The sequence below is a fragment of the Melanostigma gelatinosum genome, assembly GCF_949748355.1.
Source record: "Melanostigma gelatinosum genome assembly, chromosome: 17".
Taxonomy (NCBI): domain Eukaryota; kingdom Metazoa; phylum Chordata; class Actinopteri; order Perciformes; family Zoarcidae; genus Melanostigma; species Melanostigma gelatinosum.
Window position 1 is genome coordinate 21,563,342 of NC_136650.1, and position 144,179 is coordinate 21,707,520.

Below are 144,179 nucleotides of genomic sequence, written 5' to 3' on the forward strand. Positions count from 1 at the left end.
TGACAGCAAGGAGAAAACCGTCTTGCTGATAGCCATCTAGGCTCCGCCTGTGCCAGGGGTTCAAAAGGACAAGCATAAGCTGTCCAGTACCAAGGGTAGGTCCCATGCAGGGGAGACCGGCCCTTATCCAGGAGAGACTGTAGAAACTCAGTACAGCAGGCACGGGGCGCTGTACTGGGACCTTGTTCTGAGCCGCCCACTAGTCGGAGAACAGCTTCCACCTGTTTCTTGTACTGCAGGCAGGTAGACCGCGCACTGGCATTCAGAATAGTCCGTCAGACTGGTTCTATGCAGCCACTCAGCATCCGGTCGGGCCCTCCCGTGACCCCTAATTGAAGGCGGCAGGGATTGGAATGCCAAATCCGACCCTCTAGTTGCGACAGGAGATCCCTCCTGTCGGGGAAGAACTCTGACAAGCTTACAGCAAAAGCAGAGGGACTGGTGGAAAGGCATAAGAAGATCCTCTGGCCACGTGTGAGCCAGGGCATCTTGACCCAGAGGGCTGGTCCTCCGTCAGGGAGACCCAGTGGGGGCAGTGGGTCGACACGTCTGGCTGCAGCCGCCACTCTCCCGGTGGAGGCTTGTAACGGAACAGGAAAACCACAACCTTGTTCCATTCTCCTGGTGGGTACATTGCCCACAGGCTGGTCAGGCGAGGGGCCTCCCAAGTCAGAAGGCCACGGTGATCCCCGTAGCAACTTCTGCAGATCTGGTGCCCCATCGATAGTTCATGGGAAATCACAGCAGAGGTGCTGTCCACCGGACAAGCACATGCTTTCCCTTCAACATGGAAGGAAGTGCTCGAGCGCTAGCTCTAGAACCTGGACCTGCGGTCTTTCAGCAGACAACTGCCCCCAGGCTGTCCCGTTCTGTCACCCTGCACCCGCCTTGAGAGGCAGGTAACTGTTGTGACAATCTCCTGGTGGAATGGAACCGAGCCCCTGGGGCTCGGTTCCTGGGACACTGTTCGCCAGATATGCACTCCCTCCATGGGGATAGTGAATAGATGAATAGACACTGTTTCGATAATATTATTGCCCTGTATCTGTGCCACTTGGCATCCAAGTGAAGGCTGTTCAGCCATCCGCACTGGGGCGACAGACAGGCCCTCATAGGGCCACCCTAATGAAGGTTATGCTCTGAGAAGGGCTCAGGTAGCTCCTCTCCATGTTCACCTTGAGGCCTACCGGGCCACGTGAGAGAAGGCGAGCAGTGTCCTGTGGCGCCTGAAGCCGGGACGGCGCCTAGGTCAGCCAGTCGTCTAAGTACGGCAGTATGTTCACGCCCTGCGATTGCAGGGGGAAAGGACAGCAGTAACACACTGTGGACACCCATGGGGAGATGGGAGAGTCCGAATGGAAGCACCCAGGACTGAAAGTTGTGGTGACGCACCATGGGAACAGGCGTCGATAGACGTGCACCACTCTCCCTTGGAAATCCGCTGATGGGAGAAAGAACCCTGACAGCCGGCCTGGAGACATCTCCTGGCACCCCTGCCGGGGGGGACGGGGACGTAAGTAGGGTTGTATAGGTAGCGGTCCGGCCTCTCAGCAGGACGCCGAGGCCTGTTGCGCTACTAGGGTAAGCTGGAGGCTGAGAAACGGCCTTGTGGGCCAAAAATGGGACCCCTAGGTCTGGGGGTGCAGGCATGTCCCTGCAAAGACCAGAGAACTGCTGCCAGGTCTGGCTAGCTCTAACAGTCCGCTGAAGCGCCTGTACAGCAGCTGACTCGAACAGCTCACCAGGCTCCACTGGGACAGTATGGAGGGTCCTCCTACATGTCTCAGATAGGGGTGACTGCGCCAGCCAAACCTGGCGGCGAGTCTGAACCAGGGTGGACATCATCCATCCACGTTCCCTCGATATGAGCGCAAACGCCTGCAATGAAGCATCACTGAGCAGAAGCGTCGAAGTAGCCCGCTGCAGAGAATCTGCGAGGGAAAGCATGAGGTGGGAGAGGGAGTTGTCGATACGGTGCACAGCGCTGCTGTGTCCTAAGCCCTGGATAGCAGGTCATCTTTGACCCGACATTGGGTCGAGGGCACCTGGCATCGGGCCTCAGAGTCTCCTCAGGGGAAACTGATGGACGCCATAGTCGTCGAACTGGCTGGCATACGTGCAAGGCCAGATTTGCCACCTCCTGCATGGTCTGATGTAAGGCGGGAGAGAGCCCTGGTGTCTCCACCATGCACGCAACTCCCTCAGATATTCCTCGGAGGGAGGAACAGAAAAGGTGGTGAGGGCGGGAAGGTGCCTGAAGAAGGCACTCACAGGTGGATGCTCCAGCTGCTGTGTATGCCCGGCGTGCAAGCGCCATACCAATGACCAGGGTAGGTTGGTCTGGATTCAGCTGCCCTGACAGGGGGAGGTAGACCTCCCGCATCAGGTGTTCCACTTCGGCCAGCCTAGCAGACCTTACTGCTCAAGGCGTGATGCCGCAGGTCCTGCCTGGGTTCTCCCTGCTAGGGCAAGAGGTCAGGGCCGTCCTCCGGCTGAAGAGGAGCTATACAGGTCCTACAGCCGGGAGAGTTGAACATGGCCGCGATTCTGGTGGAACCCTTGTCCCACTAGTTTATGCGGAATTCCCAATCAGTCCGAGCGAGAGCGCTCTGCTGAAGGTTGAGAGAACAGGCAGGGGGCAGTCAGTGGCGAGTGATCCTTCGGACACTCTTCCCTTGGCCAGCCGCTGCGGATATTGGTGACCCACCAGTTAGCCTGAGCGAGAGCACTCTGCAACTGCGGAAACAGGTCAGGCAAAGTCCTTATAGTGAGAGGGGCGAGGACACTCTCTAAGCCCACTCTCTTCACTAAGATAGTTGCTGCAGATATTAGTGTCCCCCCAGTTAGCTTGAGCGAGAGCACTCTGTTACCGTAAAAACGGACAAAACAGACCACAGTCCGTACAGTGAGAGGGGAGCGAGGACACTCTTCACTAAGATAGTTGCTGCCGATATTGGTGTCCCACCAGTTAGCTTGAGCGAGAGCACTCTGCCACTGTGGAAACAGGTCAGGCAAAGTCTTTATAGTGAGAGGGGCGAGGACACTCTTCACTAAACTAGTTGCTGCCGATATTGGTGTCCCACCAGTTAGCTTGAGCGAGAGCACTCTGCTACTGTGAAAAACGGACAAAAAGAACACAGTCCTTACAGTGAGAGGGGAGCGAGGACACTCTTCACTAAGACAGCTGCTGCAGATATTGGTGTCCCACCAGTTAGCTTGAGCGAGAGCACTCTGCTACTGTGAAAACGGACAAAAAAACCCACAGTCCTTACAGTGCGAGGACACTCTCCACTTGGACAGGCGCTGTAACTCTTGGTGTGCTACCAGTTAGCCTGAGCGAGGGCACTCTGCTAACTGATATCCGCTACCGATATGTCCATAATGTTTACAACAATCAATGGACACACCGAGTATTAGCTTCTAGTTAGCCGGAGCGAACTCGACAGCCGTAATGCATCAAAACCATCCATGGGCACAACCTCAATGCTGATTTAGTACAACTAGCATTCACCGAGTTAGCCTGAGCGAGCACATTCCGCTAACTGTGATCGTTGTAATGCTACAAAGTTGATGGCCACAGCCCCAGTACCAGCTTTGTTTATCTAGTTTCCCACTGAGTTAACCTGAGCGAGGACGCTCTGTTAACTGTGACAGCCGTAAGGATACAAAGTTGCTGGACGCAGTCCCAGTCTCAGCTTCTGTTTAGCTAGTTTCCCACTGAGTTAACCTGAGCGAGGACGCTCTGTTAACTGTGATAGCTGTAAGGATACAAAGTTGATGGCTACAGCCCCAGTATCAGCTTTGTTTAGCTAGTTTTCCACTGAGTCAACCTGAGCGAGGACGCTCTGTTAACTGTGACAGCCGTAAGGACACAAAGTTGATGGACGCAGTCCCAGTATCAGCTCTGTTTAGCTAGTTTCCCACTGAGTTAACCTGAGCGAGGACGCTCTGTTAACTGTGACAGCTCTGTTAACTGTGACAGCCGTAAGGATACAAAGTTGATGGACGCAGTCCCAGTATCAGCTTTTGTTTTAGCTAGTTTCCCACTGAGTTAACCTGAGCGAGGACGCTCTGTTAACTGTGACAGCTGTAAGGATACAAAGTTGATGGCTACAGCCCCAGTATCAGCTTTGTTTAGCTAGCCAGCTAGCATCCAAGTTAGCCTGAGTGAAGACACTGCTAACTGCGAATTACGTCAGATGTAAAGATTAAATCTCCATGTACACAACGCCAATGCGGACTAGTGTCTCACAAAGTTTGCCTGAGCAGGAACACTCTGCTAACTGTGATAGCCGTAACACTGTGAAGGGCGGGCCGACAGCGTAATTCTACGCTCTCGTTAGCGCGCCACTCGATTACTAGAGCGGAAGCGCTCTGCCAACCGTGGAACAAACAACTGTTATAGAAAACAATGTTAATCGATCTTACCGATTGCTGTCATCACGACTTAGCTGACCCTTATCAGACTGGTGACGACCGATGATAGGGGCGGCCACCAGTCCGGGGTTCGATGTCCGAACGGCGAACACACCGTTCCCTCCGAAGAGGGACAGCTCGTCGCAGCCTTTGGAGGGCGAGAGAACCGCAACTCCGACCGGTAGTCACAAGGCTACAGCGACGAGCTCTAATATGTCTTGATCGTAGACACATCCTTGTTTAAGCTACCATGGTAGCTAACCTGCGACGCGAGAAGAAAAAAAGGACTGAGCTCAGGATGACACCGGAACTTATAGATGACGGTGGTCATCCGAGGTCACACGTGACTTTGTTGATATAAATATTCGACCTGCGCATGCGCGAGACGGGATACATCCAGTGTTAAGCACTGCCTCTGGCGGTCAGTAAGGATGAAATAAGTCTCCCAAAACACCGTGTTTCATGCAAAGAGTCATTTTTCCAATTGGAAGCATGAAACGGTCAAAGAATAGATACGACTCGATAACTGTAATTTCAAAAAGACTTCATCAACAGAACACATTTCAAACAGCCAATTTCGTCTTTAACCGCCTGTGAGTGCGCACTCAATAAAAGGGTGTTTTTATACGGACATGTCATGTTTAATTCAGCGTTTTGTGTGATATCTCAGGTTCCCTGTGGAGAAGTAAAGCCTCCTCGCTCAGCTTTGAACGCCAGAGGGCGACTTGATGTCATCTGTCAGGACTCACTGAAGCCATCTGGGGGGCTCGTGTTCGCCCAGTGTCCAATGAAAACCCTTTATGTTGGGATTTTCAGCATTTTGGCAGGTACATCTGTCACGCTTTCATTGGCCGAAGGGATGCTGCCGTATTGATTATCTGACCTATTTCCTGTCTCCCCAGGATACCCCAGAGCATTTCAAACAGCCACTGACATGCTGGAGATGCACATCAGCCGAGGGCAGGGCAAAGATTTATGATCTGCCACATAAAGCACACTAACTAAACTTGGATGAGAGATATTTTTCTGTTGTTATGACCAAATGTTATGAGTACTTACAGCCTGTGAACCCTTTTGGGGATCATTTTCTGAAGCCACACACAAACCTGCACAGGTTGTTTTATAACAACATCATTATTACTTCCTGACAGTATTGCTTTCGTGTTGTGACTTTGTATTTAGCTTTTCCACAAATGGTCAAATAACGAGGGCTGTGCAGATTTATATTTGATTAAAAAGCAGGTGATCGACAGCTATTCTCTCCTCAAGAGAGTCCGTTATTATCTTGAAAACCTCAAAAAGGACGTTATTGTGACCGTTATCAAATGTTTAAACCGTAGACTGTACATAAGAAGTTAACGTTGTCATCACAATGTCAGCCATTTGTTTGCGGACTACCGTTTTGAAGACTTGAGTCGGCATTTTTCCTTTTTTGGAGCCAGAAGTGGCCGCATCTGGATGATTTGGTCGAGCTGGGGAACAGCGAGGCCACGTGGGGCGAGGTACCGTTAGCATAGCAAACACTAAGATATCAGCTAGCACTAGCTGGTGAGCTCGGTTAGCAGGGTGCATCGGTACATGATGTGGACTGTGATATATATATATATATATAATATATTTAATAATATACAATCAGACTTCTTTTTACAAGCAGAGGAGTCGCCCCCTGATGGCCATTAGTAATACTGCAACTTCAAAGCACACACAGGTTGCCATTTGTTTAGATATTTAAGGTCAGTTTCTCCAGCTGATTTGGAGCAGTATTGTTGCTGTGGTTGCCTTCAGTTTCATGGCTTTTTAAATGTCTGAGGTGAGCCAAGTGTTGTGGACATCTGGCAGCGAAACGTATTCTCTTTGGCCCCGGTGTAAACAAAGATGACAAAGATGCTCCGTGTTCTTCCATTATTTACAGCGTCTCCCCAGCAGACGAGGTCAACGGAATACTGCGCAGTAAAAATGGCCAAAGAGTGGAATAGATGCCAGATGCCTGCCGGTCCTGTGTGACTGCAGCGTGATGGAGGAAATAGCAGGGATGATGGGGACTCCTCGTGGAATGTATTTCTACAGAGATGTAAAATAGCTGAGCACAATAAAAGGTCAGGTTCAGCAGTTGTTGGAGCCTGCGTTGGTAATCCAGTCATCATTGTGGTTGTGCCTCATTAACTAGCTTTTGTAACGCCGCTTGACCGCACACTGCTGGCAGAACGGATCGGTATCTTGGCAGCACAAGATGCTGTATAAGCATTCTTTTTCCATCATCCACTGTAGCTTATGAGCTGAAACGTGAAGGGAGAGGTGCTCTACTGTACAACAAAGATTGGGACGCAAACGGTGTACAAGGAAAAAGAAAAGAAAGCAGCGTAGACTCTTCTATAAGCGAGTGTCTCCAAATCTGTCTCTGCACAGATTCAACGAGACTCTGCAGAATAATCACGAGCAAACATGCTGACAACAAGTGATGCTTCATCATTGTGGAGGAGGTGGTAAAAATTGTTTTTAAATTGCTTCTTTGTAGCGAAATGGTCAATATTGTCTTTGTTTTTTCCCTCCCCATGCAGTCAAACGCACACACACACTCTCTCCTGTGCCGTCTCCCATCATGGCCGACGGCTGTGAGCCCTTTAATATCGGCCTGAATAATGCAGCAGCGAATCACAAGGCAGGAGTCAGTCGTCGGCTCGTTCCTGGCCTGCTGCAGCCTGAGTGAGAGACATCAGGACTACCCCCCCCCCCCCCCCCCCGTCACCTTAATATCGCTCTTTTCTGCCCTTCTTCCCTTCCTACCCTCCATTTCCCATCTCTCACACTTCTCCCCTGCTGCTCTGCTCATTATAGGCTGCACTTTCTCCAGTTCACTACTTTCTACAGAAAGGCGTGAATAAAGATGTCATGTGAACATGCTGGCCATCACTCTCGTTTCCTCTCTCCCAGGCTCGGGATATATTCGCCTTTTTTAATTTTTCTATTTCCACCAAAGCTACAGAATAGTTTTCCTCATCTGTTGAATCCGTCATTGATTTTACGTAGATCCATCCGAGCTCTGCATGAACTTCATTCACGAAAAGAAACCTCAGAAATCCTTAAAAGTGGATCATTTGTGTTTTAGTTCATCTGATATTGTGTGATGTTTATCGACCTGATGAGCATTAGAATGCAGCTGTACCACAGAGATGTTCATCTTGAGTCCCTCACCTCATCCTATGCATTGCGGACAGGAGTCAGCAGTGCAGTGTCTGCTGCAGCAGGCAGTTAACCCTCCGTAGTGGAGGCCGTGTGTTTCGCCCCTGCACCACGAAAACATTGAGTTCCTCCTAAAGTAAGGCTCACTCAACTTGTCTCAAGAATTTTGTCGAAATAATTGTCATTTTTCTTAACATGAGTGCAGTGATCCGTTTACCGTCCATTACAGTGAGTTGGAGAATAAATGTATCCATCTTTTTGCAGTGGACGCTGTACGTGTAACCAATTCAACAGAACAATTTGCGACATTGTTACCAGAATAGCATCGCAGACGTGCAAGACCCAGTCATAAAACTTTACAGGTGTGTCGTTGAGATTTTAAAAAATGAAGGCGTAGTTTGAAGACGGGCGTGTTCAGAGCAATGGCAGCGGATGTAGGGGCGGAGCAATGGAGGGAGGAGCCATCAGCGTCATTTGTGGCTCTTATCTTGCTGAACAAATCATTTAAGTAACATAAACCATGAATCACTGTGTTTGCAACACAGCTTTCATTGCTCCAATAATCCAAAATCCAACGGAAAAATCTTCTTTTTGTCGAGGGAGCGATCGCGATGGGGTTGGCATCCGCAGCAAGTTACTCCGCATGGATGAGAAGTGAGCAGCAAAGGTAAAGGGGGGCTTTTATTGTGAAGAATGCACAGGAAGTCCACTGTTTTCAGCCGCTCTTTTGACCATGAAATATATATACAGTATAAATACAGCTGAGTTGCCATCTCGCACATCCGATCACTGAAGTAGCATCGACAAGACAAGTGTACCCACGGCCTGAGAGACATCAGGACCTATTGGCTTGAAACAAGCTGCACGATGTGATGGAAGAAGTGCTTGACAGATTTGAATCTTGGAATTGCCCTTTTTGCAGTGTGACGATTTTGCAATGTAATGTGTGTGTGTGTGTGTGTATTTAGTAAGGGAAATGTGTGTGTTTCGGTGCCTTGGCCTGCATTTTGTGCAAGCCTGAGGGGAGAAGTGGCGAGGAGGAGGAGGAGGAGGAGGAGGAGGAGGAGGAGGAGGGGGGGGGTTAATTAAAGAGAGTGAATGGAGGAGGGAGTGTGTAACGGAGGGTAGTGACAGCGAGAGGAAGGAAATATGGAGTGTGTGTGTGTGTAGGTAGTGTTTAACACGTGTGTGTCTGTGCGTGTCTTTGTGTGTGGCTGACATTTGGCAAGCTCGCTGACTTGAGGATGATACACTGACTCGCGCTGTTTACATCTCCGTGCGTTCATGGACGCCCAGTCAAGGCCTCGGTTGGCTCACTTCATTCCATTCACACCCCGAGATTATTGTACAAAACACACACACACACACACACACAGACCATCCCAAAACAGAAGCACACAGTACCTAAATGCACAGCATCCTTGTAGCTTACCTGTTAAGAACTAAAAAATGTATTCGCTTCCAAAGCTGATACTCGGCATGTCTTTGAGTAACACTGTCCGTCATCCAGTGGTCGATGTCGGGCCTCTGCTGGTCAAACAATGGTCTGCTCCCATGGCAGACACTTGGCAGGCAGGAAAAGCACGGGTGGAACTAATGAAATGAGCGACGGTTCAGTTCCATTGAAGCGTTCCAGTAAGTTGTGACGGTGAGCAGGAAAGGCCTGCTGTAGAACTGGGACACGTTAATCCATGCAGCCTTGATTCATCCCATCATTCACACCTGCGCCCGTCCTGCTCGTGCCAATTTAACATTATACGCGGTGAGAGTTCTCACTTAAGTAACCAGATAGCCCTCCGGTTCGCTTCATGTTAATTAAATATGTTCCTGGTCCAGAATAAACACCATTAGAGCTGATTATCAATCCATACGAATCCATATGATTGTGGTTGTATATGTGTTATTGCAGTTGAAATATGCAGTTCAGATTTGCGAGCCTCAAAGAATCTGAGCAGCTGCAAATATTCTCTGAGAAATAATCCCTCATGAAGAAACATGAGTGTTAGAGTTATTGAAGTGAAACAAGTCGAAGTCTTCAACACAGAAGGAGTCTAATACTATGACACAGACTCAGAGTTCACTGAGCCCCACCAGCATCAGTCCAGATGTGGTCAACACGATTGGGTGTTTGGGTTGAATGAGCGACCGTGTTAACTGGTGCTTCTTAGCCGAGTGCATCCTAGGTTGCTTGATGGCAGCTGTTGAAAACACCAACAGAACCTGCAGGTGTTCTCTAAAAAGCACGAATATCCAAAATCAATTGTCCATTGTCATTGTTCTTCATGTCAACATTCTTCGATGTATATTTATATTGTACATAGTAGTTCAATGTTTATTAGTTTCTCTGTTCTGCTTTGTTGTCTTAAATGTCCTTGTTGTTATATTTTTCTTGTGTATTTGTATATTCCATGTATGTGTATTCTGATCTGATTCAACCTCGGACGCATTTGGCTGAAAGTCACCGGTTAACACGGTCACTCTGTAAACTCGAACACCTGTTGCTCTGAAAAAGTTGCGATCCTGTCGAAACTTGAGTTCGCTGTCGGAACACCGATCCTGACACCTGAACATGCAACATGTTGATGCTGGTAACAGTTGTAACTCGATGTTTAAAGCTTGCTGACTCGGCGGGTCTTCCGTTGCCAACATTCATGATGTCGCCGGCTGTCAGAAGGTCTATCAGTACGAGAACAGTTATAGACGCTGCCTTGTACTTGCATCAACATGATTGGCCGTCACTCATCAGCAGCTGATGAATGAGACCCTGACGGTGAAGGAATGAAGCAACTGGATTTCTACATGTGTCCTGTGATGTGTGGGTGTAATTGCATGGTGTGTGTGTGTGTGTGTCCACAGTCACGCTCTGCTTTATGCCCGATCTTCAGTTACCAATGCCTTTGATATAGCGATAAGTATGCCTGCAGTGTATTTTTTGCTGTGTGTGTGTGTGTGTGTGTGTGTGTGTGTTCGTGTTTGTATGTATATGTGTGTGAGTGTGTAGCCTCAGATCTATAGCCATGCCTCCATGGTCTCCGAATGATGTGGGACTGAGCCATGAATCAGCTCAGCCGGTAATGAATTCTGATGGCCAACAGGAGAGGAAGAGGCAGAGAGGGAGGAAGATGGAGGAGGGGAGGCATGGCAAGAGAAGATGAGAGAGCAGAGTGGAAGATGAGAGGAGGGAAGCACGTTGTGGAGCTGTGGGTTCTTTGATTTATCACGAAAAAACACAATTCAGTCCTCACACTCGGGGTTCCATAAAGGAAGAAAATACCACAGCTCACTCTCTGCCTTCTACAAATTGCACTGTTGCTCGAGAAACCGCCATCCTGTAACTTACTTCCCCACATCTAAACGCCAGCGATGGCAAAGTAAGCGTCGCATCTGAAATGGATCTGGACTTGAGACTTGAGGCAGCATTCAAAAACGTGAATGAGAAGCGTCGCTGCACCAGCGCACAGATTTGAATGAATGGTTTTCATTTCATTTCTATCTTGAATGAAAATGCATCGACGATCTGGTCAAAGCGAACGTGAATAATTGTCATGACTTGTCTCTTTATACTGTATCATGACTTTTGTTATCAGCTATATCAGCTAACCGATCTTGTATCTTATCATTCATGATTTAATGTTCGTCCAAATCTGGTCGAACGTTTCCTGTTCTATGAAAACTGAAGTGACAGAGCACTGAAGGCTGCAGCGCTTCTTTTTCACACTGAGTGGCAGTTGAATCTAAATCCCTTTACCTGTAGAGGCAACACTTCCTCCTCCAGCAGGAGCGTTAAGGGAAAGCCCCCCGATTTTGAGGACCTCTTGTTGTTGCTGTGATTCACAGTTTTAAATAAACTCATTTTATTGGCTGTTTTGAGTGACTAGAGACTCATAACTCCTCTTTACCGGCCGCCAGGGGCCTCAAGTGATCAATTCAGTTTGGGATCTTGTGTCAGCTATGGATGAAGATGTGTTCCTGTCCAGATGTGCACCTTTAGTTCGGCCTAGTAATCATTGAGAGAGCCAATGTCTGCCTTTAATGCAGTTGTCTAGTGGCAATGCATGTACGCTGCCGGTTGCAGTTTACCACAGTAGTGCACTGCAGGCAAAGTCTGGGATCTCTGCTCCGGCTATGTTTCAGATGTATTCATTCTGTGCCTTTTTATCATCGACCTCGCATTCACACGCTTATTATTAAAAACGCTGATGCAGACAGTTCCATAGATTCATATGTGTGAGTTCATCTGTTGTGTGAGTGAAACAAATGTTGCGTTGGTGGTGCTTTTGCCGTTTCAAAAGTGCATTCTCAATTCCGTTTATGTTTAGGCAAAAGAACTCGGTTAGGTTTAGTAAAATATTTATGAATATTCTAACATTATGTTTAGTACCGCGGCATGCACAGCGGTCTCCTGAGTGAAAGTCCTGTGTTCGACCGCCTTCACCTCCTCCCAATGTGGACTGAGGCGGACTTCAAATAAATGTACAAGTGATATGACAATGCAATTTAGTTGCATGGGAACATCATTTTCTGGAGACCAAGCTGTGAGTTCAGTTCCACCAGAAAGAGAAACTCTACACGGGAAACAATCCGGGCAGCCCTCGGAACACAACTGGAAAACAAATTGCTACAGTTGTGCATTTACAGCCCTTTTTATTTATGCATGTGATGAAGAAAATAGCACCATAATATTCCATCTGTGAAATCCCCCACTACCACAGGCTTCCAGAGACCAACCAAGAAATGCAAACCATAGAAAGGTGTAATTTCACAATGAATAAGAGAGCTTCACTTTCCCTCGCACTTTAAAAGCCGTTACGACGAAAGGAGGGAGCCGGGCTGTAGTGCCAGCAGGGGAGCAGCAAGTTGCATGAAAAATATATATATTTCAAAAAAATAAAAACCCACAGTAATGTGGAACTCCTGGGCACCATAAGTAGAGGTAATTCATACGCAGGGAGCAGGAGGCTCAGAGCTCTGGAGGATGTACTGTCCTCTCCTTTGTGGGAAAGCTGACCTGACTTGATGTTGATTGATCGTAGTGTCGACTCCCTGCTGCTCCCTCCTCCCCTCCGCATCATCCACCGCCCGTCTGGAGAAGTATCCCTGACACTGCATTTCTACGTGTCTTCATCACATTGTGCTCTCTGCTTTCCTTCCATCCGGTTCCTCTTTCCTCCCTGTGTCTCTCTCTTTCTTTTGCCTTTGCATCCGTAAACCTCGTCCTTTCTGCCGAGGGGACTGTTGATGGTCTCGTCCTTTCTGCCGAGGGGACTGTTGATGGTGGCCATCACTTCTTTTTACCCCCACAAATCACAGTACCCACAATGCACATGAGCTCGCACACACCCCAACACATGACAGGAAACAGCAGGAGAGTGTGGACCATGTGTTCCATGCTCCACGCCGTGTTGGTGTTTCTTCAGTGGTTTGAAAGCATTTAAATGTGTGTTGGCAGTCTCCACCAAGGGTTCTGTGTTGACTTTCCCACTCGCAGATCTTTCAACCGCTCCAGGTCGAGTGCTTCCCCCTGCGTCTCAGAATACTGATCGATGATCAATCATGCATTAGCAGCCTTCACACAAGCACAGAAAAAAAGAAGAAGAAAAAATCCATCTCAGCAGCACTGCAACGTGCTAAATCCACAATATGCTCCAACATCATCAACAACGAGGCTCGGTCACACCAGCTCTGGAAACAGCACTTTGCAGAGCCAAATTAATACCTTAGCATGGAAATTGCAGAGCTCAATCTGCTTGCCGTGGTAAATATGTAAATGTTCGGCTTTCGTGAGCTTTGGCAGGCTGATTTGCGGCGTTGAACATTAGCAAACCATGTTGAGTGTCAGACTGCTCTCAACAAAATAAGCTATCATCGACTATTAGCGGTGTTGCAACATCCACCGAACTCTGCTCTGCTGGAAACATAGTTTGCAGACAGTTATGAGTTATAAATACTTCCTTTGAATACATGTTGTGATTGAACATCACGAGCATGTTCCTGGCACAACACAATGATGTTCTCTTACAGTAAAACTGCACTTAAATACCTTTTGAGGGAAACAGATGTTCTCCTGGACAACAGTTGCAGTTTTAATGTAATTTAAAATCAAACAAAAATATGTTAAGGCAGCACAACTCGGCTACGTGGTTCGGGTTAGTAAGCGTTAGGAGGCGTTTACCGCCACCTCCCCGTGAAGACGGATTCGGGCCGGTGGGATCAGCATCTCTGCCGCACAGGCTGCTGGGAGGAGGAACCTCTGTTCAACAGTTCTGCTCTTCTCACCGCGGACACAAACGCACACATGTCGACTTTAATCGATACAGAGAAGACAATCTTGTCCTCTGAATAGATACGACGACATTAAACAAGATGAGATTTTAATGATGCTGGAGGGAAAGTGGGTCACAGCAGCAGCACCATTTTGAAGAAAGTATGACTTGGAACATTAATTAAGATCAGAGGAAAAGATAACAATCTTTATCATCATTCATCAAACTGACAATAAGCCAAAAATAGTTTTTATTTCGAGAGAAAACATTTATTTTCACTCGTAGACCTTTTATATACGAAACAAATCCGTTTATTAATGATGAGGACAAGTTTACATTGTAAACATACAAACATAACTCCAGTTGGGTTTGCTGCATCCGTGACCGTCTCTACAGGAAGCCATCTAAAGGCATTTCAAAACCAGGCTGACACACTTTTAATAAATGTTATCCGGACAATCTTCGTTGCAGCATTTAGCATTTCCTCCGGCTGAGGCTGTGCCAGCACCTTCTCAGCTGCTGGTTGTTTGGCAGCCTTACAGCCTCAGAGCTTCACTCTCTGTATCTGAGGCTGACGAGTGTCAACAGCTTGAGGCTGTACTGACCGTACAGCGTGACGAATGGCTGTTATTAAGGCATAACATGTATGATTCACGAGCAGGCTTTCTGTGCACCATTCCTCCTTCACTGCTTTTTCATCCACAGTGACTCAGACGCTGGAGATCATCGGTGGAAACTTCATTTTACTTTCATTCATGTTTTCTACATTCGGCTTTCTGGGGTTTAATATTAAATATGAAAAACTGGTGTTGTTTATATTCATCATAGTAACCTGAAATGTGGAGATGTGGGCTGTTGGGCACTATAATAAACCCTCTATAGCTGTCATGTAGTCGCTTTCAGCCATCAGGGCCACCGAGTGTTCCTCTACATTCAAGCTTTACACATTTTCAATTGTGCAGTCGCAGCAATACACATATTCAAGTCATTTCTGTAATATTTGCAATATATTTATGCATATATTCAAAAAAAGCTTTTCAAACTGGACTCCTGGATGACAGCCCTGTGTTTTTGACCCTGACCTCTACCCTACGCCCACTTCCACACACTCATTTAAAACCAGTTCACGATCATTCAAAATCAAACGTAATCTACGACAAAATTAGTTTCCCTCAAAACCTATTGACAGTCCAGTTCCGCTGGATGGGAAAGCATATTTTCGACAGGACTGGGGGGCTACAGCTTACCGTTCACTGTGAAACGCTGTGTTGTAAAATGAAAAACCAATAAATCTTGAAGAGCTTCCACTCGTCTTGTCAGGTTTTCCACAACATGTTGATCCCTGGCAGAAAGGACTTTCTCCATCTCAGCTACGACAGCGTCAGTGAGGTGGGCCACTGATGCTGGGCGGTAGAGGCCGGCCCACTGGCATCCTTCAGGTGTTGGATGGGGTGTGTTGGTTGGGGCCAGTGAAGACAATAATTGATCTATTGAGCTCACTTGTACACAGGAGCGGAATCGGGTTGAAACTGGAAAGCCGTCTCCACGCTGTTACCAAATCACACGTACAAATAACAGGTTGGAGTTCACGTCATTGGAGCTGTTTCCTGGTCCAAACCAGGCAACAGCTCCACACGTTGTGTGTTTTATTAATGGAACTTGGTGTTGCATTGCTTTCTGAATTGAGCCTGTAGGGTAACAGATATATTTTCAACCCGTTGGGGTGTTAATCTTTCACCAAAGAGCACCAGGGCTTCAGCCAGTAATGCAGTGATGTTTCTGACCACCAGGCTGTTCCTTCAGTGATACTCAGGCATGTTGTGCTGAATGAGAGAAGAATCCATAAAGTGCATATTGTGCTGCACTTGATGCAATGCCAACCTCCTGACAACCCAAAACCAAACTCTTTAAACAGTCTGCCTCCATCTAAGAATGAATTCAGCAACCTCAAGGCGTGTGCTGAAGAAATCCATTCATGCAACGACTGAGCTGCTGTGGAAACTTGGACCAGTCTGAGTGCTTATGCACACGTTTGATATACACAGATCTCTGCCTACACAGCAAACTTATTCACTCTAACAGTGTTGTATTGAGAATGCTTCTGATCATTTTTGTTATTATTATGTATGAATACAACTATTGTTATTATTGAAAACAATAATTATTATAACTATTACATATATGTATTTTGTTTTGTTTTGAATTCACTAGTATGTGAGCGGTACTCTGGATCGGCTGATTTGCAACTTCAGGATTTAGAAACTGTATCAGGAAGGAAATGATGTACGTCCGGTTCCTACCGGACCGAAAGCTAACGCAGATTCCGGTGCCTCCGTCCGGTGCCTGAGCCGATTGAAATACTTGTTGACACGACTCTGATGACTCGGTCCTCCGCTCCTCACTCATTATTACAACGGGAACTTAGCGCTGTCGCTCACAAGCACAACACAGGCACGCGGAAGCTTCTTCTTCTTCTTCTTCTTCTTCTTCTTCTTCGAGACCAACTGCCGGTTGGCAAACGACGAATTGGCGCATTACCGCCACCAACTGGTAAAATAAAATCAGTCATGAGACGTGTCGTATTTTGCCAGAGAAGGAAAATACGCTCATATTTCTGCAAAATAATTGCTGAGGTTTGAAGCTGCAGTGTGTGTACAGAGTGTGTGTGTGTTTTGTATTTATTTATATTTATAGTATACTTCAAACAGTTAATATATTGTTCAATTTGAAGAGAAAGGTATCGGTTCAGGCACCGTTCAGGCACCGGTATCGTTTTAAAAGTATCGTTTTAGCACCGGTATCGGAAAAAACCCAAACGACCCTCAATGTGCCGTGTCCTTCTGTCACTATATGAGCCTTGTGCTGTCATAGTCTGAGGATGAAGTAGCTTTTTACCAACCATGTAATATGCACAGAAGTAACATTGTTGAACCATCTGCTGCACACTTTCAATTCCTTGACTCAGATCGTCAGTCCTACATTGGCACTTTCAGCTTCAACATATATAATATATACTGATTATGATACACTGTCTGCTCCTTCAATATCAATGCATGTTCTCTATTGTTAGGTGAGATTAGATCACTAAAGTCCTGATCAAACCTCCAGTCTTTTGTAAATCGGCCAGTTAATCCCCCCAGTAACACCCGTCAAACAGTGAGTGGGAAGGAAAGCGCTTTGATGCCTTGCTCAAAGGCACTTCAAAAAGACATTATCAGCGTCCCTGCTGCAGGACGGTGTCTGTATCCTCTTCAGTTACTTACACACACACAGGAATCCTCAGTGGAGCTCAACATAATGTACACAATGTTATCCAACTGCTGTGATATTCAATCTGACTGTGAACTAAAAAGCACAACAGCTCTCCCTTCTCTCCACAACTTCGGTCGAGGTGCCCCCAAGCGAGACGTTCTCAGAGCTTGTTATGGTGAATCAGTGCTTGTGCCTCCTGTGGGCTGCTGTAGCTGCTGATATGATATGTTCTGGCCACTTAAAGTAACCCAACAACAGCCTGAGTTCTTGTTTGTGCCGACCTCCGTTGATTGAAGTTCCTCCCTTGCTGAAGGGCCAAAATCAGATTTCCACATCATTATGTCCGCTGTACAATCCAAACATGACTTAAAAGAAAAACATTCTTATTTTTCCTCATCCGTACAAGCAGCAAGGCACACATGTCAACAGATTCCAACTTTAAACCAATGTGTTATCCAATAACAGCTTCATGCTGCATTGCAGCAACTGATGATGCAGCTGCTAACATTGATTTATATTTGAAAAGTGACAGATTGCACTTAAATGTGAAGAATGCTCATACTGCAATGATCAAAATGTAATTAATACTGCTGACGGACAAAAGGTAACGGCTGTACAATCAGCACAGTTAATGTTCACTCGCTCTTTGTTGTAGAATTTGAATTAAAATATTCAAAAAGAGGCAAAGCTTTCAACATTTACATTCCAGTGTGATGGCCTGAAAGCATGTGCAGTTGTGTCTTCATTATAAGCAGCCAGCAGAGGAAAGTATGACGATGAGAATCATAATTTCCCGACAAGAGCAGAACAGCGGCTAATGTGTCGCTACAATGTCTTCACTGTGATGTTCTTATACGTGCATCTGGAACTCAGTCAGAATATTTGGATTTGGCCATTATGTCAAATTATGCACAGATTGCTTTCCATTGCCGGGAACCGTTATATAGTGTCGCCCGCAGAGTCTCCGTGTTCAGATGTAGAACTCCTGCTTGTCCTTTTTGGTCTCTGTTGCACACAAACACACTTCCTCACTCTCTCTCCTCTCACTCTCATACATATGCAGGTCTCATTTTGTACTGTTACCTGCTGCTCTCCCTTACAAACACTGCAGCTGTCCTCCCACTGCAGCAGGATCCACAATCCTCTGATCCTCTGCTTCTCTCTCGTTCCCTTGCTTCATCTCTCCCTTCTGTCACCTGCAGGTCTTTCTCTGCTTCTTCATTCAGCGTTTATCCTCGGTGGTCCTGGTCCTGCCTGTTCCTCAGGGTCCATCCACACGCTGGCATGCTGTGACTTAGACCTCAGTCTGTGCTGGACTCTGGAAAAAAGCTAAATTTGTTTGAGTTGAAAACTACTCTCCTGGACTTGCTGTCTCGAAGGAAATGAGCTGACCTGCATACTGTGCCCCCCCCCCTACTTTTTTAGCCTGACATCGCATGACATCATACGTTGGAACACAGCGGCAGACGCACACCAAATACGTCATCGGAATGTTTGTTAACTTGCAATTTGTTACAACTGCAAGTCAGGAATACGCCGCGGAGAAACACCCTCAAGACATTGAGAGGAACGAACTGAATCAAAGACTGTTCGTGTTGTAACTCACACAACACAGAGCTAACCAGCTGACATTATGACGTATTCACGCTCTGCTCAGTAAAAACTTAAAATAGAAAAATAAACGTTCATAATTTCCTCCCTAATGCTAACACTAGCGTTAGCTCTAAGCAGCTTGTAATATATAATTACCTACTAACGCCACTATTTTTTTTTTTTTAATCAAAGCAAGTATTTGAATAGAAATGCAACAATTTATGAATTTGAATTGTGTATTTATTTGAAAATAACAACGTAAAAAGATAACATTTAGAAGTTGACGCTGACTTTGCGATGGTTGAAACTATTTTCCGGGTAGACTCCACGACGTCGGTGGTGAAACAGGAAGTCTAGATCCTTGCTGTCAATTATAGCTTCTAGAAAGAAAATTGGCTGTCGTTATTTTTCAAACATGTTATTAATATTTAAATACTGAGCACAAACGAACCGTGTCAAATAAAAGCAGCTATGCTCCTCTTCAGGCTTCAAACCCATCTGGTATTTACAACATCATCGATGTATTTCATGTATTAATCCGCAAGATCCTCATTTAGATTCAGACGACATCTTCATTGATGAACAGTCATCGCTCTGGAGCTGTTGCTCTGCACTGACTAATCCTGATCTGTTAACTCTCCTTGTCGTCCTTTTTAAGCCGAAATGTCAGCAGGATTTAATCATTAGGGATCTAAATGCGACTAAGTTTGAAAACTAACAGGAAGTGAGAGTCAGGAACAACACACAGGGATGAGTAGGTGCATTGTTTGTCATCTATTTACATTGTTTACTGGAGAACTTGTGCTTCATAGCTTGAGAGAAATGTTGTGGCTGTTTGAAACTTGTTTTTTGGTTACAGAAGAAGTTTGACAGTAGAATGATGACACAATGTTTCATAATAATCTCTCTCTCTCCTCTCCAGGGTCTCCTGTCCTTATCAGGTGAAGCACTGTGAGCCACCGACCTCCCCTTCTCTCCTCCCTCCCTTCTGCCCCAAAGACGTCACCCGCTACCCCAAAACCCCTAAATCCCACCTGCCGAACCCCATCGGACAGCTGCCACTGGCCCTCCCCTTACCCCATGGTGGCCCCAAGGCCCGCCCTCTCACTGCTGTTGGCTGTCCTGGCCTGCACGGGGCCCGTGCGCCCCTCGCCCCCCCTACTGCTGCGGCCCCGGGAGAGAGAGAGGGACTCGGGTGGGGTCAACATCGCTGTGGTCCACTCGGGCTCCTCCCTGCTCCCGGAGACGGCGGTGGTGGGAGGCACGGGGGTCGGCGAGCCGGGGACGGGGCAGGGGCCCGGTCCGGGAAACGGTCCAGGAGGAGGAGGAGGAGGAGGAGGAGGAAGGGGAGTAACGGATACAGCCTCGTTCGAAGGAGCAGCTGCGATGGCCTCCTTTTCCTCCTCCTTCTCATCATCCCTGTCCCTGGCGGCACTCGTAGGGGAGACGGTGATGACGCCGTCGGGTCAGGCCAACGTCATCTACCTGGCTGTGAATGAGAGCAGCCCGGGCACCCTGCTGCTGCAGCTGTGTGAGCTGCTGGCCACCACACCACTTCAGGTAAACACCAAGTCACCTGGCACACAAGTCACCTGGCACACAAGTCACCTGGCACACAAGTCACCTGGCACACTAGTTACCTGGCACACTAGTCACCTGGCACACTAGTCACCTGGCACACAAGTCACCTGGCACACTAGTTACCTGGCACACTAGTCACCTGGCACACTAGTCACCTGGCACACTAGTCACCTGGCACACTAGTCACCTGGCACACTAGTCACCTGGCACACTAGTCACCTGGCACACAAGTCTTCCACGACTTTCTATCTGACAGATTTAGGCTCTTAGATTATTGCTGCCATGGTTTACTTGTTTGTTCATTCAGGTGTGGAGGAAATGCAAACGCTCCCTTCATTCAGTCATGTTCATTGTGCATGTTCATCTTTTCACTGATTCATTCATTCATAGTATAACTCTTGTGGACGGGAGTCTGCACCTCAACTCTCGAGAGCTGCTTGTGATCATACTGATGGAGGTAATAAAACGCACCACATGCGATACTCTTCAGTCGCTCATTCATATATTCATTCATTCTTCATGGAAATGTATGCATGTCTCTCTGTATCTAACCTGTCTGTCAGTTTGTGTTCATGTCAGAACAGCGGAAAGGTGTTGTTCTGAACATCCTCGATCAAGTATTTGCTGATCAGATGCTACTCTGTTAGAATTGAGCTGTCAGCTACACTTACATTCAATTTGCTCTCCTGAATCGCGACTAGAAAACAAGCGTTAAGTCATCAAGCCAGCCTCCAATCACTGTTGCTGCTCATATCATTACGGAAAGTAATGAGTAACCCTCATGCGTTCATCTTGAATTCATTACCGCTTTCTTGAACGGTAATCACAACAAAACCCCGGTTAGCAGAAGATTCATCCGAACACGGCTTGTTTGCGTGCGTGCCGCTGTGATCGGCCCTGTGGGGGTGTTCTGTGAGCCAGCAGCTTATCTGTGTTTTTTGTGGTGTGAAGCAGCTGAAGTTGTGCAGGTGCAACACACGCTGCCCTCCTGACAGGACGCCGGTCCGCTGCGAGGACATATACGTCCGATCTTATCTCTCTGAACATTGCTTGCCAATCGGAGCAGCACAGACGCCCCATTATTTAAAAGCCTCCAACAGTTCCATTACTTCAATAAAGCTGTGAAAGGAATAATCTGTTTCTTCAGCAGTCTAGATCCGTGGTAACGTCTTAGTATGGACGAGTATCAGATGTTGAATCCTGTGCAGAGCTGGTGAAGGTATACATTTTTCTGACATATTTTTCTCAATTTTTCACCCTCCAATTTCTTCTCAGAGCTTGCTGCATAAGAATAAAAGAAATGGCAGCTGTGTGACGAGCCGCTCAGGACATTCTTCTCATCGAGGCTGATGTAATGCCTTTCCTTTGATGTGCTTTGTTTCACTGTGAAAAATTTTTCTTCCTTTCAGGGTTTGGTGTTTGAGGAAGAGAGACCACCGCCTCCGAATCGCGCCCCTCTGGCCCCCATGCTGGAGTTTGTCTCCGCCCAGACTGGGGTTCCTGTGGTTGCCGTCGGGGGAGGGGCCAGCCTGGGCCGAGAGCCACAGGTATAAATGGATCACTTAACGTTGCATCGTCAACCTTGTTAATTGGGACTAAAGCTGGGTCTGTGGCTTAAAAGATGAAACAAGAAAGAGGAAATAATGAGCAAAGTGACTGAAGAACCACCTCTGAACCTCCACTGATCTTTCTGACGGGGAAATCTTCATTTCAAAGATATAATTGTGATTATTGCTTCAGCGGAGTCGAAGGATGAGTTTACACGTCTCCCTTGAAGTTGGGGTCAAAAATAATTGTGAAATACATCCATGGATACCCAATATATTTTGTCAGAAAATTGAATTTATTGATTGCTGTCGAGAATTTCAACAAAAAATAACAGCAAACAAAGCTTTACTGATGACATATCGGTAAATGATGGTCAACACAATCTGTTGCAGTGGGTGGAAGCCGTGAGTTCTGCCGTTCTTCGGTGGATGAAGCGTTTCTTAATGGACTATGTCCTCATGGGGATTACATTATGACATAGCAAGTCATCTTTCAATTTCTGATTCATATTTCATTTTAATTATAAATAATTGAGCAAAACTTTTCCTTCAACACATCAGATATTTTTGGCAACTTGGTAGCGGCAGAACACGATGTAAACAAAACTTTAATGTATTATGACCTCATCTAGTGATAGATATTGCAAACTTGTTTGCCACCAGTTACCGAAACATTAAACATTTATTTCTAGCCTCCTATTGACTCCTTTTAACTCTCTTTTGGTCTCAACTAACTCCTGGATGCTCCACTGTGTTCGCCGACGAGTCGCCTCCTTTGACTCTGCTGTTTGGTGCAGGTCAGGAAGCAAACATTAGGATTGTTAGAGCTTAATCTCAGAACACATCTGCCTGCTGCAGCTGTAAACGGTGTTAATGAAAGTGTCGACACTCAACCAGGAAGGTGCAGCTGTAAAACCAAGACTGAGGTTTAAGACGACGCCGACTGGAGCTCCAGGGTTGGCTGATAATTCTCTGTGGGTTCGTCACTATGAGCAACTCCTTTCACACTACAGATAGTCATTTGTTTAATTTTCAACATACAGTGACGTAGATCAAGCCAACAAAGAGGTTCAACAGGACAGATGTGCTACCTAATATAATATATAATAAATAGGCCAATTTGTTTCAAGTGGATCTTTTTGACAGCATGATGTGGTTATTGTGATTCCTACATAACTTCAGCGACTGTGACATCTGATGTCAGACGCTGAGCTCGGTGCTGAACTGTCAGCATCTGAGAATAATCATGATCAAAAGCAGCTGGCATTAAGGCGCGAGGTGAGTGCGCTTTGAAGCCGCAGACCTACTTTTGCTCCCGTTCGACTCGAACGAGTCCCTTTGATGAGCTTCGTACACCTCTGCGTGCTCCTGCTGCTGCATGTTAACACGAATGACTTACTGAGCCTAATATTACCTTCAATATCTTGCTTCAAGAGTTTACCAGCAAACTTTTGGTTCCATAAGGAGCAGGGATAACACTCATATGACATAAGATGAGATATTATTGATCCACAAAGCATTTCTACTGCATTAGTTAACGTTCTGAACGCCAAGCTGTGTCAAGCTATTTTGCACCCGTCACATTTTACCATCTATGGCCTCTTTTTTCCATCAAGTGCAAACACTCTGTGAAAGGGTGAAAGTTATAAGACAAAAACACAGACAGGGTAGCAACCTGTCAATCAGCGTGTAGCCCCGCCCTAAAGCATCCCCTGCTTTATGGTCTGTGTGACTCTAAATGGACCATAATGTACTAAATGAACATCATGCTGGATTGAAGAAGACTTGAAACTAGAGATTGAGACATAAACTCATGTTTACAATGTTTACTGAGGTAATAAATCAAGAGAGAAGTAGAGTCATTTTCTAGCCACTGGTGGGTTTTGGGGTTTAGATGTATTACAAACGGTATGTGCTAGTTAGCTCCTTGCCAAAAATAAAATCAGAAAGAATACGGACGACATTTTTCATTCATTCAGCCATGATGGTAGTTATGTTCCTTGAAATCGACCCAACCGGCTCGTGTACAAAGCTTCAGGCTGGTTTGAACCAGGAAGTACAGCTAGGCTAACTTAGCTTGCCAGCTCCTCTCCTTCCTCATGCACTGCGTTCAATCCAAATGCTGCTCCGCTGGAAAAGCCACAGTTCGGTGACCCTGCCTAATGGGCTTCAAAACAACAAACGCGCATCTTTGCCCCCAGAGTAGCCCTGCGTTTGAGAAATCTTTGTACAACTGAACTCTAATCAGTTCTTAATTGCCTTAGGGACGCTGAGTCATGCATTCTTTCCCCCTCGATACACGCCAAGAATCAATCAACCTCGTGTCAACAGTGCTTTGGAAAACTGTGACTTGGGACACAACGTCCGTCATTCATTGTTTCCGGTGAGTGCTCACGTGACAAGTGTGCAAGTGGAGTATTTAAGCTCCAGCGTCTACGGGGGCACCAACATGTTGTTTTATATTTCACTCCCCTCTGAGCTGGGTCCAGACAAGCTTACGACATGAATCAGGCCGACACTGTTCAGAGCAGCGTGACCCCGAGCTGAGCCTCAAGTTTCCCCTTTGATCATCCACATGTACACAAAGAGCCTGGCCGATTCATTTCAACACATGCTCGACTGCCTCTTCGTTCATGCTCAGGAAGAACAAAAATAAAGTTCTTACCAACACGGCTGGAAACTCTGGACCATCCGACTCCTAACCTATACGGATTCTGCCTTTGTTCTAGTTTCAAGGAGAATACAAAAGAGAAAAGAAAGAGGAAATGAATCCGTCTCTGGACCAGTGCGTGGCTCATCGGTCCACATCAAATGTGAGTGGAGCAAGAGGAAGGATATCACTGCCTCTTTCGTTGGCACTGAAAGCCTGATTCACAAGTCAAGGACTTTTTGCTTTGACAGACAGGCAGAGTCCTCCTGGTGCTTAGTCAGTCAGCAGCCGCGAGGCAAAGAACGGAGCGGAGCTGCATGAGAACGGCTAGACTGCCACTGTCTGGATACACTCTTACATAACGGGGAGTGTGAGAGCATTATGGTCATGACAGTTTACCACCGTGCATTTTGCAGTGAAGGCCGATGCCAGTGGGCTGCATTGTGGTAGAATCGATAGCGTGTCTGCTTGTACTTGAGGTAAAACACTGAAGTATCAACCTGTCGCCCTTTATTTCAACGTTGTCACAGAACTTTTACTGAGACTTCACCCAGCGAAACACTTCCAGCAGCTCTACTCAAAATATTAGGCCTGAAAGGCCGATGTCAGCGTAGTGAAAATATGTGCAGCATTTTAGATCATCCCTCAGTCGTGAAATGTGACCATTGTCATATTACATATACATTCATAAAAACGTTGACCCACTATCAGTGTGAGCTACGAGGTCACGTTGCAATATTAGCTCACACAGTCTGGCTCGAGATTATATTCCTGCATTGCCTAATCCTCGCCTCAAATGTTTTCAGAAACACGTTTTAGTTCCGGTCACCGGATCACAAACGCTCTCATTTTAAAGCCAAATGTTCTCATGGATTCATCAGCTCTCTCTCTCTCGCTCTCTGCCTTCAGGAAAGTGGCTCCATCTACCTCCAGTTCACCTGCTCCACCTCCCTCCAGCTCGAGGTGATCTTCGAGGTGCTCGAGGAGTACGACTGGACCTCCTTCTCTGTGGTGACCACCCGTCACCACGGCTACGAGGACTTCCTGGCCATGGTGGAGGGTATGACGGACGGTTCATTCATCGGCTGGGAAAAGAAGAGTGTGGTGATTCTCAACGTGACGGACGACCCCGGCGGGGCCCGAGCCAAACGGATGCTCAAAGACTACGAAGCCCAGGTGAGTCCGACCTTAATGTTCCCAGAATATATATATATATATATATATATATATATATATATATATACACAATATTAAGCTGAGGAATTTACAACACCTGTCTCTCATCATGTTGAGCTGTCTACCTTCTTCTTGTGCACCCCGGGGCTCAGCTAACCAACGTCAGTAAAGACTCCACGAGCGTTAAAGACCCAGGAAATGTCGAGTTTAAAAAAAGACCTTCCTCCATTGTTACCGTGACATCCTGTTATCAGCTGCTGAATCTGAAATTCACTACTTGTTCACTATTGGCCGTGCCCATAAACGCGGAGGGTGATAGAGAACCTCAAAGTGCAAGGCCTTAATATTTGGGGGTTTGTTATGGAGGATTACAGACGGGCTCTGGTGTATTTGCAATAAAACAAATGTTGAAAACATACTTTTATTAGAGTTTGAGATGTTTGTAATGGAATTACTCCATTCTGGAGAACGTCTCCTTCAGGGAAAACAGAATGGACAAATAAATACAAATATAAAACATCATAATATGTTATGAGTTTTCAAACAAAGTGGCAAGATCAAAACGCAAGTCCATTATTAAATACAATGTGTATATATATATATACACATGTACATATGTGGGCATAGAACAGGAAGAAGTAAAGTAGGAGAACATGAGAAGAATTAGTAAAGAAATACTTCAAGTTCAAATGAAATGTCTTCACATTTCTTTTTGTGTGTCAAACATCACTAGTCGTCCGAGACGGTGTCGCCATCGGCTAATGACTGAACATTTACAGTCAGTGAGATATAAATAAACAGCAGCTTTCTGATGCACAGATCGGGGGAACCAGCAATTCAAATGTCTCTCTTCTGACTTTTCCTGTTTGCTGCAGCAAACAAACTAAACCGCTGATTCAATTTCAGCAGGACTCCAAAGAGTCAACACCAGGTTAATCGACTTTGTCAGATCAATATATTTGCAGTGCTCTCTCTGCACCTGCAGTTTTGACAATAAAAGCTCCATCTTCAGGCTTTTTTTAACGAGAGGAAAGATTCTGAGGAAAGCTATAACGTCTCACCATTAAATAAATTGGCTTCCGGTAAAAGCCTTATTTAGGAGAGGTTGACTGAGGACACACCAGTCATTTACGCTGACATCCTGGGGGACCACTTACACACGCAATCCATCACACACACGCAATCCATCACACACACACACAATCTATCACACACACACACCTGGGAGCTTTGTAGCGCGACTGCAGCGTTTAACTGTTGCAGCTCTGCAGCTGCTCTGCTGAACCGCTGAGCATTCCGGCTTCTTCAGCAGCTTCATCCTGTATCGTGCATCCTCCTTTGTGAGCGGTTCTCAGTGCAGTTGCAAACAAATCGCACGTCTTACAAACGCGTTGTTTTTTTTGGATGACTTGATCATCCTCTTTCTATTTTTTTTAAGTGCGTCAGACTTTTTGTCTTTCACACATTGAAGCATTTTCTGAGAGGTTGAGACTCGCCAACGTGTCATCGTCTACAGTGAAAGAAAGGAAATCAACACAAGAGACACTTGTTTCGTGTGTTTCCCCCGGGTCCCTGTGTTAGCTGCTTCTATACAACCACTTCAGGACGCATGCCCCTTATGGATCAACGCATCCTCAAACAATGATTCGTATGATATCCCACAAAAAGCTACTCCTCATTTTTCGTGCTTTTTCCCACGTTGACCTGCAACACGTGTCACTTTACGCTCGTTACATCCGTACGGTCTTTTCAAAATGAACTTCCGTCTTCCCAGGAAACTCAGTTTTTTGGGTTTAGGCAACACAATCATTTCGTTAGGCTTAGGAATAGATCATCCTTTGGGTAAATGAACAAAAACATGGAAGTGCACAAGTTATGTGACACAAACATTGACTTCTCGTTTCACATTGGGAAGGAACAGCGGGCTCATGGCAGAAAGGTCGCTGCTTGTTGGACCCATCTGCATGAGCAGTATCTCCCCCTTCTCTCTCATTCCTCTGTGTCCTTCTTATTCGTGTTCTTTCCTTGCGGTCATCATTTCACCGTTGTGAGCATAAGATGACCTTTGTCAAAATGAAGTGAATGAAAGGGAGAAAGAGAAGACCAGCGAGAGCATGATGTAATGTCATGAAAGTGATGTGACATGTTGAATCGGGACGGAGGAAATGAACTCTGGGCTTGAGATGTGGTTCTTTTCTAAGAAGAGTCCGTGCAGGTGCAGGTTATTTTAGGAGATGGCTGATGCGTTTAAAGCAGGATGGCTTGGTTGCATTTAGCCGAATCAGTTCCAGGGTTGTGGTATTGTTCCTGCTCACTTACTTGTAAGCATTAGGATGCAGTAAACTAAGATGGCAATCACTGTACAGATTTGGGTCATGCACATGATTCTTATAACTTGATATCGCTGCCTTTGGATTTAAAGGTTGTTTTATATCTTAAGCCCGCTGCTTATTTCACATTTTATCTTTCAAACACATTGGTTTTTTTAAAGGTCCAGCATGAAGTGCAAATGTCAGGGGTTACTTCAAACTATCTTGAAGGAGAGTAATTATACTCACATCACATACGTTAGAGGTTACCAGTGAACAGCGTCAATGGAGAAAAGGTAACGGCCGAACATCTAGTCAATGTCGAAAAGGTTTCATTCACTTCTACACCAATCTACCTCGACATGCTGGCGCTGCAAGTCATTTGTCGACTGAAAAGTGCTGCGGCTGCTGAAATGTCCCGCAACATAATGTCCACCTGCACACAAACAAAAGCAGCCAATGGGCAGCCAATGGGCAGCCAATGGACAGACAATGGACAGCCAATGGGCAGCCAATGGACAGCCAATGGGCAGCCAATGGGCAGCCAATGGGCAGCCAATGGGCAGACAAGCACAGCGCAAGCTTTTGGACGTTCTCCAAGGATGTGGTTCTTTTGTTTTGTTTTCTTAGTTCTCTCACTGACATGTTGACATCGGGGTATTGTGTTCCTCAGTTCCAGGGTCAGTATCTTCCGTCAACATTTGCTATTTTTAACAATATAGGCGTACAAGTCCTTGAAAAAATGCTTATTGCATCTGTGTTGGCGTTCCTGCCGAGAGGAACAATGTGCTGTGGAAGCACAGCCTTTGTCAGTATGTGGATATGTCTCCTTTGCTTTATTTCACGTCTCCTCAATCGACTCTTGGGTGATCTGGAAATCGATCTGCTCTGCTACTCTGTCACGAGGTACATTTAAAGATCAGTGAACGCGGAGGCTTGAGTGATGAAATACCAGAGCATCGTAAGCAAAAGTGTGTTGATGAACACACGCCTCTACTGGGACTCTGGGAGAGATCGGTCACACCGGCTGATCGGCTGCTTTCAAACTGAATCACCACAGCAGAGCAGCGTCAAACCTTCAATCATTTTGGCGACTCAATTATTTCCACATATTAAAAGGCATTCTAATTATAATGTGGTAAATAAATAATGAACATAAATAACTAAAAAGTAGACTTACTTGTGCAAAGTCTTCATAAAAGTGTTGTGCATGTGCAGGTACTCAACCTGTTTCATCATCAGGAGCAACATTCTTCTTGATTATTATCGTTACATTGTCTGTACAAACACACCAGTGTGACACCTGCATTCGCTCTGATCGAATCGCTGGAACGGTGACTACGTGGAGCTGGGGGTTAAAGTATTTTCTATTTATTCAACATTGACTTCACTTTTCAGACTGCATCTCATGTGATGGGTTCCAAATTGAAACATTAATGTTGTACCCAAAATCTGAACACGTGTAAGTAAGAGGGAATGACTGAAATGTGGTGAAACATGTCAACGAGTTGAAGATGGAGATAATGAAGACGGATACGATGTAGCCTGTGTCGTGTTAGCACGCTGTTTTTGTTGCCAAGATAAGTCGGACCTCTTTGGGGTGAGTTGGTCCCTCGGGTCACAGGAGTGCAAATTCTCCATTATTCTACGATACTGCTGCTTTTCTTGCTGTTGTCATTATTACACCTCGTCACTGCTCCATTTTGAAATGCCGCTCGCGAGGTTGCGTGCCAACATCTGCATACTCCCGCACATGATGCTGAGGCCTTTGATGAAGTGCTCTCTCCATCTCTCTCATCCTCTCTTTCTTGTGCTCTCGTTCCCCCTCTCCCTCTCTCGTCTGACATTAAAATGACTCACAAGAGATATCTGCGACGTGAAGGGTCTGTATTTCATTTATACCTGGAATTAAAATAAGCCTCCAGTGCACCAACATCATTTATCTTCAAAACATAAATACTGCATGCCTCGCCGGCCTGACAACTTTAATGTTAATAAAAGTATTAATCTTATGTGTCTGTTATGCATAATGTTGGAGGCTCCAGTGCTGCATGGGCCATGTATTGTACCTCAAAGCTTTCCTCCGCCAACCAGCATAACGCAAGCATCAGCTGATGATTCGGATCTCGCTGTTGGACTGGTCAGCGGGGTAAGAGGCGTGCTGTCTGTCCTCTTCATGTCTCTATTCCTACAGGAGAGCATGACACACTAAAAGCAGTGCAGCAACACTGACTGCTGGTGTAAGGCTAGATTTCTTTCACTTTTTCAGACTTTGATATCACGTGTCAGAGTGCAGCTCTGAACATCCTCTGAGGTGGTTTCAGCGATTAAACACCAGCTTCACAGTCAGTTGGTTCAGGACTATTGGTGCAGTATTTAAAACAACACTGGCGGCTCCAAGCGGTCAGCATAGATGCTGGAATAGCAACAGTTATATCAGAACTGGGGAGCATTTGTTCATTGAAAGAAGAGCAAGGAACGGCACTGAAGTACGGAAGAACGTCCGGGCATAACATGAGTAGCCTTTTTATCCAGTCAATGACTTTCTCATCTCAACAAATAAAGCTTTGTTGTGTCAAAAACGAGGAGATCAGGAGTGGCTGCCAGCATGCCAGCATGCTTAGATGGCATCTTGACAATCGTACCAGCTGATGTCAGATACAGATCAATGCATCAGACTGTGCTTCATTCAGAAACGGCATTGTGTCTTTCCGTTAGAGAGAACATTCAGATCAGTCCACGTCATTTCAAGAGAAGAATATTGATATTATTTAATTTCAGAGTTACAGTATTTAACTGTTCGCCTGAGGCGGAACTGTCCGGGCCGCTGTGGTGCTGAACAGGCTACTGCTCACACACAGCAGCGTGTTTTCCTTTCTCTCCGTCAACTATGATGACTTCCTCATCTATTTATCGAGAGAAATTGGCCTTTTTGTTTTCTTGAGAATTGAGATATATAAATCATTCATCATGAGAAAATATGCTGTTATCTTGAAATGACAAAATAATTGTTATTTCAGCAATAAGATAGAATGTCGTAAGCAAAGCCGTTGTTGGCTTCCGCACTGAAGGGTTTTCATTTTCTTCAGACCGGCTTTGGCAAGAGTTTGATTGACAGAAGGTTCATCCAATCACCTGCCGAGTGTTTGTTTTTTTAAAGTGCCTGCCCTTTTAAAAACTGTTTCCAACAACAGCTTCTCAGATGGTTCTGTGTAACAACCCATCTGGCACCTCAGGTTAATATTGCTAGGTGGTAAAAATGGAAGTGTTCCATAGTGATAATAAAATATCTGCCTTTTGAAAAACGTGCAATACAGTGCATGAAAAACAGTGGCACGAAGTTAAATTGGTTCTCTATCAAAAGGTGTTTTGTGCGAATATTCACTCTTTTTTAAAAGAGACTTTTCATTTCAGCCTGGATGTTCGTGCGATAAAACTGTCGTGTTAAAATATGAACGAGCCACGGGGATCTCAATGACATGTCCAACGTTTGAAAAATGAGACACCTGCACTAACAAAGTGATTGATGGCAGAGAATCATAAGAAATGACGCCTCATTGGATGGCAGGAGACGGAGAACTCTGCTCCGTTTTTGTGGAGAGGAGCACTTTGACAGACTTGATGCTCTCTATTTCACACGAACACACGACCAACTTACAGCTCAAGGAAACGCCTGCGCCATATGTGAAGACATCTGAACATACTGACTGAGGATGTGATTGACGGGGACCTCGTGCCGAAACAGATTCCGTTTTATTGCGGAAGGGATCGGCGTCGTCTCGGTGAATGTGCAGCGTGCGACGGGATCCATGCGCCGCACGCCTGCTGGAGTGTGTCAGTGAAGCATTTCCATCTCGACTAATTTCCGTTTTATAACCGCTCCAATGGTCTAACAAAACTGTGGAGCAAATTTTTACTCTGGTGCTTCCTCTGAGTAATCATCTGAAGTACCCTCAGCATCAACCACACACACACACACACACACACACACACACACACACACACACACACACACACACACACACACACACACACACACACACACACACACACACTCTTTCCCTCACCCTCTTATAGTTTCAAGTTTTATACTCTTGTTTTGTCTTTTTAATCTCGCTACCCCCCCATCCAATTTCCGCCTTGAATAATGTATGAGAGGGAAATGCGTGACCGACCAGGAGGCACCGTTTATCAAGTGCAGCTCCCTGTGTTGAAAAAAACCAAAATAATAATAAACAGGAGAGGCAATAATGTACAAGTGCACCTAGTGTACTGATGTGTAAATGAGAATAATCCATAATTCTTAAGGTAACATGAAAGGGCATTATGGGACCAGGCATGAAGGAACCAGCGAAGATGAGAAATGCGACGGAATCTCACTTTTGTACTCACACTTGTCGATTGCTCCTCTCACTCTCTCTCTCACTATTCTTGCTTTTCTTTCTTATTCCTCTGTTTCCTCATCTTCCTCCTTAGTCTTGGTCTTATGCGTGTTATTTTAATTGTATTTCCTTCATAACATAATCTTATCTTCCCCTCTGCCCTCCCTTTATAATTTCGCTTCATTCCCTGTTCACTACACCCCGTCTCTCCTTTTCAAATTACATCTTTCTCTATTACCTCTTAATCATTTGTTGATTTACTTCCTTCCTGTCCCTTTCATTGTATTGATTTCCTCGCTACCTTCCTCTTTCCTTCCTTCCTTTTCATGATTCATCTTTTCCTCTCCCACTTTTTAAACCTACTTCTCATATATTGTATCCCTGTATTCTCCCTCCTACTTGCCTCCATCCTTCTTCCACTAATTACTTCCCACCCTCTCGCTCCCACCTTACCCACTCCCTCCTTCTCCTCCTGCTCCAGGTCCGTCTGCTGTACTGCTCCCTGGAGGAGGCTGAGCTGGTTTTCCGGGCGGCCTTGGCGGCGGGTCAGGCCGGGCCCAGTCACATGTGGTTCGCCGTGGGACCGGCGCTGTCCGGTTTGGGCCTGGAGGGGCTGCCCAAGGCCTTGTTCGCTATTCGGCCGCAGGGCTGGAGGGACGAGCCTCGAAGGTATGAGCAGAGCAGGAGGGCTTCAGGGGTTCACTGGCGGTGGTGATTCCTCAGGTAGAGAGGAAGTCATTTCAAAACCTCTTCAGGTATTATATACAGGGACTTTGTTTTACTTTGCAATGATGGACGTTTGGGGCTAGATATATGCAAAACAGATGTGGACCAACAAATAATCATATCTGCTTTTCTTAAACAAAATATGTATTTATCTTCTGTATTTGAGATGAAAACTGCAAACTCAAGTTTACTTCCTGAAGCTTCAAGGCGTACTGCACAGCCTTCAGGTAAACCTAAGCTAGCGAGCGCTGACTCTACAATTTCTATAACAGATGTGTCCCCAAGGTCAAGAATAAAGCATGTGCTCAATATTTATTTTGTTGTAGTTTGTAGGACAATAAAAATCCTAAATGCAGTGAATTGAACAAGGGTGTGTGGACAAAAAATGATACTTTTCATCTGTAAAAAGGAAGATTCTAGATGCTGTTCGTGCAAAAGCAAGGCAAGGCAAGTTTATTTGTACAGCACATTTCAACAACAAGGTCATTAAAAGTGCTTCAAAAGTAACATCACTTTGCTTTTTGAAGTGCAATGTTTGAGATCCGAACAAATCAGCAGCATCTCACTTTTACTACTGGCTCCATACAATCTACTGTCATCGGGTAAAGAAAAGTCAAACAACTTAACCGACAGCAGGGCAAGAATACGCAGAATTCAACCAAACTCTGAGAGCAAAATAACACCATTTAGTAATCTTCACGCGGCGTCGGCCCATCGTTTACATCCGCCGTGGAGGCCGTACAGGTCGTGTAGGATTAGGTTTGTTTATTGGATTAAATCCACAGTGACAAGCGAGAACATGAAGTTTCGTTTTGTCCTCCCCACTGCACGGAGACTACTTTGCTAAAGAACTGGTGGCAATACAAATCCAATCACAAAACTATCAAAACGTACCGGAACCAACCTTCCACATGACTGGCAAGCGCTGAACAGCTCCTCTTCTTCAGTCTACCGAGGACAGACCGGACACTACAGCATCTCCCTATCGCCCTCCAAGGAACCCGACGGGCCGGGGCTAACTAGTTAGCATGCTACTCTCAGGAGACATCTCTGCAGCACAACACATAGACTGTAACCTCTTCACGTGCTGCTCAGAATGTGAGTTCATTTTCTAAATGTTTTAAACTAAAATCATGGCCAGATCTTAAATCAACTTCCAACTATGTTTATCTCTCTAAAACCTGTCCGACCCCTCAGGGAACCCTTAAATACAACGTGAAATGTCAAAATAATAACTGGAACACCAGAACACATGTTTTACAGCACGAGAAGCCTTTTACAGTATTCACTGTTGATCTGATCTCAATAGACTGACCAGGTGAAAGGTGGAAGCCCTGTTTGATTTCAAGCATTAAATCCACCTGAGTCATGACGGGAAGCACAGGGAGAGGAAGGTTAGAGAGGATTTCAGCCAACTCAACGATGGAGGGCAAAGATGACCGTTTGTGTTTTACTGCATCAGAAATCCAAACCGGGTAATTAAGGATTCCACACTGTTCAATACGTTTTATATCTTTCCATAAAACAAGTCAAAACAACAACGCTCTCTTTGTCTCTCATTGTCTCTCTCTGTGCTGAAGTAAACACCCTCTGACTGTCGGCCATCTTGAAGGAATGGGTCTCTCTGAAGACCATGAATTCACCCGCAACTCAACCATAAACTCAGACTCGAATTTATGATGCATTCAGGCACTCCTCTCCGTTCACAATTTCATCACCAGCAAATAAGTTCAGCTCTTGCACACCAGAAAGTCTTAGAACACAGACAGGTGATCTCATGAGTGCGAAAGAATCAAAACTCCTGCGTGTACTCACATTTACTTTAACGTATTTACAAAGAGTTGGTCCTCTGACAAACAATGTACCAGGTTACAAGTAGTAATGCTTCCCACACCTGCCCTTAATACTGTCACATGGCAGGAATGTAGATACTTTACTTCAGTATTTCATACACATCTTAACATTTCACTACACTTTTCATCGCTCTGTTTGAATTGAGATATTCACCAGTGACTGAAGGCAAATACGTGGTAATAATTACTTGGTCATGTGATATTTCCCGACTTAATGAGTAGATTAGAATCGCCTGAATGCACCATTGCATAATTGACCAGTGGACGATGGTTTATTGGATACTAAGGGGTGCAAATGATACACCAGCTGTGTGCTCCAAATCCCAACAATTAAACATTTCAGATGAATGTGACAGACGGAGTGCTCCCCGCCTCCCTTCAGTGGTATATCACAGTAAGTCGGTTATCTGCTGCAGTGTTTATGACTGCCGCTGCTGATGGATCCCCTAGAGAGCATTTCTATCGACACTAAAGAAATGATGCTCATGATGTGGTCCAGTAGTTTCTGTGAAGACATTAAAGAAACGGCACCCTTGCTGCGATGGGAGCAGAGTCTCCCCCACCGCACCACGAACAGCTCCGTCCAGTGTGAAATAAAATGCAACCTTGTTGACAGATTCAGCATATCGTAACATAACATGTGGGGAAGAGTTGCCATAACTATGTGATATATTTTCAGGCACGCGACCCACTGTCTGCTGTCACAAACCACTTGAAGTTTTTTTTCAATACGTCAAATATTAAAGCGTGGGCACTTGGCACCTTGACACTGCTGCCCAAACAGCAAGATAGGACGAGTACGGATGAGACCGTGTTGGAAAGTGGATGCTGTGGAGCCTCAATTAACACCGTGAGTTACGCTAGTAACACGGCTAAACAATCATTTCATCGAAAATCAACAATATTTCAATCAAGCAAATGTTTTTACGTTGATTTCGTATCAAGTTCGTAATAATGTGTAACACATAATGAGATCAATATTAGACTCACCAGATGTACCAGCTGGCACGTTTGTGTGTCCAAATTTAGCCAATTCCATTGATGGAAGTTGTAAAACAATCATAATCTCATTAGGAACATAAGTGAGTGACATCTGACTCGACGTACTGGCCAACATGGCTGATGCTTTTTGGAGAGGCCCGTTCCTACAGGTAGACCCTCTCTGATGACTTCTTCCTCTGGCTTCCTCTAAACTATGTTAACTAACGAAGGACAGCTACATGCAGACACATACAAACAACCAAATATATACTCACCGTCACTTTGAACGTTTCAGGGACGGCGGCGTGTTACAGTCATTGCGTCTTCTCAAAATACACTTCTGTGTTTACAGAAAACGTACAGTTTTCACCGGCTGTATGCATTAAGTGTCTTTTTCAAAATAAACTAATTTCAAAATAAACTTCCAATGTACTTAGGTTTAGGGCAACATTGTGGTATGAGTTCAAAATACATGTACATAATAAATTTGTTAAATAAAATAAGTCGGATTCTTACGTAACTGGCACACGTTTGGTGCGTAAGTTACATAACAAAACTATAAAACAAGTCAACCACTGTGTTCAACGTATCAGCATACGACGGTTCGCATATCTTACGGCTTTTTGTGCGTTTTCCTACAAAAGCCAGCAACATGTTTCAAGTTGTGTTCCTTACATGCATACAGTCCTTTCTGAATACACTTCAGTCTTCACAGGAAACCACTCACGGCGCATTGTTGTTGGTAGGCATAGCTGAGGATGCTGGATGAGACCAGCCAGGTTTTGTTTGACCAGTCTTTTGCTCTCTATACTGTGTTGGGTGCTCTGAGCTTCTAATAATGTCCTGGATGGGTTATTGGAGCTAAAGGGTTCTTCGCTGCATCTGCACCAGATGCTGAGGATGAGGAGGAGATCTTTAAACAGCATCTCCTGAAAGTCACCAACGACCTCCTCCTCTCCTCAGACGCTGGTCATCTCAACATTGTCATCCTCCTCGACCTCACCGCAGCTTTTGACACCATCAACCACAACATCCTTCTCTCGCGCCTCGAATCCTCCCTCAACATCACCGGAACTGCTCTCTCCTGGATTAAATCATATCTCACAAACAGACAACAGTTCATCAGTGTCAACAACTGCACCTCCTCCACTGCTCCTCTGTCTCAAGGCGTCCCCCAGGGTTCGGTGCTCGGTCCTCTTCTGTTCATCCTCTACTTGCTCCCTCTTGGTAACATCATACGTCAACATGGACTTCACTTTCACTGTTACGCCGATGATGTCCAGCTCTACATCTCCACAAAAGCCATCACTCACTCCACTCTCACCAACTGCCTCACTGACATTAAATCATGGACGCAAACCAATTTCCTCAAACTGAACTGTGATAAATCTGACATGATCATCATCGGTCCCAAATCCCTCACCAAAACCTGTCACAACTTCTGCCTCACCATCGACAACTCCACTCTGTCTCCCTCCCCACACATCCGCAACCTTGGAGTCATGTTTGACAGCAACCTCTCCTTTGAACACCACGTCAAACAAATGACCAGAACTGCCTTTTTCCACTTAAAAAACATCGCCCGTCTCCGCCCATCACTCCCCTCATCTGCTGCTGAAACTCTGATCCACGCCTTCATCACCTCCAGAATCGACTACTGCAACAGCATTCTTCACGGAACATCATCCAAAATCCTAAATAAACTCCAGTACATCCAGAACTCTGCTGCTCGCCTGCTCACCCGCTCCCGCTCCCGTGACCACATCACCCCTGTTCTCCAGAACCTCCACTGGCTCCCCGTCCCACAACGGATCCAATACAAAATCCTTCTCCTCACTCACAAAGCCCTCCACAATCAGGCCCCCTCCTACCTCACCGACCTGCTTCACCACCACACTCCATCCCGCCGGCTCCTAGAGGACAGGATTTTGTGACATCCCAAATGTATGCAGAGCACTTTTGAACTCTCTTCAGCGGTCCTTCCCCACTTCATGTCCACCCGCCAGCGTGTTTGAAGTGGCAATGCTCTGAATTAGGGAAGCATTGAAATGCTTTATGAATGTGGGGTCATTAGATTTGGGGTTTCCTGCCCGGCTGGAGCAGGACTCTCGCCAGAACTTATTGTTGGTCTGAACTGTTTATTTTACATAACGAATGATTTTCATGTCTAATAAGATGTAAGCAGTGCCCGTTATGTCGTCGCTCGCTCTGTGAAATCTTCCTGCAGATCAACGTCTGATCTATCATTGAATGGCCCTGAGACAGACAGCAGGAGAGCCTGCTGATATTCATTCATAGGAATGAGGGCATCTTGAAAAATACTTGTTGGAACTGGATGTTTCAGTGTCACTGAAGTCGTGCTTGCATTGGTTTACCGGCTCCAGCTGCTTCATTCATGCTTCACCTTCACTCAGAAAGCAGCTGACTAGCAACATCCATTCATATTCATGCAGCTGAACAAGACCGCTTTCACATCCATCCATCTTTCCTCTTCAAATTAAATTAATATTCTTCTTTTCCTTTAACAGCACGACAGCAAACAAATGTATTTGATGAACTGCTGCCCTGTCCCTTTAAACCTCAGAGATCCTGACAGCGCGCTGCTGTTCCTCAGTTCGGTCTTGTGGAAGCGTAAATGAGGATGGAGACAGGACGAATCAGAGTTTGCAATCCAGCGGGAATCGTTTAATGCACATTCGAACATGCGACATGGCATATGGAAACAAATTCAACATCTAACAGTCCGAGGGACCCTTTTATAGACCAAATACACGCCCTCTTTCAGCTGTGGTTCATCAGTCAAACCTGTCTGTTCAATCCAAACAGGACACATCTGGGCTTCTCATCGGGGAGGGTTCCATTTCGTTTTTACAGAGAACAACTCTATGTATGGTGTTGTTTTCGTCCTTTTGAGAGATTAATCACACTATCTGTCTGAGGGAGGCATTTCCCGAAAGCTAACAGAGACAGAACAATTTCCCGATATCTCCTTCGAATTCACAATAACACGTTACGTAACTTGTTTTTAGTTCAAGTCCAGTTCAGTTCAGTTATAATGCAGATTTTCTCCTACACATCCCTCCTCTGAGGGTTTCTTAACCCTCATCCTAACTTTTTATAACTTTTGTCAATTTGCGAAACTGGAACCTAAAATTTTGATCCCTGCCTTCATTGCAACAGCACAAGTGATTTTTGTAAATTATATGTGATTGATTATATACCAATACAGTAACAATACAATACAGAACATTTGAGTTCGTAAGATAATTCAAATAACATCATTCAATGCTCAGATTCACCTTCATATAAGGGCGAAAAAACCAGCAGATTGCAATGCAGGAAAAACTCCCTTATGGTCCTTTCCCGCCAAGCGACCACCTTTTTGGTATGAAGTGAATCTGTTCTTGCTTACAAACATGTATTAACAGATACATCACACATTTAATTTCTGCAAACTATTGAACAATATTTCAGTATTCATTAGATGCAACGTCTGTGATAAACCTATATGCTATAATACTTGTGCACTGATTATATGAATCATAACTATGAATATACGTGAATATAGAAATATCTGATTACAATACATTCAAATTTATAGTGAAACAGTTTGAACAGATGATAAAACATGTGACGTGGTGTTTTGTGGACGTGTGTACTTTCAACAAAGTTCGGGCTCTCGTTCTTATGGTGAGTTGCCCCCAAGTCCTGTTCCCCCCATGTCCTCTGAGTCCTCCAGATAATCCGGAATGGGAAACAGGTCCGGAAACAGGTCCGGTCGTCCAACCACCATTTGAGCGAACTGGGCCTTTGTCCCTTGCTCCATCGTCATCATGTTCATCATCTGAGCCAGTTGGAGATTTGCCATGACACCCATCTGTTTGTCCATGCTCCTCTGGCACTGTCTCCTCAGGATGGGTACGATGCAACATGCCAATAGAAAAGCCACAATTAAAACTATTAATGCGCTAATGCCTGCTTTTAGCAATACAGACCCCTTATTTTCCCAAAATTTAGTCTAACCAATCCCCCGACCACCCCCCTGCCAGCACTCTCCTCAAGCTCTTGCCTCAAACCCCGAATTCTTCTCCATTTCAACAGTATATTCAGTAAAGCATTTCACACCACATTCCATACATGTCGGCTATGTCTGATGTTTGTTTGCTTAACAAATGAAGAGTGGGAATGGTCATAGTTGTGTTTTCACAACTTTGGTCTCATGGTATTGGGTTTTCATATCATACCGGTCTCCTAATGAACGAAGGAGTAATGTTAGCCTGTGGAACCAGGACACTCGGGTTACTTTACAGTACACAGTAGTATTGCCTACGTCAACCCTTCTTTTGTCTGACGCAAATCCACCACTGGCAAAACATTCATACTTTTCCAATTTATCTGCTTTATGATTAGTGGGAGGCTTATTTTGCGATGTGCAAATCATAATTTCTGCACATGCGTTCCACACTTGATATTCAGGATACTGATCTCAATAGTCGTGTTTCTTTTGAAATCCATACAAGAGTCCACTTGAACTTCTCATGTAGGAAGTGCCAATGTTTTTATTTCACATGTGCATCATAAAGATGATTTGGATTCCACATTCGGCTCATTCTGTCATCAGCCTCAGCTGTGTGCTAGTTTCCCCTTTCCACATGGTGTGAAGTCGTCTCTTTCTACGTGTATTAACGTGCAACTGTCTGAACACTGGATAGGCTGTTTGAACTTAAATGGCAATGCTGGCATAGGTCCTGGTCTAACATGGGATGGAATATGTGTGGTTGCATCGCACTCATCTTGATTCATGGCTTCTGGCTCTCCTCCAGGACGGCTGAACCACCGTCTGGGCTCTCACGGCTCTCAAGGTTGAAGTCCTGGTAGTTGTTACATTGGATGGGTTCGGATGGCCTCGTCTGCGATAGAAGTTATATCTAACAGAACATGATAAATTGCCAATTGCCAACAACTCCCCCCTCTGGCCATTCCCATGGCCACTAAAGTGTTTACAATTTATCGAAATGGCAAAAATGGTTTACATACGCACAACATATGATCACATAATTGATGAGGTCAAAACATGAGCTGTTTTTTGTGAGTTTGAAGCAACTCCATGTTGTAGCTAGCTTGGGAATGTTAACATCAACATGACAAAATAAATCTCCTGAGATGAGGCGAAACACAGACGTCGGACCTCCATCTCTGTTGAACTGTTATAGAGAGATAACATATCAGTGGGGCTCATAACGCACAACAATTTTAACAATTTGTAAAAATTCTATCATCCAAGTATTTATATTCCTATTATATTCATTCAGAATCAACTGTCAGTTCAATTGATTCCTAATCAAGTAAAATAATAAAAGAAAGCACAGGCTTTTTTATGAGATCATGTTTCTCAGCCAGCAAGCTGTAATAATAAACACAAGTTTTACACAGAAATGTCACTTTCGTAGTTCTACGGGAGGAAAACAGTCAGACAAACAAGTCTGATGTGCAGGATCGGCTTTTTAGAAGAACAACATGCGTTGTGCCGTGAGGTTCTTTGGAACGTCAAGGTCTGTCAGAGGGATGACGTCTGGTGTACTTATAGATATATATCTATATATATATTTATGGTACAAGACATGTTTACAGGAAATGTAATCTTTGAACACTTTAGTGTCGGACAAGTTGGTGTACCACATTAAACAGTGGCATAGTGTGATGTCGAAGATGTTTTGGATCTTTGGCACTCTGCTGATGTGTGTCATTGGTACAAGCATGGACTGTGGTCGTGCTGTCTAAAATTATAACCAAACAAAATATAAATAATATTTGTTGTTGCAGTTCCTACATTCCCTAATGTCAGTTAAAAACTAATTCAAATACTGTAATTAAATGATCTAATATCGAGGGCCAGTTCATTACATCATCATTTTGTCACAAGAATAAAATTTTGTGTAAAAGAGATAAAAATGTTCCAAATATCGATACTAATTGTATTTACGTGGTGTTATTATTTGCTTTGATGATACGTCAAGATTGATATGACCAGCTAAAGAAAGTATAAGATTTAATATCTTATTAAATTTCCTTTTTAACTTTAAAAACTCTACAAAATGTGGATCTACCTTTCAAAATATATCACATATTCTCCCTTTTGCCAAATTATCACTGCTGTGGGCTAATTTAGCTGAACAATAGAATAATTCATGTGGAAGTTGTCTGGGCTCATAATACTTTTTAATAATAATCCATCATCCATTAATAATGTTTAAATTGCACCAGATTAGGCCCAACACTTTCTCTGCAGGGGTCGCTAATGTCTGCAATACTTGAACATCATAAGTGAGGGATATTTCTGTTGATAAATAAATCTTGCTCAGTCGCAGCATCAGCTGCAGCATTTCCTGTTGAGATGGAATCAGAAGCGTTAGTGTAAGCATCTCATTTCATAACACAAACAATCTTTAAGGAGCAATATGGCTTCTAGCAAGTCGGCCACGAGACGGTGGTGAGAAATGGTTTTGCCGGATGATTTCCAAAAGCTCCTGTGTTTCCACAAGGTGCCACAGTGGTGCACTACACCAAAGGCATAGCAACAGTCTGTGTAGTAGTTAACTATTTTGTTGGCAGCAAGCTTACCGGCTCCTGTGAGAGCCACATGATCTGCAGCTTGAGCAGAAAAGTGTGTCATGTGATGTGATGAGACTACAGCAAACCAACCAGCCCTTCTTTCGTGTCCGGCGAGCGGGATGCCAAACCGTCCACTAACAGTTGTAAATCAGCTTCGGTGGGCGTGTCTGTGAGGTCAGGTCTCGGTATGCAGACCTGTTCAGGAGAAACAACAGTTATGTGGCTCTCCATCTGCTGCAGCAGGAAAAAGAGTAGCAGGATTCAAATCTTTGTCATTAAAGGCATCAGTCGAGCGGTCGGTCCAGGTCAGTTTGTCATGCGCATAAAGATCTTTACCATGAATCATGGATAGAGGAAAGCCTCTGTTTCTAAGTGGTTTGTCATTCTGTGACGTCATTCCTAAAACGCTCTTCATTTGTTTCTCAGTTTATAGTTTAGGCACAGTTTAATTGCCTGTGTTCTCTTGGGAGGGAGGGTTCTGCCCTCTGCTGTGATCACATGTCCCAGATATGAAACTTTATCGAGAGCAAATTGCAATTTGGACAATTAGCCTTGTGACCTTCTGCAGCCAAAGTTTGAGGTGCTCGTGGATGCACCGATACATTAACTGCTTATAATCTTAGACAACCATCACTCAGGTGGTTCCCTCAAGTCTCGAATTTTCCTTACAGGAAAAATTTTAGTGCGTGCACCGGTGTATCATAAGATTAGATTATTATACCAACCTTCATTAAAGACTCAAGAACGGGTGTAATATCATTAATATCTCGATTGAGTAGATATTGCTTCTTGCATGGGTGGAAATCAAATTTTGAACTTTGGCAGATCACGATTTTAGGTGAACACTAGCACCCCTCACCTGTCTTACATCACACATTTGGACCCCTGGTGTGTGTTTTCTCATCAAACATAAGTTAAGTTGTTTCTTTGATATTGATGTACTTCTTGTTTTGTATACGTCACCCTTATCACTGTAGAGTTTACCAGGATCCTCTGTTTCTGAAGTCAGTGAGTGTGGGTCTGACTGTGCAGCCAGACAGACATCCTCTCCATTCCTGGGCTTCATGCCAAGGACACACATGTGATTTCCCCCTTACACACTCGTACTGCTTGGGAGACAGAGAAACAGATACAGCAGCAGTATTTTCTGTCCATTATACGTAACTTCTCCACTTCTCTCCCTTCTCTAAATAATACTTCCTCAAACATTTTATCTAATCCATTTAATCAGCCTGCATGTGACATTCTGAACATTTTTCCTTTAATAGTGTTTGTCTTGTGGTAACTTTCTAAAACCTTAATTTGCGTACATCTGGTATGTATTTGTCTAGTTTGTCATAGTCTAAACTACACTAAACAGTCAGAATCTAAAGTTAACTCTCCCTCTGTGTTAATGTTTGTGCGTCAGTGGTTCCCTCTCTGGGGTCCACTTGACCGTGTCCCTTGGACAGAAATAGAACAAACAGAACAGAGCTCGGCAGTATATTTTCCTTTTTATTTACTCAATTTTATCTGTTATTGGTCCCTGTTTTTTCTAATTTGTCTTTCTGACCTTTATTTCTTAATCTCTCTCTTTCTCCCTTAGACATTATTCCATATATTTCTGCTTCCTCTTTCTCCTTTTGCTTTAAACAAGTTTTGAGTTAATAACATTTTTGTAGGCTGAAACTGCCTTTTTCAGGGAACCCATTTGATCCATTCTTGCCATTGTTTGGCAGTCAGATTATCTTTGTCTCGCATATATTTTATTATTGAAGGTAAGACCTTGGCATCAAGCTGCTCAGACTCACTTTGACTTTTACCCATTTTACCTAATTGGTCGTTGACAGTATCTTCAAAACACTCGTGTTAAGACTTAGTTCAACTTGAATGGAAACACCAAAACCTTCTTTAAATACTACACGTTAACCAGGACACGTCTGTCCAACACTCTTACGAAACTTAAGTGCAAGATTACAAGTTTATCACTTCAAAGTGTCTGTTATATCACAAAATAATTTTTCACAAGTGGAATTCTTTTTTCCAGTTCCAGGATCAGAGCGGCAATCTGGAACTGCGTCTGAGGACAGCCTCTCACCTTCTGGGAGGAATCAGCTATTAATTGCGCGCTTCTGTCGTCCCACAGAGTTCAGATTACTCGTCTAATCCCACATTTTACAAGTTACAATTGTGCTTTTACTTCTGATACATTATTGGATAGTTCTTATTATACTTGAAATAGTATTATCTGATAAATATTTTAACCATGTCTTGTAACTTTAACCAACTTGTCTCTTTAACCTTTTAACCCTTTCCCCCCTCGCACAGTGTTTTTCACTGTGCGATTCTGAGATGGTCAGCAATGCACCAAGTGCAACCAACAATCCTTCCTGTGATATCCACAACACCTTTCCATCAACACTCTTCCTCTGATTATTTAGGACTATGTATGATCAATGTCTGTATGTATGATAACTCTACTCCTCTCTGGACGGAGTGAGTGAGCCTGTCAGGCCCCAAAATCTGGGCGTACAGCCAATCATGCACTAGGGAGGGAGCGCAAGGGTTTATCTTGGCTCATAAATCGAATTTCACACACACACATCTGGGCGTTCCGCCATCTCCAAGTACTCGGAGCATGAACGTTCTATTTTTTCACTATTTTCTCCTCCTGCAGACAGAATAGGATCTGGACACACTATAGCCTGGATATATGCAGATGGATTGAAACAAACTATATTTTTTGCAAAAGCGTTACCACTGGGTAAACAACCAAAAACATGCCAATAGCTCATACACATGCAAAGCCATCCGGATGTATATCACATCAAAAGTCAGCGGTCCCAGTCTGTCAGTCAGTTTCTTGTCCAGGTATTTTTTATTTCTTTTTCTAATGTCAGACTTTAACTATGTGGGAGTTTCTTAACAGTATTTCTTGTACTCAAGGCTTTGTTAAGGAGAGATTCTTATTGTTGGGCTGTTTCACAGTTTACAAATGTCCTCTTTTTTTTTTTTTTCACCAGAGGCTCATATTGTTTTATTCTTCTTGGGGGTTTAACAGGGAGTATTGTCTCTTCCCTTTATTCGTCTATGGATCCCTCCTTTATAATATTACTTTATCAGTAATGTCAATAAGTTACAGTCGTGTGCACACCTTTTCAAACCGTACTATTAATCTTATTGTCTAGTTAGATATTACTTTTCCTGCTCATTTAGATTTCTGCACAAAATTTCTGAGTCTCGTCAGCGCAGTGTCCTGCCTTAAACAGCGCTCACTCGTGACAGATTCATATTATAGGATTATTATTTAAATCTAAGCCAGTCTTTTCATTTCTTCCCTCTCGAGAAAGGATTTTTTTTCAAGACCTACGTATCTCACACTGGAACTCAAGCTGGAGCTCCTTACACTTATTTGCAGAAATTGCTTTATCAATAGCACACAGTCGCTTTGTCATTAGCGAACAAAAGTCTCTTGAGCTTGAGAGATGCACGGAGTACTCCGCATTTGAGCTTATCTTGGCCACAACCAGGCGTCACGCCAACAGAATGCTGCGTTCGCCTGCACACGAGAGAGCTCTCTTTTTACAGCTGGAGATCAAATTGAATCATATCAACATCTTTTTTTGCATTTTTCCAGCACACACCAATCCGCCTCTCTCCTCCTCCGCTTAAACAGCGTGGATCCTGTCGAGGGGACCCCAAACACTCCCTCTCTATCACGCAAGCGAGAATCACGCTGTACAGAAATATACTATGGTGAGATATGAAGATCTCATACCTGTCTCGGCGCCTGAAGCGTGATTGTCGGTTGGCTGGTGTAGAGGAGATGTCGAAGGTCTCGACCCGAACCACGTTGAGGCGCCAATTATGTGGAAGCGTAAATGAGGATGGAGACAGGACGAATCAGAGTTTGCAATCCAGCGGGAATCGTTTAATGCACATTCGAACATGCGACATGGCATATGGAAACAAATTCAACATCTAACAGTCCGAGGGACCCTTTTATAGACCAAATACACGCCCTCTTTCAGCTGTGGTTCATCAGTCAAACCTGTCTGTTCAATCCAAACAGGACACATCTGGGCTTCTCATCGGGGAGGGTTCCATTTCGTTTTTACAGAGAACAACTCTATGTATGGTGTTGTTTTCGTCCTTTTGAGAGATTAATCACACTATCTGTCTGAGGGAGGCATTTCCCGAAAGCTAACAGAGACAGAACAATTTCCCGATATCTCCTTCGAATTCACAATAACACGTTACGTAACTTGTTTTTAGTTCAAGTCCAGTTCAGTTCAGTTATAATGCAGATTTTCTCCTACAGTCTCTGATGATCTGGATGAAAGTCAAGAAGAGAGGAAAGAGACCCGATGCTGATCGGTCCGGTTTTGAGCTGGATGGGAGAACATTTAGATTTTGCTCTTTAGTCTTGATTCACCACTTTCTGTGTGCATAGAAGTGCATACACCCAACACAGGAAACTCATTTGTAGAAATTGGGCAATTCTCTCAGTCAGTGAAGATGTAATTGCTTTTCATTTTGCTGAAGTCCCACACCATTTAAACTGCTAAGATGGGTGTTTTTTAACGTTTTGCATCGTTTCAGCTCTGAGGTATTGAGGAGAGAAGTCCATTTCCCGCCATGAGTTCAGCGCTATTAAGTCTTTGAATTTTCATTGTCACTGTGTGCACTTATTCAAGCGGTACAACTGTCTTTCTGCATTTCCCTGGACCTCGGCACTGTCAAAAAAGACTTTTGAAAATGTCCCACTGTCTCCGTCTCACATTGTCCTCTCCCTTAATCCTGCAGGCGCATTGCCAAAGGCGTCTCCGTGCTCACCCACGGGGCGATGGCTCTGCGGAGGGACCAGGGGCCCAGCAGCCGGTCGCAGTACGCCGGCAACTGCCAGAGTGACGGCAACCAGACCCACCGAGTGCCAGACAGAATCAGGTGAGAGAGGGGACTATGGATTTATAAGATTGATTATACATCATGATGATGAGGTCAAACAAATGTCTTTTCTTTCTTTGGCTTTACGTATTAACGTATTTCAGAACAATGAGAGACCTTGCTAGTGGGAGCGTATTGATTGTGCAACTCAGCAACACTGTCCAGGGTCACATTCAGCACAGGCAGAAAAACAATCGACGCACATTGTGGTGCATTCATGTCCTGCAGGAAAACGATTCGTCCTATTGGCGGCATCAGGGCATCTGATAGAGGAAGATTAATCAGGGTATTTTTGTAGTAAAATGCATCAATCTGGGGCACTTTGAGAGCCAAAAGAACTTTGTGCTCTTGTAAATGGTTCCGTGCTCGAGTAAAACATGTCATCATAAAGATATTGATTGTATAAATATGAATAGTGATGACATGGCAAAAAAGTCACACTCACAAAGCATGGCAAAAGGAGAGACTGCCCCGGGGGTCACGATCAGAGCCACATGACACCTTCAACCCGGGCCTTCCCAATCTGACCTGAACCCGGTCGCGGTGCACTGTGGAGGAAATGCGTGGGAAGAGTGGCAGCCAGCGGCAGGGAGAGTCCCTGGAGGAGATCCTCCCACACCGAGTGTCCGCTCCTCACCCGCCAAGATCAACCACGTGGGCGGTTTGCATGGAGCCCGCTCATTAAAAACCAGAGAAATATGTTCAGTCCATTATAGTTATGATACAAGTTTGTTATTTTCTCATCATTTTTCAAGCGATTAATATGGCCGCTTATGGGAACTCAGAAGCTTTTGTTGCAAAATATGTTGCAATACCAGCTGTGTACAAGACTCAGGGGCTTTTGAAGGATGTGGTCAGTGACGTTTGTTTCCTTTAGAGTATTAAAGGCTCCTCACCCTCTATTACACTGTTCGGCCTCATGGAAAATAAAACTAATTGTGCTTTCGGTTAGCCATGTCAACTTGACAACAAGTGGCAAGTCCATAGTGTTTACGGTACGGTAGCAGAACCATCTACAGTATCTTTTCTGATATATAGAACATCCGTGCTTGTCCCTCTTGCACAGAGGAACTTCTGATATGTGCAGAGGAAATGTGCAGATGGGCAAAATAGCAGAAGTCCAACTTTTAACTGTGTGCTTGATTGACTGCTGCTGCTCTTTGGCACAATCCCCTCTGGGAAGCGTTTGGAGAAGTCAGGTATCGCTCTCTCTTCAGCTGTCGGGGTTACAGGAGCAGTCTGGGCACCGGCTGCTGGACTGGCTCTGGAGACTTGTGCCGAAAAACATTCACAAATGACTTGTCTGCAGGAGAGATGCAGAATATTTGCATGAAGGGTGGTTTGTACATTGGGTTCTACTTACTAAACTTTCAGGAATAAATCTCTGTATCAGAGACCATCGTGCACGTAAATGAGAAACTAGAGATAATGTCAAAAGGCCCTTTAGCAAGGCACCTCATATCAAAATAAGACAAAATTACGATCTTGAGGATTTGACAAGTCGACAAACCAACGGGTGACGTCACAGTGACTACGACCACGTGTATACAGTCTATGGTCAAACCAGAGCTCTTTTAATCAAGCAAGTCTGCATTCAACTCTTTAGTTCCCAGCGAAAGAATGCATCTCCTGTAATGTCAACGGAGAAAACTGGAAGTGTACACCTGTTCCCTGTAATTATTCAGTCAGGCACTCTGGGAAATGTTCCTCGTGAAATAGATGCAGATGAGGGAGACTCAGCTGAACACAACAGATTGCTGCAGATATGAGAGATTGATGACGGCTTCAGAGGAATCTTCCCGGCACAGACAACAAGTTCCACTGCAGATGGATGTTTACCGCAGGTCGCCTGTAATGAAGTGAAGAGGTTCATTTTAAACTCAGTGAAACACTTCACGCCCTTCAGAATCTGGCTTTTGAATGCTCTCAATCAGCGGCAGGGCTGTCTGTCACGCTGACAGACGCCGGGGCTCCTGGGAGTCTGATCCCGTGGCAGTGGTAGTCCTCGCCACAGCAGCATGAATGAGCCCCGTAGCACGTGAAGGGTTTTCACTCTCCAGGGAGGTGAACACATTACCAAAAAGGGCTCCGCAAAAACTCAACCTGTGTGGCCTTGTTCACATCTCTATTTTAGGAACACTGGGAGTGTCTGAATTCATTACACTTCATGAGTTCTGCATTATAAATATACCTTTAATAATGGCCACTCATGTCATTTTAATAGTCAAACATCAAATACAGCAGGCTGATCTCATCCAGCATGTATAACTAAACTTTAGAGCGAAATGTGCCATTATTGATAGATATCCCACAACATCTGTTGTATGTGGACCATGTAGTCATGAATGAGGAAGTACAAATACTTTAAAATCCCACAGAGCACTGACTCCCTGGATGCTTTCACTTGTCAGGGATCAGACACACGCTCCTTCTATTTGACAAGTCTTGAAATAGCTGGGGCTGCTTTCTTCCTGTTGGTTTAATGTGATGGAGTAAGATGCTGGGTTCAGCGCCATTTCAGTTCCCATTATCAGCGGAGGAAGACCCTGTAAGTGGATACTTCCGGAGACTGTGTTGTCACACTTGAGAGGTGTGCAGCTGAGGAAGATGGCTGCGTTCACGTGCTCTTAAGATTAGGGTTTAGTGGCACATCAGGCGCTGGTTTGAGAGAACTCTTCTGTGCTTCTTGGTGCATTTCCACTTATCAGAGCTGATTTACCCAACCGGCAAGAATAGAGGGGGAAATATGCCAATGTTAGGAGTGCTTTTGGTTTGCATGTTCCACATTTGTATTGGTGTGTCAAGTAGTGTGGGACCTGAAGTGGTTTGGTCTCGAACACTCTTGGTTCATGATGGTCTTGACTATGTTAGATCCTGGGGTTCTCTGGCCCGATACGGGGCTACTTACTGACTCAGCTCTCTATTAAAAGATTGTCGAGCTGGTGTTCTTGCGAGGGAACTCGCCTGGCTCTGCTCACTGCCGTTACTCCCGACGTCTACCCTGCTTCCTCCGGTCTGAGTGCACTCGGTCGAGGGGCCACCCTGACCCCGGGCGCTCCCACCAGTCGCGTCGGTTATGGCAGCTTCCCTCTTCTGGATCCGTGCTCTTGGTAAATACCAGGTTAGGTTTTAACGGCTAGGATTACTTCTAAAACCGTAAGGGATTGTTAAGTGGATTCGGTCTCTAGGATAACCTTACAGAACTCAGTTGTTAGACATACAATATATTTAACCTTTTACTGCCACGAGGAACTTTTACTACTTGAGCAAATGAATGCACTTGAGAATTTTACTTTAAATGCAGATTCGGTATTTATTGCAGGTTATATTTAGTTAGTTAGCAAGGGTTAAGCTACAGCTCACATAAAATGTTACTACACTTGATTCGTACTTTCAATTCCTTGATTACACTCATTGATTTCAGATGCCGAAACGGCTCGGTTGGAGCTGGATTTTTCAAAGGTTCGATGAAAAAGTTCTTTTGGAGTTGTTAGGAGCGAAGGTCCGGCCAGACCCTCGGTCCTCCTGCTCTCACAGCGGGGTTCGTTCAACAGTCCTCGAGGCTCAGGACAAAGTCTTTCTGGGGCTGCCGCGTTCCTCCGTTGTTCAGTTGTTAAAGTCGAGCAGTGGGGAGAGGGAAACTCTCCGTCTTTCGATCTTTGTCCACGAATGGCAATCTTTCTTCTCGTGAGCAGAGACGGAGTCCTCAAATACTTCAGTTGCGATCGTCCGTATCTTCTTTCTCAGAGCGCTTGGAACGGCTCTCGTGTAGAAATCCCCTGATCTTATATCCTTGATCTGGGATGTCTGTTCCCCCCCTCCTATTCTGAACACATGATCTTTATCCCACCCTTTTGTGTGAGTGCGTATGTCTGGAAAGTACCTTATTTCCCTCCGCGCCTTGTTCTTGCAACAGAGTCCGAAGCCGCGTGTCCGCTTACCCGACCCACGCCCAAAACATCTGTTTCTGATCTCACTGTCTCAGCCTTTTGCCTATTCTCACTTCTCCAAAACTTTCCACTGACACACACACTCTTCACATTTCAACTCCGGTACACAGATCATGATTATAATCAGCTTTTACATTTGTTAAATCACTCTATGTATTAAACATTTGTTATATAATGATCATAAACTTTATCTTTAATCAACTTTAACTATCGATTTCTGAGTATATACTTCGTGTCTTTTTATCCTGACTTTTCCCCTGATCGTGTATGCATGTTTTCGAGGCAGCTTTCTCTGTGATCTCAACTCTTCTTGACAACTAGAAACAGCCCCTCATCAACATTTGTATCTCCAGCGGATCTGTAATTCTATTCCATCCATATAGGCAACATGCACAGCAACTTGAAAACATCCACTTCTGAATTCTACCAATCTTCCGACAATCGTGTTCACCAGCTTTAAAATCCGGTTCAACGAAATCCTTTGAAGAAGGCAACGAGCACGAGCCAATCAGAAGCAGAGTAGGACGGGTCCTCGTGGAACGCACTTTTGTTTCACGTTCACATTGAAGCCTTCGTCCGATTGTGAGCTCACAGAAAAAGCTCGTTGTTGTGGGAATAACACTCCCCACATGATTAATGTTATCACTTATTGTGAAGCCTCCCATGCAGCGCTCTTTGTTTTTGAAAAACTGAGGTTTGAATACAAGTTAGTGCTTTAATCATTACGCTTTCGAATCCATGACATCCTCTTTCACACTGACGTGAACCTCTAAATGGTGTTGATTAATGGAGCCGCACACATGCCGGCAGCGCTCCTCTGTTCCAGTGAATAGTACCGAACGACATGGGAAGCAGAGCGAACGCATGCTCAGCAGATCTCCGCTGAATCATTAATCATTACGAGACAGTACAACGAAGTTGACTTTATTAATTATTGTATGGACTTTCTGAATTATTGAGAATGCTGTATTAGATGGCACTTGTACATTACATCACCGAAGTCGATGGGACAGCCTCACACACACATCATGTGTGATCCTTTTTCAGAAGACATTTAAAAAACCAAATCCACGCACAGGAAAGTCAGATGAGACAATACGCATGTTTTGCTCCAGCAGTCAAGTCTTTCTGCGCTTTGTGTGGCGGCTGAGACAGATGTGTATTTAACAAAAGACACGTGGCTGCGCTCACCAAAAAGCCTGTGAACAACCAGCTGCTCACGTATACAGACACAAATATCAGGATGTACGGACAGAAGAGAAGGAGGGATGGCGTGTGAGGACTGAGGAGACAGGAAATGTGTGAAATAGAAGTTTGGCAGGCGGAGCTGGAGGAGAGCTGAGAGGGTGGAGAGATAGATGGAGACGATGATGATGGTGATGGTGGTGGTGATCTGGCTGTCTGCTTCCAGATGGTTTTAATGCTCCCGGCCATCATATTACAAATAACAGCGGCGGAGCACAATGTGAGCTGGTGCAATGAAACAAATGGGGAAAAAAACGCATCGCAGCAGCACAGAGTGGAACTCAAAATAATGACATTCAAATAAAGATCACGACGTGCTGCTCACTGCAACACGCTGGAACACAAACCACATCCAACACACGAGGCAGCGAACCGCCGTGTCTGTGCGTCCTCATGTCTGGAGACACGTGCAGCCGATCGACTGCACACTTGGCGGGTGGTGTGCTGCGGACCCGAGGACGTGCAGTGACCAAGCTGGTGCTATTTGCACCACAACCACCTGACGGACACACAGTTCTGACTTATTACCATCTTAAATGTTGGTTATAATGACAATAATAATACATTTATTGATGTAGAACTTTTCAAAACAGCTGTTAAAAAGTGCTTCACAGAACAATAATGGAAAAACAATGAAACGAGGTGAACAAAGGTGTAGAAATACATACACGCACACACACACACACACCGATGTGTAAATACATATATCCATACACACACGCTCCGTAAACATGCTCCACCACTCAGACGAACATTAATGCATGTTTACAGATGCATAACCTTCAGACCTTATAAAAACACCTTCCTAAAAAAACATGTTTTAAACATGTTGTATACGCGTACAGTGATGATGATGATCATCATATTTCTACAGGAAGTGCATTCCAGAGTTTTGGAGCCCTGGCAGTGAAATGGTTATTGCGTTAGCAACAACTGTGTCATAAAAAAGAAATGAGTTAATGGAGGCTGAAGGATTATTGTTCGTATTGTAAACTGCTGAACATTGTTGTTCGGATGAGCCTTCAGAATCATGGATCCGTTACTCAAACTGGGCCACGTCTCACTGGTGTCCAATGACACTGGTACCTTTTCACACGGAACACAACCTTCCTTTGACCACTTCAGGATGATGTGACATAATCCGTGTGGTGAAGGAAATTGTGCGGAACAAAACGGTGTGTTTGCTGCTCTTTCTCTTAAACACACTAATCAGGTGAGTCCAGGTGAAAGCCCCGGATTGGAACGAGTAGACTCATCAGACATGCAGAGGGAAGGACGGGACACGGATTTAAGGAGGATTAAATGCCTTCAGACAACGGAGGCACAGAGTGCATTGCAACTGAATATAAAGACACACGAGGGTGGACTGACAGAGGATGTCAGGAGACGGGACTGGACAGACGGGAGACTCGAGGACCAGAACAGAACAGCCACGACTCAGTCTTTACTGTTCGACTCTGGGTTGAAGCGTTAGCTCAAATACAGAATACAGGATGTCGGACCTATTCAGCCTTCCGTCTCCCAGAGATCACTCTGTTCTGTGACTTTTGATGATGGCGTCACACAGCAGGGGAGCTTTCTCCCACGTGAGCTGCAGCCATCGAGTGCAGTGACAGCCTCCACAGCGTAATCCTTCCTTCAGTCGGGATCGCTTCAAATATTCATGCGACACTCAAACCCTGCAGCGCTAACAGCTAACGGCTAACGGTAACATGGATCAAGTGCAATGCGTGTGAAGATAGAGGTGGAGAAACACGCTGACTCAGCTTACAGAACAGATTCCATCCGATGATCATTAAGGGAGCTGGAGACATGCGTTCAAAGAAAGTGGGAATTCATTTGTGCGACTGCCATAAAGAAGTTATTATTAACAGTTGTTGTGTTGGAGTAAGGTTCAAATCCAGATCCCATTGAAGGAATGCTTGTTTTAGCTTCTTTCATAGCGTCTTGATTACAGTGAAAGATGAGACAAGTGATCAGAGGGTGTCAGGACTCAGTGTCCGCTCACCATGCTCCTCATCGTCTGTCTCGTTCTCTCTCGCTCTCTCTCTTCTTCTCACACCTTCCCTCCTCGCTCATCAGCTTGCCTGCTTGTCAGCCTCCCATCTGTCCTGTTTCCTGGCCTTCTGTATTGTGTGTTCCGTCTCTCTCTGGTTCTCTTCAGGCTCACACATACCTCTGGTTCTTTCTTGTCTTTATTGGTGAGACACCTTTTCCTCCCTCTTCCTCATTTCTTGGTTGTGTTTTCAAAGCAGTCTTTCTTTTGTCCTTTGGCGTCAGCTTATGATGTCTGTCTTTCCTTCTCAGCTTCAGTTGTAGCGTGTTTCTCTACGGTAACATGACGATCCATCAGTTGTCCTTTTATTCTACTTATCGGTTGAGTACATTTTCCAGAATTGCTTTTCGTAGCACAGTACCAGGTACTGAGCTTTCCTCATTCAGTGCATGGAGTCTGAGAAAGCTTAACCGGTGCTGCTGTGAAGCGAGATGCTACGTGCTGCGTTCACACCGGTCGCGTTGATTTTTTGACGCACTGCAAAATCGCGTCCAACGCACCGCCGGTCGTGTTCACACCAAACGCCGCAAAATCGCTCCGTGCCGGAGAGGGGGCGTGGTTTATCGACTGGAAGCCTGGAAGCCGTTCACCTGGCCGTCATTTCTTTCCGCTTTCAACCGTGAAAGGAATAAGGACAATTGCTGCTTTGTACGTGTTGTGGAAGTCCCTCAAACGTCGGAATGCCAAACGCCGTCATGTCTGGTTCATAATATTGTTCAGAGGAGCTCCGTGGATTGTATCGAGCTGTATTCACTGTGTCTAGCAAGCCACCGGTCGCTGTTTACTACAGCTGTAGGAACACAACATAAACTGATTTGGCTGTGATTCAACGGCAATAAACCGACAAAAAGGGACTCCGAAATAACTACATAATGATGCCGATTTGTACTTGTCTTCTCCGACAAAAAGGGACTCCGAAATAACGACGTAATGATGCCGATTTGTAGGTTACTGGTCTTCTCAATGGAGCTCTGATGGATCGGTGCTAGGCTATGCTAACATCGTAGCAGCTCCACCAGCACTCAATAGCGTCACGTAGATGTAAATATGGCAGCGTCTATTCATTGTTTGTCACAGACGGCTACAGGATTTATTTCCTGATTCAACAACGGCAGGAAGCCAGTGATGACAGGGGGAGCAACTCAACGCTGATAGGCTATCGCGCCACAGCGTCACGCGATTATGTCGCTGAAGTTGAAAAATTTCAACTCGCTCGTTGGCGATTTTGCGGCGTCCAACGCGCCGCAATAACGCGTCCAACGCGCAGCGCCATCGCAAAATCGCGGCGCGCCAGTCTCATCGCGTCTGTGCATAGACTTTGTATGTAATCTCGACGCGCGTCAAAAAATAAACGCGACCGGTGTGAACGCAGCAGGGTCTCCAGTGCTGCAGCCCTTCGCTCCCTGTTCTCTCGAGGCGACCGCTGCTTCTCTCCGTCCGCTCTTTGTTGCCTTCTCTCGTTTCTCGCCGCGGTAATGAGTGTTGAGTGCAGCGGTCTGACTCTGAAGACCTGACATCCAAACCTGCCGCATGCAGTTGGATCAGGAGTCTCCGCTGCATGGCCATGATGCACATCCGTCTGTGACTCCGCTCCTCGCTGGCTGTTGGCGCTGAACCGTCATGTTGCGCCTGACGTTTTAAACGCACACGAGGTTCGTCCCCGTGAGTCGAGTCATGTCCTCGACAATCAGAATGATTTATTGAGATGGCAGATCGGGCTGAATGGAGGGCAGGCCGGGGATTAGGTTTGGTAATGTGTGCTCGGGGAAGGATTTGAAAAGGGGGTCGGCTTTCCTGTCTAATTATATACCACGGCTCTGTTAATGGATCTGCCGGGGGTAATGGCCGCCCTAATGTTTTTATTCCCCCTCATACGCTCTGACCAATTATTTGCCTGGCCTCTAAAATGCACGCGGCTCAGTCTTCCTGTGGTATTTTCCCAAGAACGGGCATAAATGCACCACAGCTGCACATGTTTTTATTATAAAATTACCATTTTGTTTTAAGGGGGGGGGGGGGTATGTGCATATTATGGCCTTTTTTTATAAACTTTCAGGGGTATTTGTTTTTCGTTTTGAACTGTTTTTGATTCATGACACTGACACCCTTGTCCTTGCCGGCTCGTCCCATCGTTCAATAAATCGTATCTCACTCCCTTTGTCTGAAATCCTTGCTCTTCATGCCGGCCTTGAGGCCAGGTCTCTAGCACGGCTGCCATGTAAGAGATGTGGAACAAAGTCCTTCTTCCATGCATGAATGTACTTCAAAAGTTCAGCTGAAGCTTGTTCAAGGCTACAAGAGTCTTGAATTCGTCTTTTTGTAATGAAATTCCCTCCTTCAGATTCCCTGGAAAGCATTTCTCTGCTGGCCCACAGTGGAGCGATGACAAGAGAAGTCTTCTGAAAAGCTCTGGTGTGCACTTCTGCACCGTGACCAGGACTGCACATTCTGTTCCCCTTCTCTTACGTTGGAGTCATTCTAGGAAGTGCTGCTTCATGGCCAGTGTGGAGAGAAGGAATGAAGAGCTCGTCCAGGCTACATGTGGGAATGTGAGCGTTGTACAAATAGAGACTTGTGCAAAATCTCAACACAACCTTCAAACGATGGTTTAATTCATGAGTTGACTGGAAAACTAAATAAACCAGAATTGTGATAGAATCTGAATTGTAAGTCGCTTTGGATAAAAGCGTCTGTGACTGTAATGTAATGTTCGAGTTGGTTGAAAGCCGTGGTGCCAGTCTGAATCGGCGTTATTTTGGAGTGAGAGCGGGTTAGACATGCTGGTCATGATCCCTCTTTGCACAGAAGAACTGTGCGTATCACATGTACACTCGGGTGGATCAAAGTTCAACCAGTAACTGGAAGAATAAACAGTGAAGGGAAAACAAACCTTTCAAAACTACAAAATAAAAGCCTGCGTGTATGAAACCAAAATGTCCAATTGATTGGCGGATTAATTGATTGATTGATTGGATCATCCATTAGCTCAGTTAACTTATTTGTCCTTCAGTCCGTCCCTCAGTCTGTTATTCAATCACTCAGCCAGTCATTCTTTGTCATTCATGCTCCCACCCTCCCCCATATCGCCCTCTCTCCTGTACTTCATCCCTCGTTTTTCATCCCCCACAACTTATTAAATCGACGACCCCCTCCCAGTGCACTCTTTCCATCACTCTTTCCATCAATCTGCGTATATCTGCTCTGCTCTCCTGCCCATCTCGTCTGCCACCTCGGCTCCTCCGGGGGGACGGCGGTCACCAAGGAATCTGATGCATCGCTTTGCATGTAAATTGGATAATTGGATTTGGATGCATGATGCATGGTGGCAGGCCGGCAGAACGGAGAGAAAGGAAGGAGAAAGGCGACAAAGTGGGATCTAGGGAGCGGGCGGAGCAAGAAAGAGGTGGCAGTATTTAATGAGGTAAATATTTATGAATGTTCACACACTGACGGAGGTGCAGATGCACGAATACAATGAATACTCAGATACACACACAGATACTCTCAGAACACATGAAAATCCAGAAGAATTTCTTCATGCTGTTTGAGTGGCAGTGCTGTGTATTTTTTATTTTTTATACTTAAATATTTTATTCAGGTTTTTTTTTTGTTGCAAAGAAAAACAAAAACAAATCCTAAACAAGTAAGAAATAATACTAGCAATTCATGGACCTGGCAAAAGGCCAGGAGGAAATACATTCAAACAAACAGTTAAATTAAACAAAAACAAAATACATCAAAACAACCATGCACATGCCAACAACATTGCCCGTCACTCGTGTCAACCACAACTTCAGGATCAGATATCAAAATGATGTATTGGAAGAGTTCTATACACAGCAATATTTATGTTAAGATCTAGATTTGCACAGATGAAGTAGCATCCCGTTTGAAGAGAGTACCTGTCTTCTTAAAAGATAATGAGCTTCAGCAATGAACAGAGTAAAAAAAAAAAAAAAACCCTGTGTGAGGTTCGGGAGGGCAAATCACCAGCCAAGTTCTTATTCTGACAAATATTTGGTCCATTTTGTCCATCTTGCTCTGTATGCGTCTTTCCTTAATCTCAGTAGGAAAGTCAGTCTTTCCATATCGTGAATTTCTTTCATGATTTCAATCCAATTTTCGACTGAAGGTGGGTCGGATTGTAGCCACTTACGAGTAATAGCTTTTTTTGCTGCTACCGTTAATATTTTCAGGAGGTATCTGTCATTTCCTGTTATTCCTTCTGGTAGATCACCCAAATAAAGTGACTTGCATGTGAATAAGATCTGCTGCCCAAGAATATGCTGCATAATTGTCCAAGCCTTTTGCCAGCATGTTTGTATCTTGGAGCAGCACCAGAAGATATGGTGGTGCTGTGTATTTTTATTCGTGCTGGGCAACGATTCAAATATTTAATCGCGATTAATCGCATGGATTTTTTTGCGATTAATCGCGATTAATCGCATTGTTATGGCAAAGTTCAATAATGAATTATAAAGTAGAGTATTGCGCACTTATTTAAAAAGTGCTGCTATATGAACTAAAGGGCAATAACATTTGGTTCACGAGATGCAGGCAGCATGTTTCATACTTAATGTGAATATAATTCATACTTTGTTGGCATCTTATTCTGAAAACCGGATGTTGGTCTGAAGAAACCGGATGTTGTCTGACGTTAATGTTTCCGCTCACTTTCAAAGTCCTTCGCTCCCGATCTGTGCGTTTAAATGCGTTTACGGTGAATGTCAGCATGTAGGTGCACTAACATGTGAGTGTCTGTGAGTTGACCACGGAGATCTGAGTGTCTGCTGACTTTACCAGCGATGTCCAGTAGTCTCCAGGGAGAGCAGCGGAAGTCGCCTTTTCTCTACGGCAACCCTGAAGGGACATCATATCTCTAACACAAAACGATAAACATGAGACAGTCTGACTACAGGATGTTTGCTGGCTTTTATCCCACTGTTCTTGTCATCCTCTTGTTGTTCTGTATATGTATTTTCTCTTGTCTTTCAGTTTAAAAAATAATAATAATAATAATAATAATAATTTTTAAAAATGCGTTAACGTGCGATAAAATAATTGTCGGCGTTAATTAATGAATGCGTTAACGCGAAATGAACGCGTTAACTTGCCCAGCACACATTTTTATATTGTCACCGCTTAATGTTAGCTAATATATGTTTGAAGGTTGTGTTCAGACTCACAAAAGCAGTGCATGAAAAGATACGCACCTCCCTCCTTCATTCAATGGACCTTCTGTGGAGATACAGAGGGCTTTGTCAGACATGGTCGACACAGGTTCAACTCTTGCGGCAGCACAATGCAGGTTTGCAGGTTTCTGCATCTCTTTTAGAAGACGGCAGTGTAACCACAGCCTCCACATAACAACTACACTTGATTAGACTGCACTTGATTATTATCTCTCTTTCTCTTGTGACACTTTCAATTGTATGACTCCCGGAGTGAATGGAGTCTAACGACCTTGTCTTACAATGACCAGGAGCTCTAAATGATGAAGTTCTTTTCATACACAAAACAAAATGTGCATGAGCAAATACATGGAGGTGTCATAAGACTTCTTCTTCTCTGATTTGATCAGTTATAGAGAGCATTTCTTAAAAAATACCTTGAAAAGAGCGTTCACTTTCTTCAGAAAAAGTCGTCTCCTACATGCGGCCTTCACGGCAGGGAAACACAATTAACCTTTCGCAGTCGTGATCACTTCACAACGTTACCACGACCTGACGCCGCCGACTCCGACCTGCCAGCGGAGGAAGGAGAAGGCGAGGGCGTCTTCTCCAACAGGAGTCGCGAACAATCACATCGCGTGAGACGTTTATTTCATCAGCGACGGCTCACGCAGCTGTCTCCGACTCACCTGCAGCCAAAGAGCAAAGAGCATGCGCACTCGACTCGCTGCGGTTTTTGCCGCATGCTAAATTACCGGTTGTCAGTGAAATGGTAAGCGACTCTCCTCGGGCTCTGTGACTTCCGCTGCCATCCAGACCTGTCAACACGCTCACACATGAACACACTCCCCCGGTGTCCTTGCTGCGACCTGTCCTGTCAGTGCTCATGAAGGCAGTGGCGTCGGTGTGATGGCAGGAGTGAAGTGCCAACGTGAGTGTGTGTCTGTTGTCAGTGTGCATGTGTGTCTAACACAAGAGCAGCCGCTCCTGCTCATGAAGATGCAAATGGAACTAAAAAGAACATTAAATTCCTCCCGATACTGTTTGATGTCGAAATAGCTGCTCTCCTCCACCCAGCACCCCCATCACCGTCCTCCTCTCTGTCTTTAACCGTCTCTCCACTCCTCCTGCCTCTCCATCACTCCTCGTTTCCTCTGTCTGTTTCCTAGTTGTCCTCAGCTTCCTCCCTTTATTGACCTCCATCTCTCCTCACTCCCTTCGTCCTCCCTCTCTCTCTTCAGTCTTCTCCCAACATTTACTTGTCATCCTCTCCCTCTCCCTCACAGACAGACATTCTTCACCTTGATGAGTAACTTGATGATCATCGTCATATCTACACGGTTTCCTTCCTTCTCCAAGTCTCTCCTCCCGCTCGTCCCCGTCAGGGCAGCGCTGCGTTCAGACGCCTCCGCTGCCTTGTTGTGGTTCAGCGCCGGCCGTGCGCCGCGTTAATGAAAACACATGTAATGCCAAGCTGCACACCACCATGACAACCCCGCCGGGCCGAGCGAGAGACGGAACGAAAGGGGGAGACGGATGGAGGAAAGAGAGGAAGGAAGAGATTCAAAGAGGAGGGCTGACAGTGAAAACAGAGGATGGAGCGCTGGGAGAAAGACGAGGGGGGTTCGGAGAAACAAGGCGTCTGGAGAAAGTGAGCAGTAGAATAAATAATTGGCTTGAGATCAGAAATATAACAGAACAGTTTTGATGTGAAGTATGTTGTTGTGTTGGCCACGCCCCCAGTAAAGGCCGTGTGACAACAACCCTGAATGCACAATTTAAACTAAATTTAAACTAAGTGGATTTCAGCCACCATTGATTCTGTTATTCACATCTGTGTTTGTCCTTCTGTCAAAACCACTTTACAAAACACAAATGACATTTTACTTTGTAGTTTACGTCATAGTGTTCTTTTTATCAAAGCACAAACACATCCTGTTGTTTCCTGCTTCCTTTCCACCGTCTCCTTGTCTTGGACCCGGTGATGTTCGTGGGTGATGAGATATGGGCCGACCAAAGACAACATCTTTACTGTGTCTTTGTAAAGGGTTGCAAACGCTCCAAAGTTATCATCGGAATTTGAGACAGCTGGTCCAATAAAACAAAAATACAAAAGACTATCGCAAAATATTTCAGTGTGATTCATGCTGCTTACAAGCTCATCCAGAGAAATACTCCAGAGAATTGAGAGTCATGACGTGTTTCATCGTGTTTATCCCGCTAACACGGCATCATCGCAGCACAGACTTGTTTCATAACCTCCCCTCCACACATCTTCCCTCATGACGGCTTCTTATTCAAAATGCAGAATGACAGTCCTCTTGACGACATCTTGAAATGTCCCGCGACGAATCTTGTAGTGATTTATGAATATTAAAGAGCCCCATGTAGCCCGGTTAAACGGCACATTGTGGATTCTCTGCCCGTCCCCCTCACTGCAGAATGCTATGAGTCACACAGAAGTCAGGGCAGCCTCTCCAGCTCTGTGATGCTGCCCCTCCCTTTGGCGTCCATGGTCACAAGCCTTTCATTGGTGGTGTGTGATTCAGCCGTGGCCTTTCTCCCTCTCCTCCACTGTATGTGTGTGTGTGGGTGCAATAGTATGAGATACAAACATCGTTCCTTCACTATGTAAGAGCAGAGATGCTTTCAGGTCCAGGGGTACGGGACTCACTGTCAGAGAGTGAACTATGAATCATCGCAGAGAGAGAGAGCTGATGAAAACCCTCCATTGAGTAGTTGCTGCAGAAGGCTTCTGTTCATTGATTTCTTCCTTCATTCATCCATCTGTTTGTTGAGCTCTCTAAAGGATCAGTGCAGTAAATCATAAAAAAAAACTTTTATTTGCCCGTCAAGCTCAAACATATTGCATTTGAAGATATGTGAAGAGATTATTTAGCGTTTTAACACCGTTTGTACTTCTTATATTTCCTGAATATGAATACATCTCGGCTTACAGTGCACACATACGGACCACTTCACTAAAGGACTGCACAGTTTCAGGTGTCATCCTGTCATCATCTATTCTTTCTATTTCTCTATTTATTCATTCATTTTTATTTGTTTCCTCCCAAAAAGCTTTTTACATTCAATGATATGATTTAACTTTAATATGACATCAACATTCCTGCAAATAAGATCGGGAGTAAGAGGAGAGGAAGACGAAGAGAGATGAATACTCTCTCTCTCTCTCTCTCTCTCTAAGAAGTTGTCATGGCAACACAGAAAGCTTTCCGTTGGGCAGAATGTTCCCACTGATGGAAATCACACACACACACACATCAGCCGGCTGCTTGTGGAGCAGGACTGTAAACCATTCACACTCCGTATCAGACGGACAGATGGACTCCTTTTCCAGTCTCTCTGCTTGAATCTTTTCATCCTCTTTCTCTGCTCTTTACCATCCAGCCTCGACACAAACAGAAGCATCTATTCACCCATGAAAGTCCAGATTAGTGTGTCTCCTGCTGCATTCACGTCAGAGAATTCTGTTTATAGTTGCAGTCATTTTGTCCTTAACCAGTTAAGCATGCGTTGGATGTATGCTGCCAGAGATGAGCCCTTATTTTCACCTCATGAATGAAGTGCATGTCTTGTAGAAATGTAACCAGCAGTAACACGTTAAACGTTACTAACCGTGCAGGGGATTCCCCGTGGCGGTGGATCTATTTGTTTGTATTTGTGTCTGTTTATCCAGAACATTCATGAGACAGAATAAAATGATGGCCAGCCTCTCATTTTGCCAACAAACAGGCTCAGTGTTGCTGGTGCTTATATGAAGTCATTAGTACCAGTACAAATGAATGAATTAAAATACTAAGCTTTATTTTGAAATGATCGACAAAGATACTGGATAGATTCATCAATTTAACCTGAAGAAATGTGTGATTTTGTAGCGTTATTTGAAGTATCTGCTGTCATGACACACACTTGTAGTTGCCAGGCTCAGATAGGTCAGAACAAGGAAAGAAAAAACAAGAACTCAACGGAGAGGAGCGCTGGCCAATGGCAGAGCAGTGAGACGAACAGGCTCATCACCAAGTGAGAGATTCTGCTCGGAGAGATTCACCGATGCCAGAGACTGACTGACCAACCAGCCGGCCGGCACAAACCACCATCTCAGTGATCCTCAGTCCACAGTTCATAGTTTTGGTTTGATGACACATCCATGGGCCGATCACTTCAGCTCTTTGCAGCAGCAGCTGCTAGTTGTGCTGCGCTCTACTTCTCAAGCGTCACATATTCACTCGGGAGGCCGCTGCTCGTGTCCAGTGTGAAACCAAGAGTCAACTTATTTAACTGTTCTTATCGAGCATGAAGCCCACACGGGTGGGCAGGACGGGTGGAGGAGCCAGGAGACCACTGTCCACGCACCAAGCTGAGAAATGAGGAGAAACTTGTTGTGAGATATCACACAAACTGTTGCGTTCGGAATGGACTGTAACTTTCATACTTCATCTACTAAATGGCCTCCAGCAGGGTGTTGGTGTCTGCTCGGTGTTGCATAGATGTATGGATATAAAGAAAAAGCCATTGTTCTCGCCGATGGTCTCGTTTACTTATCCGGGTCATTTAGAGAAGTAATTACATGCTTCCCTAAAAACGTAGTTCCTAATGGAGTTTTGTTGAATGACTCAAACGAAGCACCTCTAGATCTCCACACACCTTGTTAACTCCACGTTTTGTGACTCCTGCGAGCTTGAGCAGATGGGGGTCTGCTGGGTAAAACCTTATTCCTGTGAATGAAAAGGTGGATTAACCGGAGGTGAGCTGAGTTTTACCCTCCATAATATCCCAGAATCGCTGCCATCTCTCTCTCTCTGCTTTAAATCCTCTCTTGCCTCTTCTCTTCCTTTATCGCTCCATCTTCACCTGAAATCTATTCTTTTCTTCTCCTCTCTTCTTCTTTCTCAGTCTGTCGAGTAATGAAACTGCTGATTTCTCAGGGAACGTCCCCCCCCCACACCTCCTGTTTGATGCACGGCTGTCACGTGTCCCAGTAATGAATTCATTGATTAAATCAGGCTCTGTCTCAGCTCTGCTGTTGTGCAGGTATAATACAGACGTCTCCCACTGAGGAAACCTTCTGCTGCCCTCTCTCTCTCACCCATACTCCTCCCTCACTCTCCCTTCATTCCCAGTTTTACTGAAATTAATGCCAGTTTTTAATGACTGGTGCAAGTGAAAAGTAGGCATTTGACCTTTTATTCAGCTTATGGAAGTCTTTCAGTCTGTAAAAGGTTGTTCATCTATCTTTTGCACATATGTGTACCCGATATATACTCTATATATATTCAGTGAGTCCTTGCTTTGCCCATGAATATGTTTATAGCATCTGGTAGTAATTAGCTATGTGGAAAAGATGGCACATTCTCATAGTTTTAAGTGAAATATTAATATCATAGTGACAGGAGGAGTTTGCCAATCTGACCGTGTAATGACTTGCTTCCTTCCACGGTTAGTACAAAAATAAAAGACTCGAAAACACAGAGCAGGTACAATGAGAATTGGGCAGCAGGGATTCAGTGCACTGGAAGTCTGCCCAGATCAAAACAAAGGTATCCAAAGAAAATCAAGGATCGGTCTGAAAAACAGTGGGAACAAAAGAGCTGGAGCACTCGCTGAAAGGAATAACGAGGGACAGGTGAAAAGAATCAGGGCGGGAAACACAAAAGGGCAGGAAGCAAAGTATCTGAGAGAAGAGACCAAGGTGAGTGTACCAAAATAAAACAGGAAGTGATAACAACACAACCTGAGAGGAGAGCGGGACGCGACCAAAGAGTCGTTTTGTTCCTTCCCCCAGTCTCAACAATGAATAGGGGCAGGTGATTACCGGCAGTGACGGGGTACCTGATACATTTCTCTCTTTGTGAGTCTTTGTTTGTGTCATAATGGCAAAATGTGAGACATACAGTAGCAGGGACTTATGGAAAGCCGAAAGTGACAATAAACGCCTCTATTTTCAGCCGATTTAGCAGAGACAAACAAAACGTTGCTTTTTATATCGCTCTACTGAGAAACTTTAAAAAGCACTTTTTTTCAGGACCTAAAAAGAAAATAGAGGCGTTTAATGGCACCGTTAGCTGTCCATAGGGACTACTGACGAGGTATTGAACACTTTGCCAGGTGTTTATATTTATGTCCGTCTGTGTGAAACGATATAATCACATTATTCAACACATTCTCATGTTAATGCATCAAATAGCGACGCTTGGTGAGTGATCCTAGCTTCAAACAATGAGCCCTTTAGGGTCAGTTTGGACCTCTCAGGGACAGCGTGACAGTTTCCCATTCTTATTGTTCATTTCAAAATAAACGTTTCCTCTTTGCAGGAAGTTTAAGTTGAGGCAACAAACCTGCTTGAATTAGGGAAAGAACTGAGTTTGACATGAACTTGACCGACGACACCCCCAGCTTCACCCTCCGTCAGTCGCTCTGAGCCTGTAAGGAGGACATGGCTGCGTTAACACCGAAGCTAGTTGCAAACTCAAACGACGCCTCCGTGCGTCGGCGTCAGACGTCGAGGAGCGCTGACCCAGCTGCAGTGTTTGACGCATATGGAATGAGGAGGCGTGCAAATTCTGATCAAACTTAAGGTTGAGTTTGAAGGAGAGCGGGGGTCCGAGCAAGCGGAGAACCTGTTTGAAGCTCCCCAGCTCATGTTTCGGTGCTTCTCTCTCTGTCTGCATCCATCTTTTTGTCTCTCTGTTTCCCTCGCCGTCTCTTCCTGGCAGTTTCTCTCTCTCTCCCCCTCTCCACCTTCCTTCTTGCTCTTTTGCTCTCTGCGCCTCCTCCCCACTTCCTCGCTGCTGTCACCTCTGGTTTGGCTGGTGCTTTGCACTGTACTGTACCCCTCCGCCTGAGAAAATCAAGAGAATAGAAGATCGTCGGGGCGGAAGGAATGAAGCAGAGGCAGAGAGAGGAAGAATAAAGGATGGAGGAGGAGAGCGGGGGAAGAAAAGAAGGGAGGATTGCACTCGGCTGCAGAGGGGCACTGCCCGGCAGAAGGGACGGAGACACGTCTGACTTCCGCCTCTTTCTTTATATGGAGGTGAAACTATGGAGGAGAAATTCCTCAGGGACCACAGATGTCGGTTAACATCAGGTGCTCGTGGGTACAGTGGCAGGTTAGAGGTGCCCTGTTACAAAACTGCCAGGGAGGCCAAACACTTTCCAGTCACGGAATAGGCTGACACGAAATCCGAGGCATAGATGCAAGTACCTTTTTTTGGTCAAAGTGCCCTTAGAGAGTGCCCTTAGACGGCGTGTGTGGTGTTGAATGTGTCGCGGCTAGAGTTGTATTCTAGCTGCTGCAGCCCAACCTGATAACATGCATATTCCCATATTGCTCTGATATAACGGCTGCTGTGGTGTTTATCGTTGCACCGCTCACCTACCGCAACACGTGATGGATGTTGGGTTGAAGGAGGCTGCTGAAAAGCACCACAGTGCGTTTCTGTGGTCGGATGATACGATATTTAAACCTCCCTGTTTGTGCTCTGCTTGTATGCGTTTCCCATTCAGCCTCTGAATCGCTGCTGGATGATGTTGTGTGTAATGACAAACAGCAGCAGCTATTCAAGTCCAGCTTCATGCGTTTTCTCTTTCCTGAATCTAATGCGCATCAACAATGCAGTGAATTATCTTTCACTACATTAGCATACCATGAGGAGGTTTCTTTTCCGCATCCAATTAGTGAACTGACCGTTTCTTGCCCTTTGGGAAATGAAGCCAAAGTGAATCAAATGTGCAGTAAAGATTGTGACTCTTCAGTCAGCAGCAGCTAGAGGAGCTGAGTCCCATTTACTCAGCAGGGATGAGCTCATACTGTCATTATTAGGAAGCAGAATATTATAGCTGGGATATGCATATGACATCCTGCTTTCTAGCTTCTGTAAGATGCTTTCTAATGCTGTTTTATTTCCATTATTTCTACTCCTGCTGCGTTTCATACATAGCCCATAACATATGTCAACATATGACTGGAGGGATGTGTTACACTTTGACCCAAGAAATCCCATCGTGGACCACTAAGGATGATGGGCCCGACTCATCATGGTCACTAGTAGAGCTTGTTGTGCTGGAATGCACACTGTGTGACGGTGAAGTCTGGTCACAGCAATTTCATTCATAAGTGCCTCAGAACACGTCGGATCATCTAACAGCATCTGAAAACATTCCTCACGCGGATTCTGAGGGCGTTTGTCCTTTTCGTCCTGATTCCCGTTTGAATCGTTTGACTGAAGGACAACGAGATAGTGCAGAGAGATCAGCAGGCTACGATGATGCAGTACAAGGTTACGACTGTATCCACTCCGAATATGTAAAAAACCTTCTTCCTTCTGCCTCATTTATTTCAGACATACTGAACCATTAAAGGGCCAGTGAGTGTAGGATTGAGGGGGATCTATTAGCAGGGATGGAAAGTAATATTCATGAAAACAATACTACTTGAAACTGAATTTTGTCGTGAGCTTAGAATGAGTCGGCCGCCGCCATGTTTCTACAGTAGCCCAGAATGGACCAACCAAACACTGGCTCCGGTGAGGACATGTCCTGTTTCAGGCCTCAGTAGTCCTCCGACTGGCTCCGGTGAGGACATGTCCTGTTTCAGGCCTCAGTAGTCCTCCGACTGGCTCCGGTGAGGACATGTCCTGTTTCAAACTGTAACCACAATGCTAGATGCCACCAAATCCTATACATTGTCCCTTATTCTGGTTTTGACTTTTTGGAGGAAGATATAGTATTATTCAAAAAAATATGATTGGATTGACTATTTTCTCTGCATTGTATGTTGAATACTTTGGACTTTGGGTTGGGAGAAATGAGCAATAAAAAGTTATGTGAAATTTTGAATCCACAATTTTTTGGCATTCAACTTTTCAACAATTGAAATTCATCGTTAGGAGCACTGTGAACGGAGCTTTTAACCCTCATCTCAGTCTCTTCAGTGATCAAATGAAGCTGGATGATCGTAGACTGTGAAAGAAGTACGGTAGTAAGTGGACCTTTAAGTTGACACTGTTTGCTTGTCGATAATGGAAATGGTTGCTGGTTGCCGCCTCAGATTACAATCCAGTGACTGGAATAGACAGTTTGCTAACGATGAACACACTAGCATGTCTTTGGGGTTGGGACTCGCTGTGGTGGTTTTGTTTGTGATATTTCGTTTTGATACACTTTCTGGTTGGGAGACTCTGTTCAGCAACTCTTCTTCTCTTCATTTGAATTAAATCACTGCAGCGTGTACCTGAGTCACACCACTTCCCGTGTAGATTAATTAGTTTTTAACGTCAGAGATATGAAATAAATTATTTTCAGAAGAGAAAGTGTGTTTGATTAGAATATGTAGAGTACGGTGTGCTCTTGACTGCTTACTCACAGTCGTTATTACAGTATATTTCTGTTTTTGAATGTTTTGCATGTTTGGCTGTTTTGAAGTCCGATTGCAGTTGATTAAGTGTGATTTGAGATGCTGGTGATGTTTTCCTTCCGCGAGGTCGCCCGTGTGTTCGTGATGGTTTCATTAAGAAGCTTTTATGTGCTTTTTATCCAGATGCTTTTATTATAAAGCATCAAAAGGTAAAAGCTCCAACTCTCCCTCTCGCATTATCTCTACTTCATACCAGCGCTTTGCTTTCCGTCTTTCTGGTGTTAAAAGTATTCTTAAGTACACCCCCCCCCCCGTACACACTCTCTTCTCTGCAAACCTCCCGCTGCTGTGTGAGACAAGAAAGCAGCTGAATACGGGGAAACATTTTCGTGAAATTCTGCGCTTCACGTCGTCTCGCTCTCCCTGAGTCGCCCCCTCTTACTTAACCACAGGTGGCTACTGTTTTGGGACACAGGCCTTGATAACCACATTGAAATACCGCTGCATCTAAATCCTTTGCCTCATGCTCGGACTCCGGGAATCCTATTTCTTATTTCCCCTCTGTGCTCTCCTGTCTCCTCTCGCAGGTACTTCACCAACATATCCATCGGTGGGCGGGACTATTCCTTCAACAGCGACGGCTACCTGTCCAACCCGCTGCTCGATGTCATCTCCTACACCAGTGGGAGAGGCTGGGAGGAGGTCAGTACACAGCTGTGCAAGTTGCCGCTAATTACAGTAGCGCGGCGGCTAGACGAGCTAACCGCAATTTCACGGCCCATCAAACATGCTGAATCATCGCTGCTCAGTTTCACCTTTCTGCTGTCTCACTCTCTCTCCCAGATCTCATTAGGGCTCCCTGCTCCCCTCTCTCCTCCTCTCCCTCCACTCTTTCGTTTGTTGGCCTTGTTAGCCAGCGCTAACTCACAGTTCAACATCGTCTCCATCGGGGGCCATGTGCAGCAGTTTTACAGTAATAGCACCAAATCCAAGGTCTGCCCTCAGAGGGCACTTTCAATTCCTTGAGACTCTCTTCGACCTGAGAAAAACAAGTAAACCTCTTTGTTCTGTCCCGCTGTGTTCCATTTGCTCCTGACCTTCTACGGCACAATATGTTTCCAGGCGAGTGCAAACTCAAGCGTCCACCCCATTCGAAGGATCATAACGAAAAAGGAAAAATCAACCTTTGAAAGAGAGGAAACACATTTCTCTAACGGTGCAGCATCAGTGCGAGTCCTTGGATTCCAAAGTGTTTGCACTTCTTCACCTTCCCTCAAAGCTAAACTTCCTCTAAAGGTGCAGTACTGTGTATTTTAGCTCCGCCCCATATGACAAATGAAGGATTCCGATTGGATTGCGTGAAGTAAGATTTAAGAAATAAGTATCTTATGTCATAAAATGCTATGAGCAGGATTTCTGTACGGTCTACAGCTGCCTTAGCAGACTGAATTACAAAGCAAACAATGAGGCCAAAAGCACACCACTGTCCACTGTGTGCTCCTTATTGGGTTTCATGGTTTGGTGTTCATCCAGTTGAGTTAAATTGCACTGCCAGCCTGGCTCCAACAACAAATGAAAAACTTTCCCTCATGAGTTAAAGCTGTTATACAAATACTGTATAGATGAATGCTAATGGTTTGGGAATAAGATGACCAATCAGGTATTGACATCATGCTCTTTTCTGTATCTAAGAAGTGGACGTAGTCGCCAATCAATCAGAGGAGTCGCCCCCTGATGGCCATTAGAAAGAATGCAAGTTTTAGACACTGCCACCTGGTGAGGAATGAGACACTGGAGGAAGAATCATCATAGCAACATTAAACATCAACGGTTCAACACTTTTATGTCAACTCTGTCAGTTGTAGAGTCTCATTTCGCCTTCTTCTGCCAGCAGTTTCAATCCTTCTGTGTCACATGACTCTTTGATCTGCGCTGGCCTCTAAATCCCCCTGTTTCATGATAAAACGCATTAACTTGACAGTGCCGCATACTGTTTCTCCCTCTGGACTTACTGTTGGTGATTTGCATCTTAAAAACCTTGGACTGAATGGTGGAGTTTAAACGGGGGTTGCAGAGCTTTATACATCATGCATGATAGAATCTGAAACTCAACACAATCTTGTTTTGCAGAAGACAACAAGCCTCAGAGCAAGACTCCGATCAGGGTGAATAATGTGACTGACAATACTTTGTTAAAAGCTGATAAATCGGCAGCACTCATGAAAAATACAAGTGCTGCCTCTTATCATTTGATTGCTGAACAAGGAGCATTTGTTTTTTGAGATTGAGTTATTTTATTCATGTTTTTAAATCGTCTGTGCCTCCCTCTGACACATCCAGCCTGATCTTCTCTGTCTCACCATCACAGTATTGGATTTTTAGTGAATGAAGGCTGAGATACTGACAGAGCAGACAGGTTACAGTACTCCACGGAGTTTGGAAGAAAAACTGTCTGCAGCCGACAGAAAAACGGACAGATAAGGATCAGGTTTGCACTGCCGCTCTCGAAGGACGACTCCTGTGCTGCTCTGTTGTGTCAGATGTTCAGGTGAGCTCAGGAGGAAATAGTCAGCATAGCTGTGTCATGTTTCAAACAAGCATTTTACAATATTTACTAATTTTATGGAAATAGAAATGACTCCACACTGTGCTTGACCTGGTGCATAGACTGCTCAAGGGCCAGCATGACCACAAGCTGCTACAGTCAGTTTATTTATATTTCAATAAATCAACAATTTCCTGTTGAAAAGGTGCGCTTATAGTACCGAACCCACAGAGAATGATCACCAGACTGCAGTTCCACTCAGCTCGACGGAGCGTTTTTGTGACCTAAAATGTAGGGATCTGTTTTGTTGTTTTGGGTTTGCAATGATACAGTTACGTTTTACTCTCACTCGCACCAAAATGTTAGTTATCAGTGTTTGTCGGCTCGTAAAAAATGTCTTGAAATCAGACCAGTTATCGCAGTTTCAAATCAACATGAGACACCACAGGTCCGAGAAAACCAAATCATCCCATCTCAGTTTACAAGTAACGTCTACAATAATGATGATAAACGATGTCTACGATGAAGGAAAAGATGAACACTGGGCACAAGTAACCAGCACAAGTACGACAAACAAAACACACATGTACAATTCCCTTTGTAAATATAGAATTCATTGTTTTTTAGCCTTTGGCTGGCAATGACTCTTCAACTTGGACTGCAGTTTGAGCATACATTTGAGTCCATCGTGTTGGTTATTTGAAGGATCCTTAAGGTGCCTGTTGTTTGAGGGCTTAGACCTGACACATAATGGTCAGGCAAAGGACAAACAGTGTCAATACAAGTCCCTCAGAGACCAGTACTTGACCGTAACTGCCTAGTGGCTCTCTCCAGCTACAATTGTCTGAACAAGCCGGTGTCCAAGGCGTATATTTGCTGAATTAACCTCTCCTGAACTGAATCATGGAGTATATTTGCCGAGCACAGTAACCTTGGGGCAGACGAACAAGAGCCGGCTGTCGAGCTGGGAGCGAGATCCGGGTCTATATTTATCGAGAGTCTCAGAGTCAGAAAATTCACTGAGAGATTTGTTCCTGGTTTTAGGCAAAGAATATATATTCTGTAAACTTTTGTAATTACCAAGCAGGTTTTGCAATTCACCTGTTTCTGACTTTCTGGCTGCACCTCAAACTTCAAGCAGCACGCAAAGTGAATCATTCATGTGGAATTTCTTGGATTTATTGAGTGACATGAATATATTGCATCTTCAATGTCAAATTATCTACACATGTATGTGCTTATGGATGCATGACTGGTGATGCTTTGCTAAATGCATGATGCATAAAAAGCACGAGGGCAGTTCAAACGTGTGCAAAACATTATAAAAACCTTTTTACATTTCCAGCTCCCAACCTACGTAAGTATCATTTGATGTTGTTTTCAGTAATTTATGGGATTTTTTTATGCATCAAATCATGTCATTGTTATTATGTGTATTTGTCCTTCAGTGCAGATTATGTTGCAATCTTTTGTTGTTTTATTTTTGTTGTTTTGCTGCCAGCTGAGCCTTTTTTCACACTTTGTGAGCAACTCATCCTGTGAGTTTTCTGAAGGTTTTATGTGATGCAATGATAAAGCAAGTCATCTTACATTTGTTTGTTCTTTGAGCCAAAGCGTAAACAAGGAGGTATACAGTGGATCAATGAGTGAATACGACAAACCAGCCTCAATACTTTCATAAGCAACATGATTTCACCACAGAAGCAATCGCTCAAGGTCCGATTCACAAAAGATAATATTCTTATTATATTACAACACAAACATGGCAATAAAGTTTCGCAGCTGAGTGCAGTTTCCTCCTTTTCATGCGTTAATTGCAATCCATTCATTTGGCGAAGTAGGCAGAACAATGGCAGAGTGAGAAGGAGAAATGAAGTTTCAGACCGCTAGCTAGAGGTGCTGACGGACAAGGTGCACAGGCTTTACTCAAAACAGGAAGTTGAACGTGACAGAAAGAAACCATCCCAGATTTAATCTTACATTTTGCCAGTATGAATGTGCTTCAGGTAGCACCACCTTCCTGAAGACGCTGATAGTTTGGTCTGTCTCTGACCTTTGAGAATCTGACTGACAGCTGGGATGCTATTTGCTGGGCGGCATAGCTACGGTTGAATTTCAGGCTTTGCGGGTGGTTGGAGGAGGACACGGCTCTTTTTGTCTCATGTTTGTGGGTTTAGAGGCCGCGATTATCTACGGAACCGATTCTGAAAGTGTGTTGTTACTCCGATGGAAGATAAGCAAATGACACGCAACATGAAACATTTTGCGAAAAGGTACTTCGATATCATGTCGACCAAGTAAGTTGGTAACACGACTAGAGGATTGATGGGGACGCCTGATAATGGTTACATTAATTAATGATCGCACACATAATTAGAAGGGCTCAGACATTATCTCATTCAATTTAGCAGCTTATCTTCTTATTACATCACAAAAATAAAGTTGCAGTGTAGGCAGTATAATTAAATTGGTATTTAATTAACAAATGTAACATCCATAATACACTATGATATATATATATATATATGCATTAAGTATGATTTCTTTCAAAATCATGGTCCTCTAATTAGAATCGATTTTGAACTCGGTCCGAGTGACATTGAGTTTTTAGTCTGTCCTTGTCTCCACACGTCCATGTTTGGTCCTCATTGAAGAATGAGTTAAGCCGGACCTAACAATATACTGTGTGGATGTTAAAGGTGTCCTGATATACTGGCATTGTCGTTAACTGGGATATTTAAAAGACAGAATAATGACATCATGTTAATAATACACATATGATAAAACTGTGTTAATGATCCAGGAGCAGCATACAACATTAATTCTATAACTAAATGCTATATAAAGCTATCGTGGTGTAATATCAACCTCCTCACGCTCCTATTCTGAGTGTGACTGGTTTACCAAAACAGGCAAGACACAAAGTAAACAAAGTTAAAGATGAATTTTAATGATAGCATTATTTATGTATTTCAAATGTTGTAGATATTGCACTAATAACACAATATTAGTAGTGACAGTAATAGTGAAATGATGACAGCTCTAATGGGCATACTGACCTTTGTGTGAGGAACAACTTTTTGAACTCAGTGTGTATCAGCCTATATTGAATTAAACCAAATTTTAAATCAACCTCTATTTGTTCCGGTTGAGTTGTTACCATTATTTGTCATGCTTTTATAAGTATTCCATCATGCAGCTAAGTTCACAAGCAATGTTTCTCAGGAACCAATTTCGTACTCAATTGTTTACTACAATGTACAGATACAGCTGTTTTGCACTCACAGAACTGACTGAGTGAAAATAGAGGCAGAAATCACTCAAAAGTAGTGATGAATCCACTGCTGGCAGGAGTCGCATGGATGACTGCACGCCCATCACTGTCCATAATATGGCCACCAGTCCTTCAATAATTATCATAAGTGAGGCTGTGGTTTAATTCTTTCTGTTGGATGAACCTTTGGGCTGCAGCAACCAATCCTTTTCCCCCTCTGGAGTTTTGAGAGTAGTAACTTTTTAGCATTTGAGGAAATAACAAGGTCAATTATTACTTGTGTTGGTACTTAAAGCGCCTTGAATCATCTCCGGATGGGCGACATCATTGGGAAACAGAACGGAAGCCAGGACAGAGCAAGTCTGAGCAACATAAAGAATCACACAACTGAAAAGCACCACGGAGAAGCAGACAGGAAGTACAGACAGCAAACGGTTCAACAACAATAAATATTTAAAAAACAATATCCACAAAAGTCATGAAACTTTATAGCTGATGCTAAAGCTTAAAGAAGGCCAACGTGAGTAGAATGTATCAGCCAAATACGCAATAATATATGTTGGGGGGGCATTCATACAAATAACAACAAAACACTGATACAGACTAACTTCAGTGCAAAATCAACATTTTCTTACAAATCAGTGTCTTTGCTACCGTCTAGAAGTAAACCATATCAACGGGGATTCAGCCTATCCCTGGGATAGAACAGGCTTTTTCACAATTACTATTGTCATCAAGTGTTTGGTCTTCGTATGAAAAGGTCCTCTGGTGCTCAGAGAGTTATGAGTTTTAGCTTTGCAGCAGCGATGATTTGTTTGTAATGAACAGAAGAGGAGCTGCGTTACAATGAGCCGCCAAAGCCAGGCTGAACAGGCAAAGAAAAATAGATGTGAAATAAAATATTCTGTAAAGCAGCTATTGGTCGCTTTGGGGTAATTAATGTCAGAAAGCAATGACTGCAAAAGTAGTTATTTTTCAAGTCCGCGCACGGTAGTCTTGATTTTGTAAGGAATGCACATTGAAACATTGATTCATCCGAGTAGTGCCACCCAAACTATCGAGTCCGCTGAGCAGCGCTCCTCAGATTATTGATTAGAATGGAAATATCAAAAAATAAACATGAAGATACTAAAAATGAGTATGACTCAGATCCATTTATTTTAGACGGAGGGGATTGCAGTGAATACCAAAAGCACATCTCTCTATGTGCTGCAGTAGATTTTTGAATGCAGCATTTTTGTAAGTCAGTCAACAAACATTCGATAGAATCTGTGTTGTTAAGATGTGAATATGACCTCAACGTTTTACATTAAGTTGGGTTTAGTATTTGTAAATTGTAAGAACAAATCCAAAGGTCTGTCTGAGCTCCATGGTAACAGAGGGACAAAATACCAAATACTCCATCCCTGCCTTCTGCTGGGCTGGCAATCCAGGGATTCAGCCCCTGTGTGTGTGTGTGTGTGTGTGTGTGTGTGTGTGTGTGTGTGTGTGTGTGTGTGTGTGTGTGTGTGTGTGTGTGTTTGCATATAAATGTCTTTTTGTTGTTGTGTTTTTTGTGTTTCAAGAGCGGCAGAAAGCAGTTACCTCAGTTCATGAAAAACATGATAGAGAGGTGAACTGGAGGACAAATGTGCGTAGAAGAGCCACTTGTTATGTTGGTCCATAATGAACTGTAGGGTGACAGAGAAAAGAGCAGTGTAAAAAGAGGCACTGAAAATGCATAAAGGATACAGTGAGTGAGGTTGGTCCATAGAGCCAGGTGCTGCACATGTATCATTAACATCCTACTCTTGTTTGTATGTCTGGTCCTTGTGTTAATGCACTGAGGGGCCAAAATCAATAATTATGAATTATACTGTGGAAGTGTGTCAGTGCACATGTTTGTAATTTGTGTGCCTAGTTGTGTCTGTTAGTTTTGTGTGTGTTTCTGTGTGAATGCATTTCTGCTTGTAAAGTGTATGGTGCTATGCTTGCACCTGTTCTTTTGTGTGTGCGATAACTTGTATTCATGACGTTGTGGGGACCTCAGTCTCCACAGTACATTATGAAGACTGACCTCCCATCTGGAGAGGTCAGTCATCTCTCCATCTAGGTATATATAAATAAAACAAACAGTCTTATTGACACAATACAGTACTGAAAAATAAGAAAGATTTAGATTTAAAAATCCTAAAAATGAGGATGAACTTTACACACAAACTTAGTAATGAATTTTACTAAAACAAAATCCTGGTCCCTAAAAGGTAAACTGTTTATTTTAGGGTTAAGGCTTATGGATAAGGTTGGAGTGAGGATCTGGGTAACGTCAGAGGAGGATTAGGTTTTAGGGACAATGAGAAAGAAGTGAAAATGTGTGTGTGTGTTTGTGGAGACATTTTTATCACACGGTCACAGTGTGGGGACTTATCAAAAAGCTTTTAGAGAGGAGATATAAATTACTTTAACTAAGTTTAAGGAACATAAACTGGGCATATGCATGTGGTGAATATAGCTACGGTTTTAATAAGACTATAAACAATGTCCTCACAAGTGACAAAACCTGTGTGTGTGTGTCTTTTTAGCGGCTTTGCATGATTTTTCACAAATCCCAGCAGCCGCGTCTGGCACCATCACAGGAGAATTGGCTGTATGCAAATAGCGTCTGAATATATGAAAAATGACAAAATAAAAAAGCCAGATTTGCTGCGTTGTCACTGCACATCCATCCAGTGACTTCCTCAGTCGATATGAACAGATTTGTTTCCACATGTAGGTCAATGTGACTATAAACTGTCGATTTGGTCTCAGTCTCTGCCCCAAATACCTTGCTGCTGCATGGAAACATTGCTCATTGTACAACACAACCAATGCAAAGACTCACAAGGTTGTTGCTTTACATCTCCCTGACATCCCATGACTAGGCAGAAAAAGCACGTAGCTATAGAATAAAGAGAACAGAAGCAAACAACATGAAATGTGAGCCATTAAAAAACTCAAAACAGTGATAATCAATGAAATAATAGACGGATGGGCTGCGCTACCTCATAAAACACACGTTTCCAGGTTGTGTTCTGAGTTATCAGCAGGAGAAGCAGCATAATAGGCCAGATACACTCTGAAGGAGCCATTCTAGACGCATAATACAGACTTATTTTCACAGAAGAGGCTTTGGCCATCATGAGATTGCACAATAATTATAATAATAACAATTGCATGCAACCAACATACCTAGCTATTGAAACAACTGGTGCACATGGATGACCTCAAGTTCCAGAACGCTTTTGACAAATCGTTTTAATCAATAGTATTCTTGGACTCCCAAAATAATTGTTTTGTACCACTGGGAGGCATCCTGTTATATGTCACCTAGCATCTACAATTATTTGTACCTCTATACCTTTATAGATGAAAACAATGTGATCAGCGGTCTCTTCTAAAACAATTAGAAGAGCTGAAGAGCATCTGTGTTTGTTCCCATCCAGGTTGGCTGGTGGGAGAATGGCCACCTGCGTCTGCGTTACCATCCCTGGTCTCGTTACGGCTCCTTCCTGAAGCCTCTGGATGACTCACAGCACCTCCGAGTGGTCACCCTGGAGGAGAGGCCCTTCGTCATCGTGGAGCCGGCTGACCCGGGCACCAGCTCCTGTATCCGGGACTCTGTACCCTGTAGAATGCCCGTCAACACAAGGTAACACACCACAGCCCCGCGACATGAAACACATCCTTCTGAATCAGTGAATCCCTGCTGCATTGTGTTCTCAATGGTTGGTCTGTACATTAAAACGTTTTATTTCAGTTGAGATTGTATCCAAATGTACATTGTCATAGAAAAAGGTCATTCTTAGTACCAGAAGGTAATAGAATGAGGACAATATGCAAACAGTAGCTGCTTTGGTGCCATAAATTAGTGTTTTTTCAAACATAGTTTTTAAATGTTTTGGCTTTTAACAAACTTGCCCATTAAATCCATTTAAGCAAAATGGCACCGCCACACTTCATGGCACCTCCACACTTCCTCCATGACCACGGTGGTGTACAGTTGTCTTTTTTCTGGTTCTTTAATTTGACTCTTTTAGAGGGGAGGAGATATTAAAATCATTACGCATTACAAAACCAGAAAGTGTGGATGAAGTTGAAATATATTTTTGTAATTCGTCAAAGAAAGCGTCAGGTCAGGATGACCTGCAGTTTATTATGGCCATAGGCAGAGAGGATAAGAATAATATAGACGTGTTATTTCCTATCTGAGAATGGACTGAAGCAGTTTTAAACAGGAGTTGGTCTCCTAGGGGTTTCCATTCTAACTCCTTATCGGCCAATAAACCTCAGTGAAAAGTTTCAAACAGTAGTGAGATAGAGACCATCCTGAAACCAGCAGGTTACAGACTCTTATCCCTTGTGAAATGTAAAAGTCTGGCCAAGCTTCCACGAACAAGAGAGTAAATCTTATCCATCTCCAGGTGCTGGTGTGCAGGGAGGATTAGACCTGAAGAAAAAAATAATCTCATCATCCCTGGGAGGAAATTACGTTTCCTCACAGAAGCTACAGATGCATTAAAAGTCATATAGCACCTGAAAGCATGCAATTAAGTATGTGGCATAATTTTGTTACAGCTGTTCATTAAAACCATAAAATAAACTTGAAACTACACAGCAAAGTAAGGTTAATTGTCTTTTTATCAATCCAGATAATTAGGAGCAAGAGATCCCTGCTGCATCCCTTCCAACGCTGCAAAAATACTGGTAACTTCAGCACGTGCGGAGTGATTCAGTCCAGTTTACACGCAAGCTTTTTGCGTGTCATTTTATGTCGTTACGATGAAACGGATGCAGTTAGCTTCTGGCAACAAAACCCCTTTCTAAGTTTAGGAAATACATCTACGTTTGGCTTAAAATAGGTAAGTAAACGGAGTAAAATGTAATCATAACGTCTTTCTATCCTGCATTCAGTACAGACCAGGTTACATACAATTGCATGACCTAAAAGATGAGAACATAATTCAGATTCAATTCCGATTTCCGAGGATTTGTACTATCTTATATTATGTGTCACATACAATATACCATTCAGTGGTGTTTATCCTGTTTCATGTACATATACGGTTCATTTGAGGCAAAAGTAAGTCAGGGGGAGGTGTGTGTGAGTGTGTGTGTGTGTGTGTGTGTGTGTGTGTGTGTGTGTGTGTGTGTGTGTGTGCGTGTGTGTGTGAGCTCTGCGTTCCTGGTCTATCCTAGATAAGCTTCCTTCCTGCCGGCACATGACCTGGCAAATGGGAAGATAAAGACTTCATCCTTCATCAATTTTATTGGCTGAGAGAGAAAGTTGTTTCTCCTTTAAATAAATCTACTTTTGACTTGCTTGTCTTTTTTTCTCCCTCTTCTACATATATATCGGATGTACTTTTTAAACTTCCTCTGACATTGCTGCAGTGTGCTGGCTAAGATGTTTTATGCTTTTATTTTCAATTGTCATTTCCACCAAGGTCATGTTTTGTTTCTTTGCCCGGGCAAAACCAAGCACTTCAACTTAACTTCCTTTCACTCTGAATATTTCCAACTTTTGATGAAAACCACAGCATTCATACGAAATGTCTTGATCTTAAACAGCCACTTATTGCATAATAACTGAATGTCAGCTTAAAAAAAGATTTGTTTAATAAACATTTAAAGTCTAAAAATCAATTCAATGTGATGCCACAGTAAATTGCCTGCTTTCTTCAATTATGTCTGTTTGCTAGTTGGCAGCCGAACTGATGGCAAATGTGTCTGGCATACATGCATGTATTAAATTTCATTTAGCGATTCTGTTGCCAAACATCATGTTGAATCATTTTGTGTAATTAAACATTACGTGAATAATGTAAAATTATTTTCACATACACAGAGAATAAATGTCTGCCAAGTAAAGACCAGACTTAATTTGTGGAAAGGATTTTCCAAGATGTACAAATAACACAGAGGAGTGAAGTGTGTCACCCTCGTACGTTTGAGTGAAAAAAAAATTGAGCAAGTTGTGTTGCTTGGTAACAGAGCCGTGGGGGTTTCCATAGCTGCCATAACTGTCTCAGGGTCCATCAGACGGGCACTTGATGTGGACAGCTGACGGAGGGCGAAGCAGCCACTTGAGTGACAGCGATTGAAATGCACTTGGATTCCTTTGTGAAGTGTTCACTTGATAAAGCCTCAGGAAAAAAGGCGTTGAGAGATCTTTGTAAATTGTAAATGTAGATGCCATCAAGAGGTCTGTGATATAAGACGGGGAAGGTCAAAGCGTCCTTGATGAAACATCATAAATCGCATGTAAAGTATTTTCACTCCCTCGCCCATCTGTTTGTTTCCTCACATCATCTCTTCAGCTTGGTGGTGGACGGCACCGGGCCCATGAAGCATTGCTGCAAAGGGTTCTGCATCGACGTCCTCAAGCGACTGGCAAAAATAGTGGGTTTCACTTACGACCTTTACCTGGTGACCAATGGGAGGCATGGGAAGAACATTGACGGGGAGTGGAACGGCATGGTCGGAGAGGTGAGGAGTTTTATACAATTATTGTATGAGTGGAACATTGGCTTGTTAGTGAACGTTCTAGTTCAGTAAGAAAAAAAAGACACGATATCAGTCTTTGTTTTGTATGTTTAATCTGGTGTTCAGTGCTACATGTACCATTTCTCTGTTCCAAAGGTGGCTAGCAATTTAGCATTGTGACTAAAAAGCAACACATGTAGCCACTATATAGCTACTTTGAGGATGACTTCAACATTTTTAAACCTTTACGTTTAATTGCACAGATGATTAAAAGTCGCCTAAAAGTACCAGTTTCCTTCAAGAAAGAGTCAACATATTTGCAAATGTACATTTTTGCGTTCTTTCCGAGTATACGTGAAGAGATCGATATAAGTCTGTGTGTTAAGTACGGAGCTGGAGCTGGGTGTGGTTAACCTAGCTTAGCATGAAGACTGGAAGCAAGGAAAACAGCTAGCCTGGATTTGTCCAACGTGAAAACAATTTGCCTACCAACATATCTACATATCAGATTTGAAAGTTGCATCTTGTTTATTCATGTAAAATGTAATGTTTGATGTAAACTAAGATAGACTTACCTTCTCCTGGCTTTATCACGTACGATTGCCATGAAGCTTCTCACTCTCTGAAACAAAGCAAATAAGGGTATTTCCAAACATTTAAAACTATTCCTTTGAATCACCAGAAAAGATAAAACGGACAAAAAATGTCCACTCATGAAACATTCATAAGCAATATTAAAACGTGCCGCACACAAACAAACATCACAGCGACAGCCACATGGGTGAGATTAAATGCAAGTTTTTAAAAATACGTGTTCGGTTGAGACTTGAAGCAGCCGAGTTGTTTTCTCAAACGTTTAGTAGCCCAGTTCACAAACACACCGTGACCACTTTCATTTGTGTGCGTCTCAGTGAAATATTGTAGCTACGTATTTAATTATCCACTTTTCCTGTACAGTAGCATCGTCGTTTATTCTTGTTCTTTTTTTCTTTTGTTGTAATTACAAAAAGGGAGTTTGATTCTAGGGCTCCTGTGAAAGTCTTTTTCTCCTGCCTCAAATCCTTTAAAACGAGGATTGGATCCAAACCGAAGGAGAAAAGAGGAAATATGGAGGAGGCCTGTCAGGAAGATTAGTGCTGGAGAAACGGAGAGTGGGAAAGGACAACACAGACTGTGAGACTGTTTGTACATGGCTGTGTGTGTGTGTGTGTGTGTGTGTGTGTGTGTGTGTGTGTGTGTGTGTGTGTGTGTGTGTGTGTGTGTGTGTGTGTGTGTTGGCAGATACTGCTGGTTCCATGATGCCAATCCCCCTCTGGTGGCTGGATTAATGAAGTTGGTTTAACACAGTTAGACAGGGGATGCAAAGTATTACAGAATGTGCGTGTGTGTGTTCTTGTACTTCTGACTTTGTGAGGACCTTTTTGAAAGTGAGGGCATTTTTTTCCTGGTGCTCACTTCTTTTATTTTATATCGTATACGTTTTTTGGTCAATTTCAAACTCATATTTTAGTTACTGGTCGGAAAATGACACATTTTGCAACAATTTGACTTCTCATCATCGCCCCAGTGTGTTGACAGGTCTAGGGCAGTACTGCAAGAGGGAAGACAAATAGAGGTTTTAGAAGAACCTTTACTGTGCAATCATTAATAACCGTATAATCTGGTTTATTTCATTGCCTATGAATGTCTGCAAGATCACAAAATACAGCATTTCTTGTGTCACTGAAAAGGAGAAGATTTCGCAGTCTTATAGGAAAATACACAAGCAGCCTGAGCTGACCAATCTCCATATTTCTCCTTAGTCACCATAACCCCTGTATTGTGTGTGTGTGTGTGTGTGTGTGTGTGTGTGTGTGTGTGTGTGTGTGTGTGTGTGTGTGTGTGTGTGTGTGTGTGTGTGAGATACAACTTTATATTCATGGCTAGGGAAACAGTAAAATAACAAGTTTACTCAACCTTTGCCAAACTGGGACTAAAACAACAAGGAAAGGCTGCTGAGGCACTTTAGGAGTAAACAATAAAAAACATTTATTTATATGAAAATGATGAACAGAGAAACAAACAAACATACCAGAAATGGATGCAAAAAAAATAAATGCATCAGAGTCTCCAAGGGTAAAATAATAAATAAACAGCCTACAATAACTAAAAAATCAAAACTCACTTAGTCTGCCGAATCAAACAAAAAGACAATCCAAAGCATTCTATCTCATCAGAGATAAAGGGAGAAAAGCGGTGGGGGCAAAATAAATGCCAAAGACATCTGTAAATGACATGAGGTCCCCTGGTATTACTCGTCCCATGCTTATAGTGTAAATCCAGCTTCAGGGTTTTACAGAGTCACACACAATAATGTCTTTGTGAATGAATACTCATTGTATACTCATAGATCTATGAGTGTGTATGTACGCATGGGTGGGTGCACGTGTGTGTTAGCATTAACCAAACACTGACAATGTCGGTATTTGCTGACGGACCAGATGTCGTTGTTTACAGGGCTTCTGTCTCAGAGAGGCCTCAGAGTCTCTCTCTCTCTCTCTCTCTCTAAATTGCTTAATTATGGCAGCAGAGTGTGTATGTGTGCACAGGGGACAGCTGAGTTTGTGTGCAAACTGTTGCATCTCACATTGTCCTGTTCGTGGTTGTTTCCTGCTACCTGCAGGACTATTTGATTTTACCAAAACCAGTGGTTGAGATAAACGATAACCAGATCTCACTATTAGAATTAAATATGTGTTAACCCTAACCCTAGCCCTTCATTTTGCATAAGTAGCCAACGAGTGTAAAATAATATGACCCTGTGGGTTGGTGTTCCTCCCCAATGTTTTGTGGAACTAGCCGCCGCTGATTCTTTTTCGATTAACTAAACTCCTCTCACAAGCAAAACGTCACCAAGGCCAACAATCCTTTCCGCTATTTTTCTAAATGTCATTCCCAATCAGGCAGTCATTTTCTAAAATCAGAAAATTATGCATCTCCTGTTTACGGTAACTTGGTATTGAACAGAATAAGCGGGCATTGTAGAGCGCTGCTTAAGAACAGTGTAGGCCCTCTATGTTCTGTTGCCACTATACTTCCATTTTACAGACATATCTGGACTAACTCTAGTCACCTCACTGGTTTCACTTCACTGGTTTAACTTGGCTCTGCAGCAATAGCCATCATGGCAGAATAAAGAAGAATCCCTAAATCCATCAACAGTAAAGAAATAACCACGCTGCCGCTGCTCTTAAGATGTCAACAGAGAAAGAGGACTTTAAGGATTGTGACTTCAAGAGCCTGGTGAACGGCGTCTCATTGGTGTCTAGTCAGGGGCCGCTGAGCTTTTGTCTTCACAGTCTTTTGGGGCCAGGCCAAGACTCGAGACTGATGAACTGCTGGTCAGCAGCCAGCTCCTCTGACCGCCACAATCCCTCGACTGCAGTCAAGTAACCTCTGTTTCCTGCCAGGTGAAACACAACAGAGCTGTGAATCCCCTCAGCTCCTCACCTTCTGACCACCTGAGCCTAATTTACAGCATTCGGCCGAGCTCTGAGGAGGAACACAGCCCAGTTTCATGTCGCATGCAGAGACAAAAGAAAAGTCAGTGGAAATGACATCACTGACAAAGCCTATGAAGTGTGACACTTTGGATTCTTATTTTCAAAGACTCTGTGCTTCTATGCACGGAGTCTTTAGGCAACTCTTTGTAGAAGGGTGTATAGTTCACAAATGTTATGTTTTACAACAGTTAATAAGAAGGAATACAGCACACAGACAAGAGAGGAGGAAAAAAGTTGAGACAGGATCAAGAGCAGGGATTTGAACTCATGAACTCGAATTGAAATAAACAGCTTATTTTCTTGTTTGGTAAAAAATATCCTTTTCATCCATTTTTTTCAAACGTTTTTGAGCATTTTTAACTCGTCAGAAACACAACATCCGTCTAACGACATGCCTCCTGTTTTCCAGGTGGTGTCCAACAGAGCTGACATGGCCATCGGTTCTCTGACCATTAATGAAGAGAGGTCAGAGGTCGTAGAGTTCTCCGTTCCGTTCGTGGAGACCGGCATCAGCGTCATGGTGTCTCGCAGCAACGGCACCGTGTCGCCTTCTGCTTTCCTTGGTGAGTTGTTGTCGTCTTGAATTAAATTCACTTGATTATTATTCCCAGAAAGTCTTTTACTCCACGAATAGGAACAAAAAGTCAAGTCAATTTATTTGTATGACGATTACTGACGGAGAGGAACTCAGCAGAGAGCTAAAAGCCAAAAACCCTGACATTCTGCTTGCAGCTTATGAGCTCGTAGTGTCTAAAATACCTGGATTATACTGTGTGTGACTATGAGTGTTTATTCTTCAGGCACAACTATAAACAGCGAGGATAAGCCATAAAAACAAAAGTTTATTCGTATTCCCCAAAAGTGGGTTTTATAGACGCAAAACAACTGCTGCCAATAAAGAAGTCCAATAAAAGATATCCAACATAAAGAACATATACTTAAATTCAAGGTGTATTTATTTTGAATGTTCCCAGCTACACTACTTCATTTACATGTTGTGCTCTCTCTCCGTCCTACTTACTGTTTGTGTTTCCGAATCAAAGCAAAAGGGAATTTCACTGTTTTATTCACGTCATTGTTGTGAACTTATTTTCTCAATGGTCAAATCTTTTTCTGAAATATCACAGACAGAAAAATATAACCCCATCTGTCTAACATGGTGAAGACATATGTGCCTGCTGGGTCCCTCAGACCCTCTAACTCCAGCCTCTTGATTGTTGCTAGACAACAAGGATAGGCTTATACCTTTTCTTAGCTTCTTACGTTCTAGCCTCCGAATAATTGTAGAAACGAAACAAATGTCAGTTGTTGTTTGAGGCGCATGATGCCTGATTAATTGCCTTCAAACATTCAAAGATCGGTTGGATTTCAGGCAAAACGTTTGGTCGTCTGTTTGCAATTTGTGCAGTTCCAGGTCCGATTACCCAACATGCTGTCCAAGGATTATGAACTGAGCTTGTTGTAATGGTACTGGAGCAGTTTTTCACATGTTGTGGCCACAACGCTCTCAACATTACTGTGATATAGAACCGCCAACCAGACGGACCATATTGTCCCGCCATCTGCGGCTCCGTAATAAACTTTATGGGAATCGTCACTGGACAAAACCGAGTGTTTCAGTGCTCGCGTCCACATCGTCGCCGGTCGAGGGATCGGTACGGTGTGAGCAGATTGTGGCCGAGAGAGCAGGCAGATTAAAATGCATCACATCAATACAAATGCGCCGGTTTAGAGGACAGAGGCTTGTGTCTGACAAGCTGCCAGTTCGATCAAATACCGACACTTGCCTCCCCTCTCATTATCACCTAAGAGTGCACTTGAGCAAAGCACTTAACCCCCAATGGCACACTTTAATGGCTGGCAGAAGTGGATGCTGGCTTTGAAGCAAACACACACACATCATCTTGTCAAACAATAACATTGGACAACATATATTACCCAGACATCATCATTGCATATCTGAATTTGACAAAATGACCAATATCTGAATCACTCGTAAGGGCCGGCGTTCTCCACAGAACAGGGTCTGCTCTCGGTTTGTGTTTTCAGAAACAGGCGACAGAGAACAGAAGAAGCACACGGTTGAAATGTAAAAGGATTTTCTCATATGTGCTTTTTGGGGAGGGAGAATAAACATGTACAGACACTTCTTGTTAGCACTTGTCTGCAAAATGGACCCCAAAAAATGGCAGAATTCTACATCAATAGCTGTTAATCAGCAGTGTTGAAGTGTTAGAGACAAGATTGCCCTTTATTCTGAAGATGTGGGCCTTTGAATGGGTAGTGTCCAACAACAGCCCCGATAGCTTACATAACCTCGTTGTAAATGGTCCTCCATGATGGAACAGGCCTTCAGTTCTGATGAGCTTTTCTCTCCCACTTGAAAAAAGGTTCACAGTCGAGGCTTTGCATCTCAACTCAAAGCTGCCAATCTGGACTTTTGATTTGATATTCTCAGCATCCAAATGAAGCCCCACAGTGGAGGGTTTTTTCATTCTCATTTTCTTTAGTTAAGTATACGTCTCATTCAAAGTCGGCCTCTACTAAGATAAGACCTCTTAATTTACAAATCTTCTTCGACTAATTCCAGACATTTCCAAGCATGAAGAGATGGAGAGATGACTGAGGGAGAGAGCTGGAGGAGAGAGAAATTAAAACAAAAAGAGAGAGAGAGGAGGATAGAGAATGTGTGTGTGTGAGAGAGAGAAAGTCTTGTCATGTACGGATATAAACCAAACACAAAAGAGCGAGGGTGAGATTGAGTGCTTTTGATAAAACGAGCGATAGAGCTGCTTCCGACAGGATCCGAAGGATCAGTCACGTTCATGCTGTCGAGATAAATAGAGCAAACAAAGTGAAGTCAGACTAGTTTGAGAAATACTTCAATTGCAGAAAAATAATGAAGAATATATAATATGAACCAGCTTATATTAATAGTGAGCTAAAAATCCGTGATACATCATTACATTTTGTAACGATATACCGGTACTGTCGAAACGTAACATCATCTTGGTATTTTGTTTTTGGTTGGTTGTCCGTCCGTCTGTACGGCCGTCATATTGGCACACTTGTTATAGGAGGTAAAGATCAGGAGAAGTAAACATGAAGATCTCCTGATCTCCTGATCTCTCTATATATATAATATAATATATATAATATATATATATATACACACACACACACTCAACAGTGTGCTCATAATGCACTGCTTATAGATATGTCGTGTAGATCTTAAGAGCTCACACTCGACGCTGCACTCCTCTTGGATCCTCAGCAACACACCCGACAAGAGTGCAGTCGATCGGATGAACGCCGGTCGTGGGACACATGCATGAAATAAGTGCGCTTCAGGAGTCGACTTATGTTCTCACTTCGTAGACTTGTTCTTTTCCTCCCACTCTTAAGGGATCTATTTCATACTTACACAGCGGCAGCAGTGCATCCATCCATCTGTCAGAGGAGATTTAGGAGACAATCTGAAACACGTCATAGTCGGCCGGAGGAGCAGGGCTCCCAAGGCCGTTTAATCTAAAGACCGCCGGGCAACCGGGCCGACGGTGACTCGATACTGTAACCTTGCATGGCTGTGTGTTTGTGTTTGTGTGGTAGGTGGATGGGTTGTTAGGAAGAGGGGGGTAGCAAGACCAGAGAGAGGTAGCAGGCAAAAGAAAGACATGGGGAAAGGTCAAAGGTGAAAGAAACAATCAAGTGAAGAAGAAGAAGAAGAAGAAGAAGAAGAAGAAGAAGAAGTGGAGCGAGCGAGGAGGCACAACTATTGTCTCTGATGGAGGCGCCTCAGAAAAGCCTCCCAGCTGCTTAACTGGAGCTGCTTAGAGAGGACAAGAGGAAAGAAGAGAGAAAATACAACCGGCAAGGCAGTAAGAAGTGGAAACAAGACAGCTGTGATCACTGGACACCGGCCACAATGCTGGAATGTTCAACGGAATAGATTTACTCCATTAAAGAAATCAAGAACAAATGAAAAACGGAAGCAAGGAGGAAGGAACTCTGTGAGCGATGCTGCCTTGGCAAGAACTTCTCTTCCTGGTGTCCGTATTCAAATAATATCGATTCAAAGCGATAAAAGCCGACCTATTCTACTCAATTACTGACGTGAGTTTGGTCAGAAGCACAATGCCTAAACACAGGCGCACCATCGTCCTGATGTCCGCCAAAGATCTCTGGAGAACATGTTTGAAGCTTGGTTCTTTGGTTTACTGCTCGTCACCTAATGTTCAGGCTTGTGAGCGCGAATAGAATATTCATATTTCGGTGTCAGGCTGGAGAACCAAGACATCAGATGGGATGGCAACCACCATGGCCACTGATATTGTTCTAGGTTTAGTCGAGTCAACAACAAATAAAAACATTTGGTCTTGTTATCTTCCATGTCCTATTTTGACCCGTTTGTCTTGAGAACATTTTGAAACTGGAGCCGTCAGTGTTTTGGGCGATGGAGGATTGTGTTTAATCATGAGCAGACACCTGATTTTATATATGTTGGATGCATGTAGGGCTGAGTGATAACTTTGTTGTGTTGGCAGTTCTTCCAGTGTTTTAGTTGGTAGTTAAAAATATCTACTGAAGGAAGTCGTGGAAGATGTTTTTAGAAGGTATTGTGACATTTATTTTAAATACCCAGCCCTATGTGCAGCTAAATAAATATATCGGAAGCTTTTTTTCATCATTTTGATTGATAAAGTTGTTTCTGAATCCGTTTTTTCTCGACCCACAAACACGTCATGAATTTGGTTTGATAACATTTGGAAAAAGACGCTTGATTTAATTATTTAGTCACCATTCCAGTTGGAGAAGGCTTATCCTTCTGTCCTGAGAATAATCTTAAAACTGTGAATTGAGCATTGTTAATTACAAAATACATATTATAATCAATCATATTTTCATAATATAAAAGACATATTGTGATAACGTTCTTGGCTATATTGTTGTCACGGGGCATGATGAGGACTCAGACGCACAGTCAGGTGAAAAAAGGGTTTTAATGAACCAAAAACAAACGGAATCCAAGGAGACGAGACGAGGCAGAGCGGGCAGACTGGGAAACCGGGAACAGGATGAGCACACGGGCGGGCGGGCGGGTAGGAAACAAACAATGATCAGGCAGAGGGTGTGTGTGAGGCAGGGGTTTAAATAGTGAAGGAGGCAGAGCGAGCAGGTGAGAGTCATGAGCTGATGAGGTGCGTGTGACTGGCAGGTGCACTGAATGAACTGATTGGGAACAGGTGAAGGGAGCGAGGAGCTACAGAAACACACACGGCAACGTGTTCCGTCTTACATGATACAGATTTTTGAGTGCCATTGAGTATTTGTCTGCAATGTTTGAGTCGGTGTATCAATCAATCAATCAGACTTTATCTCAGACTCGCGTCAGATAAGACCTGTTCACCAGATATATGACCGGGACACAAAATACATGTTGTCAGAGCCGTATTTCAAGACGAACCCCCTGTGGCAGCAACTATTTAAGGATAAAGACAAAGCACACGTGTTCTCATGTAAATGCAAATACAGTACGAGACAAAAGCAAAAGGCCACCATGACTAACTAAAACCTAAAGGGCCATAATGAGCGGAGCAGCAGCTGTGATAACTTCATCCAGATATTCAGTCACACACTCTGCTGTCAGGCTCAGTGTTGGGAGCTGGAGACGTCCTGTGACTGTTAAATATTCAGCTCTTCTTGTCTCTCTCTCTTCTACTCTGACATTCTGTGTCTGCGGATTTTTGCCACTGGGCAGTTCAGACACGTGTTCACAGAGGATTCTTTTTCGTGTCAAACATGTTAGCTGCCGATTGCTGCTGCAGGTTGAACTCTGCTGACTGGAATATTTTTTGAGGTAGGCTGGCTGTGGCAGGACCCCCCCCCCCCCCCCACACACACACACACACATGTAGAAAAAAGCAAGGCCCTGATGGATACTCTGGTTTGTCCTCAACCTTGGTTTAAATGTGTTGCATCAGTACAAAGTACCATTTCATCATCAGTCCTGCTTCATTCCATATTCAGTACAGTTTAAACTAATTTAATGATTCATTCACTCATTTTTTGGCAGAATAAAATTATTTCTATGTTTTAATTACTGGAAGATGAATAACTGTTATAGCCCGACGCATGTTAAACAGCGCTGTGACGTTTCCAGCTTAGCGTTACAGAGAAAATAATCTTCAACAGAACAGTCCTAGTGAAACATTAAACTTCTGTGTATTTAGCGATGAGGATTCTACCTCTGCCGGTCCTCTAACACCTCGGTACACTCGGAGAATGAGAAACTGAGACAGGCGGAGAGACACTGCGACCCAGACAGACCTCAGAGCTGGAGAGCGAGGCGGCACACAAAGTCTCAGCCAGGATGATAACAAACGCTCGGAGTGTCGGGGGACCCGGTGTAGAGGGACGTGACAGTTCAACAAGGGAGCAGAAGTAAAGACAGAGTGTTTGTGTTCGGAGGGATGGGCAGCTGCAGCAGCTGCTGTCACTCATAGTGGCAATTCAGAGATAAAAAGCCGCCGCAAACAGAAGAGTGCAGCAAAACCAAAAACTATTCTGGAGAACCTTTAATCTCACCGGAGCTGATGCGACTCAACATGAATCTGATCGGAACAGCAAAGGTGGCAGACAGCCACACTCAGCTCACTCACTCCTGTATCTCTATCAGCTCCGTCCTAAAACATATCGATGTCTTTCAAACTGTCTGCTGCTGTGATCACAATCCGAGTGTTTGGGATTGAAACCGGTATTAATGAGTACAAAATAGTGGATTACCTCAAAAATATTGAAGGCCGTCTGTGGCCATCCAGAGCTCGACCAGAGCACCTCAAACATCTGTGTATAAAAGTATGTGTTTTGTGTTCAAGGAGCAGTTAGAATGTTAGCATAGCCTAGCGCTGATCAATAGGAACTGTGTTCAGAAAACCAGCATTTCAAAAGCTGTTTGGCTGACGGGTTACGGGCAGACGTGAAAAAGCTCGAGTTCAGACTTTGTACAAGTCAGCATCATGACGAAGTTATTTCGGCATCCTTTTTATCAGTTAATTGCAATTGAATATCATCGACGTCGTTTGATGTGCGGTTCGTCCAGCTGTAGTAAACCAGCCGCTGTGTAGCGAGATGATGTTACGAACCCAGACACACAAGCGTCCAACAGATCTGGGACGTCCAACAAGATGTGCTACGCAGTATTTTGGTCACAGTTAATGAACAGTGGTTCGTTTTTACATGGAGTTCAGCCGACCTCCTCTACAGCGCGTCCTGCACGTGTGACTGGAATAAACACAAACCGTCCTGTGGACAAACTCGCTCGAGCAACACAAATGGTTTGTAGAAATCATCTGTGTAGCATGTAGGTTGTATCCAGTCCTGAAAAGTGAGAACAGCAACTGTGACTGAAGGACAGTGGCTTTGTTTAAAGCCCAAATAAACAGCACACACTCTCATATTCTCACATAGTCATAGTAGGTATCAGTGAAGTATGATTTTTATCAACTCCAATGATACTCACATTGTTGAAGAGCATTTATATCCACGTAAACTTCTGTTTCGAACAATTTGTTTTCACCACATTTTGCACTTTGGATGTCGTCGAACTGCCGCTGATTGAATGCTGCACTCTCTCTTCCATTGTTCTGTCTTTTAAGAATGCTGCACTCTCTCTTCCATTGTTCTGTCTTTTAAGAATGCTGCACTCTCTCTTCCATTGTTCTGTCTTTTAAGAATGCTGCTCTCCAGGCGACAAACAACCGTCCTTTGCTTGAGAAAAGCAGTGGTGACATTTAGCACATGACGAAGGCTTCCTCTGGGTAAACCTCTCTGTACATCCTGTGCTCTCTGCACTTTTATGGCCATATTTGCGAGATAGAGGTTACTGATGTTTCAATGATTGGATCAATGCCTCATGGAGGGATACGACCAACAAGTCGAACAAGATTCAATATCCCTATGCACTTGTCTTCCAGGTGTAAATTCGATTTTATAATACATGCACATATTTGCAGAATAAACACTCCAGTTGCATGCTATAGCAGTAATACGAGCAGCGAGGCTATGTATGGAAATACTCTGGTGGTCAAATGTCCCATATGGAACATTAATGGAATCCATTCAAACGTCTTTACTGGAGAAGAGCTCACTGCAACGTGTGAGATGTATCCATCACGTGCTGGCCAGATCTAACACGTTGCACCTTTAGGGCATCTTAGAGAGGGCATCATTTACAAGGATCCTAATATGACTTCTGTTGACGTTCCCTGGTTAAATATAGGTACATAAATAGATGTACTGTAGTCCAAAGTGGATGTATAGCTTGCTGGGACTCACTGAGTGCATGAATGTAGAACGGAACAGGAATAAAAGAAGGCTGGCAGCGCGTTGAACACGACACGCAGCTGCTTTACGCTCCTCGCCTGTCAGAGTCAACGGCAATGAATCAAACGGAACCTTTCGGTGTTTGCGGTGCACCATGTAATTATTTACACACTTTCACTGCCAAGTGTTTTTTTGACTGAACCGCAGGGAGACGGACTGGATTACATCCAACAGTCATTGTACCGGGATGCAAAATGACAAACAGTCTCCACCTGTCGAGAGAACGCGAGCAGACAAATAATGCATGAACTCAATCCAGTGCTGGGACGCAGTTAAAAAACAACAAATCTCATCAAACTAACAATGCTAATTAAAAACGAGTATGAAACAAATGCTTATTTGCTCTTCGTCAAGGATTCACATGTAAAGTGATGATTTTGTTGCTGGTAAGATGACCTGTTGACAAAATACAAAGACACAATACAAAGCCACATGTAAATAGCTCATGACCTTCATGTCAATTATGGAAAAATAGTCTCTGGGTCTTACTGATGTCTCCATAATGTCAAATATAAAGCAGGTTACAGTACAGACGCTTCCCTCATACATTGAATCACATGACTCTCTCCAAAAAGAGAAACGTGTTCGGAGAGAATATAATTTATAAGCAAGAATGAACAGAATGTTAATTCTTCCCACAGGCAGTTAAATCCTCGACCTCTGTCAGGCGTTTTTCCTGCGAACGGCTGATCATGATTTTCAGACCCCCGCCCTCTGTAAACTATCAATGGATAAATCCAAAAAAAGAAAAGTCACGGAGGAAAATAGAGTTCAACTCTGCGTGGACGTCTTCATTTGCTTTCACCGCCAACGATGCTGACTCACTGTATGCTTCCAGAACAAACACACAGCATGTGCTGAAAAGTATCACGCTGGAGATGAGCGACAAAGAGCGACTCCTCAGCTGCTGCAACAGCGTCCAGTGTTCTTGGACCCGCACATCCAGCCCGTCCTCTTCCAGATGTGGAGTTTGTCGGCCTTCATAGTTCCTGGTTCATAAATACGTGGATTATACATATATGAATTGATTTGTCAGAAATAAACAATCTACAGAGCATTACTTTTTGTAGGAAGAGCTGAGAACTGCTGCAGTTTCTTCTTTCACTGTACAAAGTTATTCATTTACTGTTTTGAGTGTCAGAGCAATCGAAGACTATTTGAAACGAAAGGCCGGCAACAAATGTAAATTCAAAACAGATACATTTTTCCATTCATAATTTAAAAAATTAAATCTGAATTCTTCACACTTTAAGTCACCCGTTGACTTTATTAAGTTTATAACAGGTTTACAGTTCATAAAGACATAGACAATGTATCTATATATACTGTACATGCATAACATACAAAAACCGGTACAGATACAGAAAAGGTGCCTTTTGTGCCGAGGGAGGAAGGGATGTGTTTTTTATCTGGAGTTCTCCTCCTGAGGTCAGTGAGTGTGTGTTTTACTGTCTCTAACACTCTGATCTATCACATGACACATCTAGTTTTCCACAGTTTAAAACATGCTGACAACGAGTTGAAAGGAAAGCTGCTTGTTTAACGGGCGTCTTCTCGTCAGCAGTAACTGAACAGGACTCAGACAGCAGGTCTCCGTTTACCTCCCCTCCTCCTTTTGCTCTCCTCGGGAGAGGAACTCCCGTTTGGAGGGGAAATGACGGAGACCTACGTTTGATCGGATCCCAATGTGAACAACATCCGATCTCTAAGCGTCTGATAGGATTACAAAAGAATAAAGTGAAACCACGTTTTGTGTGGATGATTTGTTTTTCTTTCTCCCAAAAATCGGATGAAAACCATGAGGCACTAAAACCAGAATCAAATGAAATGGTATGAACGAAGCCTGTGATGCTGTCCACTGCGACAAACGTGGAGATGAAACCTGCAGCGGACAGACGCGGCCTTGAAAGCATATTAACCCTGTCTGGCAGTGAGTTTAATGGATGAATCCCGAGCCTCTCCACCGGCTCCCCCACTGTACTTCTCACTGTAGGGGAGCTTCCGCTGAAAGCCTCATTTGTAAACCGCGCTTGTTGCTCTTTGGTTTGTCAGCGCGCAGCCTCTTCCTGGATGTAACACCGAGAGACGAGGGTGTTGATGAGTCGACCTGGCAGCTCAGCCCGTCCCTCCGGTTCGCTCAGCCGGCGGTTAGACTCGCACCCGCATTCTTTAGCTAGACGAGACGAGAAAAGACAGTCTTCACCCAGAGACGTTTACCTCTCTGTTTACTATGCTCATTATCTCTGTAGTGAGCAGTCGGACCCCTCCAGGTTTGAGACGTGCCACAGTCTACATCTCTCAGCCTCATAGTGTTTTCCTTTCAGTCACATTGTGCATCTGCCAAATAATGCTGGACATATTTTTTTTTGCCAAGCAAAGTGACATGTAATTCATGACATGCCAGATATTTCTCTTCCCCCATAATGCCTCAGTGAGTGAAACGGTCATGTGAAGTGAATCGGCGCCAGCAGGGAACAAATACGCTCTTTCTGTCATTGTGTATCGTGAGCTTGTCTTTATTCATCGCTCCAATGTCGAGGTGAAACATCAGCCAATCATGTGTTTCTGTTTCACCCTGTTGTGTTGTATCTCAAGAAAGGTGCTGTTGGCCAGTTCCCACTGTATTTAACAGTATCAGTGTGTCAACGAGCATTTTAAATGATGTACTGACCCGTTCTGCAGCTGGCCACGCTTGGCCGTTTTGCTGCTTTTTGACACCCGACCGAGCCCCATTTGGGGTTTGAGCGAGACCGTTTGGGGTGGTACCGTGGTTCCGAATGGACTTTTCATCAAGAAATATCAAAAATGCTCCAGACATATTAAATACAGAATTAACAAAAAAAGTCTGGGCAAAATCATCATACCAGCCATTTTACACAATTATACACAATTATACACAAACTAATTCAATAAACTCGAAGATTTATCACAAAATCACGGATTTTTCTCCAAAAAATCGGCGAACTATGCACCCGATTTTCATCTTCCATCACAAAGCTGGCAGCGAACATGGCGGATGGATATATGATTTCGCACTAGGGCTCCATACCGAGTCGAATCACGGTCTCCGAATTCACCTCCGTCAAACACACTGCTCCACAGAAATAAAATTGAAAGTCAGCATACCTTTTGGTGATTTTGGTGCCGAAAAACGCAGGTAATCCATTGAAATCCGATGCAGCGGAAATAGTCCCTTTCTCCACTCTCTCTCTGCAGTGAAATAAACGTGCTGGCACCTTCTATGAGGAAATGGCCAGCATTGTTCTGCTGGACCAATGGATTTTACGCATGGGGGCTGTGCCAAGCATATCGAGATCTTTAGTGGATAAAAGGCTGTCAATCTTCGGAATAACCCGCGTAGTGCTTTCGCTACTCTCTTCCGCGTTCAACAAGGTGTCACATGATGAAATCCGCCAATCACAGGCCTTACAGTTTGCTGCCTTAAATCAATGTGCTCTCATATACGTTGGACCAAACATCTGAAGTCTCTCTTCATAGGTTTCAGGGGTCACTCTACAAAACTGTACAACAGCACACCGGCTGCATATTGAGACCAGTGAAAAAAAGCTCGGCGCAAACACAGTTTGACTTCTCTGAAAGTAACAATCTCCTGCTAGCGACATTAGCAACATATCGTTACAGCACCACAGGGGGTCATGGAAGCCGACCGCCGTGGAAGGTGCAACGCAAGACCCTCCTTTTTCAGCAGTGGTGTGAAAACACTCAACCCTCACGGTATCAGACACACGTAGCGTTTCCTGGTTGTGACACGTGTTCAAATGATGGAAAGAACGCTAATGGGAAGTCAATGAGGATCACTCTGTGATTGTGAACGCAACAATTAAACACATCCATGTGACAATGCAAAGGTCAGAGCTGATGTAGTGTAAACAGTGATAAATACCGATGATGGGTGAGAGGAGAAGTGGACGGGACTTCAAATCACAGGACAGGTTTTCATTATTGTGAAGTTACGTTGTCCTGAACCTAACCGAGTGCTTTTGTTGCCGAAACATTAAAGAGTGTCCGTTTCTGTGGTTTGCGGTTGACAAAATAACTAAACCGAGGCATTCGAATTCAAACTCTCATCTCAAGTTACAAGTTGGTGGCAAAGGGTTTCTGTTTCTTTTTGTTTGACCATACCAGCAGGACACGGTTCATTTGTCCAGCCGTGACAGACATTTGATAAAGTGGTACTTTATAGATGACAGCCTAACTTCTGAAACCGTGTCTGATATTTGCATATGTGTGTGTGTGTGTGTGTGTGTGTGTTGCAGAGCCCTACAGCCCGGCGGTGTGGGTGATGATGTTTGTGATGTGCCTGTCGGTGGTGGCTGTCACCGTCTTCATCTTTGAGTTCTTCAGCCCCGTGGGATACAATCGCAGCCTGCAGAGCGCCAAGAGTAAGAGACGCCAATCAACGTCCCGCTTTTATTCCCCACTGTGGAAACAATCACTCCACTCCCACGCCTGTTTATTTATAATAAAAACAACAGCGACGGCGCAGTGGTGGTTTGATTTTTGACATTTTTACAGTACTTGTCAGTTCATCGTTTGTTCCAAACCGTTTACTGGCTGCGGCATTCATTTTTAATAATCATTCGGAAATGTTATGCATTACTTTATTATAAACTGACACAAGTGGAATCATTCAGACCCGGAGTGACAGGTAGGTGTGTGCCGTCGCTTCTCGTGTCTTCTGTGCTAAAACGCCTTTGCTTCTGTCCCTCTTCATTCTGAAACACGCTGCCTTTCAGCTCATCCTCCGTTTCTCGTTACCTAATCCTCTGATGCTATAAGACTTCCAACAACAGTTGAAAAGTCCACTAACCAGCTGTTCTGAACTGAAGGAGCCCATACGCACCCTCACTACTCTTCTTACCAGCAGAGATCGAGTCAGACTCACTGGATTCAGACGCTATAAGTTTGCCGTCGGCCGCCTATTTCAGCCGGCATTCTGAAAGGGCACCGTCGCTGCATCTTGTGCTTAGCGCTGCCCAAGAAGATTGTGATTGGTTAAAATAAATACAATACAATACAGACCTTTCTTTGGTGCAGATGAATGCCCATGATTTTGGAATGTTAACCAATTGGCTTATGAACCGTACCATCGTTCTCACTATCTAACTTTAGATTTGACACGAGCTAGCTTAATATCCAGCTGCTAGTTTCTGTCAAAGTGTCCGCAATCTCCTAAAATCCTGATTTCTATCTCCCAGAGTCAGGTGGATCCAAGTTCACCATCGGGAAGTCCGTCTGGCTGCTCTGGGCGCTGGTCTTCAACAACTCTGTGCCTGTGGAGAATCCCAGAGGAACCACCAGCAAGATCATGGTGAGTCACTCCACCTGACTCCACCTGAGCCGCTGATCGTCTGATCACTTGATTGTTTCATTTGTTTGGGAGCTGGATGACCACGCAACACCTAGACGGCAATGATTATTGTGATATTATCGCCACGAGTCTTCAGCAAATCAAGCGGCACGCTTATTTCATCATTTATCAGAATCAGATCATTTTTATAGTTTATTGAAGAGTTTAAAAAACATGGTAAATTAACACAGATACTGTATTTATGAACACATTTGAGGCACTTGTACTGTGATTGTATGATTATTCACCTTTTATTTATTATTATTCTACTATATATAGATATATCTATATATAGTAGAATAATAATGTGTATATATGTAAATATATATATATATATATATATCTATATATATATATATATTTGCGTGCCCCCATTTAAAAGTGAAATACATTTGTGGATTTTACGAGCCAGTGCAATCAGTTTGAGACGTCCTTCACTTGTTTCACAGCAGTGGTATTTTTAATACCTGCTGTTACTCTATGTTGCCACGACATGAAGAGGGAAATCAGTTCAAAGCTTGCCCCCCCCCCCCCCCCTCTGCAGAGCAAAGAGCCACAGGAGGCGAGGAACTTTATTCTTCTGCTGTCACAAGTGCTTTCCACAACAACCCCAATCATCACAGGAGCTCATTAGCTGCTCAATGGGCTTCACAAAAGGGGGTCAGAGGAGAGGTTCTCAGATATCTTTCTCTGTAAATAACGTCAGAGGAGAGGTTCTCAGATATCTTTCTCTGTAAATAACGTCAGAGGAGAGGTTCTCAGATATCTTTCTCTGGAAATAACGTCAGAGGAGAGGTTCTCAGATATTTTTCTCTGTTAATAACGTCAGAGGAGAGGTTCTCAGATATCTTTCTCTGTAAATAACGTCAGAGGAGAGGTTCTCAGATATCTTTCTCTGTAAATAACGTCAGAGGAGAGGTTCTCAGATATCTTTCTCTGGAAATGTTGCAGTCTTTAGTTAAACTGCTTTGCTTTACGCACCTGGTGGCAGGAGTCGGTTTGATGGGCTGCAGCGTTTTTATGGAAGATTTGTTGTTTAAATACCACTTCCAACTATCATTTCACACAGACGCAACTAATCACAAGCAACACAAAAGATAAAAAGTCGTCTTTAATTGAAAGCTTGTGCTCAAAATGACTTTCATTTAATTGTGAATTTCTCTTCCCTGCATAAGCCAGTTCAGGGTCATCACTGTCCATCCCTGCACGCTCTCTATCGATGAATGACAACCATGTATAATTCATGTCATACATTAAAGTCTAATAGGTTCTACATCAGCCGAGGGCTCAAGAACCTCACAGGAAGTCATTGGAAGCGAGGAGTCCATCCTTCAACCCCCCTGTTAGGACGAATCCTCCATCTCAAGCGTCCTCCAGCAAAACACTTAATTCCCATCCACTAAGATTACTTCTTTTTAAATTACGCCTCTGTTGCCAGAGCGGAGAGTGTGCATTGTTCATTGTGTTCATTAAGACAATTATGCAAATGAACTTTTGGCACAAACACAGAGCACTGTGGAAGCAAACAGCCCTGTTCATCACCGACTGCAAGTGCAAAGTTAGAGCGGGAACTGATGCACTTCTCCCACTTGATCCTGGCTGAATGTCAACAGTGCAGCATCTTGCAGCAATAAAAGCCAACACTTCTGCACAGCGCAAAGTCTTCACGCCAACTCCTTAAATCACCATTCAAAGGATCTTTTTTATGTGCGGCAGTAATTTGGGTCAACTGGTGTTATCAAGTATGGGAATTGTACTTAAATCTGATACTTAAGAGGCAATACTACCGTGAAAATACTCCATTGCAGGAAAATGTCCCGTTCTAGAAACTTTACTTTGGTGCAGGTGTATTATCTGCAAAGCTTTTGCAGCAAAATACCAAGTAACTATAGCTATCAGGTACATGTAGTGGATTGCATAAAAGACCAATGCTCATACAGAGTACCTCAAATGTGTACTTAAATACAGTATCTGTGTTAATTCACTGTTTTTTCATTATTTGTGTATATGGCTGTGCCGGACATAATAAGATATAATGTCAGGCTCCAGAAAGAGATTTCCAACTTGTCACTTTATCATTGCGACTTTAAGTTCAAGTAAGAAAAGGACTTTCTTTGCTCGGAGGCTCAAGAGTCATGCTGATAAATACTACTCAAGCCTCCAGGCAAGACACCGCATCAGCAATGAAATGCCAAGAAGTGGAAAAAGAAGTGTCACTGAAATCTTAAAATACTTCCACACCTGTCAGACTGAGCCCTCCTTGATCTTCCTCCTCCAGGTGCTGGTGTGGGCCTTCTTCGCTGTCATCTTCCTGGCCTCCTACACTGCCAACCTGGCTGCCTTCATGATCCAGGAGGAATACATTGACACGGTGTCAGGGCTGTCGGATAAGAAGGTATACCGTCTGGGAGGGATGGGGTTAATGGATGGCCGTGCGTACGATGCGTGAATACTGTAGTGTACGGCTACATAACCTGAGGTTAGTTTCTGAAAGTAAACAAACAGGCGAGAGAGAGAGAGAACGAAGAATTAGATCATCCTACAAATGTTGTTTTGTTTCTCGTCTATCTCCGGGTGGGCAACTTCAGAATAGCTTGAGTTAACAGAAAGAAGTGAAATACTCCCTCTTCTTCACTTTCTCAGTGCAGTTTCAGCAGAACCCACACAATCCTGCTGCTCTGACACTTTAAAACCTCGTCTCTTTCATCAGTCTCCCCCCTCAGCGGCTCAGGAAAGTGTGGCAGAGAAGCCGCTCCTCCAAAGCGAAGGCGTCGACTCTTTGCAGAAGTTCACCCAGCTCTCCTCCTCCACCTCTTCCCCTCCACCTCTCTTTAACGTCCGTCTACGCCTTTAATCTTTCTCGTCTTCTTCTCGTGCGTAGTTCCAGCAGCCGACGGAGCAGTACCCGCCGCTGCGTTTCGGAACGGTGCCGAACGGCAGCACAGAGGAGAACATCCGCTCCAACTACCCCAACATGCACCAGTACATGATCCGGAACAACCAGAAGGGTGTGGAGGAGGCCATTGAAAACCTCAAGTCTGGGTAAATATCCCACGAAATGTGTTCGTATGTCGTCCTCGTCCTTGAACGAGGACGTAGAAAGAATGCAAAGGCCCACACAGGGCGGACGGGAGGGGAGGTGGATGGCTCCAACAGACAGCGATCTGTTAACCAGGACACATTGAGAAGTCAATGTTGATGTTTTTGTTTTTGACTTGCGTATTTCCGTAACGGCACTTCCGTCATTATTTTACCCCAAACTATGATCTTTTCAGAGACCAAACTAAGTAGTTGTGTTGCCTAAACCTAACTGAGTTTTCTGTGATGAAGGAAGTTTATTTTAACAAAGTTCAAATGAATATAACGAGCGGAAATTTACACATTTTGCTGGCTTTCGGAGGAAAATGCACAACAAATGAGGAGTAACGTTTCGCAGGATATCATACGAACCGATGTCAGAGGATGCGTTTGACGAGTTGGGACGAGAACGTGTTGGAAGGTTCTGTCATTTTGGAGCCAACCGTCCATCCCGACCTCCTCCCTACGCTCACTTTGACGCGCTGCCGTATTTGATGAGTTGGGGGTGACAACGGAAATACAGTCCTTTACAATCAGGAAGGGAAACGGCAGAATGGAGTTACAAGGAGACACTGAGTCTTGTGACCAATAATAACCTTCTACTGTTGAACTCTTTTCCTGCTCCAGTCCTGCTGTAATCCACAAGTCAAAGCTGCACACCTGTTGCAACACCTTACTTTAAACAGAAAGCACCCATCCTCCTCTGCTTCTGTAGGTAGATGTATTTTTGTATTGTTGACGCGAGGCTGCCGTCCCCGCCGCGTTTCAAATACAGGACCCGTTTGTCTTTCTTAACCTGTTAGCGTGTTGCTCTTCCTCGCCTCAGGAGCCCCAGCTGGCTGTTGTAACCTGAGCAACCCCGTCAGGATCACGCCTCCCAAACGAGGCGTGAGAAGTGGGGAGAAAAAAATAACTTGTAAATAATACATGCAACCGCAGTGCAGGGGGAACATCCCGCCGCCTCAGCACTGCCTGCCACTCAGGCGCCTCTTGTCTTCAACGAGGGAGGTTTATTATCTTCCCGGGGGGGGGGCCGCGAAGTACACTTGCCATAAAATATACACTTATTCGGAGGTGGGAGGGAGGGGGAGGAGGCGGCGGGGGAGTGATATGCAGATGAGGGTTCAAATGTTTAGTGAGACAAGCAAACACACTTTGAGACAAGCAGCGTCCGCAGTCCTTAGCGGATTTGACGTACCGTGTTATTAAAACTCCCATGATGCATTGCTTTTTATCATCCATACTCATACGCCTTGTCCCTCTTACATCATCATCGAGCTCCGTCTGTCTCTCCCGTCAGTCTTTTTACCATCTCTCATGATTCACCGTTTATCCGTCTCCTCTCGCTGCCTCGCTCCCCGACGTTATTGACAGAGGAAACGTGATTTACGGAGGAAACGTTATTTACGGAGGAAACGTTGTTTACGGAGGAAACGTTGTTTACGGAGGAAACGTTATTGACGGAGGAAACGTTATTGACGGAGGAAACGTGATTTACGGAGGAAACGTTATTTACGGAGGAAACGTTGTTTACGGAGGAAACGTTGTTTACGGAGGAAACGTTATTGACGGAGGAAACGTTATTGACGGAGGAAACGTTATTGACGGAGGAAACGTTATTTACGGAGGAAACGATATTTACGGAGGAAACGATATTTACGGAGGAAACGTTATTTACGGAGGAAGCGTTGTTTACGGAGGAAACGTTATTGACGGAGGAAACGATATTTACGGAGGAAACGATATTTACGGAGGAAACGTTATTTACGGAGGAAACGTTATTGACGGAGGAAACGTTATTTACGGAGGAAACGTGATTTACGGAGGAAACGTTATTTACGGAGGAAACGTGATTTACGGAGGAAACGTTATTTACGGAGGAAACGATATTTACGGAGGAAACGTTATTTACGGAGGAAACGTTGTTTACGGAGGAAACAGTTGAGCAGTGCATGCCGTCAAAACAAAGCGGCATGACAATTCCTGTATAACATCACTCCTCCATCTCTGTCTCGTCTTTCTCCCTCCTCTTCTGACTCCCTCTTTCTCCCCCTTATCCCATTTTCTGCCTTTTTCCAACTACCTTGATTACTCCTTTTGCTTCTGCGTCTCGCTTCCTTTCCTCCTCCCTCCCTCCCTCCCTCCGTCCCTCCCTCCAATACCATCTCTAACCCCCTCCTTTTCTTGTCACCCACCTCCCTCACATCTCCCCTTGCCTTCACCTCTGTACTATCTCCCATCCTCCAGTGCAGTCATCCCCTCCTCCTCCTCCTCCTCCTCCTCCTACATTTCCTGGAAGACTTGGGTAGTACAGTGCAGCTTCCCAAGTGTGAATATAAATCAATGTGAAGTCGAAGAGCAGGTGAAGTTACAAATCCATCATCAGATATCAATCATCAGTGTGAGCCGAGCTGCTACATTAAATCCATTTTTACATGAAGTGTTTCAGCTCTCTTGTATTGTGCATCCAATTTTCCTCATCAATGCGTTTTCTTCAGTGAGGGATGTGAGAGTGCTTTCTTATTTTTTAATTAGTTAGTTAATTGGATTCGTCTAATGAATGTCAGAAAATAGCAGGATATGTTCAAATCATTATTTCTTGTTTATTTATATTGAAGGTCCCCATTATATAAAAAGATAGATTTGTATTATTTTGTTCTTGTTATGAAGCAGATCGAGGCGCTGTATGAAACTGTGAATGTTTTAAACGGCTCAATCCACAGAGAAATGCACACAGACAGTATTCAGAGGCTTCTGTGAGGTTGTGACGTCACAAACTATTCAGTCACCGGCCGTTTAGTTGGGGGAACGCTGGAAAAGTGTTGTGTGGTTCGTTGCCTCAAAGCTTCATTCTTAACATTCCAGTGATTGTTGTTGGTAACGTTGGCTGAATGTCCATAAAGCACGTGTCGAAGTGTCCCTGAGCAAGACACTGAACCCCGGTTGCCTATCATTGGCAGCCCATCCATCCCTATATACAGGGATGGGTCAAATGCAGAAGTCAAATTTCGTGTATGTGTATATGTATATGACAATAAAATCCTAACTTTAACTTTAAAAAATCCTAATGTTAGTGGGCCGTACGGGGAAGAGTGCAATGTACTTACCGCACTTATAGCCTCTTATGTTGCATGTTTATTATTCAGTTTTTTTTTGCCGTTGCATCCTATTCGCAAATACTTTGCGGCCCGTGTGCCGGTCCACGTCCCGGTGGTTGGGGAGGGACTGCTGCATCACAGTATGTAAACACGTTGAAACATGTTGAGTGTGAAGCTGAAAACGGGGCTGATGCATCACTTCTAAGTGTGTTTTGATGTCACGCATTTGGAGCAAAATGCATTTCAATAAACACATACTTGATCGTTCCACGTACCGTCTTGGAATACAGCAACTGATTTCCTTTTCATTGCGTATAACAGACAACATTAAGTTATGTAACGTTAAGTGCAGTGCTCTCGAAAGACGGTGAGAGTGAGAAGAGTGAGAATCGCTGCTGCTGCTGCTGCTGCATTGTATTCTGGTCTATTGAGGCTGCTGCAGGAGGAGAACTGACGTCTCTGCCTCCACTATGATGAAAAGCTCCAGCAATTGTTGACTGTTTGTGCAAAACAAGTCTCTCTGCCTTCTTTTTAGTGTCAGTCTCAGCAGAGCTTTATCCATCATCTCTTGTCATTTTCTTCACCAGGTGCACTTTCCCTGTCGTCATTTAGCTCCAGGTCAGTGATTTCCATCTCTCGGGTGTAATTTACCTCCTTCCTTCGTTCCCTGCAGGAAACTGGATGCCTTCATTTATGACGCCGCGGTGCTGAACTATATGGCCAGAAAGGACGAGGGCTGCAAGGTAAGACACAGATCTCTGCACACTCATACACGGTGGCAGCTGTTGTTGATGTCCCTGTGCCCTGCAGCTACAATGTGCTACAAAACCACAAGATCTTCAGCGTGCGTGTGGCCTCGACTTTAGCAAAGAACAACTGCAACAGAAGCACAACAGGCATGCCAGAAGGCACTTTAAGAAGAGCTACGTCTGCATTAAATACATCAAACACACCAAAGCATTTATATGTGTCCATCGCTGCCTGTAGCTTGTTAATATTGTCATTTTTGGACCATGCTCATGTTGATTTATTTGTAAGTTTGCATTTGCTGCGGCTCCCACAGCGAGAATGAAAGCAGTGCCTGGTGATCGTTTGTAATAAGGTCTGTGGGAGGCCTGAGCTCCCAGCGGCCTCACACAACAGCCACTGCTGCAGTAATTATTACAACCGATGTGGATCTATATTAATCCCTCCACTGGAAACAATATCCTGCTCGCAAACTCTGGGATTTTTGGGAGACATCGATATTAGAAGTCAGCCAACTGTTTTGCATTAATGCGACACTAAGCGAATAACATTGCAGCAGAAATGAAGCTAATTTGTACTTAACAACTGTGTCTTATGAGCCTTTCTCGGTTCCTGCTCTCGCATCTCAGTCCCACCCACGGGAGGTGCAAGTGGAAGAGGAGAAAGGAGTTAAGGCAACAGGCATTCAACAAAACGAGACATCGGAGCCGTCATTCAACCTCAATGAAATACGACATGTTGCACAGCTGCGTCAGCTGTTAATGTCACGCACCTTTCATAAGTCACCGGAGCTGAAAAGACTCAAAGGATACAGCGTCTCGCACTCCTCGGGATTCACGTGTTTGTGTGCGTACGCCTGGATGCTCATGTGTTCATGTGTTACTCCACCAGGTGATGACCATCGGCTCCGGTAAGGTGTTTGCCACTACGGGCTACGGCATCGCCCTGCACAAGAACTCCCGCTGGAAGCGGCCGCTGGACCTGGCTCTGCTGCAGCTGGTTGGAGACGGTAAGACAGGAGGGCGCTGGGAAGGATGAGGACGGGGGACGAAGCATTTGAGCCGCAAGAAATGGAAAGAGCAGCAAATCTGAAATCTTTTTAGGAAACTGCTCCGTGGGAAGATTGTCGAGTCATTCGGGCAAGAGTGGTTCAGGAAAGAGGAAGGTTTCACGACTGGGAATAATCGTTTTAGTTGTGGTTAATAAAATAACCTTCAGAGCAGTTTGCAGTGTGACATTGCTGAATTGTTCTTCCCCGCTGCCTCCTCATCAGCAAGAGAACAGCTGGGACATCTTGTGATCCCGCAGTGAATGAATGCCCCTCTTATAAAATACATATCCCAAAAAAACCAACACAGAAAACAAATCAAGATTCTTCCTCATCTTGTATTGCCTATATACTGAACGTGTGTGTGTGTGTGTGTGTGTGTGTGTGTGTGTGTGTGTATAAGAGTACCCTGAGAAATGTCTCAAATCATCAAAAAGGCATTGCAGAGGTTATTTTTATGTGTGGGCATTCTCCACTGTTTTTTATGAACAACCACAAGATGTCCACAAATAAATCAGAAAATGAAAATTCAATGAAATCCTTGCAGTTGTGGTCTGTAGCAGTCTTCTGAGTCTTCTTTGTCTTAGAGACAAGACCGAGTGAAAATGTGGTCGATTCCACGACCAAGACCCTCAGAAAGTGGTCTTGAGACCGATCTCTCGTACTGTAACACCTTTCTACATCGAGTGCATTTGAACATGCTGGTCTTCTGTTGCGGTGAATAAAACTGAATGCAAATTATAAATAAATGTCATGTGATCAGGTAAAGCTATAAGAGATTGAGAGTGATTGTAAGTGGTGATACAGACAAAGTTTAAGATGAGGAAGAGAGACAGAGCGGGAGATCTGAGGAAGCGGAGAGAAGTTATGAGGGGTGGAGGGGTAAGGATGTGTGTGTGTGGGGGGGGGGCTGAGGGTCAGGGAAGAAATGAAAGACACGAAGGTTTGAAGAGTGATGAGAGAGATCAATACAGGAAGGTCAAAGGGAGGAAGAGCAGAAAGGAAGAGATGTGTGATCTCTGTTAAAGCTGTCAGATGACACACACACACACTGTTCAAACACTCACACATCACACATTCTCTGTGATTACACACACATATACACAGCCTGACTCTCTCTGAATATATTTCAGAATTTTGTTTTTGTACGCGTCACCCTCGATGAGACAGATGGCACGTTTCTGCCCCGACCTTAAACTCTTCCGTTCCTAAAGCAGTGAGATGTTTATCCGATCTCCTCCGAGCTCGTCTGTTTCACACCGACGTCTGACTTGTTTTAATCCCGCTCTCTCTCTTGATCTTTAAATGTTGCTCTGCAAGTCAAAGGTTTCGTTGTTTGGTCGTTAGCTGAGGTATGAGGTGCAGCATTACTGGTAGTAACTCTGCATCAATGAAGGGATTTAGTGTTGCAGTCTATCACTCGAGGTGAGAAGATGTTGAAATGAAGAATGCTAAACATTCTGAAGTGATGAAGCTTCCACAGCTATGGACAACAACTCTTCCACGGTCGTCTTCTTCTTCTTCTTTGGGGTTTTACGGCAGCTGTAACCCGTAATGTTGCATTGCTGCCACCTTCTGGAACTAGTTTATGGAACTCCAAGCTGCAAGTTCTAATCTGACGTTTTTCTCTCACAGTGCAGGCTCTCTTCCTATTTGCACTGATCCGCACACCAATCGTCCTTCCCACATCTCCTGACCTCTCTACATACTGCAGAGACATGTCCGCGTTCCTGGCGGCATGGACACCTGAGAGACGCTGTCTCTTGTGGCCTCGTCCTCTAACACACGGACTCATGATGCACTTCTTCTGGCCATTCAGCTTTGAAAGTCAAACACACCGACGTACTGTCCTCCTCCTCCCTTTCTCTGACTCTCGTCAGCCTTTGTGACTCGCAGAACGCCTGTGAAATGACTCAGCTTTACAGACAGCAGCACGCTGCTCACCACTCCGCTCTGTTCTGAGCCGGAGTCGGGTAATCCCTGCAAAGACGGAGCCTCAGAGCGCTTTGATACACACTCAATGATAACAATTCCACTTCTTCTAATCCTGACTCAGCGCACAACTCCAACTTTCGCTTGAACAAACTTTCGAACCACGTGTTGCATCTTAAAAATCCTGTCTACTCTGGCCACAACTCTCATCGCACCAAAATACAAATCATTCCTCGTTGACTGGACTCACTTGCGTAACTACTTCTCTCTTTTATTTCCCCCTCTTGTCCTCATTTCTGATTTCTAGTGCAGATGTGTAGAACACGTTGCAGTAGAGTCTTCAGCAGTCCTTATACCCATCCAGTTGGAAGTGTAACCGAGGCTTAGGTTGCTTCCTATCCCCTCCTGGCCCGTCCTATTGTGACCGAACCACTGCTTGGAAGTTAAGTAAAGCAGCAATATCAAAAGATAAGAAACGATCAATGACTCTTCCCCCGAGAACAACTGAACAACGGAGGAACGCGGCAGCCCTAGAAAGACTTTGTACTGAGCCTTGAGGACTGTTGAACGGACTCCGCTGCGGGAGCAGGAGGAGCCCGAGGGTCCGGCCGGACCTTCACTCCTAACAACTCCAAAAGAACCTTTTCATCGCACCTTTGAAATCCAGCTCCCACCGAGCCGTCTCGGCATCTATAAACCAATGAGTATAACCTAAGAAGAAAATTAAGATAACGAATCAAGTGTAGTAACATTTTATGTGAGCTGTAGCTTAACCCTTGCTAACTAACTAAATATAACCTATAAATATCTAAATCTGCATTTAAATTAAATTTCTCAAGTGCATTTATTTGCTTAAGTAGTAAAAGTTCCTCGTGGCAGTAAAAAGTTAAATCCATTGTATGTCTAATAACTGAGTTCTGTAAGGTTATCCTCGAGACCGAATCCACTTAACAATCCCTTACGGTTTTGGAAGTAATCCTAGCCGTTAAAACCTAACCTGGCATTGACCAAGAGCACGGATCCAGAAGAGGGAAGCTGCCATAACCGACGCGACCGGTAGGAGCGCCCGGGGTCAGGGTGGCCCCTCGACCGAGTGCACTCAGACCGGAGGAAGCAGGGTAGACGTCGGGAGTAACGGCAGTTAGAAGAGCCAGGCGAGTTCCCTCGCAAGAACACCAGCTCGACAATCTTTTAATAGAGAGCTGAGTCAGTAAGTAGCCCCGTATCGGGTCAGAGAACCCCAGGATCTAACATAGTCAGGCCCATACACAAAAGAACCAACAAAAAAAACAACATTGTTCTATTGAGGCTTTTAGGGGGTTTGTATTTTGCACAATGAAAGAGACAAAAAATGACTCCAGTGAGACATAAAATAAACAAAAAAGGAGAAAGAAATGTAATACAAAGAGACACGGATGTCACCAAGACACCATCAAAACACAGACACAAATTGATTACAGACACAAAAAAAACAAAGAGACACAAAATGAGCACAGAGATACACAAAATAACTAAACAGAGACACCAGAAGACACAACGTTACAACAGAAATAGACACAAATGACAAAGAGGTGCAAAGAAAACACAAAGAGACATAAAAACTGCAAAGAAATGCAAAAAACAACAAAAGAGGCTCCAGGCTTGTGTCTCGCTCCAATAGGAGAGGTGGTGGGTCTTCTTGCGTGACTGTGCCCGGGGGCCCATTGTCTCAAAGGCTGCCCATAATGACGCTTTGCTCTGTGACAGCACCAATGCAAGGGGCCAGGGGACGGGGTAAGAAGCTACAGCAGAGTTCATCAGCTGCTCTTCAGCTCTGAGGAGCCAGTTGAGCTTCTCTTGAGATTTGTATCTAACTGGTTGGAATGAAATTGTTCCTAAATCCCTGCTACGTTGTCGAAAATGAACAGAATAAAACATTCATTTAAATTGAAGGTCAGGCTGCCTCCGCCTGGTCAGCAGGTCTGCTTTTCACATTGGTGCAGACGACGTGCCTCTCTCTGCTCCTGAAGAAGGTGAGAGAGGAGACAGCCCCTCTGTCTGCTCTTTGTGGGGAAGATTCCTCCTGAAGAGCAGCTGTATGCGCCGCAGACAGCCATGATTCACGTATTTACAGGGAGATAAGGAGGCGGGGGGTAGAGCCGGACGGACAGGGAGAGAGGTGGATTAGATGATGGGAGTGAGCCGCACACTGAATGAACATGTGTATCAGCCTCTATTGTCGGGATCAGCTCGGGGAGCGGGTTGAGAGGAGGCCAGGTCCATCGGGTTGAGCCGGGTTTAATTCAGCTGTCAAGGAACGTTAGAATTCCCACACGGGGGGGGGGGGGGGGGATGTGGCAAACAGTGATTCATGTTAGAGTGAGATTTATGTTTTGTTTGAGCGGATTTGACGTTTCTGTCAATTTGGCCGAGAGTCGCGGTGGTCTAATCTGTGCGGGGGGGCTTTACGAGACCGCGTTAATTAACCCGGAGGTCGATTAACAGTTACTGTGAGCATTGGGGAGAGGAACTTCCTTTGACTGGGACATCTTCAGAGCGTGTGCACGACAGTGTGTGTGTGTGTGTGTGTGTGTGTGTGTGTGTGTGTGTGTGTGTGTGTGTGTGTGTGTGTGTGTGTGTGTGTGTGTGTGTGTGTGTGTGTGTGTGTGTGTGTGTGTGTGTGTGTGTGTGTGTGTGCGTGTGTGTGTGCTAGTATAAAAAGTCCTCTGCGACCGGGGTCGGTGCACGTACGTCTACATGAGACTCTCTGCACATTTGATTCTTCTTCTTCTTCCCGCTGCATTCATTCCTTTTGATTAAAGCATTGATGGCCGGCACTGAGGGTCCCATCACGCTGCAGCTCAGAGTGTGTATCACACATGCGTGTGTGATTCTGACAGTTCGAGCAGGAAGTGTAACGCGTCTCCCGGCCGCTGTCGCGACGCTCTGCCCTCAGCGAGCTCGCCTCAGATGCCAGGCCATCTCACAACCTGCTTCAAAGGGCTCCTCTCACTTCCAGACTCCAGCCGCTGCCTTTTCAATCTCACGACTTTCTCTGCAAATGGCCTCTGATTCTTGGCCACTTCTTTAGCCTCTCTCCAGGTGGTCTAATTTATATTTCTGTGCTTGTAATTTGTAAACATCTGTGTCATATTAAGGCAGGTGCACCTTTATGTGCACTTTATGAATTGCTTATAATTTATAGTGACCCTGTATTTTACTGTGTATACCAGTCGCCATGTTAGCTCGTCTTTAAGTCATCTTTCCTTGGTTTGCTCACAACCATCACTCTCATTTTCCTCTATTTTTATCGTCACACAAATAAGGTTCGACTCTCTCCTCATTTCTCTCTGCTCATGCTGCATTTCATCATCTGTCCCTCTTTTTTTGCCTTCTCCTTCTCTCCTTCCTTTGCTTCTTCCTTCTCCCTCGGGGGATCAAACACCTTGCTCTCGTAACAAAGTGGCAGTAATCCCCTTTAAAACTCTCTCTCTTTAATCTTCTTTTCTGGTGCTCTACTGTTTTAACTCCTTCTCCTCCGAAGTCTTTTCTTTCCCTAATTCGTCTTCTTCACTTTTTCGTCCCATCATCTTGCTCTCTTTCCAACGGGACTTAAAGCAGCTTTCCTCTTCCCTATTTCTCATCTTGTTGTTTTCTTTTCTTTCAGCTTCTCCTAATTCTGACCTCCTTATTCTGCCTCCATCTTTTCTCTTGCAGATGAGATTGATATGTTGGAGCGTCTCTGGCTGTCGGGTATCTGCCACAACGATAAGATCGAGGTATGGCGTCTTCCCTTTCTCTGCTTTTCTCCATCAGAATCTACACTGTGTTCAGAATAAACTAAATGTAGCCCAACCTTCTCCATGGTCAGCCAATCAGTAAATGCGTTCACCCACTAGGGACCCAACTGCGAATATTTTGCTTCAAAAATATTCATACCTGCAGTGATGCTAAATTGCAACAGTCGCAACGCCTTTTTAAAGAAAAGGTTCAAATAGATTTGAGCCGGCAGAGGAACAACTACCGGGGTCCGACTGAACCAGAGCAACGTCGATCAGTTGCTTGCTTGCCTTCGTTTCATTTTGTTTTGCTTCCAAACACAAGTACTTCTAAGGTGTTACCCTGCATGTCGCGGTTGTTTCCTGTCGTTGGTTTGGATCATAATCACACACCAAACAAAACTGCACTGCAGGTCTATCAGAGGAGATCCCACGTCCCACTTGTGGATGTGTGTGCGGTTATTTGGTGATAAACAAATCAATAATACTTATTCATTCAAAGGTGAATGCAGTCTGGCTGCAGATGAGAGCTATGGATGTTGAAACTGCATGAATTAAATAGTCTGAAAACTTCTTTTTTGGGGGTTTGTTTGACGTAAACAAGATATTAATTGGCAACTTACATGTTTTGGTCTTTGCATCAGTGTTCTGAGCGCAGAGGCCATAACATATCACAGATGTGTGCACCGAGAGCAAAGGGTTCTCTGCTGTACTGCTGGTTGTAATTCATTTGTATCTGCTGCCTGGGAGACAAATTGACCCGTGTTGATACATATACTTTCCTGTCCTATCTCTGCCCCTCCCTTCTTATATGCTTTCCTTTTACCTCTTCTGCCTCTTCTTTGTACTCATCCTGCTCTCTGCTTTCGCCTCCTATAATGTTTCCCATTCCTCTCCTTCCTTCCTGTCGTCCACCATCGGTCCTTTTTGGCCTCCAGGTGATGAGCAGCAAGCTGGACATAGACAACATGGCCGGGGTCTTTTACATGCTGCTGGTGGCCATGGGCCTCAGCCTCCTGGTATTTGCCTGGGAGCATCTGGTGTACTGGAAATTACGCCACTGTGTGAAGCGATCTGGTGGGATGGACTTCCTCCTGGCTCTCAGCAGGGTGAGATAAGGCAGCACAGACAGCCCATACACCCATAGCAACACCCCACATCCAAGTGTATTGGCTAACAATTAACAAACACCTGAAACAACTTCTTCAGGGCAAACGCTTCAGAAGTTGATGGTCCTGGCAGTCCAATATCATATGTGCCCTTTAGAGGACCTGCCTGTTATTAAGAGTGCCAGTGAGGCACAGCCCGAAGCCTGACTGGAATCGTACTGGCCGTTTTAACAACACTTCCAAGACTATACTCGTTGGTAGAATTTAGATTTCCAAACCAATTGCAGAAATGGATGATTTTGTTGAAACATTGTTTTGAATACATATCACACAACCTCCTCAAGTCGTGTGCAGCTCCTTTATGTTGGGTGTGTCTATAGTCAAGACAAATGCAGGAACACCTGAGGTACATTTTAACAGAATATCCAGTAATAATTCATGTCAACTAGATTGACATAATTTAATACGTCTGAGACGTGCACACCCTCGACCTGAGAGGGTAGAACAAATCAGTGAATAACTACAGATCCCTGAATGGAATAGATTGACTGTAGACATGAAGTCCACTTCATTCAGGAAAATAGAGGGAATAGATCAAGCAAGGTTAATGAACAGTTTCCAGATAAAATAAAGATATGGACTGCAAAAGTGTCGGTGCATCTCAATACTGGTACTTGTTTCTGGCACTGAGCAAGGCACAAGGAGGTTGAGCCAAAAAGAGGAGCATCGATGGTGTTTATCCTTGGAGTCACGCCAAAAGGTCCAGGAGAGAGTGATGCTTTCCTTGAAAGTCAATAGAGGTTTGTAAGTTCATGCCGGGGACTTCGAAGTATTTAGTATATGTCCTGAGAAAGACTTTCAGGGGTTGTGGTGAAGAGAAAGGAGGGTTAAGGGGGAAGACCATGAATGTAATGAGGTAGAGGGTGGAATTGCCGGAAGGAAGGGAACAAGGTAAGAGCTTGAGGTAATACAGGAATGGGAAATAGATGATGCTGTGATTGGGGAAGGAAAATGAGCAGAAGTGCAAAGGTAAGGGAGGGAAGCTTTGAGATAAGAAGACAAAAGAGCGGCCAAAGAGGAAGCATTTTTTATCGGTGCAGTCGTGAGTTCAGGTGGACGTTTGTGCTAAATTTGAAGAAATCCTCTGCAGCTGATCCTGATGTATCATGTTGACAAAAATGGACCAAACAGACAACCCACGAACATAATGCCTCGGCCTTTCAGCAAATGTCAATAAATGTATGGGAAAAGAAAGAAAAAGGCACAGATTAGGAATGAATATGGAAGAGCAATAACACAAAGAGGGGAAAGGGAAATGAGAGTTCAAGTGATGATAACTTATACATTACCTTGACTGTGCACATCTCAAAATGGGATTTTAAATTGACCACATGATTGCAAGTTAGTTAAAGGAAATGTAAAATATTCATTGCTCACAAAAATAAATAATAGGAATCACACTGTCCCTTCATCCACGCTAAGACAAAGTTTGGCACGAGTGTGAGCGGAACCTTCAGCACAATGCGTGATTGTATACAGTGTTAGTCACCATTAGTTGTATACTACTTTTCATGATGCATTGGGAGACACTCTGAGCCCATTTTGTAGGGTATAGTAATTGTCACTATGCATTCAGACAGCACTACAAAACAGCAAGCTCACTATATATTGCATGATATATAGTCAGTCGTGAGTGATTTCGGAAACTATCAATATCTGCGGCAAGTAGCTAAATCAAATAAAAGAGTTTCTATTCTCCACAGAGTTTATTATTAATCCTAATAAAAAATATTGGTGTGAGAGCAGCCAAGTCACATAAACAGGAAACTAGACTAGTTTTGAGTAATTTAGGAACAGTGTGACCATCACAGTTGTATCCAGATCCAATATTGTTTGTTTATGCTATGTGTGCGTGTTATACAGACATCTGTGTGCTCAAACCCCTGTTCGTCCCAGGTGTGGGTCTTTGTGACCTCGAGGGTCTGTGTGTACTGATAGACGGCCGATCTGTTATTTACTGAGCACTCTCCACTGTTTTATTGATAATGTATGTTCACCATGTGGTTGAACATCCATGCCGTCTCAGATATTTTCCAACGGTCTTCCCTGCAGACCCTTTGGAGTGCAATTTCACCTCTCCATACATTCAGAGCATACCAGCAAATGTTCTCGCACGAGCAAACTCTACTCTATCTGTAGTATTCCTCATTCGGAGAATAAAACCATCAATTCAATGCAAAGGCCAATCCCAAGACCAGTTAGCTGGTATCTCCCAAGCTCTATGCTGCGCTTGCATTCGAGCTTCTGCAGCTGGCCTCTGTGGCTTGCTTTAACCCAATCAGTGACTCACACAAATTTCAATTTCACAGTGTGCTGCGCCCCATGCTCTGGAAACTGAGATAGCACTGCTGCCGCTGGGACTGCTGATTCATGTGTCCGGAAGGGCCATTATTACAGTCTCTCCATCAGATCTCTGTCCCGGTGGGGAACAGAGATTTACACGAGGCCCCACACATTTTGTCATTAAGATGTGACCGATATCTATGGATATTATAAACCATCTTCAGGTACAAAAAGTAAGAGAGTCTTTGTGAATGACATGGCTCTCAACAGGACTGCTAATTGAATCCCATCTATCTACAGCGAGCTGTGAATATACAAAGGTAGGGGAGAAAGAGCACGCAGGCACAGTCGAGGTAGCATCGCTCATCTGACATGATTGTATAATTGATTGATTCTGCTTGGGGTTTTAAAATTTAAAAAGATATCATGAGCAGTGACTAATTTACACTCTGGCTCTTTCATCCCATGTTTTATTCATGTCAAACATTGTGGGATGTTGCTGCTGAGATGGAAAAAAAGGCCGGATGGTTCTCACCATGCACGTTCGGAGGAGTTCATTAACAGCAAGTGAGAAAGATTTCAAGCGGCTTAAAAAAACAACACCAGGACCCGTAGAAATTAGATTTTCATTTCAACAAATGTAACAATACTGTATGGCGTGAGAAGATCAATCTTCACATCAGAACAACAATAATTCCTTCTGCAATATAAGGCTTGGGATTATATTGAATTGTTTCTTTCATTAAAAAAAATTACCAATCAAGGCATTTTGGGCTGTTGAAATCTTACTCAAAGAGTAAACAAACAAACATATTCTCACTCTCAACTTGTCAACCTTACGCTTGAAACCATGGTGCTGTAAGTAGCCCTCTAGCCTCAGCTTTGCACTTGTCAGAATGTCAAGTCAGTTTCCGCTCGTTCAGATATAGTGTCTTTTCAAAATGAACTCTCTGTGTATGATTACTTAGCTTTTTAGGTTGAGGCAAAAGTACTTGGTTAAGCTGAGAAAAAGTAACTTTTGTTTGTTAAGTAACTGACCAAGCGTCATCCGTTGGGAGTGAGAACTGGTTGAATATACATGTTTCAAGTACTGTATTTCTTAAGCAAATGTAAACATTTTCCTTGATAATACCAAATATATATACTACAGAATATATAATATATATACTCTAATTATTCATTTTTGCACTGGGAAAATACAGCCCAAGAACAAATGTATTCCAGTTCAGTAAGCCAGCTGGTAGCTGAGAGGAAAGGTGATTATCTTAAAAGTCAGCATCAGTTGTTTTATTTTCACAATGACAAAATAGGTTTGGTTGCTTTTGCTGGAACAGTGCTTTTGGAAAAAAGCACTGTTCCAGCTGTGTGATATGTTGTTTACTGAAAGCTTTGTTCGGTTTGATAGTGTGACAATTGACATCTTGGTTAACTCAGTCCACAGTTTCTCCAAAACTCTCATGAATATTTAATGGCCCTCCATGCACTCCATGTTGTCTCTTTGTAGGAGATATAGTGACACAGAGAAAGAGGTATAGACAGAAACTACCTGGCGCGATTTCCCAGCATACTGAAAGACAGAATAAAGATAATTTCCTCTTTCCAAAGTGGAGACTGTTTTTGCGAAAGGTGTTAAACCAACAAATGTACACAAGCGGTGGTTATGCAGTGCACTGAATAAAGATTAAAGAAAGTGGGGTGGATAGAAAATAAATAATAATACATATGTTTAAGCCAGACAAATGTAAAGCCCCTCTTAAATGCTACGTGTCACAGGTTTAACTGGATCCTCTGTGAGATGTTAATCACCAAACATCAAACAAGCTCTTTCCTTAAAGCAAACTAACTTTGTAAACCAGGTGTGTTTAGGCAGTTATGAAATGTGTGGGGCAAAGCTAACTAAAAGCTAAGCTCGTCAGAAATAAAATGTGGTGTTTTGTGTCTTTTTGCAGGAATCATAGCAACTCCTGGTTGTGCAGAAATATAAAGTCAGAGAAAAAAATAATGTTCAAGTGCATCTGAAGCTCAAAATATTTTTGACAAAACCGGTAAAGGCTGGAACAATGACACTGGCAGTTTGCTGGAGATAGCTTTCACATGGTTTGTGTAATCAGATCAAAACTGCTCCATAGGTTTCCCTTTCAAAATTAAGAGATGTTGGCTCTCTCTTTTTGTGTCTCTCTGTCTCACATATACACACTCAGTTCCTCCTTATCATACTTTGCAGCCTGCTGGTCGAATTACAATCTCTCTTGTATCTATCCACCTAGGGGATGTACAGTTGCTGCCAGTTTGAGGATGAGACAGCACCAGGAGTTAGCTCTTTGCCCCAATACCACGCCATGACCGCCATGTCCACTGCAGCCCAACAACACCTTGTTACAGCCACAATAAATAACACGACCGCCATTTCCATGGTTCAGCAGCAACAGCATCAAAAGCACCACCAACAACAGCAACAGGGGCCGACCTATACCACCATGCTACCTGGGTCGCCGCAAACTACAGGACACTCAGCAATGGCTCTAGGACCCTCAAACAGCCCCTTGCTCGAAGGCCCCATGCCCTGCTCCACCTTCTTGCCTCGCCATGACCGCAGACTTGCTGTGGTCGATCGCTGGAACAGATCAAAGCCAGAGAAGGTCATGAGTGGAGGAAGTGGTGGTGGAGTGGGTGTTGGGGGGATAGCAGGAGGGATTACTGAACTTCAGGCCCCGCAGTATCAGCTGAATCTTGGACAGCACTGGAGCCTGCAAGGCGGAGTTGCAGGCGGAGCAGGGGGAGGTGACACAGGGCTAGATGAATATAAATGCTACTATGGTCCTATAGATCCAGAGGGGCTAGGAGCTAACGCTGAACAACAGGCAACAGGCCCCCAGCAGACTCCCAAAGCTAATCCTAGAGGCCCCAAAGCCTCAGGGATGCAGCGGCTGCCTCCTAAAGGCCCCCAACAAGGCCCAGGGCACTTAATCCCAAAGCCACCTCCAACGCTCCCATCCTCCCCACGAAGGCCTCCTTTCTGGCGACGAGGAAGCCTAGCTCAGGCAAGGAGAAAAAGCTCAGCAGGTCCCCTGTATGAGAATATACTCCCTCTGGGTAGAAGAGGAGGTGGGAGGTATGGAGCAAGCGATGGAGGTGGAAGGAGAGGGCGACGTCCTCCACCACCTCTGCTTGTCCCACTCTCTTCCCCTACCCACACTCCTACCACTCCCTCCTCTCCATGCCGTTTCTATTCCTCCTGCTCCAGTGCCTCGTCCTCTTCCTCTTCATCATCATCATCTTCTTCTTCATCCTCTGTCTCACTGTCTCGGTCGAATTCCCCCTCTTCTTGCTCCAGTGACAGCTCCTACAACTCTTCATTGAGTTTCCGGTATCGAGCAGGCGACCGGGATTTTAGGGTTGATGAAGACAATGATTCAGATTTGCTGACAGAGGAGTCCAGCCTTCTCCTGGGAACACGGAGGAAGATCCGTTCCCGTCGCATGTCATCGCGCTCGCTGCCGTGCAGCCCACCACCTCCACCAATTCCGCCCCGGAAGCCACGCCATCAGAGGGATTATGGCAGAGAGAGAACAGGCAGCCAGCTGGTACAATTACAGGAGTGGTGGGCATCATGGGGAGACAGAGAGCGAGGGCGGGGAGGAACAACAAGCCGAGGAGAGGGAGAATTAGGTAGAGAGGAAAAGAGACATCACAAAGACAGGGAACGTGAGAGGAAGAGGAGGAAGAAGGGCAGGAAGAAGAAGAAGAGGGAGGAGAGGGAAAGAGAAAGGGAGCGAAAACGGCGCAAAGCAAAGAAGAGGAAGAAAGAGGATAAGACAAAGAAAAGAGACCAGAAGAGGTCAGAGCAGGAGGGAGGAGATGCTGAAAAAAGAGAGGAACTCAAATCAGGGACACCAGATTACCCATCATACCCAGGCCTGAGGCGAGAGTCTTTTCGGAAAAAGAGTGAAAGTTCAATCCGAAGCTATGGATGGAACGTCCCAGGTGAAGAGGAGAGGAAGGGAAGAGAAGAGAAAGACAGGGATGATGGGGAAGAAATCAGAGACAAAGAAAGACAAAACAGGAGAAGGAACAGCAAGAACTTTCCTAGCTCAAGCAGTAAGCCTTCGACATCTGTCAAATTCTGGGGAGGGGTCAACGTATCCTCCGACACCATTCCATCTGCCTTTCTGCCCTTGTTGCCTGTCTCTTCTAAAAGAAGGAAGAGTAAAAGTTCAGACCGGGATGCTGTAGGAATGGAAGTAGAGAGGAGGCCACTGCTAGGACGGGATGGAAGAGCTGAGATGCCCTCCAAGGAGGGGTTATCTTTCCACGAGTGGGAGTCCGGAGTAGATGGTGAGGAAGAAGATTCTGAGCTAGAGAGGAGGAAAGCGGACCGTGGAAAGAGGTGTGGAGGAGGAAGGACAATGTCAGATGAGGAGCGGGAACGTGATAAGGTAGTCGGGATATATTCTGATGATGATGGTTCTTCAGGAGAATTCGGGAAGTTTGAGAGGTACTGGGAGGATCATGAAGGCAGGGGAGTAGGAGGGATCGGCGGGGGTGGTTGGTTTTTCAGCACCTACCCCTCGAGGGATAAAACCGGCAGCGTCAACAGTAGAGATGACCTGTTCTTGGAGCGAGGAGACAGGTGGGGGACAGCAGAAAGTGTATGGGGGTCTATTGGAGGTGGAGGAGATGGAGGAGATAAAGTGTGGGGATCAGGACCACGCTGGGTCCCTACTCCGCTCACGCCACCACCTCCTCGACGATACTGGTCAGTCGACAAACTCCACATACAGGATGAGAAGAAGAGTAAACGCAAATCAAAGGACAAGGGAAGAGGGCGCGCAGCTTGTTCCTCCTGTCATTCCCCCCGACACCATCCGCACTCCCATTCCTCAAAGTGGGCCCGCATGACCTCGCGAAGCCAGGAAGAGCTTTATCACCGGAGTTTTGGTGGTCCCTTGAAGCCAAAACATGACTCCTCATCCTCCTCCAAACCTGAGCGCTCACAGAATCCACCTAAATCTGGCAGCCAGTCGAACCTCAGTATACAGCAGCGAACGCAAAGAACAGATAGAGATCGAGGACGGCAATCATCCCCACCCCCAATCCTTATATCAAACTTGCCATCGCCACTCCCTGCCCTTCCAGCTCCTCCATCTTCATCTCACCCTATCCACGTTCCTCCACCTACCTCCTCCGCCTCTGTATCCTCCCCCTCTGTTGTCTCATCCACTCCGGGGGCACCCCAGCCCTCCTCCATGGCTTCGGCAAGTGCTAAACTACAGTACCAGAGGTTGCGCTCTGTACCCCAACCCCAGAGGTTTCCTCAGTCTCCTCACTTACCCCTCAAAGCCAAGAGCCTTTGCTCAAGAAGGGGCTCAGCCCATTTCTCCAGCGTGGAGAGTGAGGTCTGAAGTTCAACAAGGTATCAAAAGTCATAAGAGACCCCTGCAAGGCTGAGTCTAAGCAGATGATCTTGATCTGAATCTGCCCAGCAGGAAACATGGCTGCGTGGCCAAGTCAGTAGAGTATACGCACTGAGCCCTTTCCTAAAGTTCTGCACAAACAAACAAACCAGAAAGCCAAACAAACCCTATGGGGTAGGTCAAAGGGAAACATAAGCAATGGTGTGCTTACTGTTATTTCCTTTCATCCCTCTCAGTATGTGAATGACTACAACCACAGCAACAACTTGCATCCTGAACTGGGTTATTAACCAACACCCTAAAAGCAAATCGGACATTTAAGGTGGTACAACTGAAGATGACTCCTTTGCTATAAAAGTAAAGGCCTTTGGATGTTGAAGCAGAGCAGTAGTTTGTATTATTAATGCTTACTGAGGGCTCAGGAACTTTGTAGTACTGTATGCCTGCTGCTCTCGGAAGCCTTTAACACAAAACAATGTTCTTGTATTTTTCCCTTCAAAAAATGGCTTACCCCTACTGTCCTTTTTTCCTTAACAAACTGTTTACACCCCCGCAGAACTGTGACACCCTCCCGAAGCACCTTTGTGTATGATGAATACCTTCTTGTTGAGAGGGAGAGGAGGGTGATAACTACCTTGTCTTCTCTGTGTTCTCCATGCAACCTATCCTGTTCTCTTCTCTTTCGTTCTACTCGGTTGTCCCGTTCTTTCTATCTTTCTCTTCTTTACTTCCTTTGTCACTTTATTCAAGTGTCTTGTCTCTTTCATCTCTCTTGTCCTCCCCTCTTGGGTCCTCTCCTCGATGTGATTATTCTGTGTGTCTGTGCTTTTCTGTGTTTGTATTCTTGACAACAGGGTAAGTCAACTGTGACTGATATTCTACTGGCTTAATGAAAAGCTGAGTGCCAAACTTAAGGAGAGCTCGACATCAATCTGTACAACCTTAGCTGCTGTCTTTACTTTTATCGTGCAGAGTATTCCACCATCTCTCAAATATGTGCACATTCAAATACACACACACATAGAAGTGCACCCAAACACTTGCATACATGCACATGCAATTCATCAATTATCTTTATTCACCCTCTGTTCATGTTACAATGTTATACTTTGAAACTTTTCTTTTACTTCCGTGTTGTAGATGTTGTTCGTATTGATTGTGTTCTATATATCAAGACATGTATTTTACGTCGAATACAATGTAAGCACTGTGCCATACTACTCAAGCTGCACATCGTCACCTTCGTAAAATAATGGCCCAAGTTATTCTTTCAGGTTTTTCAGAAAACACAAAATAAAACGGCCTAAGTCACACTCTTGACATAGGCCATTATACTATGATGATGATTTCGGCAACAAATTCATTTTTGTCAAAATTTGACTGAGGCCATTATTTTAGGAAGGTGACGACATGAAACATTCTCTCAACTACCTAACTGCGTCAATGGCGGCATTGTGTTCCCCCCTCCCTGTATTTGGTTGAATGTAAAGTCAGCCACCATCAAGTGTGCTGCAATAACAATTAAGACACTTGGAGTTTGTAATTTGTAGCACTTTTGATGTTTCGTCCTGTTTGTCTGTTTGAAGAGTAAGACGACTTCAGTTCATTTTTGAGTAAGCCTCATATAAGCAACGGAATGCTAATCTTGCAGGGTAAGTCTATGGTTGTTGATGAAGAATTAGATCTGCAGTTGGTTACAGTTTAAATTGTTTTTGTTGGTTTCCTCCTGCAAGTCTTCCAATTGGTCCCAAGACTAGAATACATTGGCAACACTAACCAACCCAGGTGTGAGCAGATAATGTGTGTATAACATGTTGGTGCTACACAGTTTTGTGAGAGTAGGTGAAAGATTGCAGGGAAATAAATATTTGGACTTATGTTAATTGCTCCTGCCATAGGTTTTGGGTAGAGTATGAGTAGGAAAGTACTTTAATCAACATGTCTGGGGTTTACCCTCATGCTACCAAGACAGTACGATTGGACAGGGAGGAATTTGATTGGTGTGAAATTAGATCTAGTGCCAGTGCCGTTTTGATGTCAAAGAGACTGTGCCTATGTTGGATGCCAGCTAGCGGGTGAGAAAGGTTTTGAAGGAGAGCTGAATCTGAGTGATGGTGTCTGGAAGATATTTTTTGAATTAATTCTCACTTTGTAAATGTTTAATCAAGAGCAGAAGCTTTTTAATCCATGACCGAGCTGACACCAGCAGTTACAGTCCGATGTCAAGCACTTAGCTAGAGTAGCTCCTTACATCCAGCAACATGGGTGATGGGAATCACTGGACATCAGTGGAGTTTTAGTGAAGAGGCAAGAACCGCTGGCACAACAGCGTTTGTGTTTGCAGTCGGTCATAATGCCTCAGCCATCCACTCCATCAGGCTGCTCAGCTCTTGTTTGTCTGGAACTGCATCTGAGCCATAATTTACTTCAGCTGAAGAAAACAAAAATAGAACATTTTAAACATAAACCTGTTGTGTAAAGTCTGCCTTTCTTTAAAAAACAAATCTATATATATAGTTATCATATATATATGTGTGTGTGTGTGTGTGTGTGTGTGTGTGTGTGTGTGTGTGTGTGTGTGTGGCGGTGGGTAGAATATTGTAGTTTAGCATTATATTTGGGGATATTGTTTCTCATTACAAGTCCATTACAATAAAACAAATATGCGTTAAAACACATATTCCTTCATTCAGAGAAATTATAGATTACTTTCTTCAACAAAGATTGACTGTATTAAGCCAAGTTTGAGGCAGTTCGGTGCTTTGCTTTTCACAATCAGCAATCAACAGCTTATACAAATTTCAGTGAAAGCAGGAAAAGCGTTGAGTAAGTGTGACATGTTTCTGTGCGTTCACACCGCGAGCAACTCAAGTGTGTCGCCCCCAGTGCAAACAATGTCTGCGACCTCAAGACATTTTAATTAAGTTTGCCATTAAAAAGTTGGCTGCAGTCAAAGCATTTGTGTTCCTTTGTCTTGCTGCTGCTGATTCACTGCAGCATCAGTGAGCTAGCATAAACAGGCAAGTGTACATTGGTCCAGCACAGCTGCTGCTCGCGGTGTGAACACAGCCTGGGTGTTTCCTCAGAGAAACAGTCCTTCCTTTTCTCCCCTCGCCTCTTTTTTCCTCATGTCTATCCATTGTGTTGTTGCGTGTCTGCAATTGTAAAGCTGGTCTGTTTTGAAAAATGAAGAGTATCTGTGGATATATTTATTTCATCTAAAAAAAAAAGAAAAAAAGATAGAATATCTAAATATATATAATAGTATATTTCAAGGCGCTTAGATCTATGTTATATAAGTTTGTCTACTAAATTTTCGGTATTATCGCAATGAATATGTCTGCTTGTCTGTCGTTCCTTGTCTCGAACCTCCTGCCCAGCTCCCCACCCCCCAGCGAAAACAGAGACCAGTACATGACTGTGTTTTTGCTCACTTAAGACCAACCATTCGCCTCCATTAGCTATCTACTGTAGCTAACGCTAGGGTTTCAATGACGTGACAACGTGGAGGGGTGCGCGACTGTCTTATGACCGTGTCACTGTAGCAGTGGTGGCGTGTGTTTGTCTACCCAGAGGGGCCTTTCTTTTTGGTTTGGGCTACAGAATAACAACTAATTAAACCTTTTATGGATACAGCAGCTTTTACCACAACTCTCACTTCTGAAGGGGTCACATTCTGGACCCCAGTTCCGGTTCACATCGGACCCTGGAGTTTATACCGCAGTGTAGAGTAAGGTGACCTCTTTGACACACAATGTAGCGAGCAGCACAGGCTTTTTTTGCATTTCTTAGTAGCTGAATTACTATACAGAAACATGCACAGCTACCCCTGCCAACCAACCTACAGAGTATATATAAGGACTTTGATATACGTACATAATGTGTTGTATCTGCCAAGCTGAAAAAAAAAGAATTATACACGACAGACACACCATTTCTATCTTAATTTTACAAAACTGGTTAAGCTAACATGACACATGTCAGGGGGAGGGCTAAATCTGCTCGCTAGTGTGCTTTCCACTAAGACCAAAAATGGCCGAACCAGGGCTTTCTTTTGATAATCGCATCTTGAAACCTCTTGCCACTTGTATTCCTGAATGGACAACAACGATCCTGCACACATCATCGGGTAGAACATGGAGACACTGCCTGAGATAGGGGATCCACCCTCCTTACAATGGATACAATAATGTAAGCCAATATGGTCGAAGGTATGTCAATTTTCAGCCCTGCGTTCAGTAATATGTGAAGCCTTTCCCGGCCCTGAGCCCTGGTGAGCCCAGTTTTAGCCTGCAGTGGAAACACATCCACAGTGTCTGCCTGTACACCTCTGAACAATGTCTCAAGGCCTTGTATTAATACTGCTGTATCGACTGTACGGGATGATGGCTAGTCGTGCTACACTTTATTGTCAGTACCTCACACACAGACACATGCACACACTGTCAGATTCACATGAGCGCACACACACACACACACAGGTCAGGGTGGTAAGATGCTGCTGCCACTCTGCTTCAGCCTTCTGCCACCAGTGGGGTCAATGACAATAACGTGCTGCACTGCAAGCAGGACAGAAATAAATAAAAAAAGATGATTTTAATAAAGAACTGAAATAAATGCTTCTGTCTCCTTTTTAGTCGGGTGAGTGGGTGAACACATTTGAACGCAGTTTGTTCGTTTCATTCATATTCAAGGAATGAGTCTCACTTTCATTCCAAAGAAACACACATGTTGAAATCTGAATTCGGCATAATTGTCTTTGTCAGTGTCTGACCACTTCAAGGACCAAGACAGCACACCGTGCATGATGTCATATTTTGTGGGAATAATGAATTTGACTTTTCTTTAACCAGGGGTGCCCAAAATAACTCCTCCAACTTTGCAACTCTACGTTGGGGACGTGGGGCCAAAATTAAAAGCTGACAAGAAGTGAAAAATGTGGTTACGTTAAACTGGACGTGCATAGCCACACACACACACACACACTACAGAAACAGTGAGACATTTTGTTTTCTGTTGTAGCACCAGTTTGTGGTAGAAGCTGATGAATGCATTTTACAGTCAATACAACTCTGGCTTGATGCCTTTGAAATCCAAGATAAAGAAACGATGATCATGCTGAAAATGAAGAGGGAAACGAGGGGGAAGGTAAGGCCTCGGCTGCTGAATAAGACACCAAATGAACAGAAAAGTCTGGCACAAAAGGCTGAAAAGAGAGAGTGAGATAAAGTAAAGAGAGAGCAAGTGACAGAGAGAAGGGGGGGGCAGGTTAAAGACAGAGAGAGACGCTGATAGCATAAGGACTGAGCAGAGACTGAAAGAAAAGAAGGAAAGGTGGGAGGAAGGAAGGAAAGAAAGCGAGAAAGGAGACAGTGCTCGGTTCTCGTGCCGTCTGCAGGACAAGACAGAGTTGGTTGTCATTTCTACAACAATAGGCCACCGCTGAGTGCTGCCTGTATTATGGATGTAGATATGGATATATCTCACACGTCCCTCTCTCAAACATATTGCAGCTACATCATCAGTCACACATACACACACACACACACACAATCTCACGCTTACACAGCAGGAATTACCTTCTACTCCCTCTGTCTGCCCTATTACAGTCCTATCATTACACTGCAGGTTCAGGGGCTCAAACGTGTGGACTCTGAATGAACTGTTACCTCTAAGCACACACAATAAAAGGCAACTGTATTCCCGCTGTCATGTGTGCGCTCTTTGATTAATGTCTCCTCTTAATGTCTCCCCTGCGGCGTATTCCTGGGTTCATGACATAAAGGGTGTGTGAAGGGTAGTGAAGTGTCAGGGCTACACTTCATCGGGATGGGGCTTTCTTGTTTTTGTCCCCCAAAGCACATAGTGTCACATTTACGAGTCGGCTCGGGACGGTGTTAAACTGCTTAATGGACGTGGTGTGACCGTTTATACTGCAGATAAGAACTCCGTGTGATCAATGCATTCACTGCTTATCGAATGTTTGGTGACAAAGAATACAAACCTGTAAAAAAAAATACAAATGTGTTTTACTTATTTACCAGTTAAACCAGATAGTATGTTTGTTATTTTTGGGGTAGACCTCAGTAGAGACTGTTGTAATGTTTTTTAGCTCTACGACATCATTTGCATTTTTGTCATTGATTGAAGTAAAAAGGGACTTTTGCGGCACAGCGGTTGCAGCGGGTCATCCAATAATCACAGAAAAAGTGGAGCAATCAATGAGCTTAACTGTCAACAGGGTTTTTATTTATCTTAATTCTTACGAACAAAACAGAAAATCTAAAATAACGCTGCCGTGGGCAGAATTTTGCAACCCCTCTGAAACCAAATAAAGTGAACCTGGGTTGCAGCAGACATTAGGTTTTTGGACAATGTTGTTTGTTTGTCCCTTTCCTGTTTCAACGTGACAAAACGTGGAAATGCTCCCGTGCACAAAGGCTGCGCCGTGAAGAAATGGTTTTCCCAGTTTGGTGTGGAAGACCTTGACTGGCCTGCACAGAGCCCAGACCTCGACACTCATCCAAGACCGTTGAGGTTGAACCGGAACGACATTTGCGAGCCGTGAGGAGAGTCTGAAACCAGGAGGGGGAGGCTGCTGCTGCAGCCCATTAATTAATGCATGTCTGGAATCCTGCAGAACAGCGGCATGCTTCACACGAACACACACATGGCTCTCCTGTGTCAACCTTGCTCAGAGGCAGTTCGCACCATATGCAGGTTATTTCATTGAAATGAATGATTTTCCATGTTGTCTTTGGAATGGCTTTATAATGAATGGACATGTAGTAAAGATACATGCTGTCGTTTTCTCATTGTGGAGACTTTGTAATGAGTTGTAGTTACAATGATCTGAACAGAAAACAGCTCTGGAGGCACATTTGTCACGGCTCCGCTGTGACCTCAGCTCGGGTCGGTGTCTCCCCTCTGTACTCTCTGTCAGTGTGTGTGTGTGTGTGTGTGTGTGTGTGTGTGTGTGGCATGGGCGCGGCTTCAATCATCCGGCACCTGGGCTCATCTCCACACCTGCCAACAATCAGACCATCATCACAGACAACTCAAACACCCCGGCTTCTTTCAATCTCATCGCCAGACTGCTTCTTCAGCTCAGTGGTAGCTACCGCCTCGGCCCCTCTGAGGTTTATCTCGTCTCACCAGTTAGTTCGATTTGTTTTCCAGACTTGCAACTAGCTTGTGTTTTTCTTGTGCTCCAAGATTACTGTGCCACGTCGCCTCACCTTCCTACCTGCATGTTCCACCGGCTCAACGAACAAACTAAATAAAACCTTTCATTGCACCTACCCTGTTGTCCTGTGTCTGTGCATGGGTCCAGAACAACTGACCGTAACATTAGTGCAATACCTGAGATTTCAGACGAGTTTTCATTCATTTTAACTGTATTATTAGACGATCAGTTTGCATACAGTACATGGTTTGTTTCAAGCTAATGTTAGCATTCATTGGGTGGGTGCGTCGCAACAATAAAAAAGGTAATGAAGGTGCGCCATGCATCTATCAAGACTGTAAGTCTTCCCTTTACACGGGGATCAATCACTCAACACGGTGTCCGGACGTTTAGACATATCTGATTGAATCACCAGGTATTGTTAGGCTAAGGGTTACTCACCAATCTGTTAACGGCTCAATGATCTTTGCAAGCCGGGAGTCCGATGCTGCTCTCCTGTATATCTGTACTGTAGCAGCCTCCCATTTAGACTAGGCGCTGCTGTATTAGACTGTCCATATTAGTTTGAACTACTCAATAACTGTGTGTCTGTGAGCATCAAAGTTCATTATTTTCCTTCATTTAAATAATAAAAGAAAATCCCAACTCAAGCGCCCCCATCTCACAATCTCAACCAACAGGTGGAGTCTGAGGCAATTCCATCTGCTGAAGACTGAGATGCAGAACATACGTTTTGTCATTTTATTACATTTAATGGGAACAAATGGCAACAACTAAATAAGCTAATTCAAACAATCAGTCTGGTCCATTCGGTTGGTTTCTCCAAATTAGAAATGTAATCAAGGGTTATAGTTCTTGATGTGGTGTTGCTTCCGCCCTCTTACATGGGAGACGTGTAAATGCTGTAAATGCACTCTGGGGGTGTGACAGTGGTTGCGAAGCTGATTTTAAGTGGTCTTTTATCATTCTAACACCATAATTATTGTAGTAATAATTCATTGATGTCAAAACACCACATGTAGCACCTTTTAGAAATCCGTCTTCACCATCCGCATATTCATAAATGCCCCCAAAGGGCTTAATAAACCGCCTTCTCTGACATGTGCAATCACAATAACAGAACACTCTTTGTTATTGTTTGTTATCTGTTTTGATGGAAATAGCATATGTTTCATTGAACTGACACGGTGTTGCCAGCTGTTTGTAATGTAGTCGTCTCATTAAATGTTTGCATATGCATTCATAATCTCTGCACGTCCTCACAGACACTCGTGGTGATCATCTAAACGTTTGCACACAGTCAAGGTTTCTACTTCTACTCTCTCAGCAATGCTTTACACTAATAGCCCTTTAGAAGTCTGTCTTTACTGTCTCCTCCCTTTCATCTGCATCTGCCTTGATGTCCCCGAAGGGTTTAATAGACGTCAGTATTGTCTCTTAATAGGTGCAATCACAATAACAACACACACTTACATACACTTGATTATCTCTTTGATTGGACCAGCAGTTGTTACATTGCAGACACTTCGTTGCCAGCTGTCTCATGAAATGCTGCTTTATGTATTCACAATTTAATAAGTTAATACGTTCACTTCCTCACAGACGCAGGAAGATTCATATCTACATGTTTTGCAGACACTGAATGGGCCTCATGCAAGAACCACTGGTTCCAACTAGCTTGTGCGAGTCATTTAGAACTTGCCGCATTCGGCAATTTTCTCGTATTTGGAATTTTCTCTCGAACCACAAGTAACGAGTGGTCCACCTGTCGAAGGAGTCCTTTGCAATGAGACTTCTTTAAAAGAAAAGTTAATTAAATGAGCAATGGGGGAGTTTAAATATCTTTTGAGATTTAACAAACATGGTATCAAATTGAAAAGCATCTCTACATTTGGAGTTTTTTAAGGAGCTGATGATTTAGTTCAGGTGTGTCTCGTTTGTCTCTTCCAGCTCCAAAACCATGTCGCGTCCGTAGGAACGATGTCCAGTTTCCTTTTTGTACATTTTCCTCCTAGCTCGCAGACAGACTCAAAAAAATAAATATTAAAGACAGAAGCAACCGCAAGATGATCATCAATTAACTCTCCCTGTAGAAAATCCTTCTGTTCATAAAAAGTCACTTCAAACAATCACTTTACAATTGTTTTATGTTTGATATAAAAAGGAAAATAATGAGCTCCAGCGATGCTGTTTGGCTCTAACCCGAGTTGCCAGATGGTTTGTTTTCACAGAACCTTCATGAGAAGCCGGAAACAGTTTGAAAAAGAGCAGGCACTTTCAGAACCACTGGGCAGCTGATTGGATGAAGCCAGTCGGGGAAAGAGCAAAAAACATCCCTTCTATGCTTTTCTTTCATTGAAGAAATACCCTCCAATTATCATACCACTGATGCTACTGCAGCATCTATGCTAACCTCTTCAGGAGCTGCACTTGTTGTTTAGAACGAACTGTCGCCTCTCGGACTCCTCGCACACACTTCTAAGCCACGCCCACAGCTGGTCACTGGCACACGGGACAAAAACGCATTAATTGAAGTCTGAGAAGATGGATTTTCTTGTAATATTAGATCGCAAAAATTCAGCTGCTGCGGAAAGTAACTGACGCCCAACCGGCCATCTGAATCTGTGATGCCGATGATCGCACGTGCTCACACTCATGTTGCTGCTATTTGCTTTCAACTCACACACACAGATACAGAGAAGTGTATGCTGCTGTGTACACACATGCCCTGTGGTTCATGATTTCAACCACTTCACATACATGTTGTGTGCATATCAAATATTCATGTTATGAGCTTGTACAGTTTCAGCTTGTACTGCACACACACACACACACACATACACACACACACACACACACACTCTTTCCTCATCTGAATGCAGTAAACCTCAGTGGTCTTGTGGTGAGGGGGCGGCGTCTGTTCTGATGCAACAACCAGATAGTCTTGGCACTGTGTGCGTGTGTGTGTGTGTGTGCGTGCGAGTGTGTGTGTGTGTGTGTGTGTCCGCTCTCTGTACGAGTGTTTTTCGCTTTGTGTTCATGTATGTAATTGTGTGTGTGCGTCGCTCGCGCTCGCCCTCTCGCTCGCGCTCGCGCCCTTGACTGCCACACATGCACACTCCTTGCTGCGTGCCTGGAATACAAGGCATGATGGGAGAAGGAGGAGAGCGATCGCCCCCGTATCCAGGGGCAACAAAGGTAACAGCAGGTTAAGTGCCAATGACTCTCGGCATGCTAGAAGACTCCCACCGACCTGACAACAAGAAGAAGAAGAGGAAGAAGAAGAATGAAAATAAACTGCATTTGTATAACACTTGTCATACAAGGGAATGCATCAAACTCCTTTACAACAAGGGGAAACAGACAAAAGCTAAAATATGATATAGTCCGACTGAATGGTTGTTAATATTGCACAGTAGATTGAACAGATTATTTGTGTTGCACAGTGTGTACATTGAATGTGTATTGCACATGAATGAATGCGGGAGGATCTGTTAGTTCTTGGTGTGTGTGTGGTCTCCGGTGTTGGTTGAAGGAAGGACCTGCGATATCTCTCCTTTACACACAGCGGGTGAAGCAGCTGGTCACTGAAGGAGCTGCAGAGTGCTGTTAGAGTGTCCTGCATGGGGTGGGAGGTGTTGTCCATCAGGGATGATACTATTAACCATCATTCTCCTCTCTCCCACCACTCCCACTGGATCCAGTGGGCATCCCAGGACACAGCAGGCCTTCTTAAGCAGTCTGTTCAGTCTCTTCCTGTCGGCAGTCAAGATGCAAGGCAAGGCAAGTTTATTTGTATAGCACATTTCAACAACAAAGTAATTCAAAGTGCTTCACATGAAACCATTAAAAGCATAAAGGTAAAAGTAAAGGAGATTTAAAACATACATTGAAACAATAATCGATGTCTCCCTGAGACATTACGCTGCACGCAATCAACCATACACTGCCGCAATTCTGCAATTACTCGCACACAAACCACGTCTGGAAAAGATCTCTGCCAATCTGTGTTTTACAGTGTACGCCTTGCACGAACTGCTGCTGCCCCAGCAGAATGAATCCCTGTTCACAGTAGAATGAACACGGGAAATAAGTTGGAAAATAAAACACATTTCATTGTCATCGTGCACATATAGTTCAATACACTGCAGCAGCTTCAAAGGGTCTCCATTCTCTTCTACTCTGTTCTTATCTTTTCTTTGCTACATCAGTGGTGGAGATTTCATTTTTTTCAATCAGCGCCTTTGGCTCTGAGGTTTTAAACAGAAGCTGCTGTTCCTGACGGGCATGACAGACTCACCAACGATCTTAATTACCCTGAAATAGGCATTTTTCAGCCACTTCAGAACGCCCCTAAGGTGTGACCCATAGACTGTATCAGAAGTGGACGTAGTCTCCGTGACGTCACCCGTTGGTTTGTGGGGTCAGTGTCGAAGCCTCAATTCAGCATTTTGGCGGCTGCCTCCTTGTTTTTTTGGGAAAAGAAGTGGGTGGAGCTAAATACAACTGAACGCTGAACAAGACATTTTAAGGCGACTAAAAATGTTGAACTTCTAAGATGAAAAAGCAGAGAACTCTCAGACCGGACAACGTCGTGGTAGCCACCTGTCAATCACAAGATAGCCCCGCCCTAAAGGATCCCCTGCTTTAAGTCATTTTCTCATAGACTTCTATACAACCAGAGGAGTCGCCCCCTGGTGGACATTAGATATAATGCAGCTTTAAGACACTTCATCGGCATTCTTCAGACCCAGAGGTGTCCGACTGGTGTAATCCCACTGTTGGTCTTATTTGTTTCTGGCCAACCACTGACATATAACATATAACTAGACATACAAACACGATACATAATCTGCAAGTCACTTTTAAACTCACGTCATGGAACACATGGGACGCATACAATCAAGCACAAACACAATTTGACAGAATTGCAACAGTGCATACGTGTGAAACAAAATGCAAAAAAGCAAAGATGAGATAGAATTAGATTCAAACAGAAAACAGAATAAATGACTCGAGATGGAAAATAAAACCCACTGAATGATATTGACAATAAAGACCGTTCAAATTATTCAAATCAACTCCCATATTTGCAGCATGCACATTTACATCGGTAAACACTTCAGCAGCATCAAAGGGTTTCTTGTTGACGCATTGCATCACACATATGAGGAACGATTCATTTGTCTGTCGGATTTACATAACATCACAGGAGAAAACAGCTTCCACAGCGTCTGCACATCGGTGCTGCACATTTTTAGTCCAACACACACACACACACACACACACACACACACACACACACACACACACACACACACACACACACACACACACACACACACACACACACACACACACACCAGCAGCTGATTTCACTGATTAGTTGGTCCTGGCTGGTTGAGCATTAATCAGTGAAATCAGCTGGTGTCCTGATTGGAAATTATACCTGCAGATTTCTGGCATTCCATGACACATGATTGCCCCATCATGAATGCTCTGTTTATGATGCTGTTTGAGACATTTCTATTCATACTCACTGAACCCCAACTCCTACCTCCTGTGGGTTTGAAAGACAGAAAGCGTTGATCTGGTGAAAGTCATTTACTACGTTACAATTCTATCACATCGCAGGTTAACCTAGATATCTCAAAGACTTGGTAACAGCCAGTGTGTTTCTCTCACACTACCAAATATTCAATGACATTATACCACTACAGTGCCAATAATGAAGAGCGACACCTTTGATACCAGCTCTTTTGATGACTTGCTCAGTTTGATCAGTTTTACACACAACAGTCACGTGAGGCGAGCTGTGCACAGCTTCATTAACAGCTCTGATAGAGTTTGTGATCGAGAAGATCAGAGAAAATAAATTCAGAAAGATTTCTGCTTTGTGTGGAATTTCCCGCCATTGCTGTGGTGATCCAAGACTGCAGCAGACCTCGCCGTCTGCGACTGCTGCAAGAGGTGCTCATGTGCTGAATGGCATCTCGTGTGTGTGAAGCATGAACTAAAGGTACTCACACAACACATGCTCAGAAGCAGCGCAGGACACAGGAGGGGGCCATGATGCGTGCTTTAAATCATAGCTTTTAGATCAAATTTTAATGATGACGAAATTTTCTGACTGAGAACATTCAAGTATCTGGATTGTGCCTCGATGTAACTATGAATATTCACAAGTCTGGACTTATAGATCCAATACACTAGCATCTAATGAATTGACATTACATTGACAGCATCCCTTCACTGTTTTCACTGCCCGTGTCCAAAATGCATCATGAAATATTGGTGTTTGCTTTGTTGCTTTTTTGTAGGCTTCACTCTTTGAACTATGAAGACATTGTTGGTGTTACACTTGAAGCTGAAGTTTGCGTTTGATGATGTTTGATGGGGTTGCTTCTGCTAAAATATAGATTTGGATTACATTTCTCTCTTCTTATTGCACTCCAACCCTCATCTTCATTTTATCAGTCAGCTTTCCATGGTGAAGTAAATGTGAAGACATGCGAGGAGTTTGACCTAATGTACATGCACAGTAATAGACATATGGCTAAAAACAATGACTAAAAAGCTGAACAAGGTAAGTACAAATATTTAACCTACAAGGACCCAGAATGCTGTCGTGGTTGTCTGTCTCATACCAATGTCAGTGCATTCAATGCATCCTAATGATCTTAAAGTAGTTCATTAGTGGAACCAGGAGGGCTTCTCCTGCACCTAACATCAGGTGGGTCCTTTGCGTCAAACAATACCAAAAAACTAATTTGATGAAACGAATGAAGTGATGAAAAACAAAAGTTTTTGTCATGAAGTGTTCTTGCAGCTGATATGACAGCATTGAGCTGTGACAACCATCGAGTCCCTGTGAATTTTTTGCAATGCCGTGTGGCTCAGTTTGAAACCGAACTCTCTGACTTTTTGCTGTCACAATGTTGACTGAGGTGGTACTACGAAAACATTTTACAATCACAGGATACGAGAGGATCGAATGAATGAGACGGTGTGTCTGAAAGCTCCAGAAAGTGAGTGAGTTATTTATTTTGCACAATTCAAACAACAAAATTTAAAATAATCAAACAGAAATAAATCCCTTTTCTATCCCTCCACCGTGTCCTACTTTCTGGGGAATTGATGTCCGTGGCGACCTGTTGTTTGCCGCCCTGACAGTCAAGCAGGAGAGCTGTTTGGGAGATGTGACCTCGCTCTGATCCTTCACAAGAGTCAATTTCAATCGTAAAGAGCTGAACGTGATCAGGGTCGGAAAATACTGAAAGAAGTCATTTGGAAAAGTACTGAACCCGTTTCCAGTAGACATTTCAGCAATACCTCCACAGTTATTCCCTCCGTTTCTTCTCAGTTGTTCCTCAGTTGATCTTGATCAACGAGACATTTGACTGTAATGAGAGGAAGCCCACTGTCGTCACAATAGTAAAGAACAAAAACTGTTTTGAAAAGTAAAGTCTGAGTTCAGCGTTAAGATGCGCACAGGAGAATAAGAAACGTTGGGGTAACTTTATAATAACTACACACTATGAAGCATTAGTTAAGTATGAATAAACACTTAATTCATCATTTATAAAGTATGAAAACACAATCATGAAACACATAATAGACGAGCTTTGTTCAAGAATAAAACATGTATAATTGTTGTTGTGAACTGCACACTAATGAGTGTTAGTGTAGGAACAATGCTTTATAAATGATGAATGAAGTGTTTCATACTTAACTCATGCTTCATAGTGTGTAGTTATTATAAAGTGTTCCCAACGTTGGCGATGTATAGCTGATGCAAAACAGTCTGCTGAGGCAAAGGGTAGAAATAAAGTTGTTGGAAGTCCAACTCATTGCAAGATGGGTAGAAAGATTCTAAGGAGATACCGGATCTCATAAAGGTCGTGGAAATATTCCCTGAATGCTTTTCACCTTAGTAGCAGTTAACAATAAAAAAGAACTGTTGTATAATTCTCCCTTTGGTTATTAAGTTCAGTGGGTTCAAAGTGATATTAAGTGATACAATCAGACCTGAGAAACCAGTTTTTACGATTGAGCTGTTACAGTTTCATTAAAAAACATAACTCATGATGAGTAACTCTAATGCCTCTTCTAACTTTCATTACCTGATGCTCTCCGGCGTCACAGCTGCTCATACACAGCCTCTAACTGCCGCGATGATAATCGTGCTGTGGTCTCGGGAAGAAGAAACATGTGTTTTGTTCCTCCTGAATCACAGAATAAGACAACGTTCATCTGTTGCTCTTTGTGTGACTAGCGCTCCAAACTGCTTCCTGTTTCTGGTCAAATCTCTCGACACACATGCCGTGTACTAGATGTGACGATATCTCAAGTACACCATTGTAAGATACGATTCTTAGTTGTCACATACTCTGAGAAAAGACAGACTCCTCAGTATGAATGGTTGATTGTATTCCTGGCAAAGATGTATTTACGTATTCTTTGGATATGGTTTGGTGCGATAGCGGAGGAATAAAACACAAAGAAAACATGCTGTTCTTTGTTTCTGTCGCTGGTAGACAAAGTGGAGAGGCAATCAGGCCAAGAGACTGAGAGAGTCTCCGAGAAAGATGGGAGGAAGGGGAATAACAGATATAAAGAGACCAAGATCGACCCGGGGAGTTAGAGGGAAGTGAGAAAAGATGTTTCTGATTGTGAGAAATGGCTGATAGACAGATAGGATGAGGCACCGTGAGAGGGACAACAGGTGGAGCGATGAAAAGGGGAAGGCTGATAGATTAAGACACACTTTCTCAAACTCCTCATCACCTCCTTCCACTATTGCTATTATTCGTCCTTATCTTTGCCCTTCTTCTCATCTGCTCGCCCTGTATGCTTGACTCTTTTTCTTGCAGTCTTTTATTGCGTCACACTTTGCTATTTATGAAATGTCAAGTTTGACTTTGCAAGTTGTTTTTGTCCTTTCAATTTTCTGTTTCATTCCCTTTGGTTTTACTCACCAAGTAAGGTTGATCTTATCGGCGTCTGAAGAGGAATCTCAGGAGGAATTTGGCAAAAAACAATATTTAAGACACACAAATTTAATCTTATTTATTCAGATTGTCATTCTCTAATCTCTGTTATTGTTCTCTCTTTTACGGGTCACAAGTTGAAAAGATAAGAAATATGAAACATTTATTCAGAGGCTCAACTGAAAGTAAACGCACCCAAAAGTCTGTTCCAATGATCCATAGCTTACCTCTGTGTATACACAGAGGTAAGATAAGCATTAGTCCATCCAGACATGATGCACACATACCTTACACCCACAGCCATTCACCCTGACGACATGTCGGGATGAATCACCCATTTAGACAACAACACAACACTTCACCGTGCCGAGGCCTCAGTGAGAGTGCAGCATTGACGGGTCGTGCACTGAGACTAATGGAGAAAATATATGAAATGATTAAAAGGTTGAAAAGTGCTCCTCATAACAGCTTTCAACACAACAGGTAAGAGCTGATGAATGTACTGAACTCACTTCAGCAGATGAGACGTTTATGGGTCAGCGAGGTTATAGCTCTGGATGAGAAGATGATGAAGATGAAAGAAGGCAGGAGAGGGAGAGTGAACAGGTAAAGATGCACAGAGAGACAGAGATGGGTGAGATGTTCTCCGTCAGCCTCACGAGTCGTTTTCCTTTTTCCTATTGGTCTCTGAAACTCTGTCAGGCTGGACCTGCTCTGAACATTAAACAGCGTCAAACATCTGAGTTTTCTAAAAGCAATATTTCAGACGCTGGTATGAATGTCAAAAACATACAGATTTCAGAACATGACAACACTTGAACCTGAATCATGAGCAGTGAATTGTTTTGAGCTCACATGTTGGTTCACTCATGTTGTGGAATATTTCTATGAAAAGTCGGGAGAAGAGTTAAAGTGTTTCTTATCAATGTCAAATGAAACAGAGTCTGGATGAACGATCAAAGTTGTAAAGTCAATTTATTTGCTTGCAAGCAAAGAGAACACAGTCTCACAGACACATCACCGTCATCTGTTAGAGGTGCTCTGACACCACAGTCAGATACATGGACATTTATACTCAGCTAGCATGCTGTTATCTTGCCTCGCAAACAAGAATAAACAAAGAAGACAGAAGAAGAAAACAAGTCAAAGCAGATGTTTTCCTTTGAAGCACAGTGTCCTGTCTTTACGATACCCTGAAGGCGCTTTATGGCCTGTTTACAAATCCCTTTGTTATCAGTTTGCCCCACAATAAACCATGGAGACACCCAGTCAGACGCTTCCTTTGATGTCACTGTGACCTGGTCAAAGAGTTAAGTCACAGTATTGCAGAGACGGAATAAACCTGTGAACCATCACACATCATAAATACCTAAAGAGGGTCATGCCCTTCAGCTGGTGCTCATCAAGGAAATACTGTAATCAAGACCTCTGTGTGTCTCCGTCTTTGAAGACAGAAACAATGCACAGGAAAACACGATAACAAGATAACAAGACACCTGGCTTTAACCCTAAAGCATAAGACTCTGACATATTTTTCCATAAGATTCACTACATATATACTTTGCTGTTGAGTCTCACAGCTTTCACAATCCCACACTTTTAAAACGAGACGTTTCAACAAACTAGCTCCGACAAGCTGACTGATTGATTATATTACAGGCGGTGTGATGGTTCTTTTGATATCTTTCCTCCCAAATATTGACATTTTGAAAAATAGAAATTAGAATAGAAATCAGGATAATAACGTGTGGGTGGAGAAAACATGTTGCATGTCTTCGTGAAGTCTGGCACACTTTCAGATATACAACCGTGGGAAAGGTTGTGTCGGAAAACCATCAAAAGAATTGCAGAACATGAAAGTCTGCTGTATGATGTGAAGAAAACAAACAGATTTGTTCAGCGGCAGCTATCTTTGTGGAATTGAATCATACAGTTTCTGCCCTTAGATATAGTTTGTTTGTCAAGGAGAGAGGGAGAATAACAGAAGCTGCTTCATAAGAGGAGACATGAGATTTAGACATGAGACATGAGATTTCTAATTCTCTCTCATTTCACAGCAAACATCACTGTTGGTTTCACTGTTCGAAACATACTTTTTGTCTCTTTTCCTGCATGAATGTTTCATAACTAACACTCAAACCACATCTGATTTAGAAAGTAGATCCTGTCTCAAAGTCAAGATTATAAACTAAATGCATGTCGGCCATCAGGGGTCCTCGACCGGGAATGAGTTCATTCGTCTTTAATAACTTTAACGCTTTAACTGTTTCTATGCTGACTTTCATGCATCTCCTTTGATTGTCGGTCGTCACCTTCCTTTTAGAAACCTTTGCTTTCATACTTGTGCATTTATGTTTTGAATCATTTGTTTATAATTGGTGCATAGCACAGATGATGTACAGGTGTACATGTTACATCATACTCACACTATTCCCACCTCTCCTCCGTCCTTTCCTCCCTTAACGTCTGTCACTTGGCATTCAGTGTGAGCGCACAGAACCACAGACTTTCTCATTTTCCTTATGCCTTGTGAAAATGACACGAACACAAAGTTTGAGAGCTTTTTCAAATTGGATGTCTGGTTATAACATATATATATATATATATATATATATATATATATATATATATATATATATATATATATATATATATATATATATATATATATATATATATATATATATATATATATATATATATATATATATATGCTATATTATATTGCTGCATGTTTACGTCTCCTGGCGGGCAAATCTACTTCAAGTAGAAACTAGATGGATATATTTTTGTATTGGCTGAGTCACCAGCTGAATACATTACTGAAAGAACGCACATTGTATCGCTCTGAATCACTGCAAATCTCCTGCTCCTGTTGAGCTTCTGTGGCCTCTAAGTAAGTAAGAAAAACACTTAGCATATTTTAATTTGAACACAAACACACATATATATAAAATGGAATTATTTGATCAATAGACGAGTTAATAGGAAACACATTTTTGAATTTACAATGTCAGTAAAGTTAATCCAACCTCACACTGCTCAGTCCAAGCAAATCCAAAAATATTGTTATGCAAATACATGCCGACAGAAAAGGCCTGGGGCTCACGGCTCTGCAGATATGCATGTTTTGTTCTATTTCCTGTTTTTTTAAAAGCTTTTATTTTGGATAATGTGCTTAAAACGTGGAAATACAGACATGAAGAATACAGTCATATTGTCATAACGGAGAAAAACACAAATGCCGTTGTCTGATTTGTCCTTCACACGTCAACCAATCAATCCACTTACAGCAGGCCTGCAATAGGAATATATCATGAAGAAATGCCGTGACAGCAGTTTGGGTTTCACTCCGACATGAACAATAAACCACACGAGGCAGTTTGAAAGCACCCACTGAGTTGTTTGTCTGGATCAATAAAGCTATCAAGCATCTGCAGATGTATTAAAGTGATCGTGAGCTATGGCGCAGTGAAGGTCTTTCTCATTGACCCGGTAACCCGGCGGTCCTCATAATGATCCCCCCACTGACCAGAGGAGGGCGGGCTGGGTGGAGTTCACGCTCCCCATCAGCTCCTCGCCGGCCCGTGATGACAGCACAAATGATGTGATGACACGCAAAATGAAAAAGAGCGTCTAGTGACATACTCATCATTTACAACACACACACACACACAAACACACACACCAGCACATGTACTGTGTATGATCAAAAAATCCATAGCGACTTCCACCCACCTACGCTGACATGAACTTATGACTGAACTCCTCCCACGATGCCCTTCTCCATGCAATCTCGCATGAATAATAACCTTTCCTGGGTCATACGTATCTTCACCCCACACACACACACACACACACACACACACACACACACACACGTATGATTGAAAACCTGCTATCGCACCGAGCTCGGTGTGAGCTCCGGTTCCTGTGAAAGCGATATGAGCTGATAGGGTGCGGTGTCCTGAGCCGTGAATGATATCGCCTCTAATGACAGGGAGGCGAAGTGAAAGGAACGTGTGATGATGAAGAGGCAGCAAATAAGAAAAGATACGTTTGCCGTACAGACAATCACAGTTGTGTCTGAAACATGTTATTGCTGTTTGTTCTCTTCAGAGAGAAACATCTCTGCAAGTCGCCTTGAACAGAAAACAAACATTGTGGTTTCTCTTTGTTTTCCTGAGTCAAGTCAACTTTATCTTCACCCTGAGCGGAGAACTCTTGAGACACTACAGGCAGAAACATTGTTCTTCCTGCACTGGTCAATTCTGAGGTTTTGGTCTATTTTTCTTCCATAACATGTTTTCTTTCGGACTCGTGGAAAGAAAATATCCAGAATACACGTTTAGGTGTTTTTTTTACTACTTTGTCTGTTTGTGTCTGTAGATTTCTCCCAAATTTACGAAAAGTTTACATTCGATAATGACTCAACATGTTTAAAAATGTTGTCAGAAAACGCATATAATAATATGATTATTAATAATTGTCTTAATGTAAGTAATCAACTGGGGAAGTTTCATATCACTTTTGTTGAACCATATTCACCCGTCATACCTGTTTACTGTACATAAAGGACGTTTCCTCTCAATGAGTTTGTTCTCAGACTCTGATGTTCACACATCATTCACAGACTGTTTTATAAAACATATTAGTATCGAAAACATGGAGAACAATTTGTATATTTATAGATGTATAAATACTGTGGCTGTTGACAGTATTTTCTAATCATGAAGTGATACAGAGAGATATCCCTACATTTTGTGTCTGGCTTCATCCGATGTTCAGTTCTCTGATCTGGAAATGAATGTAAACTACATTAGCATATATTTAATAAGACAATGCCTTATTTTCATGTTTAAATATACCATTACAGAAAACTTGTAAGACAAAAAAATAATAATCTAAATGGAAGTAATCAACTGGGGAAGTTTCATGTCGATTTCTAGTAGTTTGACCCTATTCACCTGGTGCCTCTACTGTATGCTCTTTTACTCTGAGTAAAAACACAGAGTGCACTTCAGTGTTTCCTCCACTAGAGGGGGCCACACGCAGTGATTTTCCCAGTCAGAGAGGGCGGAAGGTGAATCTTGCACTGCCTTTATGACGACCTGCTCCAGTGACTCCTTCAGCCTGACCTGATGAAACCTGACCAGTGTAATTACTGGCCAGCTGCTGTGCCTCTTTTTCAACTCTGGACTGGAGTAGACTGAACTGGACTGGACTGGACTGGACTGGACTGCAGGAGAGCCAGCAGACTGGAACGGACAGAAATCCAATGGAGCAGCCTGAAGTGGACTCAGGTGACTTACAATGAAGACGTACAGTTGTGTGTGAGAGACGAGAAACCGTCTGCTGTGTCTGAACCTTAGCATTGAGAACTACTTGTTTAAGCCAGCGGATACGGCTTTAAATGGTGTAAGTCTACGTGTTACTTCCCCAGAGCACAAAGTGACCACAGTATATCTGTGGCAGCTTGGTTGTTTTATTTTATGTTTCTCTGATGCATCCTTTTATTGTTGCTGTCATGACTCAGCTGCCGCATACACTTACAGAGCGGAAGCTGCTCAGACATGTAGAAGAAGAGGTTGAAGGAAAATTAGAGTTTATTCCAACATGGCTTGTGTTTTGTAGTGTCACTGTGGGCCTTTGTTTTCTCTTTCACGTACATGTTGAAACCTTTATGATTGCATGACTGTTGTGTTCGTTTCCCCATTGGACCTATTTCCATCAAAGCGATTGCATTTCTTGATCGTGATGGTTTCCCCATGTCAGATGCACAGTGGCTTTTCAAAATAAACGACTGTGTTCACAGGAAACGTACAGTTTATGCTCATTACATACATGAAGAATTTTCAAAATAAAAGTTCAGGTTTCAGGTTCAATTCAAATAAAGGTTTACTTATGCAACAAAAGTACTTGGTTGTGCTGAAGAAAAGATGGTGGTTTGAGTTCGGTTTGTGCTCAAGAATTCCCATAAATGCATCGTTTAAAGATGGAGGATCACATCACCAGGTGTTCTGCCTCCGTGCGTTTGTGAAGATGGTCCTCTGAATATTTTTCACAATCAGAAGTGAACCTTTTACTTTCTGGCTCTCTGCACTGCGTCAGCTGCTCTAGCGTCCTATGCTGCTGACGGGTTTACATGGAGTCAGCTGAAAGCCTGGTGCGTCTCATTCGGACGCGAAACGGTTCCTCGGTGCGTCGGTATCAGCGGTCGAAACCACGATGTTTCTTCGATAAGGGGAGTGATTCTGCCGTTACTGGAGTTACTGGTGCTTATATCCATAACTGAGATTATAAATCAAACTTTAAGGACCTTGACGAGAGAAGGACAATGAAATTCCTTTCATCGAATCTCATGGTGCGGTAATACAGTCTGAGCTGGCTGCCTAATATTGGCATCTGCAGGAGGGGAAGAGAGAGACACTGTGTGTGTGTGTGTGTGTGTGTGTGTGTGTGTGTGTGTGTGTGTGTGTGTGTGTGTGTGTGTGTGTGTGTGTGTGTGTGTGTGTGTGTGTGTGTGTGTGTGTGTGTGTGTGTGTGTGTGGGTTGAAGCTTTGGCAGTCAGCAGGAGATCCAGCACCCCTCCTGAGCCCGACTCCATCAGAGAGGAGAC

The 144,179-nt window shown here is 44.0% G+C and overlaps 1 protein-coding gene across 1 annotated transcript; it reads left to right on the forward strand.

The window, feature by feature from the left end:
* Positions 1 to 19,784: 19,784 nt before the first annotated feature.
* On the forward strand, positions 19,785 to 121,372 carry grin2da (glutamate receptor, ionotropic, N-methyl D-aspartate 2D, a; the record flags this gene model as incomplete). Its single annotated transcript, XM_079287838.1, has 19 exons — positions 19,785 to 20,264; positions 21,695 to 21,832; positions 25,392 to 25,658; positions 32,831 to 33,018; positions 47,307 to 47,447; positions 69,830 to 69,944; positions 78,523 to 78,728; positions 81,397 to 81,565; positions 85,514 to 85,667; positions 97,764 to 97,889; positions 98,706 to 98,818; positions 101,136 to 101,252; positions 101,739 to 101,899; positions 105,707 to 105,776; positions 106,672 to 106,789; positions 112,457 to 112,518; positions 113,457 to 113,627; positions 118,238 to 119,220; positions 119,305 to 121,372. The coding sequence occupies 19 exons, from the start codon at positions 19,785 to 19,787 to the stop codon at positions 121,370 to 121,372; spliced, it is 5,847 nt and encodes a 1,948-aa protein (XP_079143964.1).
* Between the last annotated feature and the right edge of the window lie 22,807 nt (positions 121,373 to 144,179).